Source organism: Sabethes cyaneus, chromosome 1, assembly GCF_943734655.1.
Source record: "Sabethes cyaneus chromosome 1, idSabCyanKW18_F2, whole genome shotgun sequence".
Taxonomy (NCBI): domain Eukaryota; kingdom Metazoa; phylum Arthropoda; class Insecta; order Diptera; family Culicidae; genus Sabethes; species Sabethes cyaneus.
In genome coordinates this window covers 95,467,334-95,611,512 of record NC_071353.1, presented here as the reverse complement: position 1 = coordinate 95,611,512, position 144,179 = coordinate 95,467,334, and the positions used below count along the sequence as shown (strand labels likewise).

Genomic DNA, 144,179 nt, shown 5'->3' with positions numbered 1-144,179 from the left:
CTCAATTTTTCATGGAAAATGACGTCCAAAGTTACCAAAGTTATGTTTTTCCTGGAGCATCTAATGAGCATTAAATGATGGTCGTACTTGGGTAGCTCTATCTGCACCGGAAGTGCCATTTCCGAACTTTGTCCTGCTAACTTTATCTAAAGCTAGCAGTACATTTTCTTTTTTGCTCAATTTTTCATGGAAAATGACGTCCAAAGTTATCGAAGTTATGTTTTTCCTGGAGCATTAAATGAGCATTAAATGATGGTCGTACTTGGGTAGCTCTATCTGCACAGGAAGTACCATTTCCGAACTTTGTCCTGCTAACTTTATCTAAAGCTAGCAGTACATTTTCTTTTTTGCTCAATTTTTCATGGAAAATGACGTCCAAAGTTATCGAAGTTATGTTTTTCCTGGAGCATTAAATGAGCATTAATTGATGGTCGTACTTGGGTAGCTCTATCTGCACCGGAAGTGCCATTTCCGAACTTTGTCCTGCTAACTTTATCTAAAGCTAGCAGTACATTTTCTTTTTTGCTCAATTTTTCATGGAAAATGACGTCCAAAGTTATCGAAGTTATGTTTTTCCTGGAGCATTAAATGAGCATTAATTGATGGTCGTACTTGGGTAGCTCTATCTGCACCGGAAGTGCCATTTCCGAACTTTGTCCTGCTAACTTTATCTAAAGCTAGCAGTACATTTTCTTTTTTGCTCAATTTTTCATGGAAAATGACGTCCAAAGTTATCGAAGTTATGTTTTTCCTGGAGCATTAAATGAGCATTAATTGATGGTCGTACTTGGGTAGCTCTATCTGCACCGGAAGTACCATTTCCGAACTTTGTCCTGCTAACTTTATCTAAAGCTAGCAGTACATTTTCTTTTTTGCTCAATTTTTCATGGAAAATGACGTCCAAAGTTATCGAAGTTATGTTTTTCCTGGAGCATTAAATGAGCATTAATTGATGGTCGTACTTGGGTAGCTCTATCTGCACCGGAAGTGCCATTTCCGAACTTTGTCCTGCTAACTTTATCTAAAGCTAGCAGTACATTTTCTTTTTTGCTCAATTTTTCATGGAAAATGACGTCCAAAGTTATCGAAGTTATGTTTTTCCTGGAGCATTAAATGAGCATTAATTGATGGTCGTACTTGGGTAGCTCTATCTGCACCGGAAGTACCATTTCCGAACTTTGTCCTGCTAACTTTATCTAAAGCTAGCAGTACATTTTCTTTTTTGCTCAATTTTTCATGGAAAATGACGTCCAAAGTTATCGAAGTTATGTTTTTCCTGGAGCATTAAATGAGCATTAATTGATGGTCGTACTTGGGTAGCTCTATCTGCACCGGAAGTGCCATTTCCGAACTTTGTCCTGCTAACTTTATCTAAAGCTAGCAGTACATTTTCTTTTTTGCTCAATTTTTCATGGAAAATGACGTCCAAAGTTATCGAAGTTATGTTTTTCCTGGAGCATTAAATGAGCATTAATTGATGGTCGTACTTGGGTAGCTCTATCTGCACCGGAAGTACCATTTCCGAACTTTGTCCTGCTAACTTTATCTAAAGCTAGCAGTACATTTTCTTTTTTGCTCAATTTTTCATGGAAAATGACGTCCAAAGTTATCGAAGTTATGTTTTTCCTGGAGCATTAAATGAGCATTAATTGATGGTCGTACTTGGGTAGCTCTATCTGCACCGGAAGTGCCATTTCCGAACTTTGTCCTGCTAACTTTATCTAAAGCTAGCAGTACATTTTCTTTTTTGCTCAATTTTTCATGGAAAATGACGTCCAAAGTTATCGAAGTTATGTTTTTCCTGGAGTATTAAATGAGCATTAATTGATGGTCGTACTTGGGTAGCTCTATCTGCACCGGAAGTTCCATTTCCGAACTTTGACCTGCTAACTTTATCTAAAGCTAGCAGTACATTTTCTTTTTTGCTCAATTTTTCATGGAAAATGACGTCCAAAGTTATCGAAGTTATGTTTTTCCTGGAGCATTTAATGAGCATTAATTGATGGTCGTACTTGGGTAGCTCTATCTGCACCGGAAGTACCATTTCCGAACATTGTCCTGCTAACTTTATCTAAAGCTAGCAGTACATTTTCTTTTTTGCTCAATTTTTCATGGAAAATGACGTCCAAAGTTATCGAAGTTATGTTTTTCCTGGAGCATTAAATGAGCATTAATTGATGGTCGTACTTGAGTAGCTCTATCTGCACCGGAAGTACCATTTCCGAACTTTGTCCTGCTAACTTTATCTAAAGCTAGCAGTACATTTTCTTTTTTGCTCAATTTTTCATGGAAAATGACGTCCAAAGTTATCGAAGTTATGTTTTTCCTGGAGCATTAAATGAGCATTAATTGATGGTCGTACTTGGGTAGCTCTATCTGCACCGGAAGTGCCATTTCCGAACTTTGTCCTGCTAACTTTATCTAAAGCTAGCAGTACATTTTCTTTTTTGCTCAAATTTTCATGGAAAATGACGTCCAAAGTTATCGAAGTTATGTTTTTCCTGGAGCATTAAATGAGCATTAAATGATGGTCGTACTTGGGTAGCTCTATCTGCACCGGAAGTACCATTTCCGAACTTTGTCCTGCTAACTTTATCTAAAGCTAGCAGTACATTTTCTTTTTTGCTCAATTTTTCATGGAAAATGACGTCCAAAGTTATCGAAGTTATGTTTTTCCTGGAGCATTAAATGAGCATTAATTGATGGTCGTACTTGGGTAGCTCTATCTGCACCGGAAGTGCCATTTCCGAACTTTGTCCTGCTAACTTTATCTAAAGCTAGCAGTACATTTTCTTTTTTGCTCAATTTTTCATGGAAAATGACGTCCAAAGTTATCGAAGTTATGTTTTTCCTGGAGCATTAAATGAGCATTAATTGATGGTCGTACTTGGGTAGCTCTATCTGCACCGGAAGTGCCATTTCCGAACTTTGTCCTGCTAACTTTATCTAAAGCTAGCAGTACATTTTCTTTTTTGCTCAATTTTTCATGGAAAATGACGTCCAAAGTTATCGAAGTTATGTTTTTCCTGGAGCATTAAATGAGCATTAAATGATGGTCGTACTTGGGTAGCTCTATCTGCACCGGAAGTACCATTTCCGAACTTTGTCCTGCTAACTTTATCTAAAGCTAGCAGTACATTTTCTTTTTTGCTCAATTTTTCATGGAAAATGACGTCCAAAGTTATCGAAGTTATGTTTTTCCTGGAGCATTAAATGAGCATTAATTGATGGTCGTACTTGGGTAGCTCTATCTGCACCGGAAGTGCCATTTCCGAACTTTGTCCTGCTAACTTTATCTAAAGCTAGCAGTACATTTTCTTTTTTGCTCAATTTTTCATGGAAAATGACGTCCAAAGTTATCGAAGTTATGTTTTTCCTGGAGCATTAAATGAGCATTAAATGATGGTCGTACTTGGGTAGCTCTATCTGCACCGGAAGTACCATTTCCGAACTTTGTCCTGCTAACTTTATCTAAAGCTAGCAGTACATTTTCTTTTTTGCTCAATTTTTCATGGAAAATGACGTCCAAAGTTATCGAAGTTATGTTTTTCCTGGAGCATTAAATGAGCATTAATTGATGGTCGTACTTGGGTAGCTCTATCTGCACCGGAAGTGCCATTTCCGAACTTTGTCCTGCTAACTTTATCTAAAGCTAGCAGTGCATTTTCTTTTTTGCTCAATTTTTCATGGAAAATGACGTCCAAAGTTATCGAAGTTATGTTTTTCCTGGAGCATTAAATGAGCATTAATTGATGGTCGTACTTGGGTAGCTCTATCTGCACCGGAAGTGCCATTTCCGAACTTTGTCCTGCTAACTTTATCTAAAGCTAGCAGTGCATTTTCTTTTTTGCTCAATTTTTCATGGAAAATGACGTCCAAAGTTACCAAAGTTATGTTTTTCCTGGAGCATCTAATGAGCATTAAATGATGGTCGTACTTGGGTAGCTCTATCTGCACCGGAAGTGCCATTTCCGAACTTTGTCCTGCTAACTTTATCTAAAGCTAGCAGTACATTTTCTTTTTTGCTCAATTTTTCATGGAAAATGACGTCCAAAGTTATCGAAGTTATGTTTTTCCTGGAGCATTAAATGAGCATTAATTGATGGTCGTACTTGGGTAGCTCTATCTGCACCGGAAGTACCATTTCCGAACTTTGTCCTGCTAACTTTATCTAAAGCTAGCAGTGCATTGTTTTTTCCTATGAAACAATGGAGCATTAAATTCGTCGTTAGGAGCATTAATTAGCATTAATTGAGCATCAATTAACTGAATGTTGCTACTAATGTTCTGCTAACTTTGTACTGCCAGCTTTAGGGACATTCAGTCGTCTCGTTAATTCCGTTACTCCGTTCGGAAAAAAGTTAATCAGCGTGAAGATCGACGGTCACCCTGTAGAAATGGAAATCGACACTGGAGCGCCTTGTGGTATCATCAGCGAAAGCAGTCTGCGAACAATCAAACCCACATTCAGATTAAAAGAATCCGACCAACAATTCTCTAGCTACACCGGTCATCGGATTACGTGTTTGGGTCGTCTGCCAGTAAACGTCAGTATCAGAACAAGTACACGCAAGCTTGATTTACACGTGGTATCTGGAGACTACGACACTCTATTCAGAAGAGAATGGATTTCGCAATTCACAGCAGAAGTGGATTTAAATAAGCTGTTTTCTGAATCTCACGTTGTGCAATCAGTAGCACATACGTCGTCACCGTTATCGTCTGAGGAACAAAATTCGCTTTCGCAGCTGCTAACCAGTTTCGAGGACCTTTTTAGCGACACACCTGGAAAGCTAATCGGACCTCCCGCTTCAGTACACTTGAAACCTGGATCAGCCCCGGTCTTTGCAAAAGCGCGAGAAGAACCGCTAGCCCTGAAAAGCCAATATTCAGAAGAAAGCGACAAAAAGTTGGCTTCGGGCGCCTATGTGAGAGTTGAATATTCCGTGTGGGCCTCACCTACACACATGGTGGTTTGTTCGATTTAATCGACGTTTTTCGGCGAAATAAGTATGAAGATTTTAATTACCAGTTAGTCCGGACGTTTCGAGCTACTACTGGTCTTCGCTCATCATCTGCGGACACTAAAACACTATATTAGGCACATTTACAACATAAAACATATTACAAATTCTTAACTTTCTAACTCCGCAGATGATGAGCGAAGACCAGTAGTAGCTCGAAACGTCCGGACTAACTGGTAATTAAAATCTTCATACTTATTTCGCCGAAAAACGTCGATTAAATCGAACAAACATTGTGGTGGTGGCGATTAACTGAAATCAACACACATGGTGTAGAGATGGTCGGGTATGAAAATTTGGATACCCGGACCCGACCCGTACCCGATCAAGAAAAAAATTAAAAACCCGTACCCGACCCGAACCCGCAAATTTATTATTTTTGATACTCGAACCCGACCGCAACCCGTCGGGTACGGGACGGGCCCGGGTACCCGACCATCTTTAGTGTTAAATGTGGTAAATAGAGATACTCGACCCGACCCGTACCCGGTTTCAAAAGCAAAAATTAAGAACCCGTACCCGACCCGAACCCGCAAATTAATATTTTTCATACCCGAACCCGACCCGAACCCGGCGGGTACGGGTACGGGTGCGGGTTTCGGGCAAATTTTCCGCTACCCGACCATCTCTAACATGGTGGTCAAAAAAAATGGAAAGCTACGTATAACTGGCAATTACAAACCAACAGTAAATCCCCGGAAGATTATCGACGAGCACCCAATCCCAAAGATCGAAACCATTTTCAATCAAATGAAAGGAGCCAGTCTATTCTGTCATTTGGATGTGACAGACGCTTACACACACCTTCCTATCGACGAAGAGTTTCAACACATTCTCACATTCTCACACTAAACACGCCGACACACGGATTGGTTCGGCCGACTAGAGCAGTTTACGGAGCAGCAAACATTCCTGCGATCTAGCAAAAGCGTATGGAGACAGTTTTTCAAGGTTTGTCTAATGTCATTAATTTTTACGACGATATCATGGTATTTGCAGACGGATTCGAGGATTTATTAACTGCTCTAACTGCAGTTTTCAACAGATTGCGTCAGCATGGATTACGTTTGAACCGCTCTAAATGTGTATTTGCCACTTCTGTTCTTGAATGCCTGGGACATCAGATCGATGCTCGTGGGCTGCATAAATCAGACAAACACATAGAAGCAGTTCGAGATGCGCCACGTCCGACTAATGTGAACGAACTTCAATTGTTTTTGGGAAAGGCCACATACTATAACGCGTTTATTCCGAATCTGTCATGTCGCTTCCGCTCGCTGCGTGATATGCTACAAGAAGAGACTTTTGAATGGACCCCTGAGAGAGTTGCTGCATACGAGGATATGAAATCAACACTCATTTCGCCGCAGGTGCTGATGCAGTACGATCCAGCTCTTCCACTGATACTAGCAACGGACGCAAGCCAGATCGGCTTAGGGGCTGTGCTCTCACACAAACTAGAAAATGGTCTGGAACGACCGATAGCGTATACCAGCACATCATTGTCGAACACCGAACAACGCTATCCGCAGATCGACAAAGAGGCTCTAGCCATCGTATGGGCAGTGAAAAAATTCTTTCATTATCTCTATGCTCGCAAATTTACACTGATCACGGACCTTAAAGGCCCCCATACACGTACGCATATGTTGGGTTGAAAATGAACAAAATGTTGGAGGTTCATTCCGACCGAGCGCCGAGCCGAACATTTTCTTCTGCCAGTTTGGTTCGTGGCACTCACACACAAGCGAGCGTGTTGGACGAACATGAATTCACCAACATTTTCGGCCAACATGTACGTACGTGTATGGGGGCCTTAAGCCGTTGAGTCAAATTTTACACCCTACTAAATCGCTCCCGACATTGTGCATCAGTAGAATGGCTAATTATGCCGATTATTTATCGCATTTTAATTTCGATGTTGTGTACAAATCTACAAAAGAAAACATCAACGCCGACTACTGCTCGCGTACCACACGAACACCAGCGCGTGGTGAAATAAACAAACTCTCTCGTTGCGAAGAAGGAGATAACAGTGAAAATGAAACCGACGGTTTTGATTCGTTTGTTTTACGTCAAATTGCACAACTACCAATACGCGCTGAACATATCGCCAGTGAGACGCGAAAGGATCCTTGTCTTGGTAAAATTGTTCAACTTTTGGAAGCTGGCACTAATTTGTCGCGAGTAGGATATAAAGCACCAGAAGCAAAGTATTCATTTGCTGCTAATTGTTTATTGTTTAAGCACAGAGTGGTAGTGCCACCCTCTCTTCGTGAAGCAGTGTTAAAAGATCTCCATGTAGCACACATTGGCATTATGAAAATGAAAGGGCTCGCTCGCTCGTTTGTGTATTGGCCGCGAATCGATGCGGACATTGAAAATACGGTGAAATCTTGTTTTGAATGTACTCGGCAAGCGCACGCTCCCCCGAAATTTAGTGAACATCATTGGCAATATCCCAAAGGGCCCTAGGAGAGAATACACATTGATTATGCGGGTCCGGTGGCGAATTCGATGCTGTTAATTGTGGTTGACGCGTACAGTAAATGGTTAGAAGTGAAAGTTACCAACTCTACAACGACAGCAGTAACCATCAGTATCATGGATGAATTATGTTCCAGGCATGGTGTACCAGTCACGGCAGTGTCAGATAATGGTCCACAATTTACGGCAGAGGAGTTCAAGGTGTTTTTACGAAACAGTGGAGTCCAGTTTCACAAACTGTCCGCTCCTTACCACCCTGCAACAAACGGTCATGCCGAGCGTTATGTGCAGACTACGAAAGATACATTGAAGGCTATGGGAACGACACCATCAACACCAACACCATGCTTTCGAACTTGAATAGATTTCTCCAGCTTTATCGCATATCACCGCACGTAACCACCGGTGAATCGCCGTCAAAATTGTTCCTGGGACGGACCCTTCGAACGCGATTTGATCTTTTAAAACCAGAGGATGTCCTACTGAAGATCACAGCAAAACAACAAGCTAGTTTTGAACCATCTTATCGTGCATTCAGTCAAGGTCAACCGATACTTTTTCTCTCTGGTAACCCTCGATTAGATAAGTGGATATCAGGTGTCATTGTAGCACGATTAGGAGATCTTCACTACGAGATTGAGTATGCCGGGAAGCGATTCAAGCGACACGTCGATCAGATTCGTTCAAGTTTTCGGAAGAATGGACTCGATGAAAACGACTTAACAGTTTGTGGCGAACATGGTGAACCAAGACGCGTGCATTTTTATGAAAACAATGCCCCAGTAACACCGTCTACTCCTATCACCTCTAGGACTGCTCCCGCTAACCGAGATTCCCCAGAGTTTCATACGCCACCTAGTAGTCCGGTTCTTCAGGATTCCAGTCACCCGTTCGTCATTCGACGCTCAAACAGAGAACGCCGTCCTCCGTGCAGATACTCACCGTAGTCGAATTATTTTTGACGAGGGAAGAAATGTTGTGTATCTTTGATCATCTTAGAATAATCGTAAATATTTTCTGGCATCGCTGCCATTCATTCTCAGTTAATCGTTTAAATAATGCGCATATCGCACTCAGCGGTTATCTTTTTAAAATTTAAATAAGTGCGTTCGGTAATAAATACACACCAATGTTAATCGTATAAATGTCGTTTTTACTCCCAATATCCCAATCCCATATCCACATCCGGGATAAAAATGGATTTCTGTCTGTCTGTCCCTATGTTCCCTATGAAAATTTGGATGTAGGGATTTTTGGGGCCAGGGAAGGTTCTCTCGATGGTAAAAGACCCCTCCTTCACTAAGAGGGGGGGGGGGCTCCCATACAAATCTATGCCTATAAAAATGGATTTCTGGCTATCTGCCCGCATGTTCCTTATAGAATCGAAAACTACTGAACCGATCGGCGTGAAAATTGGCATATAGTGATTTTTGGGGCCAGGGAGGGATCTTATGATGGTTAGAGACCCCTTCCCCCACTAAGAGGGAGGGCTCTCATACAAATGAAAAACAAATTTCTTCATAACTCGAGAACTAATCAAGCAAATGGAACTAAATTTAGTATGTGGGTGTTTTTGTAGGCAAATTTTTTTTTCTATGGTGAATTGAGACCCCTCCCCTCTTTAGGAGGGGAACTATGACCCCTTTCCCTTTTAAGAGGGGGGGGGGGCTTCCATACAAATGAAATACAAATTTCCTCATAACTCGAGAATCAATCAAGCAAATGGAACAAAATTTGACATGTGGGTGTTTTTGGAGACAAGAATTTTTTCTATGATGAATTAGGACCCCTTACCCTTTTAGGACGGGGGGTTCCACTACAAATGAAATACAAATTTCCTCATAACTCGAGAACTAATCAAGCAAATGGAACCAAATTTGACATGTGGGTGATTTTGGAGACAAGAATTTTTTCTATAATGAAATGAAACCTCTTCCCGCTTTAGGAGGGGGGGGGGTTCCTATACAAATGAAATACAAATTTCCTCATAATTCGAGAACTAATTAATCAAATGGAACCATATTTGGCATGTGGGTGTTTTTGGAGGCATGAATTTTTTCTATGATGAATTAGGATCCATCTCCCTTTTTATGTGGAGGAGCTCCCATACAAATAAAATACCAATTTCCTCATAACTCGAGAAGTAATCAAGCAAATGGAACCAAATTTTGCGTATGGGGGGTTTTGGAGGCAGGAATTTTTTTTAATGATGGTTTGAGACCCCTCACCACTGTGGATAAGGACTCTCATACAAATAAAACAGAAATTTTTGCGTAAATCAAAAACTAATCGAACTCGAGAAATTTTAGACTCTTTCATAAAACATTAATCAATAACAAGATCACCAAAAACTATCAATAGTAACATTAGATAATTCAACGTAAGACGGCCACAGGCCGCGAGTGTTGTCGGCGACCTGCCGTCGGCAGCGCCGGCCACTGCGGGGGGCAGCCCCCCCCGTAGAGATCACCTCTATCTAGGTTTATTTATTTCCCTAGATCTACTGACCTCTATTACTTTTTTTCAGTTTGGTCACCCCTGCGAAATGGTACTTTCTACGAAAAGTTTTTCCGTGAAATGGTACATCCCGCGTAAGGTTTTTCGCGAAATGGTATTCTGTGAAACTCTATATTCCGCGTTATGGTCAACCGAGAATTGGTGTTCCACAAAATGGTATTCGGCGAAATGGGTTGTAATGATGGCGAATATTTAAATGCTATCCGATTTATTTTATCAGGTTAAGCAACGGGGGGAGCTGTTTTCTACTTTACTGTGAGGAAAATTTGTATATTAAAACACCCATGAACTCCCCAGAAACTTGCAAAACTCGAGATTGTGACAAAGGTCATCCAAGATTCACGATTTATGTACAACACAGATTAATTTGTGGCAATACGAAGTTTGTCGGGTCAGCTAGTGATCAATATATATAGAATGCAAGTGTCGCTGCAGTGCGCGTGGTAAACATCACACATGTTCAGATAATGTATTTACATTATATATGCATATGTGTGTACCTGAAATTCATCAAAAGGAAATCTCATTGCCAGACATTGACAACCAGTTTAAAATTTCAAATATGGCTGCCAAGTAATGTGACTGGAAACTTCGCTTGCTTCAAATTTCTGAAAAAACCGGTGCAAAAGGGCTCAGTTGTGGGATTCAATTCATCCGGACGAAAAGAAAAAGAACGTTTAACGTTTCATTCCACTGGCATGAAAGAACAGCGATGAGCGCACTGATGACAGCACCAGCCAGCGTACAGATAAATAACAATGAGCAACTTTGACAATGGAGTTCCCGATTCACAGATTTGATACAGATTGTTAGCATCATGCTTACCACAATGAGTCCTGTAGAAAAACAGCGACACTGGCATTCTATATATATTGATTCTACTGGTCTAACACACAAGCGAAAATTGACCCCAACGGTTACTCTGTCGCAAACGTTTTATTAGCACTAGCACAACTAGACGATGACTCTTTTGGCGTGATGGCTCAAGAAACGCGGGATCTGGGGCTGTCTAACCGGTAGTACCGAAACCGGTAGTACCGAAACCGGTAGTATCGAAACCGGTAATACCGACCAATTTTTGGGTACCGAAATACCGGTTTTGGAAAGGCAAAAAACCAGTATTTCCGGTATTTTCTAATAATCTAGTTTTTTTTAACTCCTTATTCGAAGAATTCAAACTAAGTTTGATAGAAAAAGTTAAAAATAGTTTCCCGTTGGATTCAAACACAGGGTTGTAGACAAGCTAAACAGTTTATGAATATGAATATATGGTACTACCACTGACGTAGATCCGTCTGCCCCGATCTACTTCTACACTTAGCCGCTCTTATGGTGGCGTTGCACCAATCAAAAGGATTCAATATCGCACGGACGGCAGGCTGATTTAGAGGAACAGTGGAATGGATTTCTTTTCTGGTGTCCGGGGTGTCTGCGCACAGATCCCAGATCAAAAAATGAAGTGTCCACTCGGACTGATCTAAGTTACTGCTCGATTTATTGGTTGAAACTTGCCCTTTTAGGATTATCCCTTAGCTAGCACAATCGGTCAAATACCAATACTCAATATCATTGCTTCCAAAATATTCAATGTTTATCAACATTGGCAGCTATTGTACTGAATCGTACTTTGTTTTTGTTTTGGACCGCGCCTCGCCTGTATGATGCCAGCGGCGCGTGCCGGTTCGGAGCTGGAGCAAATGCGCACCAGCGGCGATGAGTCACATCGTCATGCTGCGAGTGGTGTCGTTCACTCCGCATCATAAACGCACATGCATCATAACGCGGCTACATGCACCACACAGCAGCGGGCGTAAACCACTCGTAAATAAATAGCGGTTTACTGTGTATTGTTTATAGTACACGGAGAGTGCGTATAGCACACCACCTACCTTAGCAGAACATCCGTTCATACACGGAGAATAAAAATGTAGTTTCAACCATATTTATGGTTGTTTTATGCACAAACAAAAATTTCGTTTCGTTTCAAACTGAAATATATGATTGAAATGAAAATATTTATTGTTATATCAATCTTAACTTCAAATTTGAATATACTTTACTTTTAATTCAAAACTGTTATTTTCTTGATTCAAACAGAATCTCGTATTGAAACAACAATATTTTTAGGTTGTTATAAAAATATTTTTTTGAGGCTTAAAGCAACAATAATTTTGTTTGAAACAAACTGGAGCTATTTCGCTCCGTGTAGCAATGAGCCTATCATGTCAAAAAGAGTTGAACATATTCAACGATTAGCATGACCAACTCCCAACTCTTGTATGAAGGGCCAAAAGGGAATTGGTCGATAAGCAACATCACTTACACGTACCAGGGATTTAGAGAATCTCCTTCCAAGGGCTAAGTCGCCTGAGTCAATCGTTGAATAAACCGTCTTAATGCAGAATGACTCCAGCAGGTGGGGAGAAGAGCCCGCTCATTATCCACGATGTGTTGTTAATCGGGCCAAGATTAACCCTAGAAAGTTGACTGTTTCACTCTCCCTAGGCCCACCGCTTCAAACAAGTGCTCTGATGGTCCCTCCCTCTTCCCGATTCTAGTTTATTTATGAAATGTGGTATATATGATTAAAAATAGAACAATCTCACCAGCTGGAATGGAATAGAGTTGCGTCCTTTTGGTTTCCATAAGTGCTTCTAATAATTAATTTACTTTTTCTTCTGGTATTCAATATCCATGTGCAGTATTAACACTCGTATTGGCCAAAGTTCTCACTATATAGCAAGAGCTGCTTCATAAGCTAAAACGAAAAAAAAATTTAAATAACTTATTTTATGCTCACCTATTAACAAGGTCGTGTGGAGCCGCCGTCTGCCCAAAACCTCGATTTTCATATCAGGCAGCCGGGAACCACCCAGTATCGCACCTCCTAGCTTGGCTACTCAATAGAGTATTACCGGGTATGGCCACGTGGAGGCTCTAGGTAGGGGCATGGGATGGCTAAAGCTATATTGGACGCTCCTCATTTGCCTTCCCCATTTCATACCCAGGTGTAGACAAGCTAATTGACAGTTTATCTACCCAAACTCTGCAGTAGCTAAAAATCTACTCCATTTAACTCGTAGTGAACTACGCATAATCGCGGGACTCATAACAGGACACAGTCCGCTCTTTATCATTTAAAGAATATCGGCCAGGTATCATCCGACACCTGCCGCTTTTGTAACTCTGAACCTGAAAGTTCATCGCATCCACTCAGCAATTGCGGAGTTCTTGCATTATCAAGGCACAACTTCTTCGGAAGTTTCCTTCTTACTCCATATCAGGTATGGAGCCTAAATCCCAAAACGGTAATTGGCTTTATAAACCATGTAGTACCGAATTGGGGCACAGGATTACAACTATCCCGCTCAACTCCATCAATGGGTATGCGGTCCGTAAATGTGTACAGTAATCGGGGCCTGCCACAAAAGACGATCATTAAGACTGTCGCAGTGGCTTTTTAACCCAATGCCCTTCTGGCATACAAAAAAAAAGTTTGATAGAAGCTTGTAAAACTCATAGAAAAACAACTTGGTATTAATTCTGATGAGCATGCTAGCAACTAAGAGGGTGAAGCTGTGGGTCAAATAATTATAACTCTTGAAGCCGTTTAAGGCACAGTAGGCATCTTTGTTGTAAAAATGTTACATCGTATAACCAGACGTCGCGTTGGAATTTATTCTTGAACAACTTGATATTTAAAAGCCACCAAGATCAGGTCCCAGCAACGTCACTTACAATTGTAAATCATCACTCAACGATGAAGTAATAAAGCTTAAGTTTCAACTGATGCAGCGCAGCCTCGTTTCAAAACTGGTTTCAATCAGCGTCATGACTTCATCATGACGACCTGTTTTAAACTTTTATTTGTATTTTTCTATCAAATATTCTAGAATGCCTGCAACTTTGAATGCAATTGAATTGAATTTGAGTAACATTCCTACAACCTAACGCATATTGTAATTAACCTAAACCCAAAACTCAAGGGGAATATTTTGTTACGTTTGAGCAATGATCGCGTTGCAACAGAATCCGTTCTAGCAAGGGAAATAAATATGAAAATAAAGACATTTACTGAAAATCATCAACATTTCTATTGATTTCGTATGATTTGCCAATACCGGTATTACCGGTATTTTCCACGCCAATACCAAAATACCGGTTTTCACCAAAAGCACCCAATACCGACAGCCTTAGCGGGATCCGAAGGTGCTTTTTGACTTCTGAACTCGAAATCGAAGCTAAAACCTCGTTCGAAAACACAGGTTCCTAATATATTTTAATGCAGTTATTCTGGAAATGAAATATGATTTTTAAAAGTTAACTATTCTTTTATTCCTAAATTGTTTGCAGGCATTTATTCTGGCTCTTCGTGCCGGGTAGATGCTGGTAATTCTTCACCTATTTTTATTCATATCGTACCCGGTAACTATTAACGCAAAAAAAGCAAAGCCGTGGGCTTAAACCGTCATTAGACATAACCCTTCTTTGTTGATAGAGCTCGCAGCCAGCTGTTGGAGTACAGGAAAATTACAGGGCCAGTGTAACGATCCTACTGACTCTATCTAGCAAGCAGCCGAGATTCGAACATACGACGACTGGCTTGTTTGACCAGCATCGTACCTCGAAGCTAACTGGGCAACACACTAACTATTGACATAGAGTATAGAATTAAGAAAACTTACAAGATGCAGTGAACATTCGCTTTCTAGTTGTCTATATCAACCCGCTAACAGAATTGCGTATTACACTCAAATCTCGTTTTACGTGCACTATTGGGGGGACGTAAATCAAATCGGTCGTAAAAAAAGTGGACGTTAATTCAAATTTCGGACGTAAAACGAGAGGACGTTAATTCAAATTTTGGACGTAAAACGAGAGGACGTTAATTCAAGTTTTGGACGTAAAAAAAGTGGACGAATTGACATAATTGGTTCCAACATGGAATAACTCGTGATCCTGACCGTATAGCACGTTGGTGTCTTCGACAAAGTTGTTTAGCAGATCAAGGGCTTTTCGTCGGATTGTATGGATTATAGAATTGTCTCACTACGTGGCGCTAGTGTATATGTAGTACTCTTATGCAGGCCATATCTTGCGCTGCTGACTATCTAGAATGTTGCGGTCTTCGGGAAGTTTACTCAAATGACTGACACCTTCAAGATGGTATGGAAAATAATGCAGAATTCGCTCATTACGTGGCGCTAGCGTATATGTAGCATTCTTATACAAGCTCTATCTGGCGCTGCTGGCTATCTAGAAAGTTACGATCTTCGGGAAGGTTACTTAAATAACTGCCGCCTTCAACATGGTATGGAAAATAGCGCAGAATTGACTCACTACGTGGCGCTAGCGTATATGTAGCATTCTTATACAAGCTCTATCTGGCGCTGCTGGCTATCTAGAAAGTTACGGTCTTCGGGAAGGTTACTTAAATAACTGCCGCCTTCAAAATGGTATGGAAAATATCGCAGAATTGACTCACTACGTGACGCTAGCGTATATGTAACATTCTTATACAAGCTCTATCTGGCGTTGCTGACTATTTAGAAAGTTACGGTCTTCGGGAAGGTTACTCAAATGACTGCCGCCTTCAAGATGGTATGGAAAATAGCGCAGAATTGACTTACTACGTAGCGCTAGCGTATATGTAGCATTCTTATACAAGCTCTATCTGGCGTTGCTGACTATTTAGAAAGTTACGGTCTTCGGGAAGGTTTCTCAAATGACTGCCGCCTTCAATATGGTATGGAAAATAGCGCAGAATTGACTTACTACGTAGCGCTAGCGTATATGTAGCATTCCTATACAAGCTATACCTTGCTCTGCTGGCTATCTAGAAAGTTACGGTCTTCAGGAAGTTTCGGAAAAATTTCTGTTTTATTTGTATGAGAGTCCTTATCCTCGTACCACAGGGGTAAGGGGTCTCAAAGCATCGTAAAATAAATTCATGTCTCCAAAAACACCCACAAGCCAAATTTGGTTCCATTTGCTTGATAAGTTCTCGAGTTATGAGGATACTTATATTTCATTTGTATGGGATCCCCCTTCTTAAAGAAGGCAAAGGCCTAAATTCACTATAGAAAAAAATCTTACCTCCAAAACCCCTTACATGCCAAATTTGGTTCCTTTTGCTTGATTAGTTCTAGAGTTATGAGTAAATTTGAATTTCATTTGTATGGGAGCCCCCCCCTTCAAAAGAGGGAAGGGGTCTCAATTTATAATAGAAAAAATTCTTGGCTTCTGAAACCTTTATATGCCAAATTTGGTTCCATTTGCTTGATTAGTTCTCGAGTTTTGAGGAAATTTGTGTTGCATTTGTATAGGAGCTCCCCTTCTTACGCCCTTCTTAAAATTGCTCTTTCATCCACCCTTAAAATTGCTGGTCATTTTATTTATCCAACGACATATAAATTGTTCAGTTTCGTTCAGTAGTTTAGTAGATATTCGCATTTGAAATCTTTCATTCAAACGTTACACTTCTATTTTCGTTTTCACAAAGTGGTACGCAGTTCCAGTATAGTAAACAAAGACGTAGTCCTACGTCAAAATATTTTAAATGTTTGAGCAGTCAATGAAAACCTTGAGCTTTAACTCCATATTTGGTACCAAAATAATAAAAATCAATTCAGTGGTTCAAAAGTGATAAATTATTAACCCATTATGACCCAGCGTATGATATATCATACCTCGTCTTCAAAACCTGTTTACTGCTGAATTTCAATAGTTAGCATTGTTAATATATCACTACAAGAGAGATAAGACATCAATCTGATGTGTGTGTGATATAATTTGTCAGTTTTTGTCATTTCATCTGTATTTTCAACAGTGCAAAGTTGTGACAAATGGCGGAAAAAAAGTTGAAAAAATAGCGAAAAAATTTTTGTCTCCAAAACGCATGAAAAAGTCTACATTTAGTGACGAAACATTACCTGACATGTAAATTAGTATTTATATGTAAAGTCTATCACAAAATTCGGTAAGAAATCTGTAAAAAACTTTGTAATTTGTTTGTTTGAAACTGAGCCTATAAAATATTTAACCTGCGATATTTTAGCCTTGAAAGCGTTCCAGCGTTGATTTTGCGTTTCCCGACACATTCGAGCCATAATATAATAGATTACAGAGTTTCACTTCATTTGGTCCAAATTTAGGTATACCCGGGTCATAGTGGGTTAAAGAAGGAAAGCTTGGCAAAAGTTGGGATTTGGGACCACTCTTTCTCAAATCGGGGCTCCCTAAGTGCCAATTGAAAAAATACGGGTGTAAATTTTGTAGATTTTTTATGGACGGTTGACCAAGCGGGAGAGCGAGGGATAAAAAATACACAATCATCCTAAGAAACTTCCCCGGCCCCAAAAAGTTGCACGTTAATTCAAATTTTGGACGTAAATCGATAGGACGTTAATTCAAATATCGGACATAAAATGAAATCACGTAAAATGAATGGACGGTTCGGTAACTTAAACTACATTTCCGAAGAAAGGAACTTCTTGTACAACCAAGATCATGAGTTATGGCAAATACAAAAAAACATACACTAGTGCAGCCGGTTCCATACAACCTTGAATTTTCCATACCATCTTGAAGGCGGCAGTCATTTGAGTAACCTTCCCGAAGACCGTAACTTTCTAGATAGCCAGCAGCGCAAGATAGAGCTTGTATAAGAATGCTACATATACGCTAGCGCCACGTAGTGAGTCAATTCTGCGTTATTTTCCATACCATCTTGAAGGCGACAGTCATTTAAGTAACTTTCCCGAAGACGTTAATTCAAATTTCGGAAGTAAAACGAGAGGACGTTAATTCAAATTTCGGACGTAAAACGAGAGGACGTTACTTCAAGTTTTGGACGTAAAAAAAGTGGACGTTAATTCAAATTTTGGACGTAAAACGAGAGGACGTTAATTCAAAATTTAGACGTAAAAAAAGTGACGTAAAACGAAATCACGTAAAATGAACGGACGTAAAACGAGATTCTAGTGTACTTAGAAAGTAACTACTGTTCAAATTATTGCCACAAAAGATCTTTCTTTCAAAATTTCATTAAATATTTAACTTGAATTCTTTTAATTTTTGCTTTTAAATTTCATTTTGCGATGAAATTAATGAATGCAAAATAGAATTTTATTAACAGGGGAGAGTAGTCAACAGAGAGATAACAGGAACGGTGAGTCAACGGGAACAGTTACGTCATAAAACATTCAAGATCCATGATACTTTCAAGAAAACTAAATTACCTCCTACGTCACTATTTCGTATATCCAATGTGGATATGTACCTTGAAGTTTGTTGTAATCAATTAAGACAGGCAGGTAGCTCTAGTTTATATAAAGAGCAAATAATCGGCTTTCACCTTTTTTATTAGTCGGCAAGTTATGGAATCTCTTTGGCGCCATTCGGAGTAGACGTGCTAAGCAAATCGAATTTGCAAACCAATAGCTTCGTGCCCTCAGAAAGTTAATTAGAAAGAGTTCAGGTGGCAGAAATCGTATTGTTTCGCGATAATCCTTTCATAGCATTCTTTACTCAGCGCACGAAGGTGCTTCTAAGGAGAAACGATCATAATTCCTAATAATTATAGTTTTAATCCTATTAAGCGCATTGTTGCCATTCAACCAATCATGGGATAATACTTTGTGCCGAAAAAAATTGCTCACAATATATTTATAATTTTTTTAGGTTTGTTATCTGGTTCGCCAGCCAACATAAACTTTGCTTATTGTTTAGAAGTCAAAGCATCTTTGCCCGAAAGAGTAAGAGCAGGTGTTTTTTCAATAAAGTCCGGATTTTCAGCTATTGCAGTGTTGGGTATCCATATTTTCATCAAAAGCGAAACTGATTTTATTTGGTACCTATTACATCGCATTTTCTTAAAGCCCAAACGCAATGCACCGTTTCACCTTTCTTATACTATAACAAAGGTTTAGTAATTGGTTAAAAAATACGAAATTGATCAATCAGATCACATATATCAATTGAAAGAGCTCGACGAACTGAGCAATGTCTGTTTGTATGTGTGGATGTTAGTGTGCCAATAGAATGTATGGGAAAAAAGTGGCCTACGAATTTCCAAACGGAATAACCTGCAAAAATCTGTTCATTGCTGTGAAAAAACATCCACATTTGACTTGTATGCAGCAGAAAAATCACCAAAGGGGCGTTTTGGAAAAAAAAATTTTTTTGATGCCCAATGACTTAAAAATTCATGAAACGTCGAGATCTGGCGTTATCTCGAAAAAAAATATTCGTCAAAAATCGACTTTCTGATAATTTATGGACGAGGTACAACACATGGGCCATAGAGAACTTTGTTGAAAAGGCCACTGAAACTATCCGAATGTTTTCCCAAACTACTTTTGCACCATTCAAATGTATTATAAGTCTCTAATACGTAATACTTCACTAAGGTGGTTCAATTATTTTTCACTACGGTGGTTCTAATAACAGTAAAGTGACATGACATACTACTAATATTTCGTTTTAAATTACAGACATCTGACATATTGTGTTGAACTAAGATGGTTTAATTAACGTCCACTAGGGTGGTTCCAATAGTAAAAACCGGATTTAATCCATCTAGTGGTGAAAGGAACCTTTGTTATACGGTCTTACTTGCTATTTGAGATAGAAATCGAAATCGTCTTCAGAACATAATTCATCTATTGGCTATCGTTGCGTAGTGCGTTGGTTTACATAAAAATTTTGAAAATTGAATAAGTTTACAAAATATTAACAAAATAGGAACGCTTTTAAATTTTGATAGATCCTTTTTTCATGAAATTCCTGAGTAAGGATAAATAAGTTGTCATTAACCTGAGTAAGTGCAAATAAAAGTAAGTTGTAAGAGGAAATCTCATTCTTTAACATATGCATTGTCTAGTAAAGGTCTAGTTTATAGGTTTTTGAGCTATGCATAGTTTCCTGTAATGCCATTCTATTTGAATCACATCAATAGAGTTTTCTTGAATAATTTTCATCAATTTTTATTAACCTTTTTATTTTGTACAACACGTGTAGGTTTTTCAACGCCATATTGTTATAAAGTTACAAAACGTTGTTTAACTAACGTATATTCTTCAACAAACTTATTGTGCGCATAATGTCATAATTATTCAATGCATTAATAATTTAAATTGTTGGGAAACTGTATGCAGCAAAACTATCAGTAAATGTAAAATGTTTGAAATGTATCCGTCTGCTGGAAGTTGGGTAATTCGGAGTCAAAGTTAGGGTATTCTTTATAATCAAAGTTCTACAGTTCCTAAACAAGCAAACATACAGGTACACTATTTTCAGCAAAGTTGTATATTTTTACTATTTGTACAATTTTGTAGTACATGAAAAAGTCATACAACAATTACAAAAAGAGCAAAAATAGAAAAACTGATTTTACAAATTCATATACAATAAATAAGATTTTTCTATCTTCGCTGCAGAGACAGAAGGTTACTGTTTTTAGCAAAATATCTTATAATAATATGCTCTATAACTTTGCAGAACACATCAATGTGTTATATTGACACTGAAGAAAAATATTTTATTTATTTCACTTTTAGGGGATTAATCAACATTTAGATTCCACCAAACGATAGAGCTTTCAATTTCAAGAAACTCTTCCAAAGGTTCGATAAACCTAAAACTAAGTTTTCTTTGTCAAAACTCTAGTGCTCACGTTTTGTTTGGTTTGGGTTATTTTGCGCGCGAGTAACTGTGTTACAAAAGTTGGCGCGAGAGTTCGAGGGTTAATATCTTTTGACCGGTAAAACCAATTCTTATGAAATTTTGCATATATATTCGTAGTGTCAAAACCTCTCGTTTGATATTAAAATGATTGAAATTAGGTAAATTATCTTGGTTAAAATCATTATAAATTATTGTTAATTTTGGTGTGGTGTATACGGTTACTCATAACTTTCAAATTAAACGTCCAATCAAAAAATCATTCAACAGTGATCAATTAGGATATATTATCTTTCAAATGAGACTAATAGCGCATAAATCGGTTTGGCCATCTCTAAGAAACAGGCGATAATTATTACCTTGTCAAAACAGGTTTTCTAAGCATAACTTTTAAACTACTTGCTTGTTTTCAATTAAAAATTCCTGAACAATTTAGCTTTAATAAGGGCTTTCATTTGATACTAAGATCGTTGAAATCGGTCATGTAGTTCCGGAGAAACCCGTGTCACGTATTTTACACATTTTTGCTTATAACTTTTAAACGAAACGTCGTATCACGAAGCAACTCAATAGTGATCTACTAGACAATAATACCTTTCAAACAAAAGTAATAGCGAACGATTCGGTTCAGCCATCTCTGAGAAACAGGCGATAGAAAAAATCATTACATACATACACACACACACACACACACACACACACACACACACACACAGACATTGCTCAAATCGTCGAACCCTATCGATTGGTATATGTGGCTTGGCCCTCCGGGCCTCGGATCAATTTCGTGTTTTTCGACCAATTTTTAAACCTTTGTTGTAGTATAACAAAGGTAAAAATACAAGGTGTACAGCCCTAAGGGTTGTACGAAAGGGTGACGTAGGACTATATCAGATCATTAGATCAAGGACTAATGTAAACTGCATTTCTGGCATATATTGTTTTTTTTATTGTTGTTTAATGTGGTTTCAAACTGGCATATGTATGTTTATAGGAATCTGTTAGTGCCATTGTTTAATTGAATTTTTAAAAGAGAAGAGCGAAATATTCAAATTCAATTCTTTCATGAATGCAATGGTCGCTTTGAAAATACGTGGACGGGGGTTCATAAGTACAAGGCCTGCAACCAATGAGACATAGAGATTTCTTTTAAAAATCACTTGTGTGCATCATAAAGGTTGAAATGGTAATGAATAACCAACCCACAGATTATTGTATTGTATATGATTATGCGTAGTTTGACATATTTCAATAATCTTACTTTTACTCGCTTGTGGCCTTTAAAAGGGCCATTGGTAACAAATAACATTAAAGCCAAAGCACGTTCATCACAAATATGACGTGCCATTCGAATGTCCTCTTTTGTCATGAATGCAACAGGCACGTAAGTTAGCGGCGTCGATTCACTGTCTTTTGCTCCGCGAAAATTTTACTAGTTTACTTTCACAGCTTACCGCTTGTTACATAGCAGAAAATATTTCTCATACGCAAAAATTTCTGTTTTACTTGTATAAGAGTCCTTATCCTCAAACTATCATAAAATAAATTCATGCTACAATAACCCCCCCCCCATGCCAAATTTGGTTTCATTTGCTTGATTAGTTCTCGAGTTATGAGGAAATTTGTGTTTCATTTGTATGGGAGCCCCCCTCTTACAAGAAGAAGGGGTCTCTGTACACCAGAGAAAAAAATCTTACCTCCAAAAACCCCCACATGCCAAATTTGGTTCCATTTGCTTGATTAGTTCTCGACAAGAAGAAGGGGTCTCTGTACACCATAGAAAAAACTCTTATCTCCAAAAACCCTCACGTGCCAAATTTGGTTCCTTTTGCTTGATTAGTTCTCGAGTTATGAGGAAATTTGTATATTATTTGTATGGTAGCCCCCCTCTTGAAGAGGGGAGGGGTCTAAATGCACCATAGAAAAAATTCTTGCCTTCTGAAACCACCACATACCAAATTTGGTTCCATTTGCTTGATTAGTTCTAGAGTTATGAGGAAATTTGTATTTCATTTGTATGGGAACCGCCCCTCTTAGAAAGGGAAAGGATCTCAGTACGCCATAGAAAAAATTCCTGCCTTCTGAAACCTCCACATGCCAAATTTAATACAATTTGCTTGATTTGTTCACGAGTTTTGAGCAAATTTGTCTTTAATTCGTATAGGAGTCCCCCCTCCTTAAAATTGGTCTCTAGCCCCCCATAAAATTGCTGGTCATTTTATCTATTCAACGACATATGAATTGTTCAGTTTCGTACAGAAGCTTAGTAGTTATTAGCATTTGAAATCTTTTATTCAAACGTTACACTTCTATTTTCGTTTTCACAAAGTGCTACCCGCTCCAAGTATAGTAAACAAAGACGTAGTTCTACGTCAAAAAACAAATAGTTTTAAAGAAAGTTTTAAAGAGCCCAGTTTTGGAGCGTTTGAACTTTGTGTATATTAATATTGATTTCAATATTTCTATTAATTTCACGTGCTTAACGTAAGAACACTAAACATTGGAAAAACAAGACACAACATTTATGGTTCTTCTTTCTTGTAAGAACCATAAGTGTTGTATCTTGTTTTTCCAATATTTGTGAATATTCTTGATTTTTGAACTATTGACGTCTGTTTTTCATTGCATCCATTAAGATTTTGCCACTACACTCAAGTCTTTTTTTACACGGTTTGTTTTTTTCTTCGATTACTCGAAAATGGTGCAGCTAAAGAACTATTTACAATCTACGTGAGGAATGTCGAGCTATTCCCAAATGTATTGAGAAATAAATGAATGGTCTCTAAGTTACACCTTTCTTAATACTCAAAAAACCAAACCGTGTAAAAAAAGGTATTTGAGTGTAATACGAAAGAAGCGTCAAAATTATACGTTTCCAAAACAATTCTACTGCAAACATTGTTAAAAATATTCATTTCATTTCATTTCATATTAAACTTTAAATCCTTGTAGATTAAGGACTCGTTTTTAAACTCTACAATCAACTAAATTGCAATTAAACTTACTGAACCTGTCAAGTTTAATTCAAACAACGGTGCAATGCTTTTCTTTAGCCATTTACCTCAATTCCTCCCAATCAGCCAACTACCTTTTTTGGGAATCAACCTGTTTTAGGAACCAGTCTGTTTTATAACAATTGGAAGTTGGTCTCATAGAATCGTTGCTCGTATAATGGAGGGATTGCGGTAATGAGAAGTATTGAAATGAGAAAATATAAAGCTCTTAGTTCTAACGTTTCTAAACGGTTCAAGTATTCTGACAGATACCGAGGCCATTGATGAATCATTCTATACATAGTCAAACAATAATGTAGTTTTAAAAAATCGTTAAACGAACAACCAAAACGTTGTCCGAGAAAGTCGATTTGTTACAAAAAAATTTTTTTCGAGATAACATCAGATCTCGACGTTGTAAGTCATTTGGCAAAAAAAATCGAAAACGCCAATTTGACGTACTTCCCCTCCCTCCCCTTTGGTGATTTTTGGTGCTTGCATACAAGTCAAACCTTGACGGCTTTATGGCAGCAGTAAATCAGCTGCTATATTTTGTTATTGAATAGATATGGTGATACATTGATAACACATTTTGCTATTGAGTTGCTATTTGGGATATTGGTTGTAAGACGAGTTTAATAACTTATTGTGTAATCATATCTTAACATGACATTCAATAAAATATTTATAAAATGATTTTTAAATATCTCATATGCTATACTGCATTTGTTATTCAATACCTCTGTTGGGAATTGCTGATTTTCGGAAGAAGCACCTTCTGATAGCAGTTGTATAGGTTATGCGCCACAACACAAACAGCTTCTACTGAAATTTATTCATTTATATAACGTAGTTTTTATAATAATTTGATTAGAGCTTACATTGTACTGTTTCTTTAACTTTTATCCGAAATGGCAATCCTAACAAGTTTTATTTCACTGGAAATATTCTAAAACCTAAAAGTCACCTAACCACGAGGTAGATTGAATGAGCAACTTAAACTATAGATAATTAAATGCCAATCACATAACCGTATAAATCATTATTCTCAGTGGGGTTATCAGGCATCAGAGTTAAGGTCTCGAAATATGTTAACTATAATTAAACCGAATGATCCAGTTAATTATAAGATTTTGTTACCGAGCACTTTTTTAAACCTTCTACACATTCACGTCTTATTCCAATAAACTCTCGCTGTACTTATGCTACCTATCAGTCGGGGGGTATCTGGAGCTAACTACAACATTAACCGTGCAGCCAGATTGCGGGTTTTCAACAACCTCAATAATACTAAAATATGTTATTCCAAACCCTAAATACAGTAATGTTACAGCTTTTTTATTCAAATAACATCGGACGCATACCAGCGTTTCGGGACACCATCCCTGATATGCAAATCAGTTGCTATTCCATCAAATCCCTGGCATTCAAGTGGAAGATAATGTCCTTATTAATCAACAATTTTACAAGGTATTTGCCAAAAAAGTGGTGAAACAGGAAGCAGTTCATCCAGTAAAAATGGATGCTAAATGTGTCCCGTAAAGCTGGAATGTGTCATAGGTATTATTCTTTTGGCATTAAAAGAGAAAAATTTTGATATTTTTTTTTTATTATTTTACCAACTATATGTTAGCCAAAATCAAACCTAATTTTGATATGAGTTATCCGATTTCCATAACATAATTTGATCTTATTTTGCCTTTCGCGTCTGCTGGGGCTATCACAATTTAGAAGTCGGCGATCACATAGGGTGATTTGTGTATTTTAGACAGGCATTACGCGTACGCTATTTTGGACATTTCCATTTGATTTTTCAATAAATGTCCAAAATAGCGTACGCGTAACACCTGTCCATAATACATAAATCACCCTATTCTCGACTCGGCTGGCTAGGCTGATAACAGTGTGTGAGAAGCTCTGGGACGATTCATCTCTACTGCGACACACTCGTCGATCTCTGAACTGATAGCGACGATAAGAGTATGAGTTGCTCTCTCTCGCATCTCTAATCTCGGGTGTGGTCCATTCCTGATCTTCGAAACTGAACGACTTTGGCGTGAACTGGAAGCCAGGTTGCAGTGTAATGCGTTGCGATGTCACTGTGCGTCAGGATCAGACGCAATTCCCGTGTCAATTTTATTACTTGACAGTTTAAGTCTCGTTAAAGTGAATTTACGTTGTTCGTTAGTTAATATATTTAATATTCGAGCCATTATTAAACGCTTGATTTTTATAACTTCCACGGCACGTATTATTTCGCCGATCTACAATCCGATTTGGCACGCTTGAAACCCATCTGGAGTTTGTGAGCTGGATTCTATTTTCCTCCGCTTATGCATTAGTCAATGTAGGACCTGATTGTACCGCTGGCGCGCTATTATACATTATAGAAGGAGTTTGGAGCACCCTATTTTAGTATCATATACTAAATTTAGTATTCCCTATTTTAGGATCAACTGTGGTCATGGACAGTATATTTGTTGCATGTAGTATTGTGTGATCGCATTTTGGGATGTGAATCTACAGAGAAAACTATAATTTTACCTATAGTAAATCATAAATTTCAAAGAACTTTATCTACTTTCACTTTTGTATCTTTATTTATTTTTACAAAAATAACAAGCTCAATATTTTGAGCTAAAACCATCATGCATATTAAATCGCCAAAGTTTTATTAAGATTGATTTGAAGCTTTCTGAGTTATGCTTTAGTAAAATTGGCTTGTTTTTATCCTAAAATCAGCTATTTCTTATTAACTCATAAAGAAAAAGCAAAACAGTCTACTGTAAAAATATACCTCTCTCACACTCACCATCGACATTTTTACCGAACGTTCGGCTGTTGAAATTTCGGTAAATTTGATCGAATTTTTTAAGTGTGTATGTATAAAAAAATATAGAACATCATATGGAGCTACCTGGTACCAGCCGGGATATGAGCAACTTTGGTGGAGATCGGGTAGCCAACCCGGTGGAAGCCAAGGTCGTATGCTGACAGGAAAGGAGGGCTCTTTCGAGCTTCGTTGGCCCTCCGGCGAAACAGGGGGTTGATGTAGCAGGCTTTGCAAGCCGTCAAAACGAAAAATACTAAAGCACGGAACGAAGAACAAATAAATTCTTACTGGAACAATCGGAATAGACCCACGCGACGAAAAAGGACTATGGATTGGAAACTCGGGACGTGGAACTGCCGATTTCTCAACTTCCAAGGGAACACTCGAGTGCTCTCCGACGTATTGAAGAGCCGCATGTTCGACGTCGTAGCGCTGCAGGAGGTGTGCTTTTTGTGTATTGTTTATGCAGGGAGAAAATCTTCATAGACAGCACCTTCACGGTGCCGAATAGGATTCACATGGTGCCAACATGCGCCTACCTACTAAAAACTATTCTGCTGCCCGTTCCTGAACCCCTCCCGGAACTACCGTTAGGGTTTACTTTAGGAGGGAGGACGTGCCTAAGCACTCCGACTTATCCGTTGCGTATGTGGGTTCACACAGCACCCTTGTCATTTCATACCGCCACTACCCTTCACCTAGGGCCTGGGCTGTCCAATCAGCCCATTACTGACCTTAGCAAGCTATGTCAGGCCCTGTCGTTGCAAGCGTTCTAGCCGTTGCAACTCCGTTATCACCACCGTTGCCGCCCTATCGACGGCACCCCATGCGTGCTGCTCAGCGCACATTCTCTGCACAATGTTGTCGGCGTTGGTGTCTTCGCCAACGACCGCAAGCATCACCCGCCGAGTGGACGTGAACTGCGGGCAGTGAAAAATCACATGCTCCGCCGTTTCCTCGGCTACCGTGCAAACGGGGCAAAAGGGCGAGTCTACCCGCCCACGCGTATGTAGATACCTCTTGAAGCATCCATGTCCCGACAGAAACTGGGTAAGGAAAAAGTTTACCTCACTATGTCCTCTACCGATCCAGGACGATATGTTCTGGATCAGCCTATGGGTCCACCTACCATGGTCGGTGCGATCCCATTCCGCCTGCCAACGCCTAATAGAGTCCAGCCTAACTCTGTCCCTAGCGCCCCTGACGTTCCTCTGCCTATGGCACTCGATATCCTCACCTAGGAGTATGCATATGGGGATCATGGCTGCAATAACCCCAATCGCATCCAACGATATGGTACAGTAGCCGCACGCAACGCGCAATGCTAACAGCCTGAACACCTTGTTCAGACATGCCTGATTGCGCTTACTCTCCAAAGCCGGGTGCACCGTATCGTAGCACCGACATGGCAACGCTGGCCATCAGGTGTTTCTTACTGCTGCTAGGACCGTAGCCGTTCGGCATGTTCTTGGACAGTGCAGTAACCGCCGTTGACGCTTTATCACAAGCATAATCCACATGGCTGGTGAAGTTCATCCTGTTGTCTGCCATGACACCCAGGTACTTCACACTTCGTTTGGAGACAATCACCTGTCCCCCAACGATTATTTTGGCCTCTAGGGCCGACATGCGGTTACTGATCATCACCGCTTCCGTCTTATGGTGGGCCAATCGTAGATTGACGCCCGCCATCCAACCCTCTATTATGCTTATGGCGTCTAATGCCAGCATTTCCAACTCCTCTAGAAACTCGCCTACCACTGTAAGGACGATATCATCGACGACACCAGTGATCTCAACCCCAATGGGTAGTTCGAGCCTCAGCACCCCATCGTACATGGCATTCCAAAGCGTCGGACCGAGAACCGAACTATGTGGAACACCCGCTGTCACTTTGTACCTCTTCGCCCCATCCGCCGTGTCGTACACTAGCGTCCGGTTCTCGAAGTAACTTTTAAGCAACCTGCATAGATGATCTGGTACCCTCATCCTATGCAGCGCTAACGCGATTGCACCCCAGTTAGCACTGTTAAAGGCGTTTTTGACATCGATTGTGACTATGGCACAATACATGTCGCCTCGCCTTTTCGTTTCATAGGCTTCTCGGCCCTCTCCACCACGGACTTTATGGCATCTACAGTGGACTTCCCCTTACGGAAGCCAAAATGCGTGCTTGCCAGTCCGACATCACTTTCCACTACAGGCGTCAGTCTGTTTAGGATTACCCGCTCTAGCAATTTGCCTAACGTGTCCAATAGGCAAATTGGCCTGTACGACGAGGGATCACCAGGCGGTTTCCCCGGCTTTGGCAGCAGTACCAATCTTTGGACTTTCCATTTGTCTGGAAATTCGCATACCTCTAGGCAATTCTGAAGCGTCTCTCTAAACACATCGGAATATGCTTGGATCGCCACTTTGAGTGCCTCGTTCGGAATCCCGTCAGGACCGGGCGCTTTCTTCGTTTTCAAACCCCTGGCAATTACGATGAGTTCCTCATTCGTGACCGGAATGAGGACATCATTTGATTGACCGTACGGGGTCGGAGGTCACTAAACTGGATCGTGTTGCGGAAAGAGCCCTTCCACGATGACTTTCAGCTTTTGGGGGCAGGTTTCCTGCGGCACGGACGTACCCTTCATCTTTTTCATCACCACCTGGTATGCACCGCCCCAGGGGTTTGAGTCCACATCGCGGCAAAGCTCCTGGAAACAGGATTTCTTGCTACGCCTAACCTCCTTCTTGAGCGCCGACCTGGCTGCTCTAAGTTCGACTCCAAGAGCTTCAGCATCTGCATCGGTCCGGGCCTTCTGCGCTAGCCTTCTCGCTCAATGGCACCTGGAACGGAGCTGGGCAATGGTATCACTCCACCAGTATACCGAGCGACGACCGTTCATTGGCTGCCCCGTCCTGGGCATAGTGGTATCACATGCCCGTACTAGGACGTTGGTCAGCTCACGAGCACTCAGGTTCGAGCGGATGCTCTCTGCACTGAGTGCTTCAACGAACAGGTCTTTGTCAAAGGACTTCACTTTCCACCTCCTCCCTGTCGACTTCAACCCGCGTGGCCGTAGCGACCGTCGTTCAATCGTGTACCGTATAGCTTGGTGATCGCTATGCGTGTACTCATCTGACACCCTCCAGCCCATGTTGGCAAGCAACGTTGGGCTGCAGAAGGTGATGTCGATGATCGATTGTTGTACCCCCCTACAAAAGGTACTGACGGATCCCACGCTAGCCAGACTTACATCCAGCTTGGACAGAGCTTTCAGCAAGTTTTGTCCCCTCGGGGTAGTGCACCTGCTACCCCAATCGACAGCCCAGGCATTGAAGTCTCCTCTAATCACAACGGGCTTGCGGCTCGTGAGTTCGTCGGTGAGCACGTCTAGCATCCGGTCAAACTGCTCCGGCGACCACCTTGGTGGAGCGTAGCAGCTACAGATGCAGACGCCATCGACCACAACAATCACGAACCCTTCTTGGTTGGACGACACCACCTCCTGGATCGGGTATCTACCCATCACGGCAATCGCTGCCATCCGACCCTTGTCGATTACCCAGTTTGCGCCGCCCCGGGGGATCCGGTAGGGATCCGCGATAATGGCAATATCGCACCCCGTTTCGGCTGCCGTTTGCCAAAGCAACTCCTGTGCCGTTTCACAGTGGTTTAGGTTAATCTGTATAACCTGCATCATTATCGTTGCAAGGCCCGCCTATAAGCCGCACATAGTGGGCCACCTGTGGCATGCTTATTTCCCGCTTCTGCTGTGCAGAGCAAGCACCTGGGGGGTTTGCTACATCCCCTGGCGAAGTGGCCATCTTCGCTGCACCGCCTGCACAGCTTAGACTGATCGGGGGCTTTACACTTGGCCGCCCGATGGCCAAAGCCCATACACCTGAAACAGCGTTCGATACGCCGTTTCGACACCAGAGTACATACTGACCACCCCACCTTAATTTTGCCAGACGCCAATATTTTGTAGGCGATTTCCTCCGGCACGTTTAAGGTTGCGGTTTGCATATCTCCATATGCCTTCCGCAACCGGATGTTTGCGGGTGCCACATCAACCTTAAGCAGATCCCGCAGAGTATCCCTCAGGTCAACTGCCGTCGTAATCTCGTCAAGGTTTTTACACTCGACAAGAACACGCTGCGACAGCGCCTTTGCTTGACCCGCTTCGCCCAGGGACTGCTCGATCAGTTTCCTGCAATTCGAACTCTGGACCGTTGGCTTTTTGAGCTCGAATAGCATATCCCCGGCCCTGGGTTCGGCGGGTCTTCACTACATTGGCCCCAAGCTCCTGCAGCTTGGGTTCCACCCGAACCTTACGCAGTATGTACGACAGCTTACCTGTCAGCTTCACTACTAAGGCGTCGCCCTTATGGACACGCCTTGGCTTTGGCTTTGCAGCTGTAGCATCGCTCGGTTTCGGCCTAGGCGGTTTACGCCTAACCACCCGCCATTCCTCTTCCCGGTCCCGGCAGCACCATCCGGGACCGCCTCCGCACGTTCGCAGGTAGAGGTGCGAGCCAGGGTGCGCTGCCTCTTGGCCACCAACGTTGGTCCATGGTCGGGCGTAGCCGCCTTGCGCTTGGCAAGCGGCGTACGCGCCTGACTAGGAATGGCCACAGCCTTAGCAGCTATGACCAGAGCTTCGGCGATTTCGCATCGCTGCAGAAACTCCTGCCTCTCCACCTCGGCAGCTATGACGGTAGAGCGGAGACTCACCGCCAGCTTTTTAATGTCGAGGTGGACATTTGACCTCGAGTTGATGAACGAGTACAACTCGTTCACCAACCTTTTGGCTTCCTCCAGCTTGCTACTGGCTGGAGGACGCTCAACTTCCGCCTCAAGAGGGTGCACCACGCCCTCCGTTGGCATTTTCCTACCGCTGTCGCCCGCCCTCTTGGCTGAGCTAGCAGTGGTGGCCACCGGCGTTCTAACTGGGGTGTTAGACTTTGGTGGAGTCAACTTCCTCTTCGGTATCGCCCTCGTTTTTAGAGGGCTTGACTGTATGGGCTGTGCCCCGATCTCGGCGGACTTGCCTTCTTGGGTCGCGCCCCCGATAACGGGGGGCTACCTGTCTTTGCCGTTGGTGATCTCGCCAACTTACTACTTTTGGCAAAGATATCATCTTTGCCACTAGTAGCACCCGCATTCGTATCCTCGTTAAAAGTTAGGAATTTGTCCATGCTTATGGGTCCCAACTCTAGGTCGCTATCTCCACTCGTAATTGTGTAGTCGCCTTAACGATCCCATGGTGATCTATGCAAGCAGGGAGGCCATGGCTAGGGACACTCCCCCCTACCCTTCATGGGGGCAGGGGTGTCAGCATCCGATCAGCGTTAGTCAGGAATGTATCATCTGAGCCTACACCACCGCACTTTGACGTGAGTGACGAGCTTTGAACGTACCTAGAGACCAGCCACGGTTTTAACGGGACGGAAGGCAGCTGTACCATTAGCCTACTCGCCGTTTCGGAAAGGTACCACCCTTCCTTACCTAAGGTAGTAGAATAGCACAGCCGTCAGCCCTATAGCGCCGAATCTAAACGTTTATTCCCGCCCGTCCAGTACACCATAATTAGGATCTTCCTGGAACCGATCCTAATGTGCCCATGGCACTCCTTATCCGGCTTTTTTGCTTAAAGTTCACAGTTCTACCAGGACGCTACGGCGTCCGCAGCTGGCTTGTAGGAATTGAGCCCCGCTCGCCTCTTTACACCACTGCGCCACGCTACCCGCAAGCACTACGGCGCCCGCAGCTGGCTTATAGGAGTTGAGCCCCGCTCGCCTCTTTACACCTCTGCGCCACGCTACCCTCAAGCACAACGTGCCCCCCTTTCCCTGTTAGCACACAACTGAGGGTGTAACCAAAGACTGGTATTTGGTCGACCCTAGGCCCAGTTGCGTCCCGGCCGGTACCGCGTTGAGGTAGGGATAAGAGTTTCCGCTCCCATCTTATTGGCTATACGGAGTCGCGCAAAGTCGAATGCGACTTTGTTCGGCACCTTAACCTCGCTGTGTTAGGGCCTTAACCGGCCTGCAGGAGGTGTGCTGGAAGAGCCCAACAGTACATACGTTCAGAGATGGACATACCATCTACCAGAGCTGCGGCAACACACACGAGCTGGCTACAGCTTTCATAGTGATGGGCGAGATGCGGAAACGGGTGATTGGGTGATGGCTAATCAATCCTCGAATGTGCAGGTTGAGAATCAAGGGCCGATTCTTCAATATAAGCATCATCAACGTGGAACGATCTTCGGCGTACAGGAGAACGGAGTATGGAGACGGAGGATGAACCATGAACTCGCACAGCTCTATGGCGAACCCAGTATCCAGAAGGTGGCTAAAGCTGGACGGATACGATAGGCAGGGCATGTTGCAAGAATGCCGGACAACTACCCTGCAAAGATGGTGTTCGCCTCAAATCTGGTAGGAACAAGACGACCAGGAGTGCAGCGAGCAAGATGGTTAGACCAGGTGGAGCGAGATCTGGCGGAGAGTACTCGGTGTCGGAGGAATTGGAGAGCGGTAGTCCTCAACCGAGTTACATAGCGAAACTTTGTTCAACAGGCTTTCTCTTAGGACGGCAAGCCACCTAAGTAAGTAATGGAGCTACCTGTTGAGATAAATCTATTTATATAATCTATTTATATAATCTATTTATATAAGAGGCTTATCGGTAACTAAAAACAGGTCCCTGACAGGACGTCATCCTTTCGTAGCAGTAGATTGTATTCTCAGTCACCTCACTGGTCGACTGCTGGTCTGCTCGATTGCACAACTGGTTGACTAGACTACTCGACCTGACTGGTCGATTAGTTTGCTCGACTGGACTGCTTAACTGAATTGCTCGACTGAACTGTTCGATTCGACTGCTCGACTCAACTGCTTGATTGAACAGATCGACTTGATTGCTTGACTGAACAGCTCGATTTAACTGCTCGAGTGAACTACTCGACTTAACTACTCGATTCGACTGCTTGACACATTTGATTGACTTACTACTCGACCCGACTGCTCGACTTAACTGCACGTTTGAACTGCTTGACTGGACTGCTCGACTCAACTCCTCGACTAGACCACTGACCACTCGATTCAACTTCTCGACCGGAGTGCTTGACTAAACAGCTTGATTTAACTGCTAGACTAGACTGTTTGACTCGACTGCTCGACACAACTGCTTGACTCGATTGCTTGATTCGACTGCTCGACTCGCCTGTTCAACTCGATTGCTTGTCGCGATATTATATGGTCGGTGTTAAATGAGACCGGACCAAGTCGCAAAATTTTAAAAAATGAGTTAATGATAGCAAACGATCAAGAATTTTCTAAGCAACATTTTACTCTAATCAGACTACATAAATGTTGCAAACAGCCAGAATTAGAAGATGATTTCGAATGCAACAAACTTTGAATGCGTTTTTCTCGAAGTCAGAATTTTGCCACTCGGTTCTGTCTGACTTAATGACCATATGAATCGATTTGTGGCAGACCATAGACGGTTCAGAGTCACTCACACTGTTTTTATTGAGTTAAATAAAATTCAATACGACCATAAAAACTATTTGTTTCAGTTTCCGGCTATGACTCTTTTATGTGCGACATCTTAGAGCTATATTGTGTAATATAAGAACTCAAAGAACTAATACAAAGATTAAACATCTTCGCAAACACTGGCCAATGGAATGTATTCGCAGTTTCCTGAACTAAGATTCGTAAGATTCGGGCTCAACTAGTAATTTATAAGAGGAAGTGTGATTTTAAGTGTCATCCATAAACAAAGGTCCGCTGCTGAAAATAGTTAGAAATTTGATATATTCAGAAAAGTTATGTGAAATTGATTTATCTTTAATGTTTCAAAACTGAAAATCGAAAATAAACTTACTAAAAAAAATATTACTTGAATTGTTGTTACGGTATCATCTCAATACTGAACAACCTCTTCAAAATATGCATCATGTTTTTATTCAAAAAGTTGCCGAAGACTTCATTGAGCTAGCATATCCCGTTTAGCCACAATCATTTTTGTCCGTCTAAAATCGCTTTCTGGGCCATAGTGCAATGTAAAAAAACACTTTCTTCGACCTGCGGTCACTTGTGATTTCAGCGAGCACAGTACAATCCGCGAATAATGAATGACGATACTTTATTGCTAGGACACAAAACGCGACTGGATACGTCGAATGTTTTATTAGAACTAACTCATATGAAGTGACGTTAATCTTAATCGAAACGAATTGATTTCTTTCTCTCTCTAGTACTAGTACTTTAATTATAAAACAGAGGCGATTGAAAGTTTCCCGACTCTCGCCGTTATCAATTCAATTGATTACTGATGGAGGATGGTTCTAATAATAGTTTTACAAATTAATTACATGAAATTATTAAACAGTGTTCTGTCCAGTTATTCTCTATACTAAGGTTCTGTAAGTGTCCGGGGCTCTCTGTGTGAGCTTTTTTGTAACGGGGCTAGCGAGCAAATCCTGTAAAAAGCCACAAGTAATTTGAACATCTCGTGTTCGCGTGTATTTTTGTAGAAGAAAGCATTGCTCTAGGTGGTAAGGATTTCGTAATATAAACGCCACAAATCTGAAAAAATCCAATTTTTTCGACTTTTCTTTACTAAAACCCCTCCTTGTAAAAGGTTCCCCGCGCCAAGTTGCAATTCGTAATCATTTAGTCCATTAAATTACCTTTCTAAAACATCTAATAATTCGGAAATCCGTCAAGTTTTCGCTGAGTTATAGCAGTTTGAATTTTGGGGTCAAATTGACCCCAATGTACAGACAACGTAAGTTTTTTTGTACAGACAGAAGGTTAATATTGGACTTGAAAGTCGTCTTGAAATAAGAATTGAAATAGGATTGAAAAATTTGAATTTTAATTTTTTAAATAGGATTGCAAAATAAACTTGAAATTGGAATTGAAATTTTACTGCAAGTTGAACTTGGAATTTGATTTAAGACTGGATCCATTTTTACGTAGTTAGTTCATTTTTCGAAAAATACCATGCTACCAAATTATACTCGCCGTACACCTTCAAGAATTAATTTTTAACATTAATTTTTATAGAGAAGGTTGAGCACTTTCCCCAGACTGGGCACGCCAGTGGTAATATATCATCACGATGTGGAGGGACAGTTAAATTCGGTCCTGAAAATTTCTGTTTTAATCTGAAATGATAACCAAGGTTCCTTTCACCATTAGCTGAATTAAATCGAGTTTTATGTTTTAATTTCGTAAAAATACGATATTAGGATAAGTTTCCCTGAAAATTTCCATTTTCTGAGTATATCACTTTTTAAATTGCTTTCTACTATAGTGTATGATTAATGCCTGTTATAAGAGGAAATATACAGATTATCAAACCTTACAGTCATTCACAACACATATAAAAATCAGGCTTTCGTCCCCTTTTTTCTGCGTAATAAAAACAAATGAATAATATAAACTTTTTAATAAGATTTTCTCTTCTTTCAGTACGTTTTTCACATTAACTCAGTTTTAGCACGCCTCTTTCCATCCATATCATTATCATTTATATGAGCTTTCGTGTTCGCATCTCATGAATTTAAATATGGCAGCTTGGCAAAACCAGCAACCGCGACAGAATCCTTCTAGACTTTTTTTGCGTTGCTGTCATGTCTAAGGTAGGTTAACAAAACTCAGTGCTTCAGCTACTCATTTTTTGTGCTTGATTTTACTTCAGTTTTCTTATTTCACTTTATCTGATAAAATGACATGCAATATTGGTTATGATATATTAAACCGTAGCAAATTAATTTTCAGAAAAATAATTTATTGTGAGCAGTGACGTCTATAATAAGTAAATCTGTTATATTTTTATTTACTAGCGATTTTCTTTCCGTAAACTCTTTCATCTGAAGAGTTTGAGAAGACATGGGGCATAGTTATTTCGAATGATTAACATTTTGAACATATGTGTCTGAAGCCGTTCAGACAAATTTCAAAAATTGACATAGGTATTTTCTGCGTTTACAAGAGACGTGGTGCAACCAACTAGTTATATCGTAGTAATATAAGTAACCACATAAAATTTGCTTTATTAACAGTTTTATTATGGTTTTATAGCTAGCTATCAGTGTATTTTGGTTTGCTATTGAAGTAAATCCAAGTGACTTTAGAATTGTTTCTTGGCAAATATATTGTGGTGAATTATATTACTACGATTAAACTAGTTGACTGCACCACGTGTTTTGTAAACTGACCATACGTGTGGCGTAGCAATACAATATGGCACACCAATCGAAATTGATCTTATTACGATTGCTTGTCAAACCGTAATAAATCAATGACCAGTCATATTTTTTTGTTAGATTATAGTCACTTTCACAACTTATGTCATTCGTGACTTCTGCGGAGTTGGGATTTGAACCTGGGTCCTCAGTGTGAGAGGCGTGAATGCTGACCATTATGCCGGGACTGACCCCCCACCAATCATATTTATTGGGACTATTATAAGGAATAGTAGAGTTTAACGCCGAATTCATTTTTTTATGCGAAGCAATATTACCATATACAGCCCGAACTCGATTATCCGGGTGTTCACTTTTATTTTCAGCCCGGATAATCGAATCATATTTTTGGTACTAAAATTTTTTTTGAGTGTCATGTTTTTTGACTTTTAGGTGTCATAAATGTATGGATTAATCTCCCCTATAGTTAGAAAATTTCTTTCTTTGATTTTTTTCACTGATGATGATGATGATGGTTGATCGTGGTGATGGTAATGATATTGATTTTGATATATTTTGATTGATATGATCATGATGATGATGATGATTTTTTTGAAGATGATGATTATTTTGATGATGATGGTGATGAATTATGAATCATGCCGCGCAACAATTTAAAAATGTGGAATGTAATAAAACTTAAAATTGTTATTTGGGATGATCTTTATAATACATTGCAATACATTAATTTTGTATTGTGATTGTTCAATAGGATAAGTGTACCCTTAGTGGAGGGGCTTATGGGGGGCTCTGTAGCCGCAAGGTTACCGAGTCTGCTTTGACAAGCGAGTGGTCGTGGGTTTGAATCTTAGTAGAATCCATCCATTCGGTGTCAAGTGACTTTAGCATGAGTTTATTCTCAGGCCCCTCATTTACTCTTCCTTCATGCTGAATTCTATATTTACCCACTGAAGCCTCTTGACAGTGCACAAGTCCCTCCTATAGTTAAGTGTACTGGCCAGAGGAACGAATGAGTCCTCACCAGGGACGGCTATAATATGGGATAGTACTGGCAGCGAGGAATAAGTGGGTAAAGTAGATCAAGCTTTGAAGGAAGGGTAAAACCCCAATATACACAAGCACGCATAAAAAAATTTAACAAGCATATCGCTCATTCAATAGCGATTATAGCGAAAAGAAATGCAGTGCAGGTCATACAGCAAACACCCGGTTGCACCCGGTTGCGGTTGGGATATCACAATAGATCAACTATGCTGGTCGCAGTGATGAGTCCACACAGGAAAAAAGTGGAGGTAGTATCAATAGTAGTGGTAAGGCTTGTTCGCGACAAAATCTGGACACCTCAATATTGCAATAAAACAAATTTGCTAGAAGTTTAATCCATGAAACAATTTTATATCATTTATGCGTGTATCGTTAATAATTATCAAACAAATTAACATTACTTATTTGGTCTACATGAAAAATTGGCGAGCTTTGGAGTTTACCCTTGCATTGAGGGTCAATGCAGACTTGTAGGCAACCAATTTAGCTGCGTTTGTCCAAGATTTTCGAAATTTATCTATAGTTATTCCTTGTTGTTTGTGCTGGGGGACGGCCAAAACACGCGCTCGTAAGCTTTATCACGAATATTTAACGAAGTTTCCATGAGTTGTAATGGACAATGAAACGTTTGTCCTAGAAGACTTTAAATAGCTTCCAGGTATGTCTTTTTACACTGCCATGAAACGGAATGGCGTTGCAGAGCATTTTAGGAGAAAGAAGAAAGCCAAGTTCCCCAAAAAATATGTGGTATGGCAGGCCATATGCAGCTGTGGTCGAGCAAGCAAAAGTTACATCAATACGGGAATGGTTAACAAGGAAATATACCGTGAAGAATGCCTGCAGAACAGAGCTGCCATAAATACAGATATTTGTGCATGCATAAATTTGGGACCCTACCGTTTTCTCCGGAGTATTTAATTTTCTCGATCTACTCTTTTAAATAACATAAATAGTTTATGGACTACTTTAAAATTCAGGAACATTAGTAGAGCCAGACATCACAGCAACTGAAATAATTGATGGGTTCCAAATTTATGTATGCACAAATATCTGTATTTGTGGCAGCTCTGCTGCAGAAACAATTGTTACCGTTCCTACATAGCCATGATGTACCCTCGCTGTTTTGGCCTGATTTGGCATCCTGTCACTACGTATGATGCTAATGGAGTCCCTATTGTACCGAAGGAGGCGAATCCACTTAACTGTCCAGAGTTAAGGGACAGACACAATGCATACGGATTTTACTACGTTGCGGCAATCTGACAGTTTTTCCATGGGTTTTCTGTCAAATTTCCGCAATATAGTAAAATCCGTATGCATTGTGTCTGTCCCTTAACTCTGGACAGTTAAGTGGATTCGCCTCCTTCGGTACAATAGGGACTCCATTAGCATCATACGTAGTGACAGGATGCCAAATCAGGCCAAAACAGCGAGGGTACATCATGGCTATGTAGGAACGGTAACAATTGTTTCTGCAGCAGAGCTGCCACAAATACAGATATTTGTGCATACATAAATTTGGAACCCATCAATTATTTCAGTTGCTGTGATGTCTGGCTCTACTAATGTTCCTGAATTTTAAAGTAGTCCATAAACTATTTATGTTATTTAAAAGAGTAGATCGAGAAAATTAAATACTCCGGAGAAAACGGTAGGGTCCCAAATTTATGCATGCACAAATATCTGTATTTATGGCAGCTCTGTTCTGCAGGCATTCTTCACGGTATATTTCCTTGTTAACCATTCCCGTATTGATGTAACTTTTGCTTGCTCGACCACAGCTGCATATGGCCTGCCATACCACATATTTTTTGGGGAACTTGGCTTTCTTCTTTCTCCTAAAATGCTCTGCAACGCCATTCCGTTTCATGGCAGTGTAAAAAGACATACCTGGAAGCTATTTAAAGTCTTCTAGGACAAACGTTTCATTGTCCATTACAACTCATGGAAACTTCGTTAAATATTCGTGATAAAGCTTACGAGCGCGTGTTTTGGCCGTCGTATTTTGCTTATCATTACGGTTTTTCACAGTCCTCACCTTGAAAGACTCCATGCCTTGTCGTTGCTTAGAAGTGTGCACGAATGCTGGCGACATTTTTATTTTACGAGCAATGGTACATACAGAAAGATCTGGTCTCGTCCGTAATATCTGTTTTACCTTCGCATCCTTGTGGTGGTTCCTCAGATCCGTTTTTGTTCCACTTCCCTTCTTCATAGCTGTTGTCAAGCGAGTATCGAACGATTTTAAAACACTGTGAACAGTGCTTGGAGAAAATTCAAGCTTTTTGGCAAGTTTTCTTAACGAAAGATCCGGATTTTCATTAAGACCACACACAATTGCTTTTCGCACCTGCTCTTCTTTCGACGGTATTTTACGCTGAGCGCTTGTAATATAAACAAGTGTTATATTTTCAGAAAGAACAGACATACGTCTACGACACTGCAAAATATTTCACTCATTGTTAATGTATTTCCGAAGCTGTGTGTGTTTAGGGGTGTCCAAATTTTGTCGCGAACAAGCCTTACTTGAATAAAAGACGCCCTTTATGAGATAAAATACGATTATGCTTCTAATTAATGTAAGGTACTCCGGGGTAAGTGGAACCTAAAAATGGCATAATTAGGATTTATTCGACTGTGTAATCTACACCTGTGATAATTTTAAAATTCTTGCAGCACAGAAACTCTTCAGTGGTATCACTTCGAAGGTTTAATTACAAAAAAGGACTATCGATTTACATGCAATGTATCTAAGAAGAATTTTCAAAATCATTGCGATAGGTCCCACTTACCTCATTTACCGGGGCAAGTGGGACCTATATTCAAATTTGATTAAATTGCACAAAATGACAGAAATTGTGTACAGCAGTCCCCCGAATAACGCGGTGGGTGGTGGAGTACGCGCACGGCGTTTTCTCAGTTGTATGTTAATCAATAAAGTTGATTTTGGTACATTGTTAGTATGTAGTATAACCTAGTCAAACACCAAATATCAACTTTATTGGTTAATGGACAACTAAGATATTGCGATGGACGTACAGTACCACCCATTGTCTTATTCGGGAGATTCCTGTATGTCGATATACAGCAACGTTAAAGCCTTGTAAAAAGCAACCAAAGACAATGTTTCTACTAATGGTTCTTCCAAATATGCCGTAACAAAATCAGATACTATTGAAGCACGACGGGTGACTTTATAATTAATGTAAAACACAATTCGTGAGCAATTTCGCAATAATGCAGGATTGTAACGCATTGCAGTTGAATATGTGACTGCATCCGATTCTTGCGAGACGTAATTTATGATTTACCATTCTTTAATAGTTCGTAAATACGATTATAAACTGCTTGATCTGCTATGCACAATACGGAAGAGCTAATAGTGAAACTATCATAACAAATAGTTACAATATAACTACTATAACGCTTTATTGTCCCACTTTCAGTTGCGGATTAGTCTAATTATAATATGACATCAGTTATGTGTTGCTAGAATGTGCCCAAACTATTTGCTCCCTCATAAGCCATGTCATTGGGCTTCTTCTTTGGATCATCTTGCTTTTCGGTCCTTTTCGATTTTATTTTAAAGCCATACAAATATTATGTAATTCAACTGAAAATATTCGGTAGCACATCTAAAAAATGTACAGTCAACTTTCGTTCGGTGGGCTATCTTTAAGTGGGCTACGTTTTAATCGGGCTCCCGTTAATTGGGCTATAGCCCATCTAAAACGAAGTCAAACGTCATTTCTGACAGTGTATTTTTGCTTCCGCGGGGCTCTTGAATGCATTATTTCAAATGCAGAAAATAATTTATAGAGAATATTAAAATTTATTAAGGTACACCGGGGCAAGTGGGACCTAAAAAATGCATAGTTTAGGTTTATCCCACTGTGTTTTCTATACCTATGAATATTTCAAAATTCTTTCAGCACAGAAACTCTTCAGTGGTATCACTTCGTAGGATTAATTACGAAAAAGGCCTATCAATTTACATGAAATGAATCTGGAGGAGGATTTTCAAAATTATGGCGATAGGTCCCACTTGCCCCATTTACCGAGTGACTGAAGTTTTTGGAGCGTCTTAGTAGAATACGAAACCTAAAAATAAAAAATAAATAAAAAATAAGAAAACTTATCCAATTTAATTCTACTATGTGTATTTTATTCAATGACAGATACGTATTTCGCCTACGACTTGCAGGCTTCCTCAGTGTCTGTTTTCGAACAACAGACACTGAGGAAGCCTGCAAGTCGTAGGCGAAATACGTATCTGTCATTGAATAAAATACACATAGTAGAATTAAATTGGATAAGTTTTCTTATTTTTTATTTTCCATTTACCGAGGCAAGTGGGACCTATCAAATGTGATTAAAAAGCATAAAATTGTGTAAGTTAATATACAGCAATGTTAAAGCATTGCAAGAAGCAATCAAAAACAATATTTGTACGAAGGGTTCATTCAAAAATAGCGTAACAAAATCAGATCACAACGGGCGACTTTATAATTTATATAAAACACAGATCGTGAGCAATTACACGGTAAAGCATTATTGTAATAAAATGTAGTTGAATATGTCGTTGTATCCAATTTCAAATCAATTATCAACTTTACCTTTCCAAATTCAATTACCATCGTTTAAGTGTTACCAAAATGTGACTAAACTGTTTGTTCCCTCACAAGCTGTGCAGATGGGTTTCTTTTTTGGGGCCCCTTGGTTTAGTCCTTTTCGGTTTTATTTAAAAACGTTGCTGGTATAAATATTATGTAATTGAACTGAAAATGTTCGGTAGTTCATCTAAAAAATGTATTAAGACAGGAAGTTTTGTGCTGAAACACTTTATTTTTAATAGGTCCCACTTGCCCCGGGTGCTTTGAAGTGCCGACCTTATTTCGACCCATTATTTTTAATGCCGTTTGTCGAATTAAACAACTAGTTTTCGGGTTAATTTGTTAATACACTCATTATGTTTACCTACTGTCAGAAAAACATGTACTTTTACGTAAAGCTTGTGGCCAAAATATCATTTATAGAAAGGTGCGTCATACTTACAACGCAAACTGAAAATAACGCTCAAATTTAAAGTCCTATTACGATGTTTGGAATGCCTGTTATAAATAATCTATAATATTAATACATGCGTTTGAGTTGCATCTTTCATTTCTAGAAAGGTTCGGTTGAAGAACATGAAGTTGAAGAGAGCTATGAGCTCCGTTCCCTTTTACCCCATATTCCCACTTGCCCCGGGGTACCTTAAATGGAACACAGTTGCATCATATCGTTATCTGATCATTTTTAAGCTTGACCGTCCCATTCATTAGCATCACGGCGAAACAGTTGAAAATGCCAATATATGTTAACATTATCGTATGAAATTCTACTTTTTCCTTGTTAAAAAATCTAGGAATAAATTTCAACAGCGAAAAGATAAAGTTTCACTTTGACTCTGTGTTTAATAAGGGTATGTATATATTTTTTTATAAACCTTTCTGCAACGATTTCGTCAAAAACAATCGATGTATCCCTCGGTCTCGACAGCTCAGCCCAATTAACGAAAGTCTTTCACTAAGTGGGCTAAGAGTGCAATTAGCGAAAGTTGACTGTATTAAGTTTGGAAGATTTGGGCTGAAACACTATATTTTTAATAGGTCCCACTTGCCCCGGGTGCTCTGAAGTGCCGCCATTTTTTGGACCCATATAGGTAATACCGTTTGTCAAATTATATAACTAGTTTTCATGTGTAACTTGTTGATATTATTATGTTTACTTACGGTCAGAAAAACATATACTTTTAGGAACACCTGGGATCAAAGAATCATTTCTAGAGAGGTGCGTTTCATTTGTAGAACGGTTTAGTTGGAGAAAATCATGTTGAAGTGAGTTATGAGCTCCGTTCCCACCCAAGTAACAATTCAAAGCCACTTGGTTTTACTTGAATTTTATAAAGGTTTTATTGCGGTATGAATCATTACCACTGGATTTATGGTGGTATTGCGCAATACCAAGAGGATACGAGTCCAAACACACTTATAGCTAGCTAGAAAACCATAATAAAACTGTTAATAAAGCGAATTTATTGTGGTTGCTTATATTACCACGTTAAAACTTGTTGGCTGCATCACGTCTCCTATAAACTTACCATAAGTGTGGCGTAGCAACACAAAATGGCGCACCAATCAAAATTGATCTTATCACGGTTACTTGTCAAACCGCAATAAATCTGTTAGTTTTATAGAGCTATTAAAATGGTAACACCCTAACCAAACAGTTTTTTTGCTGCTATTATGAAGAATACCAAACTTCAACACCAAAATCATTTTTTTATGCGAAGCCATATTGCCATATTGTAGTATTTTGTTTTAGCTCACAAACAACAATTCATCAAAGCAAAGTATTTTGCATAAAGAAGGTTATTATCAATCGGTTTTCCTGTCAGAGGAAGCAACTAAAATGATTTTGCTAGAAATTGAGATTGACTATCTGAATATTTTCAATTTGTTAAAACAACCAGTTTTCGAAAATTGCAAAATTTCACTGGCGCGCTGATTTTATCGACCTATCATATCAAAATGCACGATGAAATTAAGTGCGCACATAGTGCAAACCAACGAAATTGCTTAAAATTTAATAAATATTCTATGGGATATTTTATTCTGGTCGCTATTAACCAAATCGTTCAGAATGATCTGTCAGTAAAACTAAAACTTTTCTGCTCACGGATATATTTTCAAGTTGACAAAGCTACCGAACTTATCTGGCGTTTGCTAGTAAAGCGAAAAGCAAAAAGCGAAAAGTATAAAGCGAAAAACAAAAAGCGAAAAGCTTTTTTAAATTATGGCGATGGCTGTCAAGTAGCGAAAGCTTAATCGGTTTTATTGCTGCTTTTAGCAGAGCATGATACGACTACTTGAGTTTATAGCCTGATTCTTATAGCGGTTATGAAAACATTCTGAGGCGTGGGCCACTTGGTCAGAAAGCAGTTTTATAGCGGTCATCAGAAAGTTCTGGTGGAGCTCATAGTTTTATTAGCGGTTTTATGAAATTGGTCATGAAAACCGTTATACGAACGTAATAAAACTTGGAATTGTTACTTGGGCAGTTACCCCGTATTCTCACTGTGCACTTGTGTTATATAACTTCGCTTGAAATAAACATCTCGTCTCTTATCGGTTAAATAAAATAATAGTAATATTCCGCTGGTTTTGCTAAGATTTCCTGATTAAAATGTAATTCTGCATAGCTGCTGAAATAGGTTTTGAATTTATCAATGAATGTAAGAAATTTAAATTTGTCAAACATATAAAGTGAGTACATACTCTAATGCAAACGAACAGAACCAGTTTGTATAAATTTTTATTGCAGTAATTGAATGAATAATGTGTTGCCTCCATTATGGGTACACGGGGACTTAGTCTGCTCGATCGCAATTGTTTGTGAAGCCCATAATAAGCGCGACTTCCGCTGACAATACGCTTCCGAATCTCACGGCTGGTATCATTGTTACCAGTGAGCCAAGGTAGACAAATTCGTCGACTATCTCAAACTCATCGCCGTCGATCAATATACTACTGCCCAAGCGGGGTCGTTCACCTTCTGTTCCGCTGGCCAGTATGCATTTTGTTTTAGATATATTTACTTTTAACCCAATCTTTTCTGCTTCGCACTTTAGTCTGGTGTACTGTTTAGCCACCGCCACAGATGTTCTGCCGATAATATCCATGTCATCGGCAAAGCAGACGAATTGACTAGATTTGTTGAATGTCGTGCCCCGCGTGTTGATTCCGCTCGGTTAATAACACCTTGTAGTGCTATGTTGAACAGCAGGCATGAAAGGCCATCACCTTGACGAAGCCCTTTGTGTGATTCGAATGAATCCACCCAAAATCCGAACACATCACTATGTCTAAAAATAAAAAATAAGAAAACTTATCCAATTTAATTCTACTATGTGTATTTTATTCACGACAGATACGTATTTCGCCTACGACTTGCAGGCTTCCTCAGTGTCTGTTTTCGAACCCAGACCCAGAGTGTTCGAAAACAGACACTGAGGAAGCCTGCAAGTCGTAGGCGAAATACGTATCTGTCGTGAATAAAATACACATAGTAGAATTAAATTGGATAAGTTTTCTTAACGCGATTACTAGACACAACACTTATGGTTCTTACAAAAAACATAAATACCTTATCCGCTAACCGGTTTCGGGTATGATGCTACCCATCATCAGAGCGGTGGTCGACTGGATACAAAGTAGTAATCTGTTGTTTACTACAGTTTCAACTTCGTCAGTTGAAAGAGCGGTGAGGTGATGAGAGCGTTATCCTCATTCATCAGGGGACGGTCCTTCGTACAGATGTACATCGACTCCCACGCAGTCAAATGAGAAGACTTTCTCACGTTTTTGAGCAGTTTTGCGTTTCCCCAATTGATATTGTGTTTGGAGCAGATTGAGTGCATGGCTACACTGGAGTCGTTGGGCCGTTCATTCTCCACTGCCTTTCTATGTTCCTTTAGGCGAATTTTGAATTTCCTCCGCGTTTGCCCGATGTACACCGCTGGGCAATCCTGGCACGGAATTTCATAAATTCCTGAGCGTTCGGCGGGCGGAACCTTGTCCTTTTGATTATTCAAAAGTTCTTGTAAGGCATTGCCGCTTTTGTGGACCACATGGAAACCATGCCGCTTAAGTACTTTTCCGTGCCAGGATTGCCCAGCGGTGTACATCGGGCAAACGCGGAGGAAATTCAAAATTCGCCTAAAGGAACATAGAAAGGCAGTGAAGAATGAACGGCCCAACGACTCCAGTGTAGCCATGCACTCAATCTGCTCCAAACACAATATCAATTGGGGAAACGCAAAGCTGCTCAAAAACGTGAGAAAGTCTTCTCATTTGACTGCGTGGGAGTCGATGTACATCTGTACGGAGGACCGTCCCCTGATGAATGAGGATGACGCTCTCATCACCTCACCACTCTTTCAACTGACGAAGTTGAAACTGTAGTAAACAGCAGATTACTACTTTGTATCCAGTCGACCACCGCTCTGATGATGGGTAGCATCATACCCGAAACCGGTTAGCGGATAAGGTATTTATGTTTTTTGTAAGAACCATAAGTGTTGTGTCTAGTAATCGCGTTATTTAGTGTTCTTACGTTACACATAAAATCAATATATATTGAAGTTTTCTTATTTTTATTTTTAGGTTTCGTATTCTACTAAGACGCTCCAAAACTTCAGACATCACTATGTACCATCAGTCGTAGATTTAATCAGTTCGATGAGCTTCCTGGGGAAGCTGTCCTCGTCCATGATTTTCCATAGCCTTTTCCGGTCGATGGTATCATATGCGGCTTTGAAGTCAACGAACAAATGATGCGTGGGAGCTCTGATAGTCGGCGGAAAATGATTTGGGACAGCACTTTATAGGCGGAATTGCGAACGGTGATGCTCGATAGTTCTCACAGTCCAACTTGTCGCCCTTTTTATAGATCTGGCAGATAACCCCATCTTTCCACTACTCTGGTAGCAGTTCCGTATCTCAAATTCTAACAATTAGCCAGTGCAAACAAACGGCCAGCTTTTCTGGTCCCATTTTAATAAGCTCCGCTCCGATGCCATCATTTCCAACTGACTTGTTGTTCTTTAGCTGCATGATGGCCTCCTTAACTTCGCCTATCGTTGGGGCTGGCACCTCTTTCCCGTTTGTTGCATCGTCGAAGTCGCTTTCCCCGCCGCCATGGGTTTCCGCCTGGGTTGGGCTGCTTCCACCAGCAGACTAAGTCCCCGTACAAAGTGCACCCTGTCCAAGACGCTTATCAGACCGGTTGTTCTCTACGGTCATGAAACATGGACAATGCTCAGAGGAGGACCTGCGAGTGCTCGGAGTTTTCGAACGACGAGTGGTAAGAACGATCTTCGGCGGCGTACAGGAGAACGGAGTATGGTGGCGGAGGATGAACCATGAACTCGCACAGCTCTATGGCGCACCCAGTATCCAGAAGGTGGCTAAAGCTGGACGGATACGATGGGCAGGGCATGTTGCAAGAATGCCGGACAACTACGCTGCAAAGATGGTGTTCGCCTGTTAATCCGTTAGGAACAAGATGACCAGGTGACCAGGGACAAGATGGTTAGACCAGGTGGAGCGAGATCTGGCGGAGATTACTCGGTGTCCGAAGAATTGGACAGCGGTAGCCCTCAACCGAGTTACATGGAGAAACTTTGTTCCACAGGCTTTGGCTTAGGACGGCAAGCCACCTAAATAAGTAAGTTAGTAAGTATGGGTTCACGATGCCTCCACTTTAGGGACCTCGGTAGAAACCATACCACCACTATAGGCATATTAATGATGATAGAAAAAATCTTTCTCTTCAACAAAATTCGAATTTCAATTATTCCAACCGTCATTTTAATTAAGATCAAGAATGTTTCAATTATATCGCATGCATGTACATGTATATTTATTCTGTTATCACTGTATTCTGATCTAAAATTTGAAATTTTACTACCGTGAACGTACCATATTCTGCGCAGTTAAGACATTTTTATGATGATCCACTATTCTAGTATTCTAATATTTTTATGATCTTCCACTATTCTAAGTATTCTAGATTTAAATTAACAACGTGGATAGCAGCAACGTGTAGTGCTACGGTCTATAATATCTGGTAAAAAATATGTGAATTATAAGTCCACCAACAATTGAGTATGTTTTTCGTTTTGTAAACTTTTCCACGGTGCCTAATTCTGCGCACTTTCTTGCCCATGTTCCCGATTCTGCGCATGTTTGCTCTTAATTCTGCGCACCCAAAAAGTGAAAATAAATACTCCTGCCATGCTGTTTATGTCTTCATACGCTGAAAGTACACCAAAAAATCCGGCATTAGCCATTACCATAATTAAATCCATGATCCGGCCTTCTTGTGCAGTCCGGGTGGCAAAGGAATATTATTATCATTTTGATTGCCTCATTTTAAATATTTTATTCTCGATAACGTGAAGGGCGAATTGATTCGGGGTTTTTGCATACTGAACATTACACTTTAGACTAATACTAAAAATTGTGTTTTCGTATAGAAACCACTTCCCCACTCTCTGACAGCCCCATGAGGTTGGACATTAAAAAAATAGAAGACATGGTTTCATGAATTGGCGCTCGTAGGTTCGGACCCCGAGACACAGCACAGGATTCCAATCAATGCAAATTAAAGATTCTACTTGAATTTTCATGCCTCTATACCTCAGCCATTTGGGTGAGGTTGCGTATTTTTTCGCGATTTCTTCGTAGGATACATTATTACGCAGAATTTGGAACATGAACAAAAAATCTGTGCCTAAATCTGCGCATTATTGCATCGCATTTTTCTTAGGAAAGCAATGCATGCAATCACTCTTTTTGTCTAAAATATGACTAATACTAATTATTCTTTCTAATTATTCTGGGTAATTTGATCATTGCAAATAATTTCGATCATAAATTTGTTAATTTTCTGGAAGGACAATCTTAGCGTTGGTGCTAACGACGATGTTTTTTGCCATATAAAATACTTTCAGTTTCACGTTAAATTATTTCACTCTCAAATATTATGGCCTGTTTGTGAATATTGGCATAATATTAAACAGACATTTATAAAAAACTAACGCAATGATCATAGTTTTGCACAATGTTAAAAATACTTATATAAAGAAAATTGCGGAGAATTTGGCCCCTACTGGTACGCTTAGTAATAGTAAATCAAAAATTAAAAAACTGTTCGTCTTTGGCACGATTTAAGTTTGGCAACATAAGCTTTTCTGCCGTGTTATCAAAAACGAATAAATCCTGTATTTTATTCGTCTAGCACATAAGCACATTTCGTCCACGACTGTTATAAAACATTCGGTTCGAAAGGGTGGGAAATTTACAATATTATTAAATTGATGTAATTTATGTAGCAAAATAGTATATAAAATCTGTCCTTGGTCAATTTCCAAATATGGTCTGTTTCGCAATTTATAATTCTACTCCTAAGAATAATACCAATTGATGCAGCAATCGCGTAGATTATTTTGTTAAGGAAGGACTGACTACGCTATGTACTATGTGCTAAATTGTATGGTGTACCAATCCCTGCTGCTGTTAACAATTACCCACAATATAATAATTGCGCATCCGAGCATAGACATGGCAACCGCTGGTTTCGTTTCATGTCTTGATAGATCTGCCGCTCGAGCCATATTACTGACAGATCTAGAAAAATAAAGCAAACAATGTAGAGGTAAGAGATTGTATTACAGAGCTCCCGTCGTGTACAGAGCTAGCACCGAAACGATTATGTTAAGTGATGCGTGCAGATAATGCAGAAAAGTCTAATATGTACACATAACAGAGGTAAAAGCGGCATCATATAATGTAGTGTTATAATAGTGATAGTCTGTTCAATCGTCGAACGGTTTTCTTCTGAAGAGTCTGATCGTTTCTATAAAACTAATAATGCAGTTATTCGAAAGATGAAGAAACTCTGAAGTATCTAAAGTGAAAATGTAGTAACGATTGTTATTCATTCAACCGTTCATTGCAACATTAGCCTCTGTTCTTATTGGGTGGTCTTTGGAAGTATGTACTGGAGAGCAATAATGTATAGATTCGAAAAAAAAAAATCTGTAGTTTTGTCCGATTATATATGATGGTAGATTTGTACTTCATATCTAAAGTACTACATGCAAAAAGGCCGGATTAATAAAATTAATATCGACAACAAATAATTTTTCATTGTTATATTGCAACGAGCACTAAACTAGAAAATTGTCTTCAGTATTTCATAAAGGTGTTTTAGACTAAAATTTAATATAAGAGCCCAAGATTTATTTGTGTGTAAAATTCAACACACATAAAAAATTACGAGCCTTAAATTAAGTAATATGGGTAAGCGGAGCAAAACCGACACATTAAGCAAAACCCGATTTAATCCACCTATTGGTGAAAGAAACCTTTGTTATACCATCTCATTTGTCATTTGAGTTAGGATTCGACACGCCTTCGGAACATAATTCAGCTTTTTGATAACACTATGGTAGTTATCATCAATACATACGCATGTCTATGTAATATACTGGTTTATATAAATATATTTCAAAGCAATCCAAAAATGTTTTCCTTTTATTTGTAAAAGATGATTCAAGATGCTTCTATGTTCAAGCTTCATATATTCCGGAACTTGTCCCAGACATATCTTCGGAACCGTACATCCGTTCCAAATTCTGTTCAATAGAATTATTCTAGGCCACACAACTTTGCATTTGGTAGTTATTCAGTCAAATCGGTCCAGGCATTTCCTAAAAGCAGATATTTATTACTATATTTTCACTACTGAGACTGTTATGCGTTTATTTGTAACTTGTGGACTGACATAGTTTAATATTATTTTCAAAATTTTAGGAACAAACATAACATTACTATTTGAAATATTGAAAGCATGAACAATTTAAAAATGATGCCCAGGCTTATCCCCAAAGTGGTGAAAATACATGGGACTGTTATGCATTTATGGGCAGTAATGGTAGTTATCATCAACACATGTGCATGTGTATATAATCTACTGATAAATTTGTAGATTATTTGAAATCAATCAAAAAATCGTGTGCAAAGTTCTTGGGCAGGATTAATATTTAAGGGAGGACCCTTACTGGAAGGTCGAAAAACTTTTTTGTTATGCATGTTCAGGAGCCTTTTACCTTCAGAAATGTTGAGCCCAAAATATTTTTCGGTACGTGGTCTCGTTGAGAATTTGCAGTAAAACTGTGGGATCACTTGAAGGAAAGTGCAGTGCTGTACAATAGTTTAAACGCGCTCTCCTCAAAACCATATGTTTTCATCGACGGTGCGTGTATCTCAGTATCTAGAGGATCGTTTTGACTGGTTTTTTTACGTGTAAAAATTGATTATCCAAATTGTGACGTAGCCGCTTTTCAATATCTCAATTTTTCAATTTTCGCTGCATTTTTAAAAAAATCGTTACACTTCGCAACCAGCAAGAGGTAGATAGTTACTATGTACAGCAAAGTTGCTAATTTTACTGTGTTCTACAACTTTTGTGGAGACACTGTCTTTTTTGGACTGTAGAAAGAAAGAATACTGTAGAAAGTTGCGCCATATTTTTTAAATAAACTCTTCCAAAGACACACCAACTGGAAAATTAGGCATTTTTGTGCAAGAGCACATGATCGCGTTTTTTTCTATTTGGTTCTTATCAGTAAAGTTTACTTAAACAATTTCATCAATGTTTTTCAAATGACTTTTGACTGGTAAGGCCAATTCTAATAAGATTTAGCAGATATGTTCACAGCGTTAAGGTCTCTCGTTTGATACTAAGATAATTGAAATCTGATTAATTATCTGGTTAAAATCGTTATGAATAACTGTAAATTTTATTGTGATGTACACGACTGCTCATAACTTCCAAATTAAACATCCAATCAAAAAACAAATTAATAGTGATCTATGAGGCTATATTACCTACCAAATGAGACTAATAGCACATAAATCGGTTTGGCCATCTCTGAGAAACGTTCGACTAATTGACACCTTGAAAAATTACATTTTTAAGCATAACTTTTGAACCGCTTGATTGTTTTCGATAAAACTTTCCACAAAAAATTTGCAATAGAAAGAGCCTTCATTTGATACTAAAATTGTTGAAATCGGTCGAGCGGTTCCAGAGAAAATCATGTCACGTAATTTTTACTTATAACTTTTAAACAAAATGTCGGACCGCAAAACAATTCAATAGTGATCTATAAGGTGATAACACCTTTTAAATAAGCGTAATACCAAACAAATCGGTTCAGTCATCTCCAAGAAACAGACGACTAAAGTCAAGCGTCACATACACACATACACACACACAGACATTGCTCAATTCGTCGAACCTTATCGATTGGTATATGTGATCGACTCGAAACAACTTCGTGTTTTTCAACCAATTTTTAAACTTTGCTATAGTATAACAAAGGTAAAACGTCTGTGTAAAAAGAAGTTGTAGCTCAATTTCTAATTTATCTGCTTCAAATGAACAATTGAACTAATACCTACAGGTAAAATATAAAAACATAAATAACTGTTGGGTAATGTCGTTATCGTCGTGCCACTGTTATGATCAGACCATCGCGATTTTACAGTTTTAGTATGTTACTATGTTACAAGCATCGTAAAATTTCTTACTGTAACAGCTAACTTTCCACAATATTGTGCCACAAAACCACATACAACCATGACCCTGGAAAAGTTTTAGCATCACCGATAAACTTCGATTAGAATTAAATGATATTTTGATATTTGAGTATGGAATAGTCTTTAATATTTAATTTTAATTATTATTGTTATTTAATAATTTTAATTTTTATTAATTTTAGGCATAATTCTGCTAAAGATCGAGATACGGATCTGAGATATTATTAGTGAGATATTTAATATTCATCTCGCACAGCCTTATGTTCAAGCATTGCTATTGTCGGAAGCAACAATATTGGAATATTGTAAAACGTAAATTTGTAAATATCGATAATTATTGTAAAATTCTCGCCATCAACGGCCTATATAACCTATTGATGCGCTGATAGCCGACCAATACCCGAACCCGATAAGCTTAAACCTTTTGTACCCGTACCCGACACTAAATAACTAATACAAATAATTGGGATGGTGGTTCTGATCTATTAGTAATAGCCATAGCTTTCACGGATTCAACCCTTCCAGGGAATAAGTCACTAAGTGAGCGGCATGTGCACTTGAAAATCTATTTATTCGGTAAACACCAAGAAATTCTTGGTGGTTGGTTCTTGGTAATACCAAGAAAAAGGCCCTTGCGAGCGGCCTTCCGGCAGTTAAACGGAACATTCGCCATGGCGGACGAAAACCTGCGTGTATGTAGATATGCTTTTGAGTTCTTTCTTCGTCTTATTTATCAATTCCCCCTCAGTTTTCGTGACAAAATTGTTAGACTGAATCTTACGCTTCTGGTCTGCCCAGAAATTTTCGATAGGACGAAGCTGAGGGACGCTGGGCGGGCTCCATGTTCGCCAGGTCCTTTTTCACTGTTTGGCCGGTTGCACCGACCACTTTTCCCTCGAGCTTCCCGGTTGCGATGTAGCCACTTTTCCCTCGAGCTTCCTCTTCAGCATCCTCTGGAGCTTCTTCTGGCTCCGGGTCGTTGGCCGTCCGGAACCGGGTTTTCTTTCGATTCTCTTATTGTTGTTCAATAGTGCCAAGATGTTGTAGAAATGGACGTATCCGGCGTCCACAAAGTGCCGCTCGATGTCAATTCTTGGACGTAGTTCTCCACTTTAATAATCACTGAGACGAAATACACAAAATGTTATGTTTCGTTGCCTACGTTTTCATACAAGACTTCAGTTTCAAATGAGTTCTAATAGCATATCAATACATATGATTGGAGAGAGGACTGTCACGTAGTTTTACAAAGCCGTACTACTTTCTAGGTCTGGGTCCAATTGAACAAACGACCTGTTGGAATGTACACCAGAGCTTCAGATAGGTTTTTCTCCAAAAAGCAACATTTTCCAATTTTTAATACACCGTTGTTTAATTTTTTCTGTCACTTAAACACTGCAGCGCACTTACATATAGGAAAAAATATCTTACGTCTCAGTAAATACGTACCCTTCGATTGCAGCAAACATGCTTAATTGTGTCCCTTTTTGCAGAATTCTCCGAAACAGGTTTGAAAAATTCTTAAATGAAAATTTGAAGAATTGGAAATGAATAGTTAATCACTAGCTGGGCGCTGGAATCTAGTTTTTGGGTAATAATAAAAGAATGCGATTTAGTACAATAATCATTTGCAACTACATGTTGTGTTAAACAGCGGTTGAATAAAAGATACAAACAATGAACTTTTGAAAAGAATTACAATTACTTTGTGCCAATACGTTGTTAAAAATTATCATAAAAATGCAAAGGAAAGTGCAATCATGTACGAAACGGAAGGTATCTAAATCCCTCCCTTCTGTACCATTAAAGGATAATTTCTTCACTAACACACAAGACCAAAGCAGAAAATGAATCAAAATAAACATGGCGTGAAATTTTCCGTGAGCAGTAACATCCTAACCACCAGTCAGTAGAATCAGCCCTCCGTTAGTCGAGATTATGTTTCAGGGATAGTGCGCACGATAATAGAATGTCATGATGCTGCCTCTTTTTCGACATGTTAAAAACAGTCGGCGAAAACAATCTGACGGACACGAGGAGAAGAGCATTTTCTTCCTCACATGTGAGATAATTCTCTAGAAACAAACTCGATCGGATCTAACAAAAAATAAAAAATAAATCGAAATGAAAGTTTAGATAATTGTTATCGTTTGACGTTAAGGAAACCAACGAAACATAATCAGAAGAACTTAATTCGAAAGTAGATGATGGAATGTTGAATATCACACGGTTTGTCACAGGTTTTTCCTTTTCTTTTTTTTTAATATTTGCGACTGCAATATTTTATCATTCCCGGCTGAATAGCAAATTCCAATCTAAACCATGATTCTTTGACGGTCATTTAATGATAGCTTTGCCAGACAAAACATGATTATGCATAAGAAAGCATATCATATCATTGATATGGAGTTTGCAGCATACCGCAACTATAGCCATACACACTACCATGTAAAGAAAGTTGTAAAAAGTACGAGGTATGCTCAATCCCTTCCGAAATTTAAACGATATTAAAACATCGTCACCCCTCATTTGACGACATTGCTTACCTACTAATACTAGTTTAGAAGTCTCCCGACAGTATACAAAAATACTTCACCGCTACTGCACAGCCTGCTGCTATAGGTCCACCGCTAAGGGGATGAGGTTTTTGGCTCCACCCATTTTCGAACATCGACGCACTTTTCGAACGTGCTTGTTTCATTCTGGCGGGCACTGCCCTATCTCGTTCTTGCTCGCACTAGAGAGGGTTGTTTAGTCCCATCGCGTGGTCTTGTTTGAGTTTTGCTCCTGCTACTGTATGAAACATATGTTTGTGTATGCGCGCTCGTTTGCACAAGGCACAAGGCACAGAGCAGAAGCACAGCGGCAATCAAATCTATAACAAAACAAACAAGCGATTCACAAGTTGTTAGTTAAATGGGGTTTAATAATTTTGTTGTGTGTTAAACTCATTTTGTAATTTGAACGCTGCCGACGAGTAAACAACGTATGTCTTGGTCTGCAGCTGTAGTACTAGTAATCCACTTCCTGCTGGTGAAAAGGAAGGGAGAAGTGTTGAGTGGATATGTGAGCAACTAAGGTATCACTCGCAGTGGGCCGTTTGTATGGATTTAGTTAAGCAGAAGCTTTTGAACTCATGTGTCGTGTAATAAAAAAAGAATATTGATTAATTTAAATTTAACGATTGCTTCGTGTAATTGTGTTCGAAAAGAGAAAATGAAGATTATGAAGACTGATCACATGCTATAATTAAGAAGAAAATTGTACTGTGAGTTACGTGACATCTTTCTGTCGATTCGCTCTGTATTAATATGAGCATGTCTTCCCCCGAAGTGGATATTGACGTGAACGTAGTGTCTAGTCCGGAACCTAGCCCTCGTGGACTTGCAGGTTCGGATAGTCCCAATGGGCCGCATAGCGATGAAGAGCATATATCCTCACCGGACAGTTCGCTTTTTCATAATAGTCATATGAACCGTCAGTCGCTTGTTAGTCACCTGTCCCACAATGTAACTAACCAACATGGTTATCACACCATTGCCAGTGGCCTAAGCAATAATAATACGAGTTATTCACATAGTCCAGAATCACAGCTTAGTCCTCCAAAGACGCCTCCGCCGACGGATTCCCATCAGCAATCTACTGGTGGAAAACTTTCTGCAACTTCCGGATATACCAGTTTTTCAATCTCCAGTATTCTAAGCCGACATGAACCTGCATCGAAAAAAAATGTTGGTGTGATTACACCTATACCATCGCTACCATTAACGGCAGCGGCGGCGGCGGCTGCTGCTGTCGTTTCATCTAATGGAAACATCGGAGTGAATGGTAATACTAGTCCACAGGATACAGCTATGCTTACCAGGTGAGATAAATAAACTTGAGCTCATAATTACGTACAAGGTTGCACATCGACACGTGCTAGTGTTTCAGAAGAGTAGCATAATAAAACATGTTTTTCTGCATCCATTTTGCAATAACTTGTGACCGATGGCAGAAGAATTCAAAGCAATATTTCAATTGCTGTAGCTTCTTGATCACAAATTTATTGGTCGTTTCCTCCTGACGTTCTAAAATATATTTACATATCTTCGTAACAAACGTTAAAACAGAATAAAATAGGTTCACGAAACATTTATACGCACGATAAGCACACATAAAAAAAATAAGCTTATCGTTTACTCAATAACGATAAAGCACATAAATGCAGAGCAGAATACAGCATACACCCGGACAACATTACAATGGATCAATAATGTTGTGGTCAAAGTGATAAGCCCATACAAAAAAAAAATACGCACAATGCAGATAGATTGACAATGATTCAATAATCCTTGAATGTTGAGCACTGCAATCCTCAATAGCAATAGAGTTGTATCTAAAATATTAATTTTTTCTCTTTCATGATTAATCTGTAAAGATATTGAATTATGTTTTATTAAACAGTTTTCGCTGGTTGAGTACACTAGTAACAATGAATAGCTATACCACACAACATGTTGTCTTATAGCAAAATCCAACAAGAGGTTTATTCTTCGTAGGTAATGCAAAACTTATTATGAAGAATGGGTTGAAATAAGCCTAAGAATAAATTCTTGTTTAACAGGCCTTAACTTTATTACAAATCCAAAAAGTCTTCTCTTTCCTATTTGTTTATATGTCAAGTAAAACTTGTGTAAAATTATATCCCAAATGGGTATGATTGCCTCCCAGTTGGCCTCGAGGTATGATGCTGGTCTGATACGCTAGTCGTCGTATGTTCGAATTTCGGTTGGGAGAGGCTGTTTGAGTCAATAGGATCATAGCAATTGGCCCTGCAATTGTCCTGTACTCTAACAGCCAGCTGCGAAGTTTGTTGTATAAAAACAGAAGGTCAAGTTTCGATAACGGAATGTAGCACCTAGTGTTTGCTTTGCTTTGGGTATGGATGTTTGTGTGTGTTTGCGTGTGAATGTGTATGTGTGTGAATGTGTATCTGTGTATATATGAGATAGCTGAACCGAGTTGTCAGCTATTACTCTCGTATCGAAGTTGCCATAACTCAATAGATGGATTTTTCTTTAAAAGCCATAAGTAAAACGTAAAAACCACCTGATACAATTTTCTCAGAAAGTTTGAGTTCATAAATTATGCTTAAAATATGTTATGACTAGATGTCATTAGTCGGCTGTTTCTTAAATATGGCTTGAATCCATTTTAGCGTTACCCATCTCGTTTGAAAGGTGGTATAGCTTTATCCCAATCATTAAATTGTTTTTGATTGGATGTTTAATTCGAAAATTATTAGCGATTATTTAAAAATATTACAAGCGGAGCCATAGCGTGACATTGTGGCGCCCTTAGCGAAGATCCAAGTGGTTGTTGCCTACGATCGGCAACATCACAATGCGTCGTATGTCGTCAACACAATATTTTCTAACTTAAAAATTAATCTCTTTATTCATTTGCTTCACGTGCTTCACATTGTTTCACAGCAATGCTTCCAGACGATAACTGTACTTAATCGTGGTATGAACATGAAATTGCCTGAACAATTTATTCAATTAATCATTAAGCATCCACTGGCACAGCAATTGCAAGACATAATGGTCTAACAAAGATTCTTTTGCCAGTACGAGGATCAAAATCAAAAATAATTCTTTTTTTTTTAAATATTTTTTTGAAACGATGGTTCTACAATTGATGAAGGGACGGTAAGGGAAAGTAACGAAGAAGGATTTTTTGGGAATGGAGGGGAAAGAGTGGAAAGAAAGGGGGAGGAGGAAGAGGTAGCTACGCTTAAAAAGTTGTGACTCCTACCTTTTGTCCAATGCTGGAAGGTGCATGGAACGAACCAAGCTATAATCTGAGTTTATAACCGGATTCAAACCCACAACCCCCGCCAGGGCATGTGGCTCGCTGGTACCCGTGTACCTATGAACCACAGAGGCGCTGGACAAAAGAAGTCTGCACAACACCCCTTATTGATGTAGCGACTTGGGTTGGGCTATTTTTAGACACAAATTGTGCCTCTTCCTACACCTACTGTAGAAACCACCGACCGAGAAGTTTAATATAATTTTGTGTTTACTGGCGGGACGACGACACTATGCAGGCCCTTGCGACTTGCGACTTACGCAGTACCTGTGTGAACGCTGTTCGTCTGCTAGCGTGTTAGCCGCGGTTCTCAGCGCGGGGTTTCGGGGGAAGGCCCCGTTCCTGTGAAAATTTGACCAAACCTCGTGATTTTAGTCGTGACCTTGAAATGCGCTCAGGCATATATTAATATTTTTTTGAAACGATGGTTCTACAATTGATGAAGAGACGGTGGGGGAAAGTAACGAAGGATTTTTTGGGAAAAAACTAAAAAAAAATGACTACAATCACGAGGGTTGGTCAAAAATAATTCATCAATAATAAAGTATCTACAATTGTGATTTAAAAAGAATGCAAAACTTCTACACTCCTAATGACTCCTAATGAATATTGACAGTTTGCATAACAAGGACGATTCTGAATAAAATGAACCGTAATGAAGTCCTATCTCTTTTTACCTTTGTTATACAGTACTATAACACAGGTTTAGAAATTAATCGAAAAACACGAAAATGATTGGAGATGGCTAAACGAATGTTCGCTATTACTTTTGTTTGAAGGTTCATAGATCACTGTTGAATCATTGTTTTGATTGAACGTCTAATTTGAAAGCTATTATGAGTAATCGTGTACAGCACATTAAAATTTATAATAATTCATGACGATTTTAACCAAGATAGTTTATTTAGTTTTAATTATTTTATCATCAAATTATCAATCAAACACTGCAAACGTTTCTGCAACATTTCAACAACGGATGAAATGTTTTAGGAAACCTTTTTTAATACGAATCAATTAGAATGACATTACAGGAAATTATGCAGGAAAGGAAGTTCAATAAGATCAAACAGCTATAAACTAGTCCTTTAATAGGCTATGTATAGGTTAAGAATTAATATTCCCTCTAACATCTTACTTTCACTTGTACTTACTCAAATCAATATCAACTTACTTATATATTCCCAGCAATTTCATGAGAAAAGGATCTATCGAAATTTAAAAGTGCTCCGATTATGTTCAAATTTTGTAAACTTACTGATTTTTAGAAAATTGTAGCCCTGTATTTTTTCATTTGGCGTCTAAGGTGCCTGTTTCTAACACAGGGTAGGCCCAAAAATCGTAGCTTTGCCAAAACATTTATTAAATCTCCTTTTGATTTAAAAAAAATGTAAGTCTGTGCCTCGGGACACGAACGAGGGGCTCACGTAGAACTACGGTATAATATAGATAATAGTATACGTCAAAGATTGCAATTTTCTTTTACGATTTACTTGTACTTACTCAACTCCACAACAACTCACTTGTGCTTACCCAGTAAATTACACGAAAAAAGATGCTTACTTATTTCCATTCACAAAATTTTAGATCAGTATTTTTACATCTGATGCTTGAGAAGCCCCTTTTTGATTTGGGGTGACCCCAAAAATCGATTTCCTTTAAATATTCTTAACGTTTGTACCATTCAACCGATTTTAATGATTTTGTTATTTTGTAAATGAAAAATATTATCATTCGTTATGTTTATTATTCGTGAATATTTGTCAGTGAAAATGATATGAATTGACACAGCATTAATAAACTACTGAATTATATGCCGAAGACGTGTCGATTTCTATCACATATGACAAATATGATGGTATTACCAAGCTTCTTTTCACCAATAAGTGCATTAAATCAGGATTTTTTGTCCTTGTAAATACTTTTGTTAATTTGAATTTTATCAGAATACTGGTTTCAGAATCAATTTTTTGTTCTCTTCTGATTTATTTCTCGTCCTCAAAATTAATTCGTTTAATTTTTCTTTAAAACTAATTAATTGCGGAAAACATCGTTCTCGTCCTAGATCAGATTAGGAGTCACCCAAAATGGCGTCTTATTTTAGCAGTTGGTTTATTCGCTGTTCAGCAACATTCAATTTGTCGTATGCTAGGGATTTTTTAAAGAAGAAGAATAATAGCTATACGGTAGCTTCGATGGAAATTATACGCACGAAGGAAAATTCCCTCCTATTACTTGTGTCGCTTCTATTTAGATTGTGAGTGGATTTCCACATATTTGGCTAACTGCTTCCGTCAGTGTAATCGTTTATTGGTGAGGGTAAGTAGGGTCTTCTCATGTTTACAGTAGCAGTCATTAGATGGTTCTATTTGGTATGGGAGGTATTTGGTGTAGACATCTGATAGAAAAGAAAAATTTTGCTTTTGCTTTGCCTACTAAAGAAAAGTTATTATTTCATTCCCGCGAGCGAGTCCCCTAGAAATATCGAATCAATTTCGAAAATTATATCAAACTGCATGTGTCTGTTTGAACGCGTTTTTTTTATTATGCGCTAACTAATTCACTTAATTCCGAGGAAATGGTAGAAGTGTGATGCCGTTAACTTACAAAAAAAAAATTGTTGCCTCTAAATGAATTCATTAAAGGTTTGATGGTCTATGTTATCTTGCTAGGTATACCGTGGACCCCCGTTCGTTTGAACGATTCCTCATGCAAACTAACGGGATTAGTTTATAATTTGAAAAACTGGCAACCCTAAATATACTAAAACTTGTATGAACTGGCCGCCCTGCTCTTTGTTACAGTGATGGTTTGATTCAGTTGGCAGTTGCAAGCAGCGAATATTTCATTCTCTGATCGGATTTCTATCATAATCGTTGGGAAAACGAAATCTGAAACACAAACAGAAATCTGAAACATGCTAGATCAGTACAAACAGAGCGTGTTTATGTGCATTGTCTGCACAAGCAAATGATGTCATGTTGAGAATGACATTTAAACCATTTTTAATTTGCACGTCGCGCAAACCAGGGGCGTTCAAATTAAAAAGCGTTCGAATTAAAAACGGTCAAACGAACGGGGTGCACGGTATAAGGTTACGTTTAGCAAATTAGCTTGAGGGGAATTCAAAAATAACTTTTCTGTATGAGTGCATAGTGCGATCATCATCATGCTCATCGACTCTGTAATGTAGGGTAACCAACGTATTTTGGACCCCCTCAGCAGCTGTACATAATTTGGACACTTACAGCAAAATCAAATGCAAGTGTCCAAATTATGTACAGCTGCTGATGGGGTCCAAAATAGGTTGGTTACCCTACATCTTGTACAATACCGCGCGTTTAATCGGCGACATATTACTATCTCGATCAAACAGTAATTTATAGTTGATAATATTCCAATGTTTACGGCTCTATACAAAACAAAAATGTAATCGAATCATTCTTCATTTCACATTTCTTTATGTAACTTTATGTAACTCCTTAGTGCAATTAACCTCGTTCAAATCGGTTAAGGAATCTGTGAGAAAATAAAGTTTCGTTTTTAACTTATTTTTATGCATAACATGTGAGCTGAATGTCCGATCAATATAAAATTCGATATCGGCATATGAGGCAACTAGACTTTTCATTTGACACTAACATCATTTAGAATAGGTCCAGCCATCTCCGAGAAAAGTGCGTGAGACACTCACGTCTGGACTAATACACAGAAAATGCTCTCTCGTCGAGTGCGCGCGCTAGATTGGGAGTTGTGGGTCCAAATTCCACCTGAACAGACAATTATTTTTCACAGTTTGCATATCGTTTTTTTTTCAATTCATCAAATGTTCTTTCTTTACAAAAATCTGAGGGGTTGTGTACAAGACACGACCGCATATATAGGTGACGCGTAGTCCTGCGTCTCTTTGTAGTGATAGTAGCATGTATTCATGCTTGTAATCATTCGATTCTTCATGTATACATGCTATATGCATGCGTTGTATGTAACATTTATCAAAGTAGTAACATTGCATACGTTCAATTCTCAAAAGATTGTGCATTTGAAAACAATTTAACAAAATCAAGAACACAAACTATTGCTTTTCTGCTACCTTACTGAAATTAAAGATTGTTTTTATTACCCATGGTTCCCCACGTTGAAGGGATTTTACCAATTCAATCCTATTTTATCAACAGCACATATTTTCGCTACACTTCTAATGAAACGGCAAGCATGCGTATTCATACAGAGTCATATTATAACCGAACACTACAGCTGTGACACATTTTTCCAACACAGATATCAAATGCGCCGAGGTTTAATCGTCTCGCAGTAAAGAATTTGCGATCTGTTGGGACAACGAACTTGTGCCATTTTTTCTGGCACACTTCCCTAACACAGGCATCAAATTGGACTAGGTTTATTCACGTTCGTAAGAAATCTGTTGGCACGAGGAAGGTTTGTCACTATTTCTGGCGTACTTCTCAAGCAAGGACATCAAAATGGTCTAGGTTTAACCTCGGTGTTAAGAAATCTTGTTGAAATGAGTAAGCTTTGTCACTTGTTTTGGTTTACTTCCCAAGCACAGATATCAAATTGGTTCAGGTTTAGATCATCGCAAAGAATCTTCCAACCAATCACGAAGCGAGAATTCTGGTGAAACATAGGTTCATTATTTTCAATTTTTCAATAGTTCAACATTAAGAGTTCATACTTTTCTTCATTTGGGTCAATTCTTAGAAGATTTTCCGATCGATTGGTGTAAGAATATTGGAAATCGATAGGAAAACCGCAGAGCTATTAGCGCTCAAAACCTTTCATTTTTCGTGACGCTCGCATTTTTCGATTTTTTTGAATGACACCCTGTCTCAAAACTTGCCGTAAGACGTAGTCCTTCGTCAAAAAAATATTTACTCCCTCATAAGAAAGTACTTATTAATGTTGATTAGCATTGTTTAATCACTTTGTTTCTTCTATTTCTATTAGATAGTTTTAAGGGCAGTGGTGGCAAAACTGCAGCTCACGGGCCGCATGCGGTGCGATCTGATTTGACGGATGGTGGAGGAGATTATAGAATGAGGGGCATCCTGTTTAACCGTGATGCATATTGATGTTGTGGAACTGATTGTTTTCCGGTACAAATGCGAGGGTGACGGTGTGCTTTAAATTTTGTTATGGACAGTAATGGTCAGCAGTTATTGCGACCCGTAGCCCTCATGGGGTGATCTAGTGTGGCCCGCACCATGCCTATACCTGGGAACCACTGCACAGTGGGGCGACTCCATACAAATGCTGGCCAAGCAAAAAAATCTCTTTAAATCAAGGATAATATGTGGTTCTCAAGTAATTTTGGGGTGCTGAGCTCGAATTTCGGGTTTATTTTGCATTAGAACGTATATTTTTTGTGTTGGGCAGAATTTTCAACTATTTTTCAAGTATTTTTTAAGTATAATGACGTATAAGAAATGAGGGTCATTTGGAAAACTATTGCAGATGGATTTTTATATGATAAAACATTATATAAAACAATACAAAGCAAGTAAGTGCTTTAATAATCAACACAAAATCCATAGTCCAATCCATATATCCAAGTTAATATTAATCAAAAATCAAAGCTTTTCCCCTTATTAGTTTTCTTAATCTTCTTTATCTCTATCTTCTTTTTCTTTTTCTTATTCTTCTTCTCCTTCTTCTTCTTCTGCAGAATCACTCGTTTCACGTTTCGTTTTCAATAGTAATAAAGCGTTCTCAGAAAGATTTTTCTAATTACATTTTTCCGTTTCGTAGAAGCTATAAGCTTTATCCGGAGAAATAAGAAGACGAATAATTCTATCACGATTTGTATTTTCACACTTATTTTTGTATGTAAAATATTGCCTTATATTTTTATCACTATTTTTAGCATAAGGCAATAACCTTATTTTCGTGAGGGTCAATACCGGTGTAGTGGCTAGCATTCACGCCTCTCACACCGAGGACCATGGTTCAATTCTCAACCCCGCAGAAGTCACGAATGACCCGAGTTGTTAAAGTGACTATAATTATACAAAAAAACATATTTTTGTGCTTCTTCTGTCATTCGTCCTATCAGCAATATAGTAGTCTAGATTCAGTTATGACCGCGAATTCAAATTCTTTGCATTGCAGTGGACGTATTATATGAGGACTATACCCTGTCATAAAGGGTTTGGTATACAAACAATAAGTTTCGTTTTTTTCTGAAATAATGTGTTCAAGAACTTGGTATAAGAAAATTTCTCAGCCTTTCAATTAATTTCATATCTACACCCGTGATTTCAGAACTAATACCAGGATTGGCGTAAGATCTTCGAGCTGTATTTCCGTCATTACTATCGCTGTATCCTCCAGATTTCCTCTAACCGCTAAAATCAGTCAATATGCAATATGGACCATACATTCGAAGCAGTTTATCCAGCCATGTAAAGGAGATATCCCATAATTAAGATATCCTACGTTTACTTTGAGTGTTTGCATTTTGTCTATATTGTTAAATTTTGATATAGTAGCCTTACAAGCGTAACATCTGTGCTCTGCGCTACTCTGCGCTAAATGAGACTATATCCATTTGAAAGCTCATATTTTACGCTAACTTTTACCGGTAGTGTCAATAGTGGCGAACCTTGGCTTCAAAACACTTTTAAGCGTGTTTTACGCGAAAATATGGCACTTTTTTAATGAAAATTAAAATTGTGGCATACTATGATAAAATTACTACATACTCAATTAATGGGATATATTCAGCACTATTTTTTGAAGAACTTTTCCTTAGACACCGTTGAAATCCGAGCTACCGTTAGACCTCTAGCAAGTTTTGAAATGCTGGGTTATTTTTCTAAAAAACGCTAAAACATGCTGAGATAGCATACTTTTAAGATACATAGAAAATTCAAATTTTGTCATATTGATCTAAAATTTTGGATTTGAACACTTCAATAGTATAGAATCACAGGAAAAATACAACGGAGAGTCGAAATGAACTTTCATTTTTTGGCTGCTGGCCAGCGATTCCCCACTGTGCACTGGCTTAGAGAGTTTTCAGATCACTTGTGATTCTGAAAGTATGTCGTTTGGTGCTTTTCATTTCGTGGTGCTTTCGTGAGTTCGGAATACTGAACGATTTCGTCGATTTCCGTACTGCACAGCCTTGTTTCACTTTCTTCAACATGTCTACAAAGCTTTCTATATCAGAGTAATAATATTCCGCTAGCCGTTTTTATCTGAGACATTCCAGCTCCATCTGCCCGGAATTGTAAACAACACTAACATATCTACTCTGCTCTTCCGCTCACAAACCTTAAAAAAAAAAACTAACAGAAAAATGAGTTATTCATAACTATTTTAATAAACCCGCTAAATGCACATTTATTTGCTATTTGTTACACATTATCAGATACAGTTGCCACCAGTTAAAAAATACGGCCAATGTTTCCACTATACACTAGCTGTTTGATGACCTGGAACGAAACAGTTACGCTAACAAGGTACGCTTAACAAGTTGTCGTTGTGATTCTTATCTTTTGTCCAATGCTGGAAGGTGCATGGGTCGAACCAAGCTATAATCAGAGATTATAATCGGATTCGAACCCACAACACCCGCCAGGGCGTGTGGCTCGTTGTCAGACGCACAACGTCACACGCAGTACCTTGCAAATCGCAAGGACCTGCATAGTGTCGTCGTCCTGAAAGTAAAAACAAGTTAGATTAAAACTGCTCGGTCGATGGTTTCTACAGTAGACGGAGGAAGAGGCACAATTTGTGTCTGAAAATAATCCATCCCAGATACGTCGCTATATTATTAAGGGGGGTTGCGTAGTCTCCTTTTGTCCAGAGCCTCTATGGCTCAAAGGTACACGGGTACCAGCGAGCCCAAATAAATTGTAATAGGTCATTTAAAATATTGATGGTTCTACAAACTAGTTGTTAAGCTAGAAAGGACATTTATTTCAACAAATAGTTAACTGTCCGGATACTTTTTTTTTTGACTGCATTTTTTACGCAATTCAAACTATATGGACTATATATTCAAAATGGAGAGCTTTCAAGCAGCGTTGCATCTTAATATGCTTTAGTAATACATTGTTTTGAAATATGTGTGTTACCATTCTTTGCAAAAATACTGAGCAATATTATTAAAAGAAAAATGTATGCACTGCTGTCCGAATACTGTTTTCGCTGGCTGTAGATAAGTTCATAATAATATACAATTGCTTGCACCAATCGGTAGGGGGTCTAACAAGGCATGCATTGTACACCAGGCACATTAATCCGACCTCGTTTGTTTGTGTATAGCCTCTAAAGAGCTCTTATACTGCAAAGGACTGTATTGCGCTATAAACACAGTGGGATAATCGCTTAGGTTGAACAAAGCACGGTAAAGATGTGACTACAAATGGAGAGTACTAAGGGCTAATTGGGTGTAATTTATTTGAATAAAGTGGTGTGGGGTGTTCCCGAGAGCAAATGTTTTGGATTCTTTAGCTTGACATGATGAAAAATGAGAAGGACAATCTACGCTTCCCACCTGTAAATCCACGATGCAAACAATAAATGCTAGTCAATTGTCTGAATTTGTGTAAAACACGCTAATTTTTAATCACCATTTTACCTCAAAACCAACGTCTTTGCAAACGAAGGTACTTACAAAGAGTAGCGGTATCATGTTTCCGCATCGTCCGCTGTCGCCTTTATCTGTTTATCTTGTCTCAGAAAGCAAATCTTCCGGTGCAAGGAAGTAGCACCCCTATTTCTTTTCGCCTATATTTTTTCACCAAATCTTAAAGCAGGGTGGAATTATAGGAAACAGTTAGTATTGGGCAACAAGACAAAGGTCTCTTCGCTAAAATGCTGAAATCTGGTTTCAAGACAATTAAATTTGACTATTTGATTTAAACAGTTTTGTGTTGATTATAAAAGAGAAAAAACCCCGAATTAATCCACCTAGCGGTGTGACTAAGCGTTTCTACTGCATTTAAAACATATTTTTGTAACATATTTGCATTAATTAAATGACGAACATCCTGGAATTCATTATTATTCAAAAATTACTATTCACATCTTTCAAACGAAACCAAGTTATTGAAAATCGGACGATGCATTCAAAAGATATTCAAACTTAAACGTTTAAGCACCGTATGTTAAACCATTCAAAATGTATAAAACCAAAATATGTATATCAATGAAGGGTCGATTGTATTCAACGTATGTGCGTATGTGCGTATGTATGCGTGTGTGTATGTATGTGTGCGTGTATGTGTGTACAGTTTGCACAATTTTGCGATTAGTATTGAAACACAAGATAAGTAAGAAACATTTTATTTGTCATTTTCATCACTAGCTGTAATTCACGATCGAACTAAAAAAGCAGAAAAACGAAGAAAAGCGGTTGATTTAGACATATACATAGGTATAGTGGCGTATAGAACTGAAAATGCTAATTAAATGGATTTTCTCATATAAATTTTCAAACAAATTTTGTGCATATCGGATCGCTCGTGCCATCAAAACAGACTAGCGCTGGAAAAACCATTTGTTTTTGCCATTCTAAGCATGTTTATGGCGCAACTTTTGTACTGTTTTATTGATCTCATCTCGTTTTCTTACGCACAACATCGTAAAAACAAAGTGATCAAACCAATGACTATTTTTTCATGAAAGTATTCAAAAGAAGCTCCAGCCTTGATTTCCATGCAAAAACAAATAACCAAAAGGAGCGCCAGCTAAAAAAAGTCCAATTTCTCTATCTAATATTCCATATCTAATGCTCTACCCAGTAACTTTTGCAATTTAGATAGGGTAGGGGAGGGTATTCTCAGCCCATTAAGCGATGGCATCTTTTTTTCGGCCTATGGCCTAGTTCTAGTGGAAGAACAGGTGGTTTTGACGTTCTTTGAATAAAAACTAGTAGATTACTTACAATCTTGAGAAAATAGTTATAACATATTAAAATTGTATGTCGGCAAAGTATATTTAGGCCATTGCAAATCGTTTTAAAAGTTTTTGTCACCCCCCCCCCCTTGTAAATTGGCTTGAAAAATCGGGGGGCAAAAAAATAATGTGTAGGATATGAGTTAATTTTTTTTATAAAATCAATTGTCTGTGGGCTCTACAGCCTGAAAAACTTGAAAAATGAGTGTACGAGTTGAGTTAACGCTTCTAGCATGAAATAGAAATGGAAATTCAAACAGCGAAATTTCCGAAAATCGGCCAAAAAATTTTTCTTTCGTTTTTGTCTTTTTTTTTGTAGATTTTTGCATGGAAATTAACAGCGTATATATTAAAAGCAAGAATAGATTTGGTTTTCACATTTAAATTTAAATTAAAAATGCCTAAAATCCATATGTTTTTTGCTCGATTAAAAAATTCTCTTTGTTTTTTTCGCCTTCCACCCCCCCCCCCCCCTTCAGTGGCCCAACACCGGAGGGACAAAAACTTTTTAAAATATTTGTAAAGGCCTAATTATAATTTTCTAGCCGTTTAACTATACTATAACAAAGGTTTAAAAATTGGTCGAAAAACACAAAGTTGATCTGAGGCCCGGAGGGCCGAGTCACATATACCAATCGATAAGGTTCGACGAATTGAGCAATGTCTGTGTCTGTGTGTGTGTGTGTGTGTGTGTGTGTCTGTGTGTGTGTGTGTCTGTGTGTGTGTGTCTGTGTGTGTGTGTGTGTGTGTGTGTCTGTGTGTGTGTGTGTGTGTGTCTGTGTGTGTGTGTGTCTGTGTGTGTGTGTGTCTGTGTCTCTGTGTGTGTGTGTGTGTGTGTGTGTGTGTGTGTGTGTGTGTGTGTGTGTGTGTGTGTGTGTGTGTGTGTCTGTGTGTGTGTGTGTGTGTGTGTGTGCGTGTGTGTGTGTGTGTGTGTGTGTGTGTGTGTGTGTGTGTGTGTGTGTGTGTGTGTGTGTGTGTGTGTGTGTGTGTGTGTGTGTGTGTGTGTGTGTGTGTGTGTGTGTGTGTGTGTGTGTGTGTGTGTGTGTGTGTGTGTGTGTGTGTGTGTGTGTGTGTGTGTGTGTGTGTGTGTGTGTGTGTGTGTGTGTGTGTGTGTGTGTGTGTGTGTGTGTGTGTGAGTGTGTATGTGCGTATGTCACGCTGTTTAATCTCACCCACTTATCTCGGAGATGGCTGAACTGTTTTTCATGATCTTAGTATCAAATGTAGGGGCTAGTTGCCTCATAGGTCGCTTAAATTCCGCGTATTGATCGGACTTTAGTTCAAAAGTTATAAATAAAAATACAAAAATTAAGAGACTTCTTAGCGGTCCCTCAACCGATTTGAACAAAATAGATTGCAAATAAAAGGAGACCTTTTAAAAGCTATAAGCTTCAAATCTCATGATGATTGGACTGGTGATTTGAAAGTTACGGGTGTGTGAGTTAAAAGTTATGAGTGTGACCTGACCTTCTAACTGCATTTAAAACATATTTTTGTAACATATTTGCATTATTTAAATGCCAAACATCCTAGAATTCATTATTCTTTGAGAATTACCGTTTACAGCTTCCAAATGAAACCAAGTTATTGAAAATCGGACGTGAATCTAAAGATATTCAAACTTGAACATTTAAGCACCGTGTGTTAAACCACTCAAAACGTGTAAAACCAAAATATATCAATCAAGGGTCGATTGCATTCAACGTATGGTGATGCATGTGCTTATGTATGTATGTATGCGTGTGTGTATGTATGTTAGTATGTGTCTATGTATGTGTGCATGTATGCGTGTACAATTTGCACAATTTTGCAATTTGCATTGAATGGTGAATGACCCTTTGGGTTAAAACCACTCAAAAAAAAAAAAAAAATTTGCATTGAAATACAAGATAAGTAAGAAACATTTTATTTATCATTTTCATCACTAGCTGTAATTCACGATGGGACTAGAAAAGCAGAAAAACGAGGAAAAGCGGTTGATTTAGACATTTACATAGTTATAGTGGTGTCTAGAACTGAAAATGCTAATAAATGAATTTTGTCATATAAATTTATAGAAATTTCAAAGAAACTTTGCGCATATCGGATCGCTCGTGTCAACAGACTAGCACTGGAAAAACCATTTGTTTTTGACATTCTTAAGCTTGTTTAAGGCACTTTTGTACTGTTTCTTTGATCTCATCTCGTTTTGTTAACTCTCTAACGGGCAACATCGTAAAAACAAAACGATCAAACCAATGACTATGTTTTCATAAAAGTGTTCAAAAGAAGCTCCAGTCTTGATTTTAATGCAAAAACAATTATCATAAGGAGCACCAACTAAGAAAAGGTCCAATTTCTCTATGTAGTATTCCATATCTATTGCACTACCCAGTATTTTTTGTAATTGAGATATATTACAAAATTGAAATCAAGCATGTAAATTAATCATATGTTGTCTGCGTTTTTGCGGTGTAGCTTTTTTGCACCGAAACTGTTCGTTTTCGATTTATGTGCTACACCATTGCTACACTTTTCCTGCACCAGCTACACCAGAAAAAAAGAGAGTGTAGCTGGTGCAGATAGGAAAACACCAACACGCCCATACCACACTACTGCTGCTGCACCGCGAGCGTTCGTTTATCCAGCGAAAAGTGTAGCCAAACCAAACGGTGTAGCTACACCACAAAAACGAAAACGACAATAATAGATAAGACTTAGACTAGACTAGGCTAGGCATAGAAAAAACATTCGAAAGTGTTTGGCATAAAGGTTCAAATACGAAATTGCTAAATTTTAGCTTTCCTGTTTACATGATAAAAATTTTACAAAATTATTTAACTAATCGATTTTTACAGGTTGTCTATCAGAATTCTAAATCTGATAAATTTCCGTTTTTTTTGTATGCCAGAAGGGCATTGGGTTAAAAGGCCACTGCGACAGCCTTAAATTTCCTGTTAGAGCAGGTGTGCCTCAAAGCTCGATCTTGGGTCCAATCATGTATAACATATATACATCTGATCTTCCTGAATTACCGGCTGGCTGCACTAAGTCGTTATTCTGCGACGATACAAGCATTTCCGTAAAGGAAAAAGTCTTCGTGTCATATACAGTCGACTGCAAAAAAGCTTGAATATTTTCTCCAAATGCTTGCAGAAGTTAAAAAATTTTCCCAATGCTTCTAAAACTCAATTAATTATTTTTCCTCATAAGCCTAGATCTTCTTCCCTCAAGCCAAATAGCAATCACATTATCAAGATGAATGGAGTTGCTTTGAGTTGGTCTGATCAAGTTAAATATTTGGGATTAATTTATAATAAACTTACTTTTAAAGACCACATTGAAAGTATACAAGCAAAACGTAATAAATATATGAGATGTTTATATCCTCTCATTAACAGAAATTCTAGACTTTGTCTGAAAAATAAACTATTGATTTACAAACAAATTTTTAGACCGGCAATATTATAAGCCGTTCCGATTTGGTCAAGTTGTTGTATTACGAGGAAGAAGAGTCTTCAGAGGATTCAAAATAAAATTTTGAAAATGATTTTGAAGCGTCCTCCTTGGTTTAGTACATTAGAATTATTTATTTCGCCGAAAAACGTCGATTAACCGTTATGTGTTCGGCTGGGTACCCGGGTACCTTTTTAGACTTTATAGCCTCGAAAAACAAGGTTTACGACAACTCAGCCAGCTAAAACTCGTAGAATGCTCCTAACTAGTGGGAATAAACCATTTGTCATCAAGAGACTGCCTGTAGCAGCAGGGGGGGGGGGGTCGAAGGGGGGGCCTTCGAATTTTTTTACCACATAAGTGTTCGGATGGGTACCCGGGTACCCACCGAAATGAAATGCTTCTAACTTTATCAATTCTTGATCAATTTTGGATTTTGAACCTTCAAAAGATTGGAAAATTTGTCTATTTTTAGAGCATGAGACTTACCAAGCCTGGGACCACGTCTGGTTCCCGTAAATCCGGATCTCCGGGACCATGTTCCGGATCCAAAACAAATGTGTACAATTGTCAATAAAACCACACAATATTGGTATCAAAATTCATGAAGTCACTCCAGGAGTTGATGTTTATCCATTTTGAGTCCATTCAACTTATAGTCTTTGGAATGGCCACTCCGGAGCAAATTCCTGTGGGGCCTTACGGGACCGCTAACATATTTGGATAGAAAACCCTAGCAATATGTATATCAAAATTCACGAAATCACTCCAGGAGTTGAGTTTTATCCATTTTAAGTTCATTTGATAAGCTGTCCCTGGAATGGCCACTCCGGAGCAGGTTCCTGTGGGGCTCTATGAGACCAGTAACATGTTTGGATAGAAACCCTAGCAATATGTATATCAAAATTCGTGAAATCACTCCAGGAATTGAAATTTATCCTTTTTGAGTTCAGTTGATGACATGTCCTCGGAATGGCCATTGCGCGGCAGGTTCCTGTGGAGCCTTATGAAACCATTAACATGTTTGGATAGAAACCCCAGCAATATGTATGTCAAACTTCATAAAATCACTCCAGGAGTTGATTTTTATCCACTTTGAGTCCATTTGATGAGTTGTCTCCAGAATGGCTATTCCGGAGCAGATTCCCGTGGGGTCCTATGAGGCCACTAGCATGTTTGGATAGAAACCCTAGCAATATGTATGTCAAAATTCATGAAATCACGCCAGGAGTTCATTTTTATCCATTTTGAGTCCATCTGACAAGTTGTCCCCGGAGTGGCCATTCCGAGCACAACTCATCAAATGGACTCAATATGGATAAAAATCAAATTCTGGAGTTATTTCATGAGGTTTGATATACAACCTGCCGAGGTTTCTTTTTATATCAAACAAGCTAGTGGCCATATCGGGCCCCTCGGTAAGTTACTCCGGAATGGTCATTCCTAGAACAACTCGTCAAATCGACTTAAATGGAAAAAAAAAATCAATTCCTGGAGGGATTTCATGAATTTTGACATACATATTGCTAGGGTTTCTACCCAAACATGTTAGTGGCCTCAGGGCCCCATGGGAATCTGCTACGAAGTGGCCATTCCGGGAACAACTCATTAAATGGACTCAAAGTGAATAAAAATCAACTCCTGGAGTGATTTCATGAAGTTTGACATACATATTGCTAGGGGTTCTAACCAAACATGTTGCTGGTCTCATAGAGCCCCACAGGAACCTGCTCCGGAATGGCCATTCCGGGGACAGCTTATCAAATGAACTCAAAATGGATAAACCTCAACTCCTGGAGTGACTTCACGAATTTTGATGAACATATTGCTAGGGTTTCTATCCAAACATGTTACTGGTCTCATAGGGCCCCACAGCAACCTGCTCCGGAATGGCCATTCCGAAGATAACTCGTTAAATGGACTCAAAATGGATAAACATCAACTCCTGGAGTGATTTCATGAATTTTGATACCAATATTGTGTGGTTTTATTGACAATTGTACACATTTGTTTTGGATCCGGAACATGGTCCCGGAGATCCGGATTTACGGGAACCAGACGTGCTCCCAGGCTTGGTAAGTCTCATGCTCTAAAAATAGACAAATTTTCCAATCTTTTGACGGTTCAAGATCCAAAATCGGTCATGAATTGATAAAGTTAGAAGCATTTCATTTCGGTGGGTACCCGGGTACCCATCCGAACACTTATGGGTGTTTAATTTCCCGTACACATAACGGTTAAATCGAACAAACACATTAGAATTACATAGACTTACTGGTGTTGAAACCCTAGAAGCTATGTCAAACAAAATTATTTCAAATTTTCGACAAAAATCGTTGCAATCATCTATTGCGATGATTAGGTCTCTTCATAGATCATAAGTTAGCTAGGTTAGATATTATAGGTTAAGACTTTGTTTTTTTTCCTTAGATGTAGGTTTTAATCCCTACTGTTAAAGAATCTTAATTATCGTAATGAATCATAAGAAATCCTAATAACAGTTTATAATACAATTCTAATAGTGTCAGTGAAAAGTCACTACTTGTGATTGAACACACAATATGATAAAGGATAGTTACTCTTAAGTATTTTATGTAATATCGAATATTTACCCCAATAAAAAAACAATAATAGAAAAATTTTGAGGTCAATCATTTTGTTCTAGATGCCCCTTTTTATCAAAAGTAAAAGACGAAATACTCACGCAATATAGAGATTGTTAAACCCTGTGCAAAAAGCTACAAAAACTTATCGTTTTTCACTCAAACGTATGATTTTTACTGGGGTATAACTGGGGGAAAAAACAAACGTGTAAAATCAATGTAAAATCTAACAATAGCAACAACAAATCGCGCGTCAAGATGTGCGTGCGGTAAACGTCAGCAAGCTCAATTTCTTTTCTAAATTTTCCTTTCCTTTTATATTTCCTTTTAAAAGATGATAACTCTGACGCATAGTCACAATGACTTTAACATCACAATATCAAGAAATTGGTTCTGATCACATTTGTTCAATTTGAATTGTCAATTCAAAACGAAATTCGTGTGTGGCTTTGAAACCTTATACCCGTTAAATGGGTAATTTAAAATTTTCTACATATATTCATTCAAGTCTGGAAAAATTATCGTTTGTCTTTAAATATATTTCTAGGAATTACTTGACTATAATAAAACTAAAAGGTGTTGATAAAGTAAATTAAATGAGCCTTACAAATATTTACGCACGCTAGGAGAGAAAATATTGTACGCAGTACGTTCTTATGAATTTTACTGTTAAATAAGGATTTTGAAGAATAAGGAACAGATATTTAAAAATATAGTCAACTTAATTATAAAAGTTCCTGAGAAATAAAAAATAATTATTGTTGCAGTAGAAAGGCCAGTGTTGCAACCCTTCGGATTTGCGCGCACCTCAATTTCGATAATATCGTTATCATTGTCATCCAATGACACTGACGTCTGAGAGGGAAGATAAACTTCCGGGTGAAAGAAAAAGTTATCGAAAAGTTCTACAAAAAGATTTACATGCTTTATACTTATTATTCTCAAAAATTATTAAAAACAGTAACACTTTTAGTTTAGTTATTAAAAATATAATTTGATTATCACGATTGCGCTAGAATACGTTTCACTCATATATGAAAAGTGCCATAATCGGGAAACATCCAGGTCGAATAAAACGGAAAACAATCATTAAATGTAAGGTTACACAATTTATATTCCCTAAAGTAAACGATGTTTCTCCGTAGGATATTTTTAATTTGCCAGCAAAATACAGTGATTAAAAATACAGAAATTCACTTTAATTTCGACCCTGTGAAACGGTTCTCCGCAACAGCTAGGTCACACCGCTAGATGGATTAATTCGGGTTTTTTTTCATATATTCCTCCTCGGTGGAAGCTTTCTCTTTTCTTATAGTCACTTGCACGACTACAATCGGTCTAAATGCAAGAGGAACGCAACTCCTTTTACTTATTTGGAGCTACCACCCCCCCCCCTCCCCCCTGGTTGGGGATCCCCTCATTTTTTCAATTTCCCAGTGCTGATTCCCTTAGGTCAAGGAATATGAGTGCCAAGTTTGGTGGAGAACGATCAAGGCGTTTTGAAGTTATGGTGGAACATGCAAACATACTTACGCTCACTTTTATATATATATACATATTACTTTATTTTACTTACGTAATTTTTAGAGGTATGCATAATGTTTAAATATTTTCTTAATATAGGTATATGATTTTTCATATTCGGCTATATCTATAATATATAATAAACATAATGAGTTATATTCTGCTTTCTACTTTACAGTTGTTATTGAAATATCTAGGAAGATCGAGAATATCGTGATATCTGCTCGTTACTTTTCCATTTCACAAATTAGCTGCAAATTAATTTGCACAACTGCCAACAGTAAACCTGGCGACGATATGCTATTTTTTATATACGGGAGGCGGTAATCTGGTAGCGACCCTGTTAGTAAGAACAAAACAATTAGTGAAAATTAATTTTGAAACGAAATATATGCTATTTTACTTTCGACTTCAGCCCCTGCAGTCGGAAATGTGTGTTTAATATTTATTTATGCGTGCATACGTATAGCATCTAACCCATGTTGGGTGAATCGTGATCCTTTATAAGGTTAGGCTGCATGTTTAGGTTTAGAAGTAGCCGTAATCTTATCTCATAATCTTATCGGTGATTTTGTCGGTTTTACTCGCGTGCTGGTATAACTAATGTATTTAGTCGGTTATAGAGCGTCATATGGTGTTTCCATATTATCCTGATCTAATGTTTATTTTGGGGTTATTAGTTTTGGAAGCGTGCTTCCTATAGTTTAAGTTTAACACGTGGAAAAATTAGGCAGCCGTGTGGCTGACAAATTTTGATATTTTGTCGATTTGACAACTGAATCGAGTAACTGAAGAGAGATTTAGAATGTAGGCGGTGTTGTGAAAACAATAAATGAATGTTTAAACTTTGTTTAACTTTCTATTTTAGATTTAGATTCAATAGGGTTTTCTGCTTATTTCGGTAGGTATTAATTTTGTAAGGAGGAGGTCTGGGAGCAGGGTTGATGATTGTTGTTTTGTTAGTGTATAGTATTTCTGCCTTCCTGTGGTATGTTGATCATGCTGATTGACAAACGATTAGCACGGATAAGTATTGCTGATTGCACGAAACATTCTACATTCATAATTGATCGGTGTTAAGTCAGACCGAACCAAGTGACAAAATTTTGATTTCGAGAAAAACGCGTTCAAAGTTCGCTGCGCCGTATAGTTTATAATTATTAATCGCTCGAAATCATATCACTTTGGCTGTTTGCAATATTTATGTAGTCTGATTAGAGTAAAATATAGCTTACGAAATTCTTGATCGTTTGCTGTCATTAACTCATATTTTTTTAAATTTTGCGACTTGGTCCGGTCTGATTTAACACCGACCAATTGTAAAATCGCTCATAAAAGTGCAATTTTTTCATTATGTTCCAAGCAATAAGTACACCGAAGATACTGAAACAATTCAATTTACTAGTCAAGCAACTGGACTACCTCTCGGAAAATCAAACCACTCGTCGGTTTTCAGAATAAACCTTCTAATGCGATAGTAAACAATAGGCACGAGAGAATTATTAATAGAGATCTGAATTGTTTCACTTTACCTGGTTTATCCTCCCTTGAATGAAAACTAAACCACAGGCAGGAACATTTTTAAAAAGTTATGTCTGTTGTCTGTAGACATTCTACACGGAGAGGAAAAATTGTAGTTTGTTTCAAACAATATGATTGCTGTTTTAGGCCTCAATAAAATATTTTTAAAACAGCCTGAAAATATTGTTGTTTCAACAAGTAACTCTACTTGACTCAAAATAATCACAGTTTTGAATTAAAAGTATTTTCAAATTTAACATTGATATAACAATGAATGTTTTTATTTCAATCGTACATTTCAGTTGGAAATAAAATGAAATTTCTGTTTTTGCGCAGAAGAACCATTTTTGTATGCCAGAAGGGCAATGGGTACAAAAATGTCACTGCGACGGTCACGAAGATTGTCTTTCGTAGCTGGCCCTGATTGCTGTACACAGTTTTAGAAGAGCCATAAATATGGTTGAACCCACATTTTTATTCTCTGTACTAGCAAGAAGACGCAGATAGTTTGCATCCTAGATTTGATGCTTGGCAATGGGAATGGAGTTCGTGTAACCCGGGGACTCAGTTGAATATAATTAAAGAAAAAGTAGTTAAGTGGAAGGACCGGCTTGATCAATATGAACAACGTGTACTTACTAGAATTAGAATAGGGCACACTCGGTTAACACATAGTTATCTATTAACTCCGTATCAAGATGCACCCCTTTGTTCACGTTGCAATATTAATCTGACAATTTCTCACATTTTGCTAGACTGTAAGCAATTTGAAAAACCTAGGAAAAAATACTACAAAAATGAACTACTTATAGAAATACTCAAAAATGACAAAAAGGAGGAAGACAGGTTAATTAAATTTATAAATAAGATAGGATTAATCAATATTTTGTAACTAATGTAAAATGCGTACAATATCAAAGACGCGAATGACCACAACAGGTTAAAGCGTCTCTAATTAAAACAAAAAAAAAGATAGTTTGCATATTGAATATTCACAGTTTGATGATGTTTTCTGATGTTATGCATGAAAAAAATGTATTCCCAATAATCAATACGTGGTCATTTAGAAAATTATTAGTTTAGTTTTGAGGAAACCTGATGAATTTGTACCAAGCGCGTTTGTATGACCCAACTTTTATCGCGTGATTTTTTCCAATAGTGTTACTAGCGTTAATAGCTGACTGGGCCGAAATGGACGACTGGAATTGCGCTATTGCTATTTCACCAGAAACAGGGCGATAGCCAAATGTAAATTTTTCAAAAGATTCAGACGGCTTTCGGTAACGGGGTGGGCATCGCACGGATTAAGAAGTGGTACTCATGGAATTCAATAAAGCTCTTTACACTCTTGACTCCTTTTGACCTCTGTTTGTTTCCCAAATGCGAAAACGCCATTAAAATGAACGCGAAATAAGAAAAGATAATGTGAATGCAACGACAGCCGAGCTATATCAGTTATTTTTACGGGTACTTTTCTAACATTTCGTATTCTGAACTAACTCGTATTTTGACATTGTCTATAGGACTAAATAGAATTCTGCGTCAACACGCATTCGTTAGTGTCAATTTGACAGTTGACCAGTATGATAATTGTTAAAATAACACTGACCACGCGTGACGCTTAGGTCTGTTTGGCCCTTATAGTTTTTTCTACGGACTCCGTAACCGCAAGCTAATAGAATTGGCATCGATGACCGAATGACCATTGGTTCGAGTCTCAGTAGTGTTTCTCGAGTGACCAAGGGCCAGTGAAAATCTATTTTTTTTTAAATTAGGCTGAACATTATGGCAAAAATAAAGGTAAAAGTGATAAATTCATTAGCTTCGCCGCTGCCGCTTGGTGATATATATTTACCAAATGAATCAAAAACGATGTTATTCTTGAACAAGTAAATCATTAGATATTTGCCATTGATTTACAATTAAAAAATACTTCATTTTATTCCTGCCTGTGGTAGTGCAACTAACACTAACCATTACAATCGCTCGGAGAACCATTATCTGTATAGTTAATCACACATTCCAACCTAGCACGGTAGTTGCATTTAATCGCTAATTGTGATCGATTTAAAACATTCTATCCGAGGTGCTATTCATTTAATCATTATCACGACATCTGTCATCATCATCATTTTTCGCATTGCCACCAGGCACCTATTGTGTCACCATTGGCGTTTCCACTGCTGTCAGCTATGTTCTTACCTATGCTGGCCGTATGTAGCTATACACGAATAAACCACTGAGATCAACAGCAGCGCCCGAGGGATATTATACGAACACCAAAGGACTCGACACGCAATGGCGCGTTCTCGCCTGCTTTGTTGTTTTTAATACTGGCCAATATCCATTAAACTGAGCTCTAGTCCATTGCAAAATAGCTAGAGGGCCACAATGAAGTTGCGACATCGATTAAACAAGGAGTTAACGAGTTTTCCCCACAGAGAAAGAGGCAAATGGAAAATGTAATTGTCGCCGGATCAATATACTGTATATATAAGCCGACATCTATCTGCTGGTTTCCACAACGTTTCCGTTTCGTCTGCGCCAATCGACTATGCTTTGCCTACGGGAGAAATGGTTAGCATTGGTGGTTGCGCTTTCCTCGGCGCTATATTGCTCACTGTAAAAAACGTTACGATCATGTTCCGGGCACCGTGAACATGCGATATGTGATTTGTTATCTGTCTGTGGATATATCTCCATAGTACCACTATGCCACGTGCATTTGATGCAATGCTGTGATAGGATAAAACTGATTACATTGAACCATGATATATTTTGTTATGCCAACAATATTTGAAATACGAATATAAGTTGTAATTTTATTTCTCATCGAAAGAGCATACGATGATACGTTATTTTTTTAGAAATCTTCGTAATATGGAGAAAAATTTCTTCTGTCAAATTATTAAATGTGTGACCGGATAGAATATTTGAAGTCATGTGATAAGTTAATTTCGATTTCTCGATAAGGAAAATGTCTGAAACGATATCCTTTTCTATATAGTCTAAACAACATGTGCTAGACAATTCTACACGTACATTCTGTACAGATTGAGTTGTCTGAAGCTTTGCTGTGGGTGTCTTCGATGGTGATGAAATACACAGAATCACATCCATTAACAGAGATTGTACACATCTGAATGATAATCGATATTAGTTGGCTGGAGCACAGGCTATTTGCGTTGGCGAGAAAAACAATGAATTTATAAAGTTGACATATCGACAGAGATAAACCATGTTCATGTATGGACCTCAACCAACGTAGTCTAAAACTGATAGTAAAGAGAACTTGATACATATTAACATATAACAACATTTATAATATGTAAAATTAAAACATCATTGTAGAAAATGTTGAAGTTTTTGATTTGGGATTGTCATTGGGCCAGACGTATTAGTTTAGCGTAAATCCTGTATAATACTGGAATGTAATTATGAATTATATACTGAAATAGATTGACAAAATTACGATTCAATCGCTCATTTAACAGTAAGCCAGATAAAACTAAGATTAGCATAACCTTTTCGATTTTTATTCATCACTTTTCTTTCTTTGTGTTTAGCAATGCATAAAGCTTTTTACTCGTTGCTTTTACTCATCACTTTCCACTCATCCTCTGTTGCTCATCATTTTTGCCCGTCACATTTCATTGAATGTTTTTTACCCATCGCTCCTTAAACTTCGATTTTGTCTATCACTTTTTACTCATCACGAATACTCATCATTTCTAATTCATCACTCCATCACGAAGAAAAGTGACAAATAAACAAATTCATTGCTCTTTTGCTCATCACTTTCTGCTCATCACTTTTTGTTAATCACTTTTTACTCATCGCTTTACAGTCATCACATTGTATTCTCGCTGCTTTTTACTCATCAGTTTTGACTAAATGCTTTTCTACGCATCAGTTTTACTTATCATTTTTTACTCATCACTGTTTAATCATCACTTTTACTCATTGCTTTCCACTCATGACTTTTACTCATCATTTTTTACTTATCGATTTTACTCATCACTTTTAAGTCATCACCTTTGGGCATCATTTTTTACTCATCACTTCTTGCATTCCACTTTTTTACCACCACTCTCACTTACTCATCACTTTTTATTTTTTATTTTTTTGCTTTTTACCCATTAATTTTTATTTTTTGCTTTTTACGTATCATTTCTTATTTAAGGCCATAACAAATATTTTTTAAAGCTTTTGTCACTGCCACAACCCTCCCCCCCTTTGAAATTTGGTTGAAGAATCGAGGGACAAAAAAATAAGTTATGAGATTATGTTAATTTTTTTATAAAATCCCCGTAACAAACAAACAAAAATTAGTACATTTATTAATCACGTTCACGTGTTTTAGATGAAATGATCGTTTCTACTACGGTTTGGACTCTCAGAGGAGGAAATGAAGACAACGTAATGGGTACTGTTTCTATTGAAACAGTGTTTGACGATGTATTGTTTTTCGTATTGTGTGTAAACCCGTTCGATGTACCTCTCACAGCTGTTCCATAGGAAACATTCCTGAGACGGTCATTAACGCTAACTTTCTGCGCAAGTACCTTCTTGTTGTGAACGCATGATATTCCAGTATGCATGTATTCACCGCAATGGCGGCAGGTAGGTCTTTGTTTCGGGTATGTTACAGAGACTATAGTAGGGATGGGAACTATCATTAAAAATTGTTACTGGTTCCTATGAGTAGTTTCAGTACGTTGCTGATAACTATCAGTAAATATCAGTAATTTTACCCATCACAGCATTGTAGCAAAAAATAGGAAATTGTAATAACGGCATTATTCATTGTAATTTTACATTGTAATTTATCAGGTGGACTTCATGGGGGCACGCGCAACTACCGACCAGATTTTTACCATCCGACAGATCTTGCAGAAATCTTGAAGGTACATCGTGTCCTTGCATCACATCTTTATTGATTTCAAAGCAACATACGATACAGTCTATCGAGACCAGTGCCATAGCATGATGCACGGAACCGGTTTTCCGTATAAACTGTCGCGACTAATCAGAGCTACATTAGAACGAGTGATGTCTTCAGCACGTCTCGGGGACACCCCAAGTAGCACACGTTGTCACAATTGAGTCGCAGCTGCTGATATGCGACAAATTTAAATGTAAAACTTCGGTTACAGTAACCTAAAAAATAACAGTTGTGTAACCGAAATAGCGCAACTTATGTAACTAAATATGGTTACATTAACAGTTACTCAATAACCAATATGTAACATGTATAGTTACAAAATGGTTACTATTGAAGTTACACATAAACTGTAAATTGACTTTCAATTGATGGCAAATTAGTTATCTTGAAACTTTTATTGCATGGCGAAAACAATGCAGCAGGTTTATTATTTCAATCTATGGCTGTCAACGTCAAGCAGTAAATTTAACTGTTGAATATAGAAGAGTGTATAAATTTCGCTTGTTATTTCAACACAAATTTTAATGCAGTTTCAAATTTATGGTGAAATGCATGATTCTAGCTTTGAAAAAATTACGCGCTCTCATTTAATCTAGCTTTTCGTTATTTACTTCTTTGAAAAATTGATTTTTTGTAAAACAAATATGTACAAATATAAAAATTTTATTTTTAATTTTCTGATTTTTAAATTTATTCTTAGCAATAATGAATTAGTGGAGCATTCACCTAGAAATCATTAAAAACAAATTGTTTTCGCTATCACTTAGTAAAATTCATAGCCATTTTGCCTTTGGTTTTAACTACTACACCATCGTCCTTGAAGTTTTGTATCGTTTTCGGCATATTGCATGAAATAATTTTAAGCAGACACTGTTCATAGATATCGGGAAAAGGTGTTTTTTAGTGATTCTTGTGAAAAGAAAGTGTTAATTTAATATCAAAGAATAGTTTCACTTTGAATAAAACAGTTTACCAGCAGTGTTAATCATAGAAGGTTACAATTCAGTTACATTCTAGTTGCACGTAATCTTAGCCTTCGACCTGGTTACGCTATCGGTTACGGTAACCAATATTAAATCTGTTTTGGTCACTTATTTCTTATGTCGTCATTTCTAAGTTACACTGTAACCTATTTTCATTGCCGATTTCGTTTCGATGTAACTTGATCGTTTTGACGTTTTAGAATAATCAAAATTTGTTTATTTAATATCAATGTCTGTGCGGAGAAGATTCCAAGTACCATCAATTGAGTAAATAAACGCATTTACAAGAGCATTTTACAACCCGTGTACCAATTGTTTATCTTTACCATAAGTAAAACTCTTGAGATCTAGTTTTTGCTTAATCCGTTGTGTTTACAAGGAACAGTGAACAAGTTGTTGCGAGATTGTTACTAGCCGACTATTTTTGACTTCGTAACTACTCGTAACGGAAAATTAACTATTTTGCGACCAGCAAGTTGATGACAAAATTGGAAAAAGGTTTCATTTGCGTCACTTGATAACTAATTGGTAACTCGTAACTGAAATGTGACTGTTTTGCGACGACCAAGTTGTTGACAGTTCGAAAAAAAGGTTTCAATTTGGTCATTTGGTAACTACCTGGTAACTTTTTGAGATTTTTGTCACAAGAAAACTAAAAAGTAACTATTTTTAATTTTATGTAACCTAACTCGTTACAAGTATCCTAAATGTAACTGCTGTGCTACCTTTTTGTATTTTTTTATTTTTATGATTAGTTACAAGTGCTACTTGGGACACTCGAGTCCCTTCGAGACGCGGTGAGGGTTGGGACAACGTGACAGATTATCCAGTATGCTGTTCAACATCACTCTTGAGGCGGTGTTCCGACGAACGGGTATCGAAACGAGAGGCATGATTTGCATCAAGGGTAGAAGTATATGAATCACGACATACTTTCACTGCTTGAGAATTCCAGAGACTCCCATCTACATCTGACGAAATTCGGTAGGCTACGGTGGGCCGAGCACGTCGTAAGGATGCCGGACGGCAGAGCAACGACAACAATTCTTTTCAACAATCCCACCGGCACCGGAAACACGAAGACTCAACATGCAAGATGGCTTGACCAAGTCGAAAGTGATTTATGACTTTTGAGACGACTGGGAAATTTGTGACGAATGACCGATCAAGTTGCATTCGCGTTGACGAACGTAAGCTGCTGCCACCTCCAAAAGTTTACTGTAGGGGTGAAGCGGAATAGGAATTTCTTAAAGAGCGCAAGAGATCGAAACATTTTGGCAGATTTTCACCCACACGTACATACAGGCATTTCTATTCGTGTGCAAGAGATCGTTTAATGCCGTCAACGCGAATAGAGACGGCTGCTTGAAACAGCATGAGCTACCCCGGCTCTAGGCTGCTGACGACAACGACGACATGTCACTCTCGTCTATCGTACGCAACTACCGACCATTAACTTTAATCCAAATGATTTTTCTAACGGGACGACGTAAGGGGCCATCCAGATACCACGTGGACAGAAAAATAACAATTTTCAACTCCCCCGCCCCCCCGCGTGGACAAGCGTGGACATTGACTCAACCCCCACCCCTCTCTCTGTTTGTCCACGTGGACATTTTTTTTCTTATGGCAGAATTTAACAAAACAGAAATGCATTGTGCTAAATTTAGTTTTCAACTTAATTTATGCAGTACTTATTGAAAGAGCTTACGTGAAAGGAAACTCTAGTCTGAAGGCCCCGACACAATGCATACGGTTTTTTAGTCATTGCGGAAATTGGAGTTTTACCATGCATTCCATGCATTGTATTAAAATCCGTATGCAAATTGTTAGGACATTAAGGTTAAATGGTACTGCATCCCAACATGGCCGCATTGATGGCACCCATATCCTTACATGGACGCCATTACATTTCCGGCCATGTTGGGATTCAGTGCCGTTTTACCTTAATTCTTGTGATCTTGTTTACTTCAAATTATTATCGACTGCAAGAAAGCCCGTTTCAGCTTGTCTTTCGCTTGACGATTCTTCTCTGTCCAGAGTATCTTTGTCTAACCGAAGCACTTCAGTTGGCCGTCTACTTCAACACAACACAAAACCTATCCGACGCGATATGATTCGTAAAATTTTTTGAAGACGAATTCTTTTGGAAATACGTTACCCATGAATGCAAAATACAATCCACGTTTGGTACAAGCGCTACCTAAATGATAAATGAGTCACATGACTGGTGAATATTCGTGGATCCTTCCGTTACCTTTAGCATTTCTCAAAGGAGGCAAGGGTTGTAAAAAAATAATAATATCTTTATTATTGCATTACATCAAATGTCAGGCTAGGCAATCAACATCTATGAGTACTAGCGCAGGATTAATCTATTCAACAAGATTTATGCCAGATATGTGCTCTCGTAATACTCGGGTCATGTGTTTAGGTCAACATATGCCTTAGAAGATAAAACTTTATTTGAGCCCAAAAACAATCACTAATCAATGGTTAATGCTAATATGTAGAAATAATTCGATATTGCTATTTCTAATTTCTATTTTTTCTATGGAAAAAAACTTGTCCACGTGGATATTTTCCATACCCCCTCCCCCCCCCCCTTCCGTGGACAAGCGGGGACATTTTCATATCCCCCACCTCCCTCTAAGCTGTCCACGTGGCATATGAATGACCCCTAACTGTATCAGTAAGCATCAATAACTGCGAAACCTTCTGATACTTAGTGATATTATTGCTTACTGATAACTATCAGTAATTAATGATAGTTTTCCCATCCCTAGACTATAGATTACAGAGGTGCCGAAGCACTCAAAATCCGCTAAATTTGGAAACAAAACGGAGAGTACCATCATAAATAAAGGTAACTCTCCGCTATTGTTCAAAAAGCGGTTTTTAAGAGTCTCGGCGCGTCTGTAATCTATAGTCTCTGTAGGGTATGTAACAAACATGGTTTCTCCATCAATGACGATAAAGGATTTAATTGGTTCCTTCAGGATGATTTTAACCAGGCGAATACCAGACGAACTACCCGCGAAATGGTGTTTATCGTTCCATAATAGTTCTTGAACAGTTAAGACTTCGCCATACGATGCCATGTGCCTCGCAATTTGTTCGTTTGTTACATATTCGGAAAGGTCGTGCAGTCTTTCTTTGGTTTCTCCGTCAGCCATTCGAATCCGTAGCTTATATTTAATTTCCTTAATTTCATAGTCGTGTTTATTGTCGTGAGTTTGTACCACCTCACCATGAGCTGGTTTGTAGTTTTAGGAGCTGTGCCCGAGAAATGCCGAGCAGTTGGCCTACAAAATGGTGTACCCTCTCAGAGGTTGGCTTTTTGGGCAGGTTCACGAATTCTACGCGGAAGGTGTTTTTTGGCGTATTTTCTTAATAATCATCTTTAGTCTTGATAAAGGTTGAGTGCTAAGAAGTACACTATACAGAGTCCAGGATTTAGAACCGGACTTAGCTGCGAAATCGCAGCGCGACTCGAATTTTAACTTTTATACTTGGTAGTCAGTAGAGACGTCTTTACACTTCGGCTTCCGAAAGCAAACGGACAGCTCAAAATAGCTGAATGAAATAAATTCTATGCAGACAAAATTAGTCAGCGTAACCAGCAAGCGAGTCAGAAGCCTGTGCTAGGAATTTCGTATAAAACTGAGCATTAGTTAGCTCTTCTCAAGAAACGTTGTAAGTACCATTGTAGAATAACAGAGGTGGGCACCGCTAACCGAAATTTTAGCTTCGCTAACAGCTAATCCGCTAAATCAAAACGTTAGCTTCGATAACCGCTAACCGCTAAATCAACCAATAATTTAGCGGAAGCTAACGCTAACCACTAACAGCTAAATTTGTTAGCACTGTAGAATCAGCATTACTTTGATAAGCGCTGATTTCGGCAATAAAAGAAAATTTTTGTTTCAAAGGTCTAAGAAAAAATACCTGAGATAATTCCGTGCAAAGAATTGCAGGCATTCATGAAAAATGTTTAAAGAACATTATCGCTTAGCATATTATCACATTAAAAGGGTACAAAACATTTCCATGTTCCATGACATAGATTTCTCGATTTTTTATTGGAGTTTTCCATCGCTGTAAAAATTTATGTAAATGCTTTCCAAATAATATTTTCTCTGGATTGTTTTATAGAAAGTTACTTACATTTTGTTGGTTTACACTTGAGCATTACCGGTAAGCGTACCAGTAGAGGCGTATCTAGTAATAAAATTTCAAGTTTTTAGTAAAAATACAATGAAATCAGAATAAAAGGAATAAGAATCAGAAGGTAGAAAATTTGTAAAAAAATATTTTGTAGATAATAATTTTACTTGGTTGTTGTGAAAACTTTATTGCGTTGAAATTTGACCCAACACTTATGAATTTATAAAACTAGTGATGTCCGAGAAAATCGAAAAATCTCCCTTGATGTTTTCAGTGAATGTAAGAGGCCTCGAAGTTTTTAAATATCGATTTATTTGAGTCCGCGTACAAAAGTAGTCCTCTACGGACTTGAGACAGCAACTTTGTTTATGGAAGTGCACTTGCCGTATTTGAACGAAAGATGTTGCGGACTATTTTTGGCGGAGTACAAACCGACAGCGGAGAGTGGCATAGGCGTATGAGCCATGAGTTGTAGACACTATTTGGAAAAAGTTGGAAGACTACGGTGGCTGTGGGCCGGCCACATCGCAAGGATACCGAACGACTGTTCAGTAAAATCCGTTCTCTTCAAGAGCCCCACCGGCAACAAGAATAGAGGGGCCAAACGAGTTAGATGGTTTGACCAGGTTGAAGCCGACTAGCATGTGCCGAGACGCGTAACAAATTGTAAACGAGTAGCCTAGGACCTAGAAGTACAATGGAGAGGAATTCTTGATACGGTAAGAGCCACCCCGGCTCTTGGCTGGTAAAGTACGTACAAAAGTTTAGAATTTGGAATCCTTCGACCGAAGCCTGTGCGATATTTCTCACAAATTTTCCTTCTGCCAAAAAAAGTTAGCGGTTTATTTAGCGGTACACAAATTTAGCGGAAGCTAACAAAAACGCTAACGGTTATAAAAATTAGCGAAAACGCTAACCGCTAACCAAAATGTTAGCGGAGCTAATTAGCTGTTAGCGGATTAGCGGAATTGTGCCCACCTCTGTAGAATAATAAGCATTTAGTGAATTACTAGATTTAAACATCGAAAAATTTAAAATCAGCAGGTGAAACAAGATCCCGCGGCGTGCCCGATAGAAGATGTTTCGTGAAAAACTATTCATGTAAGCGTAATTAGATTTATATAATCAAAATTTCTCGAGAAAATTTATTTTAGTTTTAAGCTGCACAAATAAAGGCTGCTCTAAGAATTTCGTTCGTTCACGATCCGAACAGTAAGTTTTCGAAATTTTTAATCAGCAAAGCCTTGGGCTCAAACGTCTTTCTAATACTTTACCCTTGTTTATCGACAGACTTCACCGCCAACTGTTAGAGTACAGGACAGTTACGGGTCTAGTGCTAAAATCCTATCAACTCTATCTAGCAGCCTAGCCGAGATTCGAACATACGACGACTGGCTTGTTAGACCATCCATCGTACCTCGAAGCTAACCGGACGGCTTCTAGATCAAATAACTTCTATAATAGTCTCCGGTAGCCACACCTAGTCACGACAGGAATAGATTGTTCATTGAAAAATAAAAAAATGCTTTAGCTTCCCAAAGTGGCTTAACAAAGGGTTAAAGAGAAGAGCGCAATCATTCTTTCACTTTAACCGATTATATCGATATACACTTACGTCGCTTTTTGCGAGAGGGGTACATTCCGCGTAAAAAATAACTAAATAAATTCTGAATTTTGCGTGGAAAACCATGTAAATTTTTAGCTTATAAATTGACTTCTTTGCTTAATGTAAGAACAACTTAACACGGTCAAACAAGACACAACAGTTATGGTTATAAATTTTTAAATTCGCGTAAAAACTGTGTAATTTGCGATCTTCCCGTAAAAAACCACGTAAATTCTAAAATCGCGTTAAAAACTGTGTAAAATACTAAACTACGCATAATAATAGACTCGGAGAGCAGATGAATTTTTAAAGCAGTTTTTTTGGTTGACCAACCTCGAGTTTTTAGTCTTGACCTTGAAATGCGGTCAGGCATATATATTACTATAATTTGAAACGGTGATTCTACAATTGATGAAGGGACGGTAGGGGAAAGTAATGAAAACTTTTTAGGAATGGAGGGGAAAGAGCGGAAGGCTGAGGGGGGGGACTTCTTGGGGTAGCTACGCTTAACAAGTAGTCGTTGTGGTTCCTACCTTTTGTCCAATGCTGGAAGGTGCATGGATCGAACCAAGCTAAGCTATAATCTGGGATTATAACCGGATTTGAACCTACAACACCCGCCAGGGCATGTGGCTCGCTGGTACTCATGTACTTTTGAACCATAGAGGCGCTGGCCAAAAGGAGACGGCACAACCCCCTTATTAAGCTGGCGACGTATCTGGTTAGGTTATTTATAGACAAAAATTGTGCCTCTTCCTCCGTCTACTGCAGAAACCACCTACCGAGAAGTTTTAATCTAACTTGTTTTTACTGTCAGGTCGGCGACACTACGCAGACCCTTACGACTTACAAGGTACTGCGCGCGATACTGTTCGTTTGTCATCGTGTTAGCCGCGACTCTCAGCGCGGGTTTTCGGGGAAAGGTTCCGTTCCTATGAGATAGACCAACCTCGTGTTTTTAGTCTTGACCTTGGAATGCGGTCAGGCATATATAATAAAATAATTTGAAACGGTGGTTCTACAATTGATGAAGAGATGGTAGGGGAAAGTAATGAAAATTTTTTTGGAATGCAGGGAAGAGAGCGTGTGCGTCTCCTTTTGTCCAGCGCCTCTATGGTTCAAAGGAACATGAGTACCAGCGAGTCACATGCCCTGGCGGGTGTTGTGGGTTCGAATCCGATTATAATCCCAGATTATAGCTTGGTTCGACACATGCACCTTCCAGCATTGGACAAAAAGTGGGGTCACAACGACTACTTGTTAAGCGTAATTACCCCATTAACCCCCCTCCCCCTCACCTTTCCGCTCTTTCCCCTCCTGACCAAAAAAATCTTCATTGCTATCCCCTACCGTCCTTTCATCAATTGTAGAACCACCGTTTCAAAAAATATCATTTTTACCTTTGTTATACTATAACAAAGGTTTAAAAATTGGTTGAAAAACACGAAATTGATCCGAGGCCCGGAGGGCCAAGTCACACATACCAATCGCTAGGGTTCGACGATTTGAGCAATGTCTGTGTGTGTATGTATGTAATGATTTTTTCTATCGCCTGTTTCTCAGAGATGGCTGAACCGAATCGTTCGCTATTACTTTTGTTTGAAAGGTATTATTGTCTAGTAGATCACTATTGAGTTATTTCGTGCTACGACGTTTCGTTTAAAAGTTATAAGCAAAAATGTGAAAAATACGTGACACGGGTTTCTCCGAAACTACATGACCGATTTCAACGATCTTAGTATCAAATGAAAGCCCTTATTAAAGCTAAATTGTTCAGAAATTTTTAGTTGAAAACAAACAAGTAGTTTAAAAGTTATGCTTAAAAAACCTATTTTGACAAGGTAATAATTATCGCCTATTTCTTAGAGATGGCCAAACCGATTTATGCGCTATTAGTCTCATTTGAAAGATAATATATCCCAATAGATCACTATTGAATGATTTTTTGATTGGACGTTTAATTTGAAAGTTATGAGGAATCGTATACACCACACCAACATTACCAATAATTTATAATGGTTTTAACTAAGATAATTTACCTAATTTCAATTATTTTAATATCAGACGAGAGGTTTTGACACTAAGAATATATATGCAAAATTTCATAAGAATTGGTTTTACCTGTCAAAAGATATTAACCCTCGAACACTCGCGCCAACTTTTGTAACACAGTTACTCGCGCGCAAAATAGCCCGAAACCAAAGAAAACGTGTGTTAAGGGGAAACCGAAAGTGGCTCAAAGATGGCTGGATAAATGGCTACCATTCGAAGCATGTATTGTTTTACGCCTTAAAAATGCATCTGTATTGGCAGAGCACGCTTTCGCCACGTAATCAGTGCTTCCAGCGCTGTCATAATGTCCTAAAACTTGTAATTCAATTTATCGATCTGCTGTGTATCAATAAACGCTCAGCAAAACATAATTGCTAATGGAAAATAAATTTAACTGAACATATCGATCATTACGTGTTCATAAAAGCGACCAATGTATAATTTGGAATTAGTTAATAGATATTTGGTTACGCACATATTTCGTTGAACTAGCGATTTCCGAAAAAGCAACAACACAGTATCAAACTTTCGTCACATCAATGAGCTTTTAAAGAGCTTTCAACTTTCGCCGCATCGATGAGCTTAGAGTGAAATAAACAAACAAAACGCAAACGCAGGAATCAAAAACGCAAGCCGATGCAAGCGGATTAATCAAACATCCTAGTGATCCTAAGCATTATTCAGTTGCTGCTGTTAATTTTGATTGAATCGGAATGCCTTGATAAAGAAAACAAACCCTTTTTCGGGATGTTTGTAGTCAGTGCGGTTGGCTGCGGATCAGCTGTTTATGTTTGCAAGCTCCGCTATTTGACATATAGTACCAATACTAATGCAATCTATACCTATAAAGAAGGATTTCTGTCTGTCTGTCTGTCTGTCTGTCTGTCTGTCTGTCTGTCTGTCTGTCTGTCTGTCTGTCTGTCTGTCTGTCTGTCTGTCTGTCTGTCTGTCTGTCTGTCTGTCTGTCTGTCTGTCTGTCTGTCTGTCTGTCTGTCTGTCTGTCTGTCTGTCTGTCTGTCTGTCTGTCTGTCTGTCTGTCTGTCTGTCTGTCTGTCTGTCTGTCTGTCTGTCTGTCTGTCTGTCTGTCTGTCTGTCTGTCTGTCTGTCTGTCTGTCTGTCTGTCTGTCTGTCTGTCTGTCTGTCTGTCTGTCTGTCTGTCTGTCTGTCTGTCTGTCTGTCTGTCTGTCTGTCTGTCTGTCTGTCTGTCTGTCTGTCTGTCTGTCTGTCTGTCTGTCTGTCTGTCTGTCTGTCTGTCTGTCTGTCTGTCTGTCTGTCTGTCTGTCTGTCTGTCTGTCTGTCTGTCTGTCTGTCTGTCTGTCTGTCTGTCTGTCTGTCTGTCTGTCTGTCTGTCTGTCTGTCTGTCTGTCTGTCTGTCTGTCTGTCTGTCTGTCTGTCTGTCTGTCTGTCTGTCTGTCTGTCTGTCTGTCTGTCTGTCTGTCTGTCTGTCTGTCTGTCTGTCTGTCTGTCTGTCTGTCTGTCTGTCTGTCTGTCTGTCTGTCTGTCTGTCTGTCTGTCTGTCTGTCTGTCTGTCTGTCTGTCTGTCTGTCTGTCTGTCTGTCTGTCTGTCTGTCTGTCTGTCTGTCTGTCTGTCTGTCTGTCTGTCTGTCTGTCTGTCTGTCTGTCTGTCTGTCTGTCTGTCTGTCTGTCTGTCTGTCTGTCTGTCTGTCTGTCTGTCTGTCTGTCTGTCTGTCTGTCTGTCTGTCTGTCTGTCTGTCTGTCTGTCTGTCTGTCTGTCTGTCTGTCTGTCTGTCTGTCTGTCTGTCTGTCTGTCTGTCTGTCTGTCTGTCTGTCTGTCTGTCTGTCTGTCTGTCTGTCTGTCTGTCTGTCTGTCTGTCTGTCTGTCTGTCTGTCTGTCTGTCTGTCTGTCTGTCTGTCTGTCTGTCTGTCTGTCTGTCTGTCTGTCTGTCTGTCTGTCTGTCTGTCTGTCTGTCTGTCTGTCTGTCTGTCTGTCTGTCTGTCTGTCTGTCTGTCTGTCTGTCTGTCTGTCTGTCTGTCTGTCTGTCTGTCTGTCTGTCTGTCTGTCTGTCTGTCTGTCTGTCTGTCTGTCTGTCTGTCTGTCTGTCTGTCTGTCTGTCTGTCTGTCTGTCTGTCTGTCTGTCTGTCTGTCTGTCTGTCTGTCTGTCTGTCTGTCTGTCTGTCTGTCTGTCTGTCTGTCTGTCTGTCTGTCTGTCTGTCTGTCTGTCTGTCTGTCTGTCTGTCTGTCTGTCTGTCTGTCTGTCTGTCTGTCTGTCTGTCTGTCTGTCTGTCTGTCTGTCTGTCTGTCTGTCTGTCTGTCTGTCTGTCTGTCTGTCTGTCTGTCTGTCTGTCTGTCTGTCTGTCTGTCTGTCTGTCTGTCTGTCTGTCTGTCTGTCTGTCTGTCTGTCTGTCTGTCTGTCTGTCTGTCTGTCTGTCTGTCTGTCTGTCTGTCTGTCTGTCTGTCTGTCTGTCTGTCTGTCTGTCTGTCTGTCTGTCTGTCTGTCTGTCTGTCTGTCTGTCTGTCTGTCTGTCTGTCTGTCTGTCTGTCTGTCTGTCTGTCTGTCTGTCTGTCTGTCTGTCTGTCTGTCTGTCTGTCTGTCTGTCTGTCTGTCTGTCTGTCTGTCTGTCTGTCTGTCTGTCTGTCTGTCTGTCTGTCTGTCTGTCTGTCTGTCTGTCTGTCTGTCTGTCTGTCTGTCTGTCTGTCTGTCTGTCTGTCTGTCTGTCTGTCTGTCTGTCTGTCTGTCTGTCTGTCTGTCTGTCTGTCTGTCTGTCTGTCTGTCTGTCTGTCTGTCTGTCTGTCTGTCTGTCTGTCTGTCTGTCTGTCTGTCTGTCTGTCTGTCTGTCTGTCTGTCTGTCTGTCTGTCTGTCTGTCTGTCTGTCTGTCTGTCTGTCTGTCTGTCTGTCTGTCTGTCTGTCTGTCTGTCTGTCTGTCTGTCTGTCTGTCTGTCTGTCTGTCTGTCTGTCTGTCTGTCTGTCTGTCTGTCTGTCTGTCTGTCTGTCTGTCTGTCTGTCTGTCTGTCTGTCTGTCTGTCTGTCTGTCTGTCTGTCTGTCTGTCTGTCTGTCTGTCTGTCTGTCTGTCTGTCTGTCTGTCTGTCTGTCTGTCTGTCTGTCTGTCTGTCTGTCTGTCTGTCTGTCTGTCTGTCTGTCTGTCTGTCTGTCTGTCTGTCTGTCTGTCTGTCTGTCTGTCTGTCTGTCTGTCTGTCTGTCTGTCTGTCTGTCTGTCTGTCTGTCTGTCTGTCTGTCTGTCTGTCTGTCTGTCTGTCTGTCTGTCTGTCTGTCTGTCTGTCTGTCTGTCTGTCTGTCTGTCTGTCTGTCTGTCTGTCTGTCTGTCTGTCTGTCTGTCTGTCTGTCTGTCTGTCTGTCTGTCTGTCTGTCTGTCTGTCTGTCTGTCTGTCTGTCTGTCTGTCTGTCTGTCTGTCTGTCTGTCTGTCTGTCTGTCTGTCTGTCTGTCTGTCTGTCTGTCTGTCTGTCTGTCTGTCTGTCTGTCTGTCTGTCTGTCTGTCTGTCTGTCTGTCTGTCTGTCTGTCTGTCTGTCTGTCTGTCTGTCTGTCTGTCTGTCTGTCTGTCTGTCTGTCTGTCTGTCTGTCTGTCTGTCTGTCTGTCTGTCTGTCTGTCTGTCTGTCTGTCTGTCTGTCTGTCTGTCTGTCTGTCTGTCTGTCTGTCTGTCTGTCTGTCTGTCTGTCTGTCTGTCTGTCTGTCTGTCTGTCTGTCTGTCTGTCTGTCTGTCTGTCTGTCTGTCTGTCTGTCTGTCTGTCTGTCTGTCTGTCTGTCTGTCTGTCTGTCTGTCTGTCTGTCTGTCTGTCTGTCTGTCTGTCTGTCTGTCTGTCTGTCTGTCTGTCTGTCTGTCTGTCTGTCTGTCTGTCTGTCTGTCTGTCTGTCTGTCTGTCTGTCTGTCTGTCTGTCTGTCTGTCTGTCTGTCTGTCTGTCTGTCTGTCTGTCTGTCTGTCTGTCTGTCTGTCTGTCTGTCTGTCTGTCTGTCTGTCTGTCTGTCTGTCTGTCTGTCTGTCTGTCTGTCTGTCTGTCTGTCTGTCTGTCTGTCTGTCTGTCTGTCTGTCTGTCTGTCTGTCTGTCTGTCTGTCTGTCTGTCTGTCTGTCTGTCTGTCTGTCTGTCTGTCTGTCTGTCTGTCTGTCTGTCTGTCTGTCTGTCTGTCTGTCTGTCTGTCTGTCTGTCTGTCTGTCTGTCTGTCTGTCTGTCTGTCTGTCTGTCTGTCTGTCTGTCTGTCTGTCTGTCTGTCTGTCTGTCTGTCTGTCTGTCTGTCTGTCTGTCTGTCTGTCTGTCTGTCTGTCTGTCTGTCTGTCTGTCTGTCTGTCTGTCTGTCTGTCTGTCTGTCTGTCTGTCTGTCTGTCTGTCTGTCTGTCTGTCTGTCTGTCTGTCTGTCTGTCTGTCTGTCTGTCTGTCTGTCTGTCTGTCTGTCTGTCTGTCTGTCTGTCTGTCTGTCTGTCTGTCTGTCTGTCTGTCTGTCTGTCTGTCTGTCTGTCTGTCTGTCTGTCTGTCTGTCTGTCTGTCTGTCTGTCTGTCTGTCTGTCTGTCTGTCTGTCTGTCTGTCTGTCTGTCTGTCTGTCTGTCTGTCTGTCTGTCTGTCTGTCTGTCTGTCTGTCTGTCTGTCTGTCTGTCTGTCTGTCTGTCTGTCTGTCTGTCTGTCTGTCTGTCTGTCTGTCTGTCTGTCTGTCTGTCTGTCTGTCTGTCTGTCTGTCTGTCTGTCTGTCTGTCTGTCTGTCTGTCTGTCTGTCTGTCTGTCTGTCTGTCTGTCTGTCTGTCTGTCTGTCTGTCTGTCTGTCTGTCTGTCTGTCTGTCTGTCTGTCTGTCTGTCTGTCTGTCTGTCTGTCTGTCTGTCTGTCTGTCTGTCTGTCTGTCTGTCTGTCTGTCTGTCTGTCTGTCTGTCTGTCTGTCTGTCTGTCTGTCTGTCTGTCTGTCTGTCTGTCTGTCTGTCTGTCTGTCTGTCTGTCTGTCTGTCTGTCTGTCTGTCTGTCTGTCTGTCTGTCTGTCTGTCTGTCTGTCTGTCTGTCTGTCTGTCTGTCTGTCTGTCTGTCTGTCTGTCTGTCTGTCTGTCTGTCTGTCTGTCTGTCTGTCTGTCTGTCTGTCTGTCTGTCTGTCTGTCTGTCTGTCTGTCTGTCTGTCTGTCTGTCTGTCTGTCTGTCTGTCTGTCTGTCTGTCTGTCTGTCTGTCTGTCTGTCTGTCTGTCTGTCTGTCTGTCTGTCTGTCTGTCTGTCTGTCTGTCTGTCTGTCTGTCTGTCTGTCTGTCTGTCTGTCTGTCTGTCTGTCTGTCTGTCTGTCTGTCTGTCTGTCTGTCTGTCTGTCTGTCTGTCTGTCTGTCTGTCTGTCTGTCTGTCTGTATTTTGTTCCTTATAGAATCGAAAACTACTGAACCAATCGGCGTGAAAATTTGCATGTAGAGGTTTTTGGGGCCAGGGAAGGTTTTAGTGATGGTTAGAGACCCCTCCCCCCACTAAGAGGGGGGGCTCCCATACAAATGAAACACAAATTTCTGCATAACTCGAGAACTAATCAAGCAAATAGAACCAAATTTGGCATGTGGGTGTTTTCGGTAACAAGAATTTATTCTAGGGTATTTTGAGACCCCTCCCCTCTTTATAAGGGGAATTTTAACTCCTCTCCCCTTTAAGAGGGGGGGCTTCCATACAAATTTCCTCATAACTCGAGAACTAATCAAGCAAATGGAACCAAATTTGGCATGTGTGTGTTTTTGGAGACCAAAATTTTTTCTATGATGAATTGGGACCCCTCCCCACTTTAGGAGGGGGGGCTCCTATACTAGCAAAATACAAATTTCCTCATAACTCGAGAACTAATCAAGCAAATGGAACCAAATTTGGCATGTGAAGGTTTTCGAAGGCAAGAATATTTTCTATGATGAATTGGGACCCCTCCCTACTTTAGGAGGGGGGGCTCATATACAAGCGAAATACAAATTTCCTCATAACTCGAGAACTAATCAAGCAAATGGAACCAAATTTGGCATGTGAAGGTTTTCGAAGGCAAGAATATTTTCTATGATGAATTAGGCCCCTCCCCACTTTAAGAGGGGGGGCTCCTGTACAAATGAAATACAAATTTCCTCATAACTCGAGAACTAATCAAGCAAATGGAACCAAATTTGGCATGTGTGTGTTTTTGGAGACCAAAATTTTTTCTATGACGAATTGGGACCCCTCCCCACTTTAGGAGGGGGGGCTCCTATACAAACGAAATACAAATTTCCTCATAACTCGAGAACTAATCAAGCAAAGAGAACCAAATTTGGCATGTGTGTGTTTTTGGAGACCAAAATTTTTTCTATGACGAATTGGGACCCCTCCCTACTTTAGGAGGGGGGGCTCCTATACAAGCGAAATACAAATTTCCTCATAACTCGAGAACTAATCAAGCAAATGGAACCAAATTTGGCATGTGAAGGTTTTCGAAGACAAGAATATTTTTTATGATGAATTGGGACACCTCCCCACTTTAGGAGGGGGAAGCTCCTATATAAGCTAAATATAAATTTCCTCATAACTCGAGAACTAATCAAGCAAATGGAACAAACTTTGGCATGTAGGTGTTTTTGGAGGCAAGATTTTTTTCTATGATGAATTAGGACCTCTCCTCACTTTAGTAGGGGGGGCTCCTATACAAATGAAATACAAATTTCCTCCTAACTCGAGAACTAATCAAGCAAATAGAACAACATTTGGCATGTGGGTGTTTTTTTTGGTGACAAGAATTTATTCTATGGTGAATTGAGACCCCTCCCCTCTTTATAAGAGGAATTATAACTCCTCTCCCCTTTAAGAGGGGGGACTTCCATACAAATTTCCTCATAACTCGAGAACTAATCAAGCAAATGCAACCAAATTTGGCATGTGAAGGTTTTCGAGAGCAAGAAAATTTTCTATGGTGAATTAGGACCCCTCCCCACTTTAAGAGGAGGGGCTCCTGTACAAATGAAATACAAATTTCCTCATAACTCGAGAACTAATCAACCGAATTGAACCAAATTTGGCATGTGTGTGTTTTTGGAGACAATTTTTTTTTCAATGATGAATTGGGACCCCTCCCCACTTTAGGAGGGGGGGTCCTATACAAACGAAATACAAATTTCCTCATAACTCGAGAACTAATCCAGCAAATGGAACCAAATTTGGCGTGTAGGTGTTTTTGGAGGCAAGAATTTTTTCTGTGATGAATTAGGACCTCTTTCCACATTAGGAAGGGGGGCTCCCATACAAATGAAATACAAATTTCCCCATAACTCGAGAACTAATCAAGCAAATAGAACCAAATTCGGCATGTGGAGGTTTTTGGAGGCAAAAATATTTTCTACGATGAATTAGGATCCTTCCACACTTCAAGAGGGGGGGCTTCTACACAAATGAAATACAAATTTCCTCATAATTCGAGAACTAATCAAGCAAATGGAACCATATTTGGCATGTGGGTGTTTTTGGAGGCAACCATTTTTCCCATGATGAATTAGGACTTCTTACCTTTTTAGGAGGGGGGGGGGCTCCCATTCAAACGAAATACAAATTTGCTCCTAACTTTAGAACTAATCAAGCAAATGGAACCAAATTTGGCATGTGAGAGTTTTAGATGGCAGAATTTTTTTTCTGTGGTGTATTACGACCCCTTTCCCTTTTAAGAGGGTGGGCTCCCATACAAATAAAATACAAATTTCCTTATAATTTGAGTACTAATCAAGCAAATGGAACCAAATTTAGTATGTAGGAGATTTTTGAGTCTTGAATTTATTTTATGATAGTTAGAGACCTCTCACTCCTGTGGTAGGGGGATATGGACTCTCATACAAATAAAACAGAAATTTTTGCGAAACTCAAAAACTAATCCAACTCGAGAAATTCGAGACTCTTCCATAAAACATTAATCAATAACAAGACCACAAAAACTATCTATAGTAACACTAGATCATTCAGGACGAGCCGGTCGCGAGTGTTGCCGGTGACCCGCCGTCGGAAGCGCCGCCCACTGGGGGGCTTGCAAAACTCGAGAAGTGACAAAGATCATCCGAGATTCATGATTTATGTACAACACAGGTTAATTTGTGGCAATACGAAGTTTGTCGGGTCAGCTAGTATTCAAATAAACGTTTAGGTTTTTAACGAACACATGAGATGTACAGTACAGTGTTTGTCGCACTAACACAATAACGTTAGCCACTTTCGGTTCCGCCTTAATGAATGAAAAGTTAATGATGACTCATTTCCCCTTAACGGAACTGAATCGTTAGTTGAATTTCGATGTGCATTTCAGTATTGCTATTTCAAAAGTTTACGCTGTACTTGTACTTTACTGTACTAGGTGTTGGGCTATTGATTGTAGTGAATTAAGTGTTCGATTTTATTATTTGTAAAACTAGATTGAATTAAATTTCAAATTCAACATAGACTAAGCCTTGGCCGAAGACTTAAGAGTAATCATTATGTTTTTTTTTGTATGGGCTTATCACTTTGACCACGTTGATCTATTGTAATGTTGCCCGGGTGTATGCTGTATTCTGCACTGCATTTCTGTGCTTTATCGTTATTGAGTAAACGATAAGCTTATATTTTTTATGCGTGCTTATGCTTGAGGGTTTACCCTTGCTTCGATGCATGTCCTACTATACCAAACCTATTTCGCCTCGTTATAGTTAGCACTGATGAGTCCTCATGAGGTTCAAAACCATTAGGTGGTAATGGTATAGGTCCTCATATCAATAGGTCCTCATATCAGTATACTAACCATAACCCAGCAAACCATTTGGTTTGTATATCTCGATTGCAACTGAGATATATGAAATCATATCTGAACGAAAAAGTTATATTTCACGCCTTATAAGAACATATATGTACCAAAGTGGAAGCGATATACGTGCGAAAACTTTGACAATTATTTGTAATTCTATTTTGCGTAGTTTTTATAACACGCAACTAAATACTCCTGAATATATGATTAAGATATAATCAAATATTGCAATCGTCTATACTGCTTTATAATTCACAGTCATGAATTGTATATGAAGGCACGCACGACTGCAAAACAATTTATTGTTCACTTCGATTTGACATACTTATTATACAATTCCAATGTGAAATTGACATGCAAACGATTTAATGTGAACTTTCTATTACAATTTTGCGTTATCTGGGAAGAAGCGTCTTCGGGATAATGTAGAACTCAGCATGGAGGAAGGGTGATGAGGGGGGTGATGAGGGGCCAGAGAATGCACCCATGCCAAAATCACTTTGGCATCGAATGGCCTGAGTCTACTAAGATTCGAACCCACGAAATCATTATGTATAGATTTTTTTTGAGTGGTTTTAACCCAAAGGGTCATTCACCACTTTATGTATAGATTGGTACTCAATACTAAATGCTTAATTATCCGATTAATGTCACTACAATCGGATCCGGTCGTAACTGCAGTGATGCTTTACAAAACTACTTCATTTTCAATTTGTGTCGTCAGTCGACCAGTATTCAATGTCTTTACCATCTCTACATCGCAACAACGCTCTGCATTCACAATTCAATCAAATTTTGGGAACATTGAAAGAAAAGAAATGTTCTGAAACACATTGCATAGAACTTGAAAAGGCAGATGGTTATCAAAAGAATCCCGCGTGGCGCGCTTTTGAAATTTCGCACACGCGTAGGGTTTGCGAAGGTAAAGAAGCACTTCTCGCGCCTCCCGTTCCATGATGAATGACGATGGCGTTGTGCTTCTTTGGCTTTAAAAAGGATGGTTTATCGCTTTTTAATCAAACGAAATGCGCTCACCATTCCCGGGAGGGAGGTGATGGTTGAGCAGCAGTACGCTATTGCAATTGCTGTGATTGTTCGACGTTAGAAGGATGAGGAATAAATGATCAAGAGCATCTTTTGTGGCATGTTGACCGACTTGTACAATGGCGAGGAAAATACAAGTTTGAGAGTGATGACTTTGAAAGACGCACTATGAATAGTGATTCACAACGTTGTCATTTTATATTTAATATAACGAGGCAGGCAGGTGCGTAGAATGGTTATGCAATCTCTCTAGTAATTTACATTTAGGTAACAGCTTTGTGTGTTATATATGTTATTACTCTGTCTGGGATGAGTTTTACAAACTAGTCGCATTGTTAGTTCGAAAACTGTTTACAACTTTCTTGAAGGTTTATTTAAAAGCGGTAAACGTGAACGTTTTATATTCAAAACGAATGATTTTAATCTAAAAGTATGTTTAGGTCTTTTTACCTTAACCTTAACCTTTTTACCTTTTAACAAAGGTTTAAAAATTGGTCGAAAAACACGAAATTGATCCGTCACATATACCAATCGATAGGGTTCGACGATTTGAGCAATGTCTGTGTGTGTCTGTGTGTGTGTGTGTGTGTGTGTGTGTGTGTGTGTGTGTGTGTGTGTGTGTGTGTGTGTGTGTGTGTGTGTGTGTGTGTGTGTGTGTGTGTGTGTGTGTGTGTGTGTGTGTGTGTGTGTGTGTGTGTGTGTGTGTGTGTGTGTGTGTGTGTGTGTGTGTGTGTGTGTGTGTGTGTGTGTGTGTGTGTGTGTGTGTGTGTGTGTGTGTGTGTGTGTGTGTGTGTGTGTGTGTGTGTGTGTGTGTGTGTGTGTGTGTGTGTGTGTGTGTGTGTGTGTGTGTGTGTGTGTGTGTGTGTGTGTGTGTGTGTGTGTCTGTGTGTGTGTGTGTGTGTGTGTGTGTGTGTGTCTGTGTGTGTGTGTGTCTGTGTGTGTGTGTGTGTGTGTGTGTGTGTGTGTGTGTGTGTGTGTGTGTGTGTGTGTGTGTGTGTGTGTGTGTGTGTGTGTGTGTGTGTGTGTGTGTGTGTGTGTGTGTGTGTGTGTGTGTGTGTGTGTGTGTGTGTGTGTGTGTGTGTGTGTGTGTGTGTGTGTGTGTGTGTGTGTGTGTGTGTGTGTGTGTGTGTGTATGTAATGATTTTTTCTATCGCCTGTTTCTCAGAGATGGCTGAGCCGAATCGTTCGCTATTACTTTTGTTTGAAAGGTGTTATAATCTAGTAGATCACTATTGAGTTGTTTCGTGGCACGATGTTTCGTTTAAAAGTTATAAGCAAAAATGTGAAAAATACGTGACACGGGTTTCTCCGAAACTACACGACCGATTTCAACGATCTTAGTATCAAATGAAAGCCCTTATTAAAGTTAAAGTGACTCGTCCGAAGAGATTTCTTTGTTGAAAGCACTTGGTACCGACCAATGGCTTGCAAATGCCGCCTATTTTCGTTGATGATAATATTACAAATAAATACTAAAGAGTATATCGGTATTTTAAAGGACCAAGTGCTACCCTGGGTGAAAGCTTACTTTTCTGAGGACGAATACATTGTCCTACAACAGGATGGGCGTACTTCAAACGGACCCAACGATGGCTTTTGGGAAACATGAGGCTTTTGGCCGAAAAATTTGAGGTTCCCTAGCAGTCCGGACCTTCACCCATTTGATTATTAGATTTGTGCGTATATTGAAGCACAACTCTGCCAAATATCTCATTCTAATGTGAACTTCAGGGTCAGGGTCAGTCATAACGCGCACATGGCCGCCGATGTTGAAGGACTGTGTTCGAAAGGAGTGTTCAAACTTCAGGCATCGTCTTGAGGATGTCATTAATAAAGATGTAGAAATCATTGAGTAAATTTAAAGTTTGCAGGGATCTAATAAAGATAATTGAACTTGAAAATGTTTATATTATTGCTTAAAGTAGTTGAAAAATGGATTTGAAAGAAATTCCATAAACTTTCGCATTTTTTCCTACCGCACCCTGTATGATGAGCTTGCACTGTAATAATGTCAAATGTGATTTAAAGCCATAAACTTTTATTAATCAAGGACCAAAAATTTTGGACAGGATTTCCCATTATGTATCAGGAAATTAAAATGTTTGATTAGTAGATTTTCCTATCAGAACGAATATTTTAGTGCTTCATACCAGCAATGCAGGCTTTTTGGCTTTAATTTTTTAATTATATTTTACACGAGCCGTATCCGCTCATAAATCATGCAGAGTCCTTCGTCACATATTTATGGTTACATCAGAGGATCTACTCTTCGCCTGTTCTGGCATACAGCAACACCGTTGGCTAACAGTAATATACAAAAAATAATGAAGTTACTCCCCTCGGCAAACGGCTTTACAGTGCGGTGTACTGGTGGTGTATCCTGTAATGGAGCGAACATTCATTAACATTTCACGCGAAACGTCTAGCCATTGACTGCCCGCAATCAGCACCTATACGGTCAGTTGGGTTTCATGGGAGCGTCATGTGTACCGGATAGTAATTGGGAGAAGATACTCAAATTCATTGGCCACTTCCTGGACTGTTGCTTACCTAACCGCGACACTTTTGTTGGTCAAAAATTACCCCTAATGGAATAGAGTTCAACATATTGCGGTTTCGCTCACCATCTAAACTGAACAAGGTATCCAGCTAGGTATTTCCAACAAACAACATTAATATTGGTATAATGTCGTTTGCTTGGGTAGGTGGAGATATTGTAAGCTTTCACTTATTAACTTTTAGAGTACCTTGTAGTAGTTTTAACAAAATTGTTTCGACTTCTTATATTCGTGCGTCGAAATTATCAGCCAGGTCAAAAATAGGTCCGTTTCGTCATATATTTTACTAGTATGTCTTTATCATAAGGGGAGCGCCCCTATTGTTATTGTTCGAGTGCCTTATAATTCGATAATAACCCTCGTGGCTTTTACTTTCAGAGGTTTTGGAAAGAGGGTGGTAAACTGCGTTTGACATCAACCCACGCCTATCCAACGATTTGTCTATTTGCTAGTGGGGTGTTTAATAGGCGCTATTTTAGGCATGTGATTGATAAACATAATTAATTCAATTAATTAAAAGATGCTAGAACTTCCAAGATGTAGTCAAAAGCAATTGGTTGTTGAAGTAATCGAGACATAGCTTATACTTAAAAATTTCTGCAACATTCCATTTTTCTTCAGTCAATTACCATGGCTATTTGAATAAATATCATACATTTTTCATAGATAGCTATATATTACCGATTCCACTATGTTCTAGCAAGTTGTGAAGCCACAAAACTGTTGTATGGAACTTGGTGACACCGGCATGCGATTTAAAATAACAGTCAGGCGTGCAGTAGTATCGTGTAAATAATATTGAACTGAAAATATATTATGTTCTGTTCTTCGTTTGAAATTACGAATCCGACGGTGTTATGTTATATTATTTACAAAATTAAAATTTTTTGATTTTGATTGTAACCATTCAAAACATAATATGAAACTAATTTACCTATTCAAAATTCTTTGTTTTGTGATTTATTTAGAGCTCAATATAACAGATGCTTTTACTTTTCAATTTGTGTGATTGAACAATAACTCACATTTGCTGTCGTCGGATTACGGTAGCATTAGTGACAACTTAACAATGGCCTTGTTTTGCTTTGATCAGAACGAAAGGGTTGTGTGCGCAAGCACGCCAATGGCAAGAGGTCAGCACGTTTTTGCTTCTGAGCGTAATATTGTAACAAAAGAAACTGACTGCTGCAACTGCAGTTGTCATATGATCGTCGGTTTTACATGGTATTGATTTTCCGATTCCCAATCATTACCGGAAAATTTAATTCGATTTGTTTCAACGACGACGCAAACACATCTCAAGTTTTAACATTATTCAAAAACTCGCCTTTATTCAGCTGTATGCATATCTTTCCGATAGACTCAAGTCTTTTTACACGGTTTATTTTACGATTTTACGCAGTTTTTACGGCGATTTTTTAAATTCACGGTTTTTTTTCACGATGATTCTTGAATTGATGCGGTTTTTGTGCAACATTTTTCGAAATAATGCAGTTTATTACAGCGATTTTTGAACTTTAGCGGCCTTTTCGACGATTTTTAGATTTTAACTAATTTTTTACGGTGATTTCCGAATGAATGCGATTTTTATGTCGACTTTTTTACGACGATTTCTGAATTACGCGCATTTCTTTCATACGTTTTTTTAACACGTCACGTATCTTTGGTATAAAAAAGACTTGAGTGTACAGCATTAGTTCGCTATCTTCAGCACACTTTTTTGTTTTCTTGTTTTGTTCAAGTAATAAGTTCAGCGCAGGTTTAAATAGCACTTTTAAAAACGATTGTAAACTTTTGAAAAGTACCATGATTCGGGGATACTTGCAACACTTTTGAATTTTGACCAAACGTCAATAGTAGTTAGTACTTTTGAATTATGCAAAGCAAAGCCTCGGGTTTAAACGACTTTCTAAGACTTGACCATTCTTTATCGACCGACTTCACAGCCGGCTATTAGTGTACAGGAACTTTTGAATTATGATTATGTTTAAAAACAGCAACTGAATGAATCTGGAGAAAGAACCGAAAATAGGAGTGTTGCATACTCAAAATAAATTGCACGTCGAAATCATAGAAAAAGTTATGTGAATATTTTCCATCTAGTTTTTCCTGTACTATTTACGTGATTTTCAGATGCGTTTACGTGAAAATCAGATAGATGCTCTTATTTTTTCCAATAACAGTCAGTTGAAAGTCACGTAACTGCCTGTAGAGAAATTTATTTTAAGTGCAAGTTACCTGCAAGTAAAAGCAAAGCAAAGCCTAGATGCTACTTTCCGTTATCGAAACTTGACCTTCTGTTTTTATACGACAGACTTCGCAGCCAGCTGTTAGAGTGCAGGACAATTGCAGGGCCAGTTGCTACGATTCTATTGACTCTAACGGCCTCTCCCAGTCGAGATTCGAACATACGACGACTGGCTTATTAGGCCAGCATCATACCTCGAAGCCAACTGGGAGGCGAGTACCTGCAAGTACGTGGGGTTATTTGCAACACTTTTCTGATTTTGCGTTCCTTAATGAATATAAATATGATTCATCTGTCACTCTTTTACATGTAGGCGACCTCCAAATTCGATGTTAGAACCACGTTAAATTTTTCTCAATTTTCGATTTTTCTGGAGACGGCAGAAGAGAATATAACATCGTACAGATGCAAACTTACATTTGTTTTTCGGAATGGGTTCTGGTAATTGTAGGGCTTCCATACAAATGAAAAATACAAATGTCTTCATAAATCTAGAACTAATCAAGCAAATGGAACCAAATTTGGCACATAGGGGTTTCAGAAGCCAAGAATCAAGCAAATGGAACCAAATTTGGCATGTGGGGGTTTTAGAAGGTAGGATTTTTTTCTATGGTGTACTAAGACCCCTTTCCCTTCTAAAAGAGGGGGCTCCCAAACAAATGAAATACAAATTTCCTCGAAACTCGAGAACCAATCAAGCAAATGGAACCAAATTTGGCGTTGGGGGTTTTTTGGGGTCAGGATTTTTTCTATGGTGAATTGAGACCCCTTCCCTCTTTAGGAGGGGAAGGGGAGGGTAGGTTTCCCATACAAATAATATACAAATTCCCTCATAATTCGAGAACTAATCAATCAAAAAGAACCAAATTTGGCACGTGGGGATTTTTGGAGCTGAGAATTTTCTAAGAGGGGGGCTTCCATACAAATGAAATACAAATTTCTTCATAACTCGAGAACTAATCAAGCAAATGGAACCAAATGTGGCATGAGGGGTTTTAGAAGGCAGGATTTTTTTCTATGGTGTACTGAGACCCCTTCCTCTTTTAAGAGGGGGGGCTCCCATACAAATGAAATACAAATTTCCTCATAAATTTAGAACTAATCAAGCAAATGGAACCAAATTTGGCATTTGGCATTATGGAGGCATGAATTTATTTTATGGTCGGATGATAAGGACTCTTATACAAATACACTCCCTCCACAATTATGGATCACCCACAATTATGGATCACTTTTGTGTTTCAAGTTAAACAAACTGTTTGAAGGTATGAAGCATTTTTGCAACAAAATATACCATATTAACTAGCTTTTAACATATAAAACATCCTTTACATCCCGACATTCATGCTTTTTCAATGAGCGTACAAAGTTGTTATCGAGAATCTATCAAAATGTCTGCCGTTTTTTTCAATCAGCATAAGCAGTACGTTCCTCATTCATAAGGTTGCCATGTGACATAATCAACAATTTCCGAGCAAAAAATGACTCGTACATAAAGATCAAGCTAACGTAAATCAAAACCGCGTTAAAAAACACCGCGTAAATTCCTAAATTCGTGTAAAAAAGTGCGTAAATTCCGAAATTCGCGTAAAAAACCGCGTAAATTCCAAAATTCGCGTAAAAAAAAACAAAATTTCGCAAAAAAGACACTTTGTGGATTTCAACATTACACGACGTTTTGTGCACATCCGCGCAAATTCCGAAAATCACGTAAAAAAATCCGCGTAAATTCCGAAATTCGCGTAAAAAACAAACCGCATAAAAAGCGACTTCAGTTAATTTTATATGTCAGAAAACAACGTCGTTTGCTCCATCGCTAAAACTGCAAATTAACAAATTTATGATCGAAATTCCTTGCAATAATCAAATTACCCAGCATAGTTAGAAAGAATAATTAGTTTTAGTCATGTTTTGGACAAAAAGAGTGATTGCATGCCTTGCTTTCGTAGGAAAAATGCGACGCAGTAGTGCGCAGTAATGTATTCTTCTATTTTATTCATGTTCCAAATTCTGCGCAGTAATGTATTCTTCGAAGAAATCGCGAAAGAATACGCACCCTCACCCAAATGGCTGAGGTATACAGGCATGAAAATTCAAGTAGAACCTTTAACTTGCATTGATTGGAAACTTGTGCTGCGACTCGGAGTCCGAACCAACGAGCACTAATTTATGGAACCATGTTTTCTGATTTTTTTTTAATATCCAACTTCATGGAGCTGTCAGGCAGTGGCGAAGGAGTTTCTATATGAAAACACAATTTTTAATATTTGTCTAAAGTGTAATATTCATTATGCAGAAAACCCGAATCAACTCGCCCTTCACGTTATCGACAATAAAATATTTAAAATAAGCAAATCAAAATGATAACAGTGTTCCTGTGCCACACAAGCACAAGAACGCCAAATCATGAATTTATTTATGGTAATGGCTAATGCCGGATTTTTGACGTGCTTTTAGCGTATAAAGACATAAACAACATGGTGAGTGTTTATTGTTACTTTTTAGGTGCGCAGAATTAGGAACAAACATGCGCAGAATTAGGAACATGGACAAGAAAGTGCGCAGAATTAGGCACCGTGGATAAGTTTGCAAAATGAAAAATACACTCAATTGTTGGTCGACTTTTAATTTTCATGTTTTTTACCAGATACTACAGCTCGTAGCACGACACGTTGCTGCTTCCAACGTAATTAATTACAGTCTAGAATACTTAAAATAGCGGAAGAATCATAAAAATGTCTTGGTTGCGCAGAATGTGGTACATTCACGGTATATGCTAAAAATTATCGGCATTTTATGCATTAACAGAAGTCGGTCGCAGTAAAAGGAATATCCAAAAACCCGTAACTAGGGCTGCCGGTATTGGGCACTTTTGGAGAAAACCGGTATTTCGGTATTAGCGTAGGTAATACCGGTAAAATACCGGTATTGGTAGGTATTGGTATTATTCGGAATCAATAGAAATGTTGATGTTTTTCACTGAATGTCTTTATTTTCAAACTTTAGCTTCAGTATTGTTGCTGAGCAAAGTAAAATTTAAGCAGATATATCGTCATGATGAAGTGAAAAGCGTTTCATTAACGCTGATTGAAGCCAGTTTTGAAACGAAGCGGCGCTGCTTCAGTTGAAACCGAAGCTTCATTACTTCATCGTTGAGTGACGATTTACTATTATAACTGACGCTGCCGGGCGCTGATCTTGTTTCCTAAATTCGTAATTTGAGAGCTTCGAATAATTTGGAAGCTTTTAAATATCAAGTTGTTCAAAAACAAATTGAAACGCGACGTCTGTTTCAGACAATGAAACATTTTTACAGCAAAGATGCACAACTGCGCCTTAAACGGGTTCAAGAGCTATAATTATTTGACCCACAGTTTCACCTTGCTAGTAGTCGAAGAATGTCGTCAGCATTAACATGAGCATGAGCATCAGCATGAGTTCCCCAATCTTCTATCAAGCTTAGTTCTTCTTTGAACAAGGAGCTTGAAAAAACTAGGATGTTAGAAAATATTGGTTTTTTGCCTTTTTAAAACCGGTATTTCGGTATCCAAAAATTGGACGGTATTACCGGTTTCGGTACTACCGGTACTACCGGTTAGACGGCCCTACCCATAACCCTTTTGGTGGTAGCGAGGAGTATCAAATTTTGTAGCTATGTATGTGGTTAGATGTGTTCAATAAGTTTCACGATGGCATAGAGTATTTGCTGTAGCCTGTTGTCATGTTATAAGAAACGTTGTTTGCCTACTCGCAGGCTTGCACTCGTGCGAGGTGCATCAGAAGGTACGATCGATATAGCTTCGCGTATATATTCCATACTGAACACTTGTTTATTGCGAATATGCAGATAGTTTAGAAGGAATTTCGTAAGTTAAAAAAGATGATGTTGCTTTTATTGACCGTTTCGAAAGATTAACATTTCAGAAATATGCATCTGAAGCTCTGTTTGAAAAAACTCGAATAACTGATAAAGTTGTAGCTATTTGAAATGAACTTCAAAGCTGAGTTTTCAAATGAATGAATACCGTATGGTCGCCATCTACCGCTCATTTAAAAACGATTCTAGCTTAGTTTGTCCATAGCAAATATAACTTGAGGTCCATCGAAACTCAATTTGCGTCACAATTGTGTTTACAAAAAAAAAATTACTTGGTTTCTAAATATTTCATAACAGTAACTTTTTTTAAAAAAAGTAATGTAATCTCATGACCCCTTCTACCGCTCATTTACAATATGATGATCCATTCACCGCCCATATGGGTGCCATTTACCGCTCCTATTTTTTACTGTTGCCGCGTCTTGACCCTTGTTTTGGGGTTGGCATTTATAGCAGAATAGAACGCTAATATAAATACTGTTGACTTATTTCATGTTATGTAGAAGAATAGTTTCTAAATAACCAAAGCAACAAGTTCGCTTGAGCTAATAATTCATTTAGTCATTTTCACTTGGCCTTAATAAAAACGCGATGAAAATGGCATTTTCGCTCCTCACTATAAAGATTATTTATTTTGGAAATGACCTTTTATGAATATAGTGGAAATTTATGCTTAATTCGTATCATTAAACATACAAAATTATTGTTTGTCAATAGTTTTTACAATAATGAACCATTTTAAAAAGATATAAGCATTTTTTGTTTGAAATGAGCGATAAAAGATGAAGCTGAGCGGTGCATGGCGACCTTATGGTATCTCAAGAACCATTTAATCAATTAACTTAGTTTTTTCTGTGGTTCTCTTGTTTTCAAACCATTTACGATAATCATCATCGTCATCATCATAATTATAAGAGGCTTGTGTCTGTCGCCAAAACGAGGGGCGCAATATGTATTTTCGTGGTAATAATCGCCCACATTAAGCAAAGACTCAAACCAATCATACCAGATTACATTCAAGACGAGCAAAAGTAACGTAGTTACACCTCATAGAGTTACATAGCGTTAGCGTTACATAGCGTACCACCAATTCGCTCACAATTAGACGCGAGACAACGCGCGGGGGTTACAGCTAGTAGTGATATAATGCTCCAATTTAATTCATTAAATGGTGAAAAGAAACTTTGTTTTACCATTGCATTTCAAGGGTAAATAAGAGAGAATTTTACAGATCATAATTCGACTGTTTAAGTAACTATGTATGAGTTCAATTCCAGTCAATGCCGATGAGCGAGAAAATTTGAGGTCATGCTCCCTATCGCACGAGAATTCAAAACAGGTGGTGCCGGTCCGTTCATACAAGGGCCGATAGTTAACGTAGGATGGACTTACCTCCCTGGGCGTCAGTGAATCGTACAATATGAGGCGGACAGATGCCGACGGAAATAAACAAGGATTGAACTATGTAAAGGTGTTTGTTTGATATTATTTAAACAAACAGATAGCGATCGATTCGCTTGCTAGTCGGATTCAGTAATCGGAATGATCGGAGAATCGGAAGAGATAAGTTCTCTATCTCAAAGACGTTATTTCTGGAAAATACAGCACTGTGTAGCCAAGAGACAAGATATGAAGGCAGTTTCAACGTAAAAAGGGGTAAATCGATCCATCTCTTAAACAGATAGCAGATTTACACCCCAAACGCACCTATGTATCAAATGACGGCTTTTTACAGCAATATTCAATCTTTTATTTCATGCGATATGTCAAATGTTTAGGTAAAACCCAAATAAACACAAATCATTTCTTTTTTGGTATTTTGAAAAACTGTGCATATTTGTATGTACATAAAATGTTAACGGAATAGGAGAGTTATTGTATTATTGATATTTTATTGTATAATATATATGTGATAAGTTAGTTAAATATTTGTGCAGCAGTAAAAGGTGTAAGAAAAGCTTAGTTTCTTAAAAATAGATGAAAAATGTAAAAATTGCAAATCAAACACAAAAACGTACTTTTTTATCTCTTTCAAATATGTAATATATTGTTATTGTATCTATTCTAGTATCAATGAGAATTAACATTGCGAGGATTTTCTCAAGTGTGGTACTATATTATCTATCTATAGAAACCGCTAAATTCTTGGTGTCCGACTTAGTGACTTAGTTAACTAATGATTTCAATCATAACAACATTCATTATGATCTTTTGTATCATCAAATATAAATAATGTATTTAAGTCGAGCAAAGAAGCATAGTTGATTTTAATGCGATTTTTGTTTTCCATTGTTAAATTTCATACGATTTGGATCAACATTTATCAATTTCATAAAAAACACACTTCATTTCACCTTTGACATTTTCGAAATTAAATCTTTTTAAGTGCTCTCTCTGTTAAAGCCTTGTTAAAGCATCGGGTTTGCTTTCACATTCTTTCATTTCAGGGTTATTACAGAGAAAAAGAGGGGCACTAATCCTTCTGTTGTGAATATCGAATTGCACCCTTGGAACAAATATTGATTTACGGAGCATTTATCAGTTTGTGTTACTTCACAACTAGCAACGAGTAACAGCGATATAGCACAAATAATAGTAAATTAGCGATTTTGAAATAGCAGCATTTTCACCATTCCTTCATCCACCCTTTCGAAAACTTAGTTCACCTAGTTTTGTTATGTAGGTAGAAGAAAAGAGAAACACGACAAGTGGAAAATTGACAATCGCCGTCATTGATTAGTCACTGCGGGCAGACTAGTCGTCTCGGGTATTTTCCCTGCTGTCACTTTTAAACGAAACGATTACAACAATAGACTTTTTCAATTCTCGGACAGGAAAAATGTACCAGTTTGCTTTTGCCTTGATTGCGGAAAAATAATAATGGAAAACATTTTTTGTGTATGGAGGATGCATCTTTTTTGCTCGCTCTCTAGGGGAACAACTATTTGTTCTCGAAAAACGAACCGGTTTAGTTGATCTTTTGTGCAATATATCGCCGTACAGACATGGAGACATATTTTGTTGGTTGGCCTGTATGTGTTCACGTGTTCTGAAAAGAGTTGAATGCAGTAGACATTACAATGGACTGCCCCAAATTTGAATAAGGTTTGACTTGGCCTAATCAGTACAATTTCCGATAGTATTCTATACAAACCACATTTTGATAAATATTAATATTCAACTTTCGAAATGCTTATTTTAACAATTGTTTGAGATATAGTCTTAAGATTCGCAATGTAACATAGAAATTTGATAGTTTTCTTTCAGATTTTGAAGTAAATTTTCATACGGTAGCCAAAGCTTTATGTATTATGCTTGACAAACTAGGCTACAGTACAATTAAGACTAGGATACTAGTGTTGATTGTTTTGAATAAGGGTTCTAAACCAATAATGTTAACTCTACTTCGCAATTAAAGCTTTTTCTGAATTAGGAATCAATCTAAAAATATATTTTCTTTTCTTCTGTTAATCTGTAAGAACAAATGTTATTTGACCCAATTTGTAATAGAAACTAGTGGAATAGTGGAAAATTTTCGCCAAAAAGGAAAATAATAAAAATTACAAGATAATGTTTCTTGATGACTGACGACTATTAAAGGAGAATGGATTCACCCTTATTATTCTAGTGGATGTCTGATTCCAAGAAAGGTTTTGTCTTCACCCTCAAGTTTGCTGGTATTCCAGACATAAATTCTAGCGTTCCGGAAACGAATCAAAAAGGGATGGTTAGTTGATGATGCTGAACAATCATGGCGCTACCATTTATTCGCTTTACTGCCTCAGTCATTGGAAGCAAGATTTACCTCTTCCCCTTGTACATATTTGCTGAACGGAGAATCGTGCGACTAATGCCCTTGAGGGAATAGGTATTAAGATCTATTATAACAATATACAACCGCTGGCAGCAAACAGCCTTGAAAATTGCAGAAAAGGTGGAGGTAAGCCGCGTAATATGAAGGGATGCGGTGTTTGGCCTCTTGACTACTCTGAGTGGTTTATTTTGTAGAGTCTTTGCGCTTAATTACTCCGCCCCTGAGGGGTTGTGTTTCCTACTGATGCAAGGGTTTCTGATGTTGTTGCTTATTCATGTGGATATTTCTTCTGTTCTTCCACGTCTTACAGATTGGGATTCATGTCGCAGTGGAGCGCGATAGCAAATCGGTATGCCGCCTTGTGTCCTCCCGGATGGCCCTGGCCATCAGCAGCCCATCGGATACCTTTTCACAGTCCCACCAATGGTAAGCATATCCTCATACGCACTAATTAGGCATAAAACATTTATTCGACAGTCAGTCCATTGCCAACTATTAGTAGCCAGAGTTCTTTTACTAATTAACCGCCATCGTAAATTTTTTACATTTTTGGGCAATTAAAATTATTTTAAGGGCACTTGTAATAGCAAATTATACAAATCGCTAACGGTAATTATTTTAAAAAATTGTTATATTTTTCAAAATAAAGATTGAATACACATTTATCAGATAATCGTACCAAAATAAGACCGTTGTTAATTATTGGACACATTCCAGCGTTACGGGACACTATCCCTACTATGCAGATCGGTTCCTGTTTCATCAAATCCCTGGCATTCTAGTGGAAAATGAAGTACTCTTTAAACAACTATTTTACAAGGTATTTGCCAAAAAATTGGTGAAATAGGAGGCGATTCACACGGTAACAAAGAGTGTTAATTGTGTCCCGTAACGCTGGAATGTGTCATTTAGTGTACGTAGTGTTAACGCTTCTAGCATGAAACAGGAGTGGAAGTTCATAAAAATATAAATGACCGAAAAGTGGTAAAAAAATTCTTTCGATTTTATCACTTTAGATTATCGCATGGAAAATAATAACATTTACGCAAGAATAGATTTGGTTTTCATGATTAAACCTTGTGTAAAAAGCACTTAATTTTTTTTTGTTAAAAAATCTCATTGCTTTTTGCCCCCCTTCAGTGGCCCTTCATCGGAAGCACAAAAATTTAAAAAAATATTTGTAATGGCCTAATATTCATTCTGTAATAAACACCTTGTTACCACCTTCTTTACTGGCACAAGTGTATCAGTGCTCTTAATTGAGAAACCTTACACACTATAGAAGGTGAGCCAACACACACAAATAATTCACCACACAGTTGAGTTAAAACTGGCCACTTTATCAACATTTGTCCCTGTTGAGTGGTGCTGCCAAAGTAGTTTGTTAGCGATAACATCGCTGTTGAAGGAAACCTTACATGATCAAAATTGTCTATCCCTTTTGCTCTAAATTGCTGGTCGGAAAACGGTAGCGATTGTGCAAAAGGCAAAGACAGCAGCTATTTTTCTAAGCTCCTTAACATGTTGTTCATACCTCCTAGCATAGTTAATTTACAGTTTTGTCTAGTCACAAGTTGATCTGCAAGCTTAAAAGCTATTATTTGTGTTATTATATAAACCTAACTGCTTTCTAGAAACCAAAAATTTCGGGAAAGTTAGGGTTATAATATCAAAGCAAGCTGAACCTTTAAAGTAAGCTACGCCAGCTAACTTTTCATTGCATTGGCGAGTCTTCACAGACTACACACTCAAAAAAAAGCAGCGCATTCGGTAAAATTATTCCGAAATCCCAACAGCCGACCGTTCGGTAAATGTAATGTTACCAAACGTTACCAGAGATCCGTAACCGTCGATATGCATATCGACCATCGACATTTTTACCGAATGTTCGGCTGTTGAGATTTCGGCTAAATTTTACCGAATTTTTTTTTGATTTTTTTAAGTGTGAAGGTAACAATTTGTATTTAGCAGCAATATTATCAATAGGCAGTTACATAAAGGGTGTCCCACATCAAATTGCACCACGGAAGAAACGCTGTAGAAAATTACCCATTGGGTATTTTCTCTCGAGAATTTGAGTATAAGTAGTTTAGACTGTATTGTTTACACTCTATTTTAATCGCGGTTAGTTTTTCGAAAATTGCAAAAAATGGCGTCACCCGAAAAGCAACGTCGCGAATTTATTTTGCGCAAGCACCTGGAAAGTCCTCAACTTTCTCATTATGAATGATGAGACTTATGTTAAGGTGGACTTCCAGCAGCTTCCGGGGCTACTGTACTTCATCGCCCAGCACAAGTTTGATGTTCCGGAGAAAGTAAAGATGCAGAAACTTTCATAGTTTGACAAGAAATACATGATTTGGCAAAGAAAGACATCATGTGATAAACGGAGTGCACCGTTCGTGACTACCGAGACTGTAAACGGCCTGATCTACCTCAAAGAGTGTCTACAGAAGCATCTGCTTCCTCTGTCGAAGCAACACGAGGGCCCTACGATCTTTTGGCGGGATCTACCTTCGTACCAATATTCAAAGGATGTATTGGAATGATACGAAGACAACGGATTTATTTATTTATTTACTATTTGATGGGGCTTTCAAGAAGCCAACGGTTTTACTTTCGTACCCAAGGACATGAACGCCTCCAACGTACTGGAACTAAGGCTCTAGGCCTATTATGAAGCAGGCACTACGAAAGCATCCCGAGGAGGTCAAGTCTGAGGAAGACATGAAGAAAAAGTGGATTTCCGTACAGATGAAACTGCAGCTAGGTTATACAAAACATTACACGGTGTGAAAAAAAGATTTTTTTTAAATATACTTTACAAGTGACCTAGTGTACGTTGTTAGTAGCACCTAGTACATCATGAAAACACATATGACATCATCCTAGCACCTTTAAAATTTCAAGTTATTCCAAAGAAACGTTTTTTGGCTAGGTGTACACATAGCATAAATAACTCAATAATTTTGTAAGCAATTTTAAGTTTTTTATACATTTTTGGACAGCTTAGAGGACAAGCTTTCAGGATATATACACATTCATTATGGTTCTACAAAAGTTAGACGAGATTTTTTCAATTAAATATGAAATTTAACTAAAAAAATGACATTTTTCTCACTTTAGGGGTCCTTAAAGTGACCTTAAAAATGACCCACATTCCTCAGCTCAACATTCCTTGTTTTATATTCAATCCTAAGACTTTGGTTAAAATTTCAGCCAAATCGGTCAACATTTGCAAATTTAAGACCATTTTTAAGAATTGTAGAATTGGATGCTTCCCATATATCACCCGCCTAATCTTACAACTGAGCATCTTGTACACGATGAAAGATTAAATGAAACTACCTCGACATCAGAAAAAAGCGACAAGGCTTTATTGTCAATCGAATAAACTTAGACCAGGTTGATGTTCTGGAAGTAAATGATGTTGTGAAAGTTTAAAACTACAATTTCTCAATAGTCAATTTTATAATATGAACATTACTGACCAAATTGCTGTCCTGAACGTAAAATGTGCTCGTAGAAAAGAGCAACCATCTCTTCCCCTTAACCGATTATATCGATAATTCTAAGATTATACTCGAAACTGAAGTCTTGTTTGAAAAAGGGTGAAGAAAAAGAAAAATAGTCATGATGTAACGTAGGAATTCTCAGAGCGAAGAATCAAAGAATCACTCAAAGATCTGCATCAGTTAGTTGCTTGCAATTCTTTACATACTTTTGGTTGTATTGCTATATTGTATGAAAATAACCAAAGATCAAAGCACAAAGTATTCCTAGTATTCCAAAAACCTTCATGCTTTTATGCATAACTTTTAAACTACTTAAAGGGGACCCCACATCAAATTGCATCAAGGAAGAAACGCTGTAGAAAAGTACCTAATTGACCGATCCTTTTCAAACTTTCTGACAACCAGGGCCCGACAACGTCACCTTCAATTGCATAGCGTCACTCAACAATGAAACAGTGAAGCTTCGGTTTCAACAGAAGCAGTACCACTTCAGTTTCAAACTGACTTTAGTCAGCGTCAGCGAAACGGGTTTCACTTCATCATGACCATCGGTTTCAACTTTTCATTTGTACTTTTCTACCAAATATTCAGAAGAAGGCCAGCAACTTTGAATACAAATAAACTGAATTTGAGTAACATTTCCTACAATGCAACGCATATCAAAGTTAACCTAGTCAATGCCGACAAATCGTGCCTGACTTTCTGGCGTTGTCAATTGAAACAGCCACCAACTTCAACTGAAGCTTGCTTGAAACGTTCTGTTCAACAAATGAAGCACGTTACTTCATGTATGAAGCGAAGGTAAGTGAAAGTCAGTTTCATTTATTTGTTTCGACGATGCCGGGCCCTGCTGACAACAAAATATAACCTATTAGTAAGCTTTTGGCATTTTTATTTCATACAATTTTAATATCATAACCGTATGCTCGCACCTTACGCTTAACTCCACTCAAAAAGTACAAGGGTCCATGCCTAGTGGCACGGGCGCAGGCTTGACGTAGGACTACGAATGTAGAGCAATTCGTCTCCCAATGCTAAAGCTGGCGATTTTTGAATGAGTTTCATATATAGATGCCCAAGTTGCGCATTAAAGGATTGTGAGAGATCATGTGAGAGATCCATAATTTCAACTCTTTAACTAATTTAAATGGTGGACCTGAAAAGGTCCGTTTTTAATCTCGAATCCTCAAATTTCTGACTCGTGGTGTCCATTGTCTACTTTCAGCTTCAGCTGTTGCTGCTTTCAATACCATAACCGTATGCTTTCCATAGGGTGTTTGCAGAGTGCATATGTATTGGAGATCTGTTGGGCAGGCAAAAGTGACAGCTCCATATAAAACACACGGGCAGGAAAGAGCAATATTTTTTAAATGATTTATTTTCTTCATTTAAAACAGAAATTACAAATTGCTTTATATATATGGCAAAGTAATATATCTGTTTACTAAATAAAACAATTATTTTCAACAAATAAACTAAGACGCGAGAGCAATGATCAAAAATGTAACTATGACCTATGTTAGTGGGATAAAACGGAACAAATATCAATAGCCAACAGTTGCTTTCAGCTAAGAAAGCAATTTATTATGCTAAAACCAATTTTATATTCCGTTACTTTCAACTTGGCCTATGCCGTAACTGCTTCAAAAAACAGTATATTTGGGACACCGATTTAACGCGAATTCACCGAAACCCTAGTTACCAAATATCAACATATATTTCAGGGAACATTTGTCGGTTACTTTAACTATCAATTGCTTTAAAATGATGAATAACTTTAGAAAAAATGATAATTTTATCCGACACGTTTTTGCTGCATTGAATAGGAAAATATGCAATGTGTGCCCAACAGATGACTTGCATGTGTGTGTAGCAAAAGCCCTATTGTCTACTTTCGTCCATCAGATAGGTTATTGGTGTGAGGAATAATGGTGGGAATACTGTTTACCGGACAAACGCTACTGGTAGCAGTGATGTTAAAAACTCAAAATCTCATAACTCATTAAAAATCAAAATCAACTGTGAATCATGTCAGTTTGATCCTATGCACAAAAATTCATGCGTGAGTTTTTCTGTTTTCATAGCAAGAAGCACAAAACTCACACGTATTTCTTCCCGCTTGATCAAATTCTGCTTGGCTTCTATTGCTAGCTGGAGCTATGCACATATACATACAAATTCCTTGTTGAACAGCATAGGCATTCTCTCATGCGATACGTAGCTGTGAGTGAGCATGAGGGAATGAATCTCTAAATAAATCGCAAACTAAAACTAAAACGCACATTTAAATTACATGTTTATCTATTCCCGCGAAGGAAAAACGTAAATTCCGCCAATATGTTTGCCATCTTAATTCATGAATGTGTGCTGCATTTCTCGTTGCTGATGTTTTTTCTGACGGTAGATTCTCTTTTGCTCTCTGGTTCGTTGCATGAAATGCCAGCTGTGGAAGAATTAAACAAAATGCTCACAGCAGAATTTGGTTCACATCCCATAGCAACAGAAACATCGCGTATAATAGCGAGAGAAATTCATATGTGAGTTTCTCGCTTGTGATAAAGGTTGAAATTTCATGTGCTTGAAATCTCATTGAGTTGTTTGCTGCTATGAACTTTTCAACACTGACTGGTAGACTAGATTTGTAATCAAGATAGACTTTTATGTTTATGATGTTATGTTATTATGTGTCGCGAGCTAGCTGCTTGCCGATGTGTCGCCAACCAAAGCCGCTGACCGAATGACGATGCGCACCGAAAGGCACGCAATGTTTCAAATAAAACCTTTAAAATTATGTCTCGGATGTAACTCGAAAGCTGTCTGCCCGATGTGTCGCAAGCTAGCTGCTTGCCGATGTGTTGTCAACCAAAGCCGCTGACCGAATGACGATGCGCACCGAAAGGCAAGCAATAGTTTCAAATAATATCGAATGGCTTGCGGATGAGTCGATGGATTCTTCATTTTGTTGGCGTCTCGCTTGGTGAATTTGGATGTCTTCGTTGCCTTATCCGGGGAAGCAGCAACAGTTGAAGCTCAACAATTTTCGATCGGATTCTATAGGGCGTAAATTAAATACAATCGTAAGGAAGCTTAACCCATAGCTCATCTCGTATATATTTCTGTCATCTGTGCTAGCGAAGCATTGAAGTAGGAAGGCAAAAAAATGAATATAATTAAATAATGAATATTCGTCTAATATTTTCTCAATTATTAAACGTCTGTTAGGGAGATATGTAATCTACTGTGTTGTAATGGATTTTTTTTCCAATCGATTGATACCAATATCTCTAGAATCTGTTGACGGATGACTGAGTTATAAGCGTTCAAACTATAACCACTTTTCGTTTCAAGTTCCCTGTTTGTTTTTCTAAAGTGCACCCCCATATAGATAGAATAGAAATCAAAGACGTAGTCCTACGTCACAAGTTTTGCGCTACATCTCGCTGCAGCTCTGTACGGACACCTACTTTTTCTTCATGTCTTTCTCAGATTTTACCTCCTTAGGATGCTTCCGTAGTGCCTGCTTCATAATAGGCCAGTATTTTTCATTGGGCCTTAGTTCCGGTGCGTTGGGGGAGGGGGTGGGCGGGTTCATGTCCTTGGAAAGTAACCCCGTTGGCTTCGCACCACTCCAGGACATCCTTTGAATAGTGGCACGAAGCTAGATCCGGCCAGAAGATCGTAGGGCACTCGTGATGCTTCAACAAAGACGCTTCTGTAGACACTCATTGAAGTAGATCTGCTCGTTTACAGTTCCAGTAGTCACGAGTCACGAGGCGCGCTCTGTTTGCCACACGAGCAGATCGCTTGCCAAATCATGTATTTCTTGTCAAACTATGAAAGTTTCTGCTTCCTTACTTCGTCCGGAACATCAAACTTGTGCTGGGTGGTGAAGTACAGTAGCCCCGAAAGCTGCCGGAAGTCCGCCTTGACTTTAGTCTCATCATTCATGATGAGATAGTTAAGAATTTTCCAGAGCTTGCACAAAATAAATTCGCGTCGTTGCTTTTCGGGTGACGCCATTTTTTGCAATTTTCGAAAAACTGACCGCGTTAAAAATACATTGTAAACATTACACTCTAAACTACTTCTATCAAAATTAAAACCCAAAGGGTAATTTTCTACATCGTTTCTTCCGTGATGCAATTTGATGTGGGACACCCTTTATTTGTTTTCAATAAAACTTCGTGGTAGCAAGAGCAAAATATTCACAATGCTGGTCAGTGTGACAATGTGATAATTTTCACAAAAGAAAACATTGCTCTACTGTTAGTAGGTGGGAAAAGCTTACCATAAATCGCTGACTGTTTTGCTTGTTATTTTGAAATATTTCACATTTATGTTATATGTTAGCTTAGCGCCGTTAGCGCTACTTAATTTAAATAAGCTGTAGAGTAAGGAGGGGTAAAAGTGCGATGCGGGTAAAAGTGCGATTCAATGATTTATCGGTGCAGATTCCGAGTAAATTTTCTACATTGGCATAGATGGGTGACTACTTTGACAGCTTGAATCTAACGTAAACTTTGGTTGCTTACGAAGCATAGTTGCTGAGTTATGTGCAAATGTTATTTTGGGGCGGTTTTGATGTAATTTTTCGTTATACGGCAAATACGATATCAACAGGAGGATATTATTTGTTGAAAATTTATAACAGCGTTTTACATCACTCACATATCTGTTTTGAAAATACGGTGAAAATAATTTACAAAATATATTTCGCTTTTCCGTAATTTAATCTAAACCCGTCAAGCGCCTAGCGGGGTAAAAGTTCGATTCACGGACGGGGCAAAAGTTCGATTCATGGACGAGGCAAAAATGTGTAGCTAATTATATACAGCTTTAGGCACTATATTAGAGATACTAGAAATAAAAGATCTGCAGAAAACTGTGTGCTCTACAGATGCTGGCCGAAGAAAAACAATGTGTTTCCACTGATGAAACAAAAAACAAACGTTTTGAAAAGTTTCGATCTTACGGAGGCTGCAATATACCAACGCAAAATAGGAAAGGTGCAAATTGAGAATATTCCTTACCGAAACATAACGCAAATTGAACATAATATGGTTTTGTTAACTACTGCTGGGTTAATTTCATGGATTATAGCTTCGAACTTTTGCTCCGCGGTATTCGCACTTTTGCCCCGCTAGTGGGGTAAAAGTGCGAATCAGCACTTGATCAGAAGAAAGAAGAATTTATTTTGCGAAACACTATTACCGCAGATGATTTATAGTTGAATGTGAAGACATTGAGTTACTGCATCACTATAAAATATATTATGTCGTTGTCCTTCTTTACATCTCACGAAAATTGACGACAACTTCAAACATCGCACTTATGCCCCGCCCTACTCTATATAAACTTAGTCTACCAGCTGGCTTCGAAGTACGACACTGGTATAGAAAGTCGTTCGTCATATGTTCGAATCTGGACTAGGAGACACCGTTACAGTCAATAGCATCGTAGCACTAGCTTTGCCATTGTGCTGTCGAACGAAAAGATCAAATGCTGTCGGTATGTAGCGGCACTGACTTTGTTATGCTTTGCTTGCATATAAACGTGCAGTATGGAACTCATTGATTGCAGCAAAATTGTTCTAGTAGATTTTTGAAGATTAAAAAGAAATCACCAATGAAATTTAGTTGTTTATCATTTAAGACTAACTTAAGGAAAAACTTATTCTAATGTATCCATTAAAAGCAAATTTTAAAATTCTCGTGCATTTTCAGCCACTTTTCAGGAATAAAAAGTATTACCTTTTTAACAATATTAAAAAGTATCGGATTATAAAATGTTTATTGGAAAGATTGTTGTGCCTGTCAGTGACCTGATAATTAATTGAGTAATCGATATTACGGTTGCCAACATTTTGCAATGGCTTGTAGCGTAAGCAGACCTGCGATTAAATGTTAATTTATTGATTAATGCGCCTGTGTTAATATTACAACCATAAACAGTCGTTATTTACCATATTGCAATTGACTTTCCAGATAGTACGGGAAATACGTTGGAGAACCAATCCCCCTCTTTGACTCCTCCACAATCACAGCAATGCAAAACGCCTCCACCGCATTCGACGTTTATAGGAGCAGTTGGCGGTAATGTTAGTCGATCGAACGGTGGTACTGCCGTCGGTACGCTAGGTGGCTCCCACAATGGGCTCGGGTCTGCTGGAAGTAGCCTAGGTGGCTGTAGTGGCAGCACTGGTGGTGATGATTGTGAGTCCGATGACGACGGTCAAGAGATTATCGAGGAGGATGACGACGGTAGCGATAGGCCGTCGGATTCTGCCTCGCCAAATTCAAACGGTGCAATGCAAGCTAAGCGGAAAAAGAAGACTCGGACGGTATTTTCTCGTGCTCAGGTATTCCAACTAGAATCGACATTTGACTTGAAGAGGTGAGTGAGAAATGTGTATGACTATTATTGTTTTAATATGCTTGTAAGATGCAATGCAAATTTTTAGTATGGTTAATTGCTATTATGCCGCTCTTGAGAATAAGTTTCAACACATTTTTTATACTTTCTCGTAATGAAAGCTCTTGTAACCAATTTAAACTACCCAACAAACATTTTTGTAGAACAGTAGCTTATTCAACCGTTGTATAGCTAATTACCGGGTAATAGGCGCTTAATAAGCTGTTATACAACAAAAATGTTTGTTGGGTAGGGCTTGTGCACCTATTTAACTTCTTTGGCTGTATCGCCTTAGCCAAGCAGAGTTTGGAAAAGTTATGATACATGGGACAGTTGTAGAGCTAATTATTATCTATAAATTGTTGAATTGTTGTCATTAGTATGTACGGCGCACTCCCGGTTCACACCCGTTGTAAAGAGCACTCGGATAACTATAAATCCATTTTCGCACAACTTTCTCTATATAGGGTACGGGAGGGTATTTCCAGCCCATTAAGGGGGGACCCTACTCTGGGCAACCGAAAAATAATAGATCTTCGCAATTTTTTTTTTCAGATGTTAGAATTATAGTTAAGTCTTGGGGTATTTTGGTTATTGATTAAGGTATATTTGAAGATATATTTTGTATTTTTTGGATACCAGAATAGTGATTATTATGCTGGTGGCAGATGGCCGCGTGAATGCCCTCTAGAAAATAGTTCCTTGCTGGCGGTACGTGCAGGGAACCAATTGAGTATCGTAGAACGGATTTCAAGGATGATTTTGAAGCTTTAGGTTAATACCTAAATTGTTACGTAGCGGTTTTTGAACATTCGAAAAATTACCAAAATGGCGGCAATTTTTCCAAAAGAAAGGCGTTTTTTCATCAAAAATCGCCAATTAAAAGCTCATACAAAATTGAAAAATTGAGATATCAAAAAACGGCTACGTAACAATTTAGATAATAGGCAAATAGGCTGAATTTATAAACTAGTTGGAAATACCGTCCCGTATCCTGCGAGTTGAGTGTGAGCATATTTGGAATAAAATGATTGAACTTAAATGGATGTGAATTAATGTTGAATACACTTAAGTCGCTTATTACGCGAAGAATACTTTCCGCGTGAATCAAAACCGCGCAAATCCCGCAATTCGTGTAAATTTCGAAAATTTTGTAAAAATGCAACGCAGCGTAAAAAACAAGCCACGTAAAAAGCGACTTCAGCGTGTTCTTCTACTGCAGTGCAAAAGATTCGAACAGAGAGCCTTGCTTATAACTAGAATCAAGATGCTTGTATGGGTATCCATGAGTATTTTTCCCCTAATCCATAAGAAATCCCAGGTATCCTGAAAGCAGAAATTCTTTGTTACAATTGACGAATGGCCGTTCGAAGAAAGTAATGAAAATTTTAGAGTGATAATGAAAGAGCGGAAAGGTGAGAGACAGGGGGGGGGGGGGGGGCAACGATTAGTAGCTACACTTAACATGTCGTTGTAACTCCTACCTTTTGTCCAATGCTGGAAGGTGGGTCGAACCAAGTTATAATCTGATATTATAACCAGATTCGAACCCACAACACCTGCCAGCGCTTGTGGCTCGCTGGAACTAATGTACCTTTGAACCACAGAGGCGCTGGATTGATATGCCTGACCTCATTTCAAAGTCAAGACAAAAGCACCTGGTTGGAATTGTGTTAACAAGGGGTTAATGTTTGTTCTATTGTTCTTTGTTTCCATGGCCTTTGGAAGGGTTAAATGTTGACCGACTTTAATGAATTTTTTTTTACGATTTTCAAGAAACCAAATGGGAATAGATGAAAAATAAAACAGTTGCAAAACTGTTTAGTAAGTTTTATGGCAATGTCCAATGTTCCAATGTTATCTACATTGTGGTGCAATGGATCTTTTGTGGATAAGGATTAAGACACCTTTAATTGCGTGTTATATAAGAAAATTTACATTTTAAATATTTGAATAGTTAATTGGTCAAGTTAGTTAGTTAGTTACATATATCTATACCTCTATAGTACGTACACCTTTATTTCGTTTAGCTTCCGTATTACCGAAATGAACGTACTATCGAATCACAATTTTAGGTTTTAAAGCATTGTTATATTACTCTTAATATCGCGTGAAATTTGCAAATTTGTATACACTATTGAATAAATATATATTTTAGTGGTATTGATTTAATATAGCAATTAATTTTTAATTTTTTTAAATCAATGATTTTACCCTTTGTAAAGCTTGGAATGAAACAAATAAAGTGTTGCTGGGAAATGTACGTACTATCGAGGCAAAATGTACGTAATAGGGAGGGTACGTACTATCGAGGTATACCTATATAAATATATAAAAGTGAGCGTGAGTATGTTTGTATGTTCCACCATAACTCCAGACCACCTTGACCGATTTTCGCCAAACTTGGCACATATGTTCCTTGATATAAGGGAATTAGCACGGGGGGGTTGACAAAAGGGGGGGGGGGGGGGGCGGTTCATAACAGGGGGGAGGCCATAACTCCAAAATACCTGGTCGGTTATTCATCAAACTTGACACACATGTACCTTGAAATAAGTTAAGCAGCACTGGGGGGTTAACAAAAAGGAGGAGGGGGAGGTTTCCTAATACGGGGGGAGGCCATAACTCCGAAACGCCTTGACCGTTCTTTATCAAACTTGGCACACATGTTTCTTGATATCAGGGAATTAGTACCGGGAAGTTGATCAAAGGGAGGGGGGAGACCATAACTCCGAAGCGGCTAGACTGTTTTTTTCTCAAACTTGGCATACATGTTCTTTGAACAGTCATAACAGGGGGCGGCTCCGAAATGTTTGGACGGTACTAAACTAATAAATAAATAGAGAGCTCTGTTTATAAGAGTACAATAACAAAACTATTCATTTCCTATAGGGTTTTATTGGGATTTCATCAAGAAAACAGATTTGCAAGTGGCCGGGCCGCCTCCCAGTTGGCCTCGAGGTAAGACGCTGGTCTAATAAGCCAGTCTTCGTATGTTCGAATCTCGGCTGGGAGAGGCTGTTAGAGTCAATAGGATCGTAGCACTGACCCCGCACTGTCCTGTATTCTAACAGCTGGTTGCGAAGTCTGTCGTATAAAAACAGAAGGTCAAATTTCGATAACGGAATTAGCACCCAGGCTTTGCTTTGCTTTGGGTAGACAAAAAAGGGGGAGCTGACAAATGGGGAAGAACGTCCAAAAGAGGAACAAGCGTTATATTTTTGCATTATAAGCATTTCAGTTACAATAACTTATGTATAGGGGGCTGTGAGACAAAGGTGCCTGAGTATGATCGGGCACTCAGCTAGTGAACAATAAAAGTACACGAAAAGATTGCTTAGTTTGACGAACGGAGTTGATTGGTTCATGTGAATCAGCTCTCCACCAATTTTGGTCTTAAATGGCATCATAAGAGTGTAATATAACCCAAATTATTACTTGGGCTACATTAAATAGAAACATTTTTGCTGCGTTTTCAGCATGAAACTTAAGTCCAAATTTTTGAAAAACTCGTAAATGTAAAATTTGTGATGCATGTTGAGGCACCAGTTTTCGACCCCGAAGACCCAGTTTTCGCCTTTTCTATGCTCCAGTTTTCACCATGCCCAGAAGCATCATTTTTTATCTTGTTCTAGTCTGAAAATTCATTTATATTTATATTTTGTTTTTTGAAAAAAAAAAAAGAAAAGAAAGGTCTCCTTTTGTCCAGCGCCTCTATGGTTCAAAGGTACAAGTACCAGCGAACCACATGCCCTGGAGGGTGTTGTGGGTTCGAATCCGGTTATAATCTCAGATTACAGCTTGGTTCGACTCATGCACCTTCCAGCATTGGACAAAAGGTAGGAGTCAAACTGACTACTTGTCAAGCATAGCTACCAATACCCCCCCCCCCCCTTCCTTTCCGCTTTTCCCCCTCCTTCGCCAAAAAAATTTTCATTTCTTTCCCCTACCGTCCCTTCATCAATTGTAGAACCATCGTTTCAAAAAAAAATATATATTATATGTATGACCTCATTCCAAGGTCAAGACTAAAAATCTTGAGATTAGTCTATTCAAAATTTTGCCGAATTCAATAAATTTCTGTAACCAAATATGACTCCAGACATGCCACCATAACTTTTTCATGAATGTATCAGATCTCAATGATTATAAAAAAATAGTTAGGTACCTTGTTTCACCTAGTTTAACATTTCTAAAAATATTTTTTTTTGAATTTACTCCAAAAAAATGCAATTTTTTCATAAAACTGAAATGTGCGACCCCTAAATCGCATCAACTAATGTTGACGCCATCTAAAAGTTTTGTTGTGACACCCTAAGCTATCATTTGAGAGGTGAGTCCCCGGGTTTTCTAACATAGTGCTATTTTGGGACACTCTGATGTATACCCAAAACATTCTATCTTACTCTAAGAGGCGTCACAGAATTAAACCCAGTCACGTAACTCATTTATCAATTAGGTCGCACTTGCACCGAGCTTTGACTGCATTTTTCTTCAAAATCAAATACGGTCAACACAGAAAGGATACCCATGGCCATTGGAAAAGTATTTCCAAAAGCATTAACCCTCAGATAATTTTACAAACCACATCCGAAATGTCTTGTGTTATGTTGAAGTAAACGGCCAACCTGAGGCAAACTGGTTGGTCAGGGATTGGAATACTCTTGACGGAGCTGAATCGTCAATTGAAAGTCAACCTGAAACTGGCTTTTTTGTAGTCGAAATTATTTCGTAGTAGACAAGGTTATTATGGACAGAATAATTAGACTGGATAACGTGCCTATTACAGCTTCCTCAATTTTTTGAATAACTAGTTTATTTTCTTCAGTTTTTTTTTAATAAATACTGAATGAATTAGGTTGAAAACAGAGTCTAGCACGATGCATTCATGCTTGTTGAATTTTATCAAAAACACTCCATCAAGAAGACTGGCATCTCTTCCCCGCGCCCATGCAAATGACAACTAATACAAGCAACAGCGCACCCTTCCCGACAAAAGTTGAAGTTGCGTGTACATGTGTTGGTGGGAAAAGATGTGTGCAAGCGCGGCAATGCATTGCATACGTATTTGTGTACATCCATTTTCTAATATACACACCCTAGTATGTAGTAGTTCAACTTTAACTCGGCAGAGAGCATTGCTGTTATTGTCTCTCGACTTTTGGCAGAGCTGCCAGTCTTCTTGATGGAATGTTTTTGATTTTGGGTACACAAGAAGAAAAAAATGTCTACGTGAACAAACAGGGGAGGAGGTGGAGGTTGAGCCAATATCGGTGGTCCACGGAGGGGGACGGGGGGTTGAAAATTAATAGTTTTCTGTCCACGTAGTATCTGAACCCCCTTAGGAACGGCCCATTAAAATTCGCCAATGGCGAAAAGTACATCACGTTAGAATCATTTCAATATAACGACACAAACTAACAATTTTGCCAATTTGAGTAATAAAACCATTAAGCGTTCGGAGTCATATTATAATAGTTCCAGTACACAACTATGTTGAACTATGACTATGAACTACTATGAACTATGAACATGTTATGTTAATTATGGTATTCCAAATATCAATGAAAAAATTGTGAACCCCTACGGTGGCGAAAGCTGGTTTCGTTACAAAAATATCTACCAAAATAAAAAGCAAGGTGCAGAGTTTGTCTTGTTGTTCTGAGACTAAGGCGCAGAATTTTACGAAAGGCTTTTTTCCTTCACATGTCAATGTCAAAGATCATCACAGAGCTGCAGGTGGAACAAAAGGCAATAGAGGCGTTCTCAAAGCAGGTTTATTTGTTTTCTAGTAAATAGTTGCGTTGCTTATGTTGCTTTTTACTTGATTAACACTAGATATATCAGCATTTTTAATATACCTATTTATACCAAAACCAGTCAAAATGACTGGTGGATAAAAAACGGTTGGTGAACGACTGAATAATGTGCAACACAAACCTTATAGTGGTCCTTAGCCTCTTATCCAACAACTTTTATCTCCACCTCCTCGTGGTAGGGTAACCAACCTGTTTTGGACCTCATCTGTAGTTGTACATAATTTGGACACTTTCATTTGATTTTGCTGTAAGTGTCCAAACTATGTACAGCTACAGATGGGGTCCAAAATAGGCTGATTACCCTACCAGCCGGAATACGAGCAACCTTAGCAGAGGTGTGGTAACCAACCCTGGTGGAAATTAAAGTCGTGTACCGACAGGCAAGGAGGCACTGTCTTGTCTCGGCACTATACGATAACAGCCCCATCATGAGACTCGGCAGCATAGCCTTAGTAAGCAAGCTTTTCATATCTAAAATATTACGAAAAATCAAGAAAATTCAACTCGAAACATTTAGCATGGACAGGCGATGAAACAAAGATTTGGAATGGATGCTTCCTACCTGGAACTGTAAAACCAAATTTCGTGGATGGCGACAGAGTGTTGCTCGTTCAGTTAGAACCGCAAAAGTTCGACATTGTGGCACTACAGGAGATCTGTCGCAAAGGCGGGAAGGTTTGGGGGATCCGTGGCGGCAAGGCCCAATTTTGCCAGAACGGCGGAGCAACCAACGAGTTGGGGACGGGTAATGGGCAGAGTGCAGGATCGGGAGAGGATATGTGTGTTGAGGATAACAGGCCGCTTCTTCAACTACACCATCATAAACGTGCACTGGCCACACGAAGGTAGACCCGACGACGAGAAAAAAACGTTCTATGTCCAGCTGGAGGCAACATACGATAGCTGCTCGAGTACTCGCCACGGGATATAATCGTCATTGGGGTCATGAACGATCAGATCGACGGGAAGCAATGTGATAACAAAGTGATAACGGCCAGCGATGCATCAATTTTGCAGCTTCCCGAGGCCTGGGCATCAGAAACACATTCTTTCCCCACATAGAAATTATCTACGAAACCACCAGGAGATCACCTGACCAACTAACATTGAACCTAATCGACCATATTCTCACCGAAGGTCGAGTTTTCTCGAATATCACCAACGTACGCTCCCTACGGGGTACGGATATCGACTCAGATCATTACCTAGTAGCAGTACACGTGCGCTCAAAATTATCGACGGTATATACCTCACGACAAATTCACCCTCGGTTAAACAATCGATAATTAGACAACCCGGAATGTGATGAGAACTACGCGCATACTATGCGCCTTCCTCTGTGGCCAGGTGCTTCGACCCTCGAAGATAAATGTAGCAGGATACGTTCGGCCATCAGTGAGGCCACAAAACGCCAGAAGGAGAGCTAGAACCACTATTTCAGGCTAGTGAGATGCGCAAGTTCTATGAGAAGGTGAACCGATCTCGTAAAGGATACACACCGAGGCCTGATATGTGTAAGAACGAGCAAGGAAACCTGGCCGCAAACGAGCGCATAGTGGTTGGTGAGTGGAAGCAGTTATTTGATATGGATCTCAATTGCTGATATAGCAAAAGGAAATGGAGCAAAAGTGAACGTATGAGAGCCTAAGGGCGTTTCGACTTCCGATCTCAAAGATATCCGGCGAGAAATCGGTCAGTTGAAGAATAGAACCGCCGAAAAGGACCGACTCTTGACAAAACTCTACAAAAATGGCTAAGAACCATTAGGAACGGCATTTCACTGAATAATTTCATGCTTCGGACTCACCGTTCTCCCGAAATGCTACATTTCTTCATAAAATCTTGCACCAGTCATTTTGACTGGTGATGATATAAATGGCAAAAACAAAAATGATATTTGTTACTAATATAGATAAAGTAACATTAAGTTCATAAAATGTATTCTCTACTTATAGCTACAAAAGTCATAACATCGTTTCTAAAATCAAATGTTAGATGTTATAGAAATTTCAAAATGAAATTGCACGACCAGTCAAAATGACTGGTCTGGTATATCTAGTGTTAAAGTTATCTATCAACTGGTTTTTATTGAATGGTTATTTAGACATTCTGAGAAAATTCGGCCTTTCGTGATTCGGCTTTTCATGATTCGGCCTTCTGTCATTTGAATTTCGGCCATTCGATACCAGCCCATATACGAGATATTTGTAGAAGTAATTATCAATATATTTAAAAGTGAGCGTGAGTTTGTTAGTATGATTGTATGTTCCGCCATAATTTCAGAACGCTTTGACCGTGGGGAGAACTAAGAAGGTGAGGGCGAATGTATGTTTCGTCTTAACTCCGGAACGCCAGGACGGACCTTCATTAAACTTGGCACACATGTTGCTTGACATAAATGAATTGACTGAAGTTTTTGGAGCGTCTTAGTAGAATACGAAACCTAAAATTAAAAAAGAAGAAAACCTATCCAATTTAATTCTACTCAAAGGGCTCCGAGTAAGATCGGACAATCTGCTAGTTATCTATAATTTTGCTAAATAAAGCTAGGTTGTATCTTTTGAATTTATAATATTATACGACTACTACTCCGTTGGTAACCAAACGTACTTTCACTTGGCTACCAATCAGGTATTAGCATTCTAGCACCGTAAATACAAACGATGCAGCAACACTTCATGTAGCAATATTGTAGATAATCACTAGTTCCACAAATGTCCCATATAAAACATTTACAAATTTTGCTTGGCTGAGACGGTACCGTCCAATGAATCAAAATTGAGTCAAAGTGTTGTAGCCATCCCTGCCCAGAAGAACGAGTTCTATGTCGAACATTATTCGTTAACGCAGCAAGATGCTCAGATTTTTCAAACCTTTTAGAAACATAGATTATACCTAGCAGGCAATGTAATTATATGCGATAACATACATTACTATAGCTTTTGTAATCTGATAATGTTCGTTAGTATTGCATTATGGAAAAATATCTAAGCGGAGAAATAATAATATTCAAACTGTAATCAAATCTATCGATTTTCACTTTCAATGCTCTTCTTATTACAACCCACTCATATATGCTATTTTATTCTACCTATTTCTGAATCAGGTATCTAAGCTCGTCGGAGCGTGCTGGGTTGGCAGCATCACTCCGTTTAACGGAGACACAGGTAAAAATCTGGTTTCAAAATCGTCGTAACAAATGGAAACGGCAATTGGCGGCCGAGCTAGAGGCTGCAAACATGGCGAATATGGCGCATGCGGCCCAGCGACTCGTACGCGTGCCTGTGCTATACCACGATGGATCCGGTGGTGGCTTTGTCCCTCCTCCCCCACATCCCCATCCACAACAGTTGTACTACACGGCAACAGCAGCAACGCGTGGTGGAAGTCCTCCAAGACCGCCGCTCTCTTCGTTGGTTTAATGTTGTATATTCGAACATCGGATTCATCCTACCGTAGCCTCATCGGCAGGGGCGGCTTCTGCAACAGTAGTAGTAAATTGTAGTTACACTTACTGCAGAAACCTCAGCACCAGCAGTGAAAAGATACTGAGAGAATAAATCAGAGCAGCTTCGAGAAGCAATTTTAACGTAATAGTAAAAGCCAAACCACACTGAGGTATTAGATTTTACCAATTTGCTGAGTGATATAAATATGAATTTTAGTGAATGATGTGTAAATACTGTTGATGCGCAATGTTAATAGAATGACAAAAAAGGGACCGAATGATTGTAATATTGTAAATGTGAGATACATATATACATATACTCTCTCTATGGCCCTGTTGTCTACGCTCTTATCCAAATGTGGCGTTGTAAGCTGCAATCAACTTTAATTATCTAATGCTACGGAAAACATTATCATTTGATTTTGTAAGATTAGTTGATATTGTTCGAACATTTATTGTGTAAAAATTCTTAAAACAAGAATTTATCTCACTATAGATAAATACCACCTTGAAAACAAAATACAAATGCGGCAAATAAAAACAAAAAGTAATACAATGATTTCTCTCTCCAGTGTAAGTATTATATGTAAATGAACGGCAAAATGCCAATTTCGTTGTATATACAAAAAGGCTTTCTACGGTTCCTAATTAGTAATATCGAATGAATGCATTTCACTTCTATCTCGGGCAGCTTACGGCTTAATACTACTAACTCACTTATCTGTTGAAGTAACATACATTTAAATTTAATCAATTGCTTCTTGTCTCTATGCATGATGTACAGTATTAAAATAAAAGTTCGTTTCAGTAGCCTTTGGTTTGATCATTCGAATAATGTATAATTCTTATTACTAGAGCATACAGTGCATATATTTATTTTACCAAATAGGTAATATAAGTAGACTAATGTCGAAGGATGCTAACTAATAATCAGCATCTTTAATTAACGATGAAATGAAGCCAAAGTCTTATGATGCCCGGCTAACAATACACGCAAAATATAATATCTAAACCAATTGTTATAACAGTTGCTTTTTCCTGATAAAACATATCCGTACAATCGATTAACCTTAGCATTTTAATGTTATGAACGTCATGTTTAAATTTGATTATAGCACATTCGAATTCGAATAAAAGCGAAATATTTGCAATAAGATTTCCTAACTTGAACCACTGCACAGTGGTTTAAAATGCGTAAAACGCGAACCTCAGCATTTTCGTAGGAAAAACGTGATAAAAAGCTACACTCTTATTAGCAAAATTGTTGTATATCATTAAAGCCAACTTTTGACAGGAATAAATTTTTGATTAATCCACCCTAAAGGGAGATAAAAAATTTATTTTTTAATTATTCGAAAAAACAAAATATGATCTTCAGCAAACTTGTAGAAAATAAAATTTAGAGAAATTTTGTCGAAGATACTTTGGCTCTATCTCTTTAAACAAACGGTCTACAGCATGTTTTGTATGATCAACACCTTAAAACTAAAAAAATACACGTTACTCTTTTTGATGATATTTTGAAGGCTCACTATGTTCTAGAAAGTTGCTTATACAGTGGTTTACCGATTATATCTACCCATCCGAAAATTTTTGGTAGATATATTTGGAAAGTAGACAAATTTGGGGAAAAATAAATTGCTCCAAAATAATTTAAATGAACGAAAAATATTGTTAATGCTGACCATTTTCTTCAATTGTATATCATTTTAGTGTAATTTTGCGCTTAGGACTAATTTAATTCATATCAACCATTAGCCATAATGCATGTCAACTCAGCAATATTATGAAAAAAGACATATCGAAATTCAAAATTGCTCCGATTTTATTCAAATTTTATGTAATTATTCCTTTGCAGTAAATTTGAGATTCGTATTTTTATTTGCTAGTTATGGTTCTCTTTTCTTCTCCATTGTCCATTGCATTTTCGCATCTTTATTCCTTAATTTTCAGGTTCTGTTTTTCGGCGATGTAGTCTGTATTTAGCAGCTAAAACGATGTTTTGCTTCTATATCCGACGTTTCGGTGATTTTATTCCACCTTTTTCAAGGTAAAGAGGCTGTACGTTTTGTTGTCTGGTGTATGTGTGTATCTACTTTGTGATCGTCCATGTAATTTACAAATGGCGTCCAATTTATATTGTACATTTAATATAATAATTTGTTGTAATTGTGTCACTTTTTTCTGTTTTTAGTAGTCCGGTAAAACGATCTTTTGCGGTAAACGTCTGTTAGTATCTCTAGCAACGGTTTGTGTGCCGTTTGTTTTTGCTGTTGGTCACTTTGATTGTACTGACTGTTTGAGATTTGATAATTGTAAAAAGAGTATCTCAAAAACTAAAAATGTCAGATATCTGTTTTTTGATATCGTATGTAAACAACTAGCTTGCCATTGAAATAATGAAAAAATAAAACCTTTCCATTTCTAAGTTTTCGAGTGATTGCTATATCTTTATACTATATATCCTACAAAAAATGTTTTTGCAATTTTAAAAAACTTTGAACGTCAGTTTATCTGAAAAGCTCATTAAAATTCCTTTTATTTGGTAATAAAATTATTAAAATCGGTTCAATGGTTCAAAAGATTAGAATTTTTAAGGAAACAAAGGTGACAATCATAGTTCCTAACGGAAACGGGGTGTGCCCGTTAGCGTTACGGTATAGAAAAATATCACAAAGGATCATTATAAAATGTTAAAAATATGCGTAACAAAATAAATGGAAGTTACATTGCGTATTTGACTTCAGCATTATTATACCCGTTCTGTGTATAATTACATACTACAGATGCCATATAGTAAACTATAAATTACAGTGAAATATTCCCTATTATGCATAAATTCATGAAATCTTCCAAATTTTCATGCCGAAATGTCAATTTAAAAAAAGGTAGATAAAACCGGGTCTAAATGGTAGACAAAATCGGGGGTACCTAAATTCGGGTGTAGATTAAACCAGGTGTAGATATAATTGGAATACCACTGTATTTTAAAAACACACCATTTTGCTGAAAGTGTCATAATAATATCTTAAAGTTTTATGCAGATTTTATGACTTTTTTGATGAAAAATAGTGCTTTTTCATTCCACAATATCTCGGAAAGTGGTCAATAGTGGTAGAAAAGATGATAAACATATGAAAGGGTAACATTTTGCCTTTCACATCCTGGTAAATTCATTAGCATCCCTTAGTTTCTTCGGGGCAAAATCGTCTCTCGAAAATTGTCATTTTCAACATCTTATCGATATTTTTTTATCATGGCATTGCAAAACTGCTCGCTGTATTCACATACTAGTTGCGATAGCTCTTTTTTGAGTGAACTCTAGTGAGAGTAGATGAAAAAGAGAGCTAACAACAGTTCTAGGTCTCTTTTTCATCATGAATATTCAAATATATTACAAAAGTGTGTGTACACAAGAGTACATTGGTTGCATATTACTCTTTCTTGCACAGGAGCAGTAAAATAGACATTTTTCTGTTTTGATTGCTTACTTTTTTACAGTACTTCTTGTTTTTATTCCAGTACATATACCACATAGAACATTATTAACATAGAAATGCCGGAATGCTACTAACTCTTTTCTTATTTCACAGTAGATAATTAAACTGGAGTTATACTAGAAGGAGAGCTATAAAAGATCTGGCGCAAACAAGCAATAAAACCGGCATATTTTCTATTTTATTGCTCCTGTGCAAGAAAGAGAAATATGCAACAAATTTACTCTTGTGTGCACACACTTTTGTAATATTTTTAAATATTCATGATGAAAAAGAGACCTAGAACTGTTGTTAGCTCTCTTTTTTATCTACTCTCACTAGAGTTCATTCAAAAAAGAGCAATCGCAACTAGTATGTGAATACAGCGAGCAGTCTTGCAATGCCATGATAAAAAAATATCGATAAGATGTTGAAAATGACAATTTTCGAGAGACGATTTTGCCCCGAAGAAACTAAGGGATACTAATGAATTTACCAGGATGTGAAAGGCAAAATGTTACCCTTTCATATGTTTATCATCTTTTCTACCACTATTGACCACTTTCCGAGATATTGTGGAATGAAAAAGCACTATTTTTCATCAAAAAAGTCATAAAACCTGCATAAAACTTCAAGATATTATTATGACACTTTCAGCAAAATGGTGTGTTTTTAAAATATAAGCAACTTTCTAGAACATAGTGGGCCTTCAAAATATCATCAAAAAGAGTAAAGTGTATTTTTTTAGTTTTAAGGTGTTGATCATACAAAACATGCTGTAGACCGTTTGTTTAAAGAGATAGAGTCAAAGTATCTTCGACAAAATTTCTCTAAATTTTATTTTCTACAAGTTTGCTGAAGATCATATTTTGTTTTTTCGAATAATTAAAAAATAAATTTTTTATCTCCCTTTAGGGTGGATTAATCAAAAATTTATTCCTGTCAAAAGTTGGCTTTAATGATATACAACAACTTTGCTAATAAGAGTGTAGCTTTTTATCACGTTTTCCCATCGAAAATGCTGAGGTTCGCGTTTTACGCATTTTAAACCACTGTGCACTGCAAAGCAAAAAGCAAAGCAAAGCCTAGGTACTACATTTCGTTATCGAAACTTGACCTTCTGTTTTTATAAGACAGACTTCGCAGCCAGCTGTTAGAGTGCAGGACAATTGCAGGGTCAGTTGCTACGGTTCTATTGACTCTAACAGCCTCTCCCAGTCGAGATTCGAACATACGACGACTGGCTTATTAGGCCAACATTATACCTCGAGGCCAACTGGGAGGCAGCACTATGGGCAAAAATAAACCAAAAAAATGGACGTAATTAAGATACAGCCTGCAGCCTTTTTTGTATTGTTTATGCAGGGAGAAAATCTTCATAGACAGCACCTTCACGGTGCCGAATAGGATTCACATGGTACCAACATGCGCCCACCTGCTAAAAACTATCCTGCTGCCCGTTCCTGAACCCCTCCCGGAACTACCGTTAGGTTTTACTTCAGGAGGGAGGACGTGCCTAAGCACTCCGACTTATCCGTTGCGTGTGTGGGTTCACACAACACCCTTGTCATTTCATACCGCCACTACCCTTCACCTAGGGCCTGGACTGCCCAATCAGCCCATTACTGACCCTAGCAAGCTATGTCAGGCCCTGTCGTTGCAAGCGTTCTAGCCGTTGCAACTCCGTTATCACCACCGTTGCCGCCCTATCGACGGCACCCCATGCGCGCTGCTCAGCGCACATTCTCTGCACAATGTTGTCGGCGTTGGTGTCTTCCCCAACGACCGCCAGCATCACCCGCCGAGTGGGCGTGAACCGCGGGCAGTGAAAAATCACAGGCTCCGCCGTTTCCTCGGCTACCGTGCAAACGGGGCAAAAGGGTGAATCTACCCGCCCGCGCGTATGTAGATACTTCTTAAAGCATCCATGTCCCGACAGAAACTGGGTAAGGAAAAAGTTTACCTCACCATGACCTCTGCCGATCCAGGACGATATGTTCTGGATCAGCCTCTGGGTCCACCTACCATGGTCGGTGTGATCCCATTCCGCCTGCCAACGCCTAATAGAGTCCAGCCTAACTCTGTCCCTAGCGCCCCTGACGTTCCTCTGCCTATGGCACTCGATATCCTCATCTAGGAGTATGCATATGGGAATCATGGCTGCAATAACCCCAATCGCATCCAAAGATATGGTACGGTAGCCGCACGCAACGCGCAATGCTAACAGCCTGAACACCTTGTTCAGACATGCCTGATTGTGCTTACTCTCCAAAGCCGGGGCCCATGCTGGTGCACCGTATCGTAGCACTGACATGGCACGCTGGCCATCAGGCATCTCTTACTGCTGCTAGGGCCGTAGCCGTTCGGCGTGATCCTGGACAGCGCAGTAACCGCCGTTGACGCTTTACCACAGGCATAATCCACATGGCTGATGAAGTTCAGCCTGTTGTCTGCCATGATACCCAGGTACTTCACACTTCGTTTGGAGACAATCACCTGTTCCCCAACGATTATTTTGGCCTCTAGGGCCGACTTGCGGTTACTGACCATCACCGCTTCCGTCTTATGGTGGGCCAATCGTAGATTGACGCCCGCCATCCAACCCTCTATTATGCTTATGGCGTCTGATGCCAGCATTTCCACCTCCTCTAGAAACTCGCCTACCACTGTAAGGGCGATATCATCGGCGAAGCCAGTGATCTCGACTCCAGTGGGTAGTTCGAGCCTCAGCACCCCATCGTACATGGCATTCCAAAGCGTCGGACCGAGAATCGAACTCCCGCTGTCACTTTGTACCTCTTCGCCCCATCCGCCGTGTCGTACACTAGCGTCCGGTTCTCGAAGTAACTTTTAAGCAACCTGCATAGATGATCCGTAACCCTCATCCTATGCAGCGCTAACGCAATTGCACCCTAGTTAGCGCTGTTAAAGGCGTTTTTGACATTGATTGTGACTATGGCACAATACCTGTCGCCTCGCCTTTTCCGTTTCATAGGCTTCTCCGCCCTCTCCACCACGGACTTTATGGCATCTACAGTGGACTTCCCCTTTCGGAAGCCAAACTGCGTGTTTGCCAGTGCGACATCACTTTCCACCACAGGCGTTAGCCTGTTTAGGATTACCCGCTCTAGCAATTTGCCTAGCGTGTCCAATAGGCAAATTGGCCTGTACGACGAGGGATCACCAGGCGGTTTCCCCGGCTTTGGCAGCAGTACCAATCTTTGGACTTTCCATTTGTCTGGAAATTGGCATATCTCTAGGCAATTCTGAAGCGTCTCTCTAAACATATCGGGATATGCTTGGATCGCCACTTTGAGTGCCTCGTTCGGAATCCCGTCAGGACCGGGCGCTTTCTTCGTTTTCAAACCCCTGGCAATTACGATGAGTTCCTCATTCGTGACCGGAATGAGGACATCATTCGATTGACCGTACGGGGTCGGAGGCCACCAAACTGGATCATGTTGCGGAAAGAACCCTTCCACGATGACTTTCAAAAACTGAAAGGGCAGGTTTCCTGCGGCGCGGATGTACCCTTCATCTTTTTCATCACCACCTGGTATGCACCGCCCCAGGGGTTTGAGTCCGCATCGCGGCATAGCTCCTGGAAACAGGATTTCTTGCTACGCCTAATCTCCTTCTTAAGCGCTTACCTGGCTGCTCTAAGTTCGACTCCCCGAGCTTCAGCATCTGCATCGGTCCGGGCCCTCTGCGCTAACCTTCTCGCTCTGTGGCACCTGGAGCGGAGCTGGGCAATGGTATCACTCCACCAGTATACCGAGCGACGACTGTTCATTGGCTGCCCCGTCCTGGGCATAGTGGTATCACATGCCCGTACTAGGACGTTGGTTAGCTCACGAGCACTCAGGTTCGAGCGGGTGCTCTCTGCACTGAGTGCTTCAACGGACAGGTCTTTGTCGAAGGACTTCACTTTCCACCTCCTCCCTGTCGACTTCAACCCGCGTGGCCGTAGCGTCCGTCGTTCAATCGTGTACCATATAGCTTGGTGATCGCTATGCGTGTACTCATCTGACACCCTCCAGCCCATGTTGACAAGCAACGTTGGGCTGCAGAAGGTGACGTCGATGATCGATTGTTGTACCCCCTGCAAAAGGTACTGACGGATCCCACGTTAGCCAGATTTACATCCAGCTTGGACAGAGCCTCCAGCAAGCTTTGTCCCCTCGAGGTAGTGCACCTGCTACCCCATTCGACAGCCCAGGCATTGAAGTCTCTTCCAATGACAACGGGCTTGCGGCCCGTGAGTTCGTCGGTGAGCACGTCTAGCATCCGGTCAAACTGTTCCGGCGACCAGCTAGGTGGAGCGTAGCAGCTACAGATGCAGACGCCATCGACCACCGCGATCACGAACCCCTCTTGGTCGGACGACACCACCTCCTGGATCGGGTATATACCCATCACGGCAATCGCTGCCATCCGACCCTTGTCGATTACCCAGTTTGTGCCGCCCCGGGGGACCCGGTAGGGATCCGCGATAATGGCAACATCGCACCCCGTTTCGGCTGCCGTTTGCCAAAGCAACTCCTGTGCCGTTTCACAGTGGTTTAGGTTAATCTGTGGTTTAGGTGGTTTAGGTTAATCTAATGATGCAGGTTATCATCATTATCGTTGCAAGGCCCGCCTATAAACCGCACACAGTGTGCCACCTGTGGCATGCTTATTTCCCGCTTCTGCTGTGCAGAGCAAGCACCTGGGGGGTTTGCTACATCCCCTGGCGAAGTGGCCATCTTCGCCGCACCACCTGCACAACTTAGACCGATCGGGAGCCTTACACTTGGCCGCCCGATGGCCAAAGCCCATGCACCTGAAACAGCGTTCTATACGCCGTTTGTACAGTGTACATACTGACCACCCCACCTTTGTTTTGCTAGACGTCAACATTTTGTTGGCGGTTTCCTCCGGCACGTTTAAGGTTGCGGTTTGCATATCTCCATATGCCTTCCGCAACCGGATGTCTGCGGGTGCCACATCAACTTTAAGCTGATCCCGCAGAGCATCCCTCAGGTCAACTGCCGTCGTAATCTCGTTGAGGTTTTTACACTCGACAAGAACACGCCGCGGCAGCGCCTTTACTTGACCCGCTTCGCCCAGGGACTGCTCAACCAGTTCCCTGTAATTCGAACTCTGGGCCGTTGGGTCCTTTTTGAGTTCGAAGAGCATTTCGCCGGCCTGGGTTAGGCGGGTCTTCACTACAATGGCCCCAAGCTCCTGCTGCTTGGGGTCCACCCGAACCTTACGCAGTAGGTCAGCATACGACAGCTTACCTGTCAGCTTCACTACTAAGGCGTCGCCCTTATGGACACGCCTTGGCTTTGGCTTTGCAGCTGTAGCCTCGCTCGGTTTCGGCCTAGGCGGTTTAGGCGGTTTACGCCTAACCACCCGCCATTCCTCTTCCCCGGTCCCGCCAGCACCATCCGGGACCGCCTCCGCACGTTCGCTGGTAGAGGCGCGAGCCAGGGTCGGCAGCCTCTTGGCCACCAACGTTGGTCCATGGTCGGGCGTAGCCGCCTTGCGCTTGGCAAGCGGCGTACGCGCCTGACTAGACATGGCCACAGCCTTAGCAGCTATGACCAGAGCTTCGGCGATTTCGCATCGCTGCAGAAGCTCCTCCCTCTCCACCTCGGCAGCTATGACGGTAGAGCGGAGGCTCACCGCCAGCTTTTTAATGTCGAGGTGGACATTTGACCTAGAGTTGATGAACGAGTACAACTCGTCCACCAACTTTTTGGCTTTCTCCAGCTTGCTACTGGCTGGAGGAAGCCCAACTTCTGTCTCAAGAGGGTGCACCACGCCCTCCGTTGACATTTTCCTACCGCTGTCGCCCGCCCTCTTGGCTGAGCTAGCAGCGGTGGCCACCGGCGTTCTAACTGGGGTGTTAGACTTTGGTGGAGTCAACTTCCTCTTCGGTATCGCCCCCGTTTTCAAGGGGCTTCCCTGTATGGGCTGTGCCCCCGATTTCGGCGGGCTTCCCTTCTTGGGTCGCCCCCCGATAACGGGGGGCTACCTGTCTTTGCCGTTGGTGATCTCGCCAACTTACTACTTTTGGCAAAGATATCAATCATCTTTGCCACCAGTAGTACCCTCATTCGTACCCTCGTTAAAAGTTAGGAATTTATCCATGCTTATGGGTCCCAACTCTAGGCCGCTATCTCCACTCGTAATTGTGTAGTCGCCTTAACGATCCCATGCTGATCTATGCAAGCAGGGAGGCCATGGCTAGGGACACTCCCCCTACCCTTCATGGGGGCAGAGATGTCAGCATCCGATCAGCGTTAGTCAGGAATGTATCATCTGAGCCTACACCACCGCACATTGACGTGAGTGACGAGCTTTGAACGTACCTAGAGACCAGCCACGGTTTTAACGGGACGGAAGGCAGCTGTACCATTAGCCTACTCGCCGTTTCGGGAAGGTACCACCCTTCCTTACCTAAGGTAGTAGAATAGCACAGCCGTCAGCCCTATAGCGCCGAATCTAAACGTTTATTCTCGCCCGTCCAGTACACCATAATTAGGATCTTCCTGGAACCAATCCTATTGTGCCCATGGCACTCCTGACCCGGCTTTTTTGCTTAAAGTTCTCAGTTCTAACAGGACGCTACGGCGCCCGCAGCTGGCTTATAGGAGTTGAGCCCCGCTCGCCTCTTTACACCACTGCGCCACGCTACCCTCAAGCACAGCGTGCCCCCCTTTCCCTGTTAGCACACAACTGAGGGTGTAACCAAAGACTGGTATTTGGGGAAGGGAAGCCCGCCGAAATCGGGGGCACAGCCCATACAGGGAAGCCCCTTGAAAACGGGGGCGATACCGAAGAGGAAGTTGACTCCACCAAAGTCTAACACCCCAGTTGCGTCCCGGCCGGTACTGCGTGGAGGTAGGGATAAGAGTTCCCGCTCCCATCTTATTGGCTATATGGAGTCGCGCAAAGTCGAATGCGACTTTGTTCGGCATCTTAACCTCGCTGGGTTAGAGCCTTAACCGGCCTGCAGCCTGATCAAATATAAGTGATCGTATGTAAAGTTTTCCGCAAAATCGCGAGGTGCCCACCCCTTTCCTATTTGGCATTGGGTAGTGCCTCATTTTGCTCATTTCTCTATTTTGAACATTTTTCACCCTTATTAGACTATACCAAGCAAGGCTTTGAGAAAACGAAACTTGAAAACCTAATAATTTGGTATAAAGTAGTCTGCAGAGTCGAGTAGGGTAGGGAGTTTAGAGCACATAAATTTTTTTGGTTAAGCTCTCGTTACCAAACCGATTATACCAAACGTGACATTGAGAGCTGCGATTTAGCCGTTGCACATAGGAGTATTTGCCCCAAAAAGCTGGCCAAAATTCTAAATTGCTTCATTCCAGTCGATATTGATGAAACACGATCAGAAATTAAATATTTCCCAATTCTGCATATAAAGTTAAAGAAATTGCCAACTAATCCCCTGTAAAGTGCAATTCGTGTCTTTCTCTTATATTTATAAAAAACCGATTAAGAACATAACCATTTATTAGGTGTTGGGATGTGTGTATGTATGTGTGTCTGTATGTGTGTGAGCACGTAGAGGTGTATGTGTGATATAAAAGTGTATGTATGTATGTAAATGTGTAGGTGTGTACGTATACGTAT

At 39.2% G+C, this 144,179-nt stretch overlaps 1 protein-coding gene across 1 annotated transcript; it reads left to right on the top strand.

The window, feature by feature from the left end:
- Positions 1-56,321: 56,321 nt before the first annotated feature.
- On the top strand, positions 56,322-133,039 carry LOC128745196 (homeobox protein Hmx-like). The gene is made up of 4 exons (XM_053842216.1): positions 56,322-56,881; positions 114,183-114,298; positions 123,372-123,780; positions 132,724-133,039. Exons 1-4 carry the CDS (start codon positions 56,328-56,330, stop codon positions 133,037-133,039), a joined length of 1,395 nt encoding a protein of 464 aa, XP_053698191.1. The 5' UTR covers positions 56,322-56,327.
- The last annotated feature ends 11,140 nt before the right edge of the window (positions 133,040-144,179 follow it).

Coding starts and splice junctions, on each gene's coding strand:
- LOC128745196 (XM_053842216.1), top strand. CDS start 56,328: ATGAGCATGTCTTCCCCCGAAGTGGATATTGACGTGAACGTAGTGTCT. Junction 56,882..114,182: donor GATACAGCTATGCTTACCAG/GTGAGATAAATA, acceptor CACGTCTTACAG/ATTGGGATTCATGTCGCAGT. Junction 114,299..123,371: donor TTTTCACAGTCCCACCAATG/GTAAGCATATCC, acceptor TTGACTTTCCAG/ATAGTACGGGAAATACGTTG.